This window comes from Myotis lucifugus, unplaced genomic scaffold (assembly GCF_000147115.1).
Source record: "Myotis lucifugus unplaced genomic scaffold, Myoluc2.0 scaffold_1, whole genome shotgun sequence".
NCBI lineage: Eukaryota > Metazoa > Chordata > Mammalia > Chiroptera > Vespertilionidae > Myotis > Myotis lucifugus.
The window spans coordinates 14611714-14745353 of NW_005871049.1; the positions used below are offsets into that span (position 1 = coordinate 14611714).

Below are 133640 nucleotides of genomic sequence, written 5' to 3' on the forward strand. Positions count from 1 at the left end.
CCTCAACTTTTACTTGAGCTCTAGAAATACTAATCTAAAACAACAATGGGAAAAATACCTAAAGATTTCTTATATAGAAATGAGATGATTGAATCGCTTACTTGAAATATTAAAAAATATATTGGAACTTCCAAAAGCTAAACATATAAGATATATTACAAATTTTCATTGAAATGAATTTTATAACAGGAATGAGAGAGTGGTAAATTTTTGAAAGCCAACAGTGAACTACCCAACAATGGACTAATCTTACTAATTCTAATTATAAATACTTTTGACTCAGTGTGCTGACACATTACTTAGGAGATAATAAGCAAAAAAACAAATTTGATGACATATTTTCATTTGGACACCTTGTGGCAAATTTGCATTCACCTACTTAAAAAGAATTGCTTTGGTTTATCAGCTCCCATAAAAATGATCCTCACTTGTTTTCCAAAAAGCCTTTACAACAAACCCCCTTGCTTCTTCTTTCTTTTGCAGTCATCCTTGTGGTTATGCCTTTTATTCTTCCTCAAAACAAGTCTGCTTCTCCTCCCTTACATCTTTCAAATATCTGGCTAAATGCCTCTTCGAGGAATACTTCCCTCTTTTTCTATCTGACCTAGTCCTACTTCTTTATTCTTTCAATTTACTGTGTTTATTTCCCCAGGGCATATTTTTCACAATCTGTACTATGTAGACCTTATATTTGCTTACTATCCTATGTCACCATCGGAATGTTATCTCAGCGCAGGGACCTTTGTATGACACCACCGCCAGCATCTAATTTCCTGCTATAATTGTACATTTTCAAACTCAGAGGAACTCCTGGATATGAACGTGTTAATAAGAAAATGCCTAAGATAATTGTTTCCAGAAATATTCATTTATTTCCTAATACTTATAGCAGTTTTATCTATTATATTACCTTCTACATTTTCTTTTAGGGCTTTGTCTTTCATAAATACGTTTGAAAAGCTATTTCTGTTACAGGATCGTGTTAAACCCAGGATCAGGTACCATCATTGTAAAACACACACAAGTAGGCACATAGAACATCCAGTAAGTTTCCCTTTTCTAGTCCAACATCTCAAGAGTCGATTTTTAAACAAATACAATCAAGCAGAAGAAACTGGGAACAAAGAGACAGCGTGAGGCTTTATGTCCCAAAGATAGACTCAGATCAAATCCTTTGGCCCCACCATATCCCGTGCGTTCCCAGCACACTGGCAGGGCTGCTCCGGGGACCATCCAACTCGAGCCCGGGGGGTTCGCCCCTCCAGGCCGGTATCAATGGCGCTCATCCCCGCGCCCTGCGCTCCCGGTCCCTGCCCTCCGGTTTCCGGGGCAGCCTCCCTCAAGGCCGGCTTGCCTTGCAGGCTGTCAAGTAGAGAAAACTCCGCAAACTTCAGATCTCGTGCACAGTACAGACTCCGAACAAACCCTATGCTCCAAGACTGCAAACCCGACAGAACATGCTGACGTTCCTCACTCCACCCAGCGCCCAAGCCCGGGCCGCGATGCCCTCGCCTCGGCCTCGGCCGCCTTCCCCCGAGGAACCCGCTAGGGGCTCAGCCGCCGCCGCCGCCCCGCGGCCGAGGACCCCGCTCCTGCTTCCCGAACTACAAATCCCAGGGTGCCTCGAAGGCGCCGGCTCCCTCCCTCCCTCGCTCCCTCCCTCGCTCCCTCCTCCGCCAGGCGCCTCCTCCCCAGCCCTTGTTGTTTTGGCTGGGAGCGCTCGGGCGGAGTTTCAGAGAAAGTCTGGGCTGACACCGGAGCCGGCCCGAACGTGGGAAGGGGAGGAGGAAAGGGAGGAAGAGGGAACCCAGAGGCCGGGAGAGGGAGGGATCGGGCCGGGGGCCGGGCGGCTCAGAACCTGCCGCGCGCCCCGGGTGGGGGAGGCGGCTCGGGAGGAGCGCGAGGGCGCGGGACAGTGGGACCCATCCCCGGAGCGGAGCAGCCGAGCGCCTCGTTCCTCCGCCGCTCCCCGCCCTCCTCCGCGGCCGCGAGCTCGAACCCACCCTTCGGCGGGACCCGCTCCCTGCCCAGCGCCCGCCGCCCGGCGACGCCCCGCGCTTCGCCGCGGACCCGGGACCTGCCCTGTGCCCGCTGTCCACGGGACGCTCGCGGCTTCCCCTTTCCTCCCGGCTTCCCGGGTGTGCGGGGAAGTGACCCACCCTCCCCCGGGGAGGGGGAGGAATAGGATCGCCCGGGGCGCACCCGAAACCGAGAGCGGGAGAGCCGGAGTGGGCGCCGCGCTGGGCATTGTGTGCGTGTGAGAGTGTGTGTGTGAGAGCGTGCGTGTGTCGGTGTGCGCGCGTGCAGCGTAGTGTCCGCTTCGGAAAACGCTCTGGGGAGGTGCTGTCCTTAGGGGGCGGAGCGCAGGGGGACCGAGGCCCCGGCTCGGCGCCGGGGCAGAGTCCCGCGGAGCCCGATCGCTGCTAAGGGCCGGCGGGACCGGGCGCCTGGCCGCGAGGCGGACGCACTGAAGGGAGGCCGAAGTGCCCTGGACGGGCGGCGGCCCCGGCCCCGAGTGTCGGCCTCGGGGGCAACAGCCCGCTTCTGTTCCCGTCCGCCGACCTGCGGAGAAGAGGCTCGGACGCGGAGCCGCGCCGCGAGCCCAGCCCACCCCGCCCACCCCGTCCGACTGGGGTGCAAAGCCGGAGCGCGAAGTCCCCAGCGCCGCTCTGCCCGCGGCGTCGGCTGTGTCTGGAGCGCGCCAGCCTGCCTCTCGCTGCCCGGGCCGGAGCCCGAGGAGCGCGCACCATGAGCGGCGCGAAGTGTCTGCTCGGGATGGCTCCCGCAGGTCCCCCCGGAGAAAAAGTTGAAGCGTTATGTAAGTAGAGCTCCAGGGGCTCCGCGAGCCTGAGCGCCGGCCCCTCTCCCCGGCCGGCCGGCTCGCCGGTGGCTGCCGCTGGCCGCGCGCGGGGCTGGTTAGTCCCCGTCTCCTTCCCCTCGGCCCCCTTGGGACCGATCTGTACACGCACGCCCAGACCTCCACTTTGCTGGGTAACTCTCTCCGTCCAGGTTCCAGGCGCCTTGCTTTGCGGGCCCCAGCGGCCCAGAAGAGGGCCCGGGAGTTCCAGCTAAACGCCCGCTGACTTTTATGACTTCTTGTGGCAGGGCCGGGAAGAAGAGCATTCTCTCCTTCCTTAACATTTGCATCGAATCGCCGTGGGGCTGCTGTGTACTAAATTCCCCGCAGCAGGAAAACCGCAGAGGGTGTCTGTCATAAGTCACCATCTCTCTGGTCCGCACACCCTCTTGCTTTCTCCTGATGTGGGTTCCGGGAAGAGGGCTGTGGACCTGGGGAGTTGGCATTCGACACAAGTATCTCAAATCTGCAAAAGGAGAAAAGAATGAGAAGTGATTACGCGCCCTACCGTTTGCTTAGCAGGGTTCACATTTTCGCGGTTTGAATCCAGCGACTTTGGAGTTTGGCCCAAGAGCCTTGGCAGTTTGCTGCGGGAGGAAGGCGCTGGGGGGAGCCTAGTGGCTGGTGTTTGGGCGCCTGGGGCACGCCGTCGAGCCCCGCAGGAGGGGACAGCTGAGGCTCTTAAGGATTTCTGTGGTCTTTTCCCAGGCCACCGGAGTTGCTTAAATGGTGTTTGTGTAATTGGTACAAGATGCCGATTATGTGTTAAACCGTTTTAACTGTTAGGAAAAATATTCCTTGAAAGAACCAACCTACTTTGGTGGAAATCTGTGTCTTCTTCAGGGGTCTGGGATCTCCTCCCTACTTGTTTCTTTGGTCGTTGCTTCCCCCCCTCCACGCGCCCCCCCCCCCCCTTGCAAAGGAAAGAAATGGCACTTTTGCCCTGGCATATGGAGCAAAATTTTCCTAGTAAAATACATTTCAAAAGCAAAATTTATGCCCCCTTAATTATAAATTTACTACCCAGGGGCCAACACTTCTAAAGGAACGTGTTCCTTGTTGAAGGATATCTATACCCAGTATCAGAATGCAGTTAATCCTTTTAGTAACTGCTTGCTTGCACAAAACGGGGTGAAGTGCAATACTTCGCTTCACTGACAACTGGCCAGTGAGTTTCTTACTCTCTGCCAGGATTTGTTATAGACACGTAATTCTCATTTAAGGACTTGATGCCACACATCCTAAGAAAGTTCTCCAGATATTTTGAATCCTTCTAAATTCTGTCTCTTCACCTATCACAGTTTGCCTTAATATCCTGGTAGAGAGTCTAACTTTATTCCAAAAATGTAAGAGAGGCAGTGGGTATCCCCCACCCCCATCCCGTGCAAGAAGAGGGAGTAGAGAGATAAAGAGATGTATTTGTTTTGAGAAGGCACATTTAGGAAACACCTACGAGGAAGTGAGTGGGTTCTTGGGGGAACTAACGAACTATACGTTTGCTGAAATTGGTAGTGATAATAGAAGTTTGATGCATTCTTTCACATGGTTGGTCTGTGGCTCTCTCAGAAGATGCTGTGCACTGGACTAGGCACCATAAGACCAGGAAACACAGTAAAAGTAAAGCCTGCCTTTTGGGCTTGCAGTTGAATGTAATATAAACCAGGAAGAAAATCGTCCAGAAAGATTGCCTTCACAGGAACCCCCCCAAAAAAGGAAAGTCCAAAAATTTTTAAAAGTTATTATTTCATTTGATCATTCCAACAGTTCTATGAGGGAGCTTTATTTCTGTTTTACAGATAAGAAAACAGTCTACATGACTAGAATGTGCCAGAGGCAGAATTTGAACCTGGATCTGCCGGATTGATTGGTTAATTCAGATTAGACCATCTCTGAAGGTCCTTTCAGAAGATAATTTTCTAGGAGTCCATGTGAATATGAGCTCAGAGCGCAATGAAGAGGTGGAGTGTGGCGCAGGCGAGCGAGCATTGCTAGAAGAGCAAGACCCTTCAAGTGGCTTTCCGAGTCTACGGGAAGATGAGACCAGTATAGCGAGCAGACCACGCAGAGTGATTTTTGACTGTGTGCCCAAGCTGAGTGCTGTTGTTTTTTTTAATAGCTGTTTGGAGGAAAAAGCTCAGTGTAGTCTGAAACCCTGGGAATACTTTAGAGACAGTGGGCTCCCTAAATTGTGTTTTCAACTGGGGGAACAATCTGCCTAACAGCTGGAGGGAGGCTGAGTTTTTCTTGCCTGGTGGAATATTAGTGTTTTCTTTTTTTTAAACATATTTTATTGATTTCATAGAGGAAGGGAGAGGGAGAGAGAAACATCAATGATGACAGAGATTCATTGATCGGCTGCCTCCTGCACGCCCCCTACTGGGGATCGAGTCCGCAACCCGAACCCGGGCATGTGCCCTTGACTGGAATCAAACCTGGGACCCTTCAGTCCACAGGCTGATGCTCTATCCACTGAGCCAAACCGGCTGGGGCTAGTAGTGTTTTCTTTTCACACTCGTGAAGTACCTGGAGATGGCCCAGGAAGACAGTGGGTAGGCTGGCTGTCAGAATTGAGGGGTCCAAGAGGGTGACTAGGGTGTTACAAGTTAAAATGAAGCTTATGTGTGTATTTTAGCTGTCAAGTTTGTTGCCCAGAATATTTTGAAAATCTCAGATTATGGATCTTCTGGCTTTGGTATCCAGTTTAGATTGCTTTTGCTAAAGCAGCTTTGATCCTCACAGATATAGGCGCGCATTTATGCATTTCCTATGCTTGTTTTCTTTTCGTGTGAAATCTTTGTTTTCTGGTTAGAAGGAAACCTTGTTGGCTACCGAACAAGTAAACAGTTGCTTAATAATGTTTTGGTTTTTTTTTACTCCTCAGCCAATGATATGTTTATTGATTTTGAGGGGGATGGGTGGGAAGAGCTATGTGAGAGAGAAACACGATTGATTGCTGGGATTGAACCCACAACCTAGGTATGTGCGCTGACCTGGAATCAAACCTGCAACCTTTTGGTGTCCTGAACAAAGCTCCAACCAACTGAGCTACCCAGCTGGGGTTTGATAATGGTTTTTAATGAATGGATTTGCTGTGAAAAGATACTAGGATGCATGGTACTGTAATTGTTCAATGAGACTTCAGGGAGTTTGAGTTTGAGCATTGATCCTTTTGGGAAACGTTTGGCCCATGGGACCTTGACAGTTGTCTTGTTGTTTATAATATTTATAGGGTAGTCCCAACATTAAGATGATCCGAAAGGGCTGTTAAGTGACAGTTTTATCTTTAAAGTCATCTCAAGTTATGGCCCCAATGCATTCCATTTACAACTTCATTTTATGTTCACTGTTGACACTCAGGCAGCATTGTTTTTGCATACTGGTGTGTTCAACTGATAAGGAAGCTTTTCGTGAATTTCCTAAACTAAGTGAAAGTGGCATAAAAGGAAGTGAGAGAAAGCCTGGAGTCCTTATAGATTCCTTAGCCTTTTTGTCTCTTTGTAACCTTTTCTATCTTTATTTGAAAAAGGGCAAGAATCTCTTATATGTGTTTTATTCTCTCTGAATTTTTCAGAGTTTAAGATGGAGGTGAAATTTTACATGCTTTTTTTTTCAGTTTTGCTGCTACTGTGTTGTTTTTGTCCTGCATTATATATTAAACAGCTGCTTTTTTACTTTTAAGGACCTGAGTGGAATCATATACAGATCACCACCACTCAGGGATACAGAAAACAAACTCTTGGTAGTATGCATTCAACAGATATGCTCAGATTTTTAAAGAGTTATTTAAAGGCAAATCAGCCATTTGCCTGGCTGGTATAGCTCAGTGATTAAGCATGGACCCATGAACCAGGAGGTCATAGTTTGATTCCCAGTCAGGGCATATGCCTGGGTGGTGGGCTCGACCCCCAGTAGGGGGCGTGCAGGAGGCAGCTGATCCATGATTCTCTCTCATCATTGATATTTCTGTCTCTCCCTCTTCCTTTCCCTCTGAAATCAATAAAAACGTACTTTTTTAAAAAAAAAAAGTCATAAATAAAGACAAACCAGCCACTTGAAATAATGATGGACTTTTCGTCAGAACTTGAAATTTTAGCTGAGATAAAATGTAAGTCTGGAAACAAAGGACTGATTCACGCCAGCTGGCTATCACCGTCTCTCTGCAGGAGGAGCTGCCCTCTGGCCTGCCTTAAGCCTGGACACCACGTTTGGGCTCCTCCATGGCCCAGCTGTCAGCATTGGGCAGGTGTGCAATCTCAGCAGGAGAACCTGCTTCTGAGGCCTGGACAAGGTGGCCTGTTAGCTGCCAGCCAGCCTGGGAGCAAGAACTCAGCCAGTTCTCGGGTATATAATCTGCACTGAGCTTGGCTTCTGCTGCTCTTCACTGTCATTGAAGAGGATGGTTCTTGTCTGGTCTTCCAAAACATATCCCCTCTCGCCCCAGGACTGGAGATGGGCCTAGAAACAGAAATAGCCTCTTCCTCTGTGTGGGCACCTGACATCTTACACGGAGAGGGGCATGGGCAGCCAGAGTAGCAACATCTCCTTGTTCAAGGACAACCTGGGACCTGTGCTAAGCATTAAGTCTCTGTTCGGTAGTGTCACTACAGCCAAGATGTCTGGAAGCTCTTCCTGCCCCTTTTGGTGGTTAACAGAAGCAGTCAATGGATTCTGAAACTTTTGCTTACAGTGAGTGAGGAACAAAATTATTCCGTTGAAGAAAATTTTTTTTCTTGCAATCCCCATGTTAGTAAACATTCCATTAAAATTCCAAATGTGTTGTTTTTGTTTTTACCTTTTCCATTGTGGCCGGAACATTGTTTCTATTAACAAAGATCAACAACTACCAATTGCATTAAGCCTTTATGATAGTTAATGATAGCTCATTCTTTCATTGTGCCCGGGCTTAACGATGAGTACAAAACTCCTTGTGAAACTGGCTGAGTTCCTAAGTCTGCTTGTCTTTTGGGATTCAAAGTTACCGTGAGGAAGGTGTATCCATTTGGAAGGTAGCTTTAGAGTTCTGCTGTTCTAAAAATCTGTTTTTAAATTTTTAAAAAAGATCATCTTTGAACAAAACATAATATGGCAAGAGACTAGGATAATCTGGCTGACAGCTGAATTGGTTCTTTCAGTGTTTTGTTATTATAAGTCTGCTTTAAAAACCTGAAGGAAATATAATAACAAAGCACTTTTTAAGGCTAAATAAAATTCCACCTTTTGGAGTCAACATGAAGAATATAGATGAGGTCTTGACAGTTTGCAGATTGAGGAGTTTTAAGAGGTGATAGATTCAAAACATTAAGTGCTGGCACTCTAATTTTCTTACAGGTATTAATACAGGAGAAAGGAGGCAACGGGTAGACTTTATTTTCAACGGTTTTGGGTAAATTGTGCTACCATGTAAGAAACCCCGGACTGAGTGTCAGGACCCAGAATTTGACTTGACTTTGCCACTGCCCAGGTGATCTTTTGCTCCGTCTAATCCTCAGTTTCCTGTTCTATAAAATGGGGAGGGGTCGGTAATAGATCTACATTCTAAACTCTTGCAGGTTTTACATTCGTCTTGTCAGACATTTCCTTGGGAGGTAGAGGCAGATGAGCTTCTCAATAGGCCTTTTGGGGAAATAAATATTATTTATTGTTCCTTTTAAATAGTTTGGTAACTCTATTAGGAACTGCTCAAGCAGAGGTTCTTTGGGGACTCTGGGTGTTTTGCTTAATAGAAATGCAGGCTCACTGAGCACCAGGCAAGCAGTTTCTGTGCTGGGTGCTGAGCACCAGGTAAGCTCAACAAATCTCTGTTGACTGAATAAATAAATGAACAAGTATTTCTGGAGCTTTTGCGCTGTGCCGTGTGTGGAATACAATGGAGGGAAAGGCCCACTCCCTGCCCTTAAGGAGTTTCTAATCTGTTTTGAAGACAAACTGTAATTAATGCACGTACATATAAATCGTTTTATAAGACATGTTATAAAGCCATATATGATTAACCGCCAAATGAAACGATACAGATAATAATTGCTTAACAGTTCAGACTGAGGGGGTAGGGGGTGGGAGGCTGCCAGGGAAACTTCAGAAATGAATTTCAGGCTCAGTTCTAGGAAGAATTGAGATACTGCTGGTAGAAATGGCAAAATCATAAGCAAAGTCTGATTTTCAAGGAAGAATGAAGAATTTGTGTTGAGATCAGATACGCTCATGAGGAGAACGGCTTCAGGACCCCTCAGGTTCATACATGGGGTTTGGACAGGGCTGTACTTGTGGTTCCAGAAGTTTCTGTTTCTGCTGTGGTGACCTAATGCTCCTGATGGGATCCGGACCGCAAGTGAATTTTATGTCTCGACTAGAAACAAACAAAGCACCGTGTTTGGTCACCTGAACTCATTAACATTCCAAGGGACATGTGTTAGTTAAGATTTCTTTATGTCTGTTTTGAGCTAAATAATTCATTCTGGCAAGCGTTTAGTTTGCAACAGAGAGGGAGCATGTTCTGGTGGGAGGGAGAATAAAAGAGCCTTTGATTCATTTGCTTCTGAGTTCCAGCAGGAGGGCCAGCGCCCGCCTTGGGCTAGCCTCTTATTTTGGACTTTGGAAGCCATCTTAGCCCAGCTGTGGGAGTGCCAGCTAGTGCTGGAGGAAAGAGAATAACCCCATTGGATCACATTAAACCCCCAGCTGACTGTGGATGGAGGGGTTTCTCTCATTTCACATTCCTTGCATTAACACGGTGGCTAATTTCCACGAAGTTAGAGCTCCATTTGAATTTGCCATTTGAACTTGAATTGCAGTCACCACATTTTCGTGACTCCTTTTATCTCTGTCCACTAGAAAAAAAGGAAACGTATCAAACCCCAGGTCCCCCCCCCCCCCCGGGTCTGCTACAAGCACAAATAACGTTAGCATTCTTTTCTTCTTTCGATTACTCCTGGGGGAAAGTGCCTCTTTGTACTGATTTCTACATCCATTAAATAAGTAGCCTCTTCAGTTGCCAACGTAGTGGCTGAGGAACCATAATGAATTGTATTTGGAATTGAAGCCTGTGGAATTACTGGGAAAAGTCACTCCATGAACTGGAAGTTTTTGACCATTCCAGGCTTGTATGTATATAACACGAGAATGCCTTACCTGGGGGGAGCGGGGGGAGACTCTTTTATATTTTAAGCAATTGTTTTACTCATAGGAGCAAAATTCTCCCTACCTGAAGAGAAAAATTCCCATCGCTGAATGCGTATGAAGTTGAACACAGCCGGCTGTATAAAAAAACAGTTGAGCCAGTGCACTGAAATGCATGTGAGGTCGTTATCTCTGTTACATTCGCTCTCGAAGCATTCTGATTACGACTTGTAGCTGCCAAGCCCCGTCCTGCAGTGTTATCTGGAGCAAAAATTTTCCATGTGGTTTTTTTAGCGGAGCTACTATATGCAAACTGCACATGAAGCTGTAAGTTGCAAAGAAACGAGCTTCTAGAAGAGGAAATGTGAGTTATCTTAATTTTTTTCTACCATTTAATTGTTCTTTCCTGAGTGCACGTTTCAGACATTTTAATCATATTTCTGAGCTGAGTTTTATTTTTACGTGTTGGAAAGAATGCCAAATTTACCATGAGTTTTTCTTACGGTGGCGTTTTTGGTTTTGTTTTGTGTTTTTTCTCCCGGCTTTTTACTTTGAATTCGAACTTGGCCTAGGTAATTCCCTGTGTGTTAAAAACAAAACCAAACCATGTCCCAAAGGGAAAAAAAAAACACATGGCTACATTGTTCCATGAATTAAAAACAATATACTGAGAGTCCAAACATTTCTTTTAAATGTAAAAAATTTTAGGTCATTATTTTTATAGGAAGAAAAATACTAAACCTTGCTTTAACTATCCTGTTCATTGTTTTCCTTTTCCCTTTTTTATTTATTTTGCTTTGTTTTGACTCGTGTAGTTTAAATGTTTTTGAAAACAGTATATGTTCTTCTTTACGAACATGACACATAAAAAGGAAAACATCAGAATTCCATTTTACATTTGAAGAGAAAAGTGACAGGAAGACATGTAGTCTAATGAGGGCAGGACATGTCCGTTAACATCAAGGCTTTTTAACGCTCACGTTGCTTGGTTGCATTGCAGAGTTGTCATTATTGTTCAGCTAGTACACACGAAATAGGCAGGTGAATGCAATGTTAGTTAAGACGTTCACCTTCGTGAAGTGAAAATGTAGGACAACAGCATCAGGAGAAGGTTGAGAATTCAGTCTGTTTTTGTTGTCGTCTTTATTATTTAATGCACCAGTTAGCCAATTGCTATAAAATTCTAATTGCTAACTTTTTAAAGTGGGTTAAAGGTAAAAGCATTCTTTGTCCCCTGGATCCCTACCCCCTGGCTCTTTTCCTCTGTTTCCACGTCTTCTCGGTAACATAAGCCTGGCCACCAGCATCACAAAGTACGTGTGTCAGAATCTGGACACACACATTCTTTCACCTTGTCTCTAAAAGGGGGAGGCATCTCTAGCCCGGTAATGTGGTAATCGAGACTAGGAATAATCATGTTCCACAGGCGTGTAGATTGTTTTTCTCTCCTGAAATTCAGTTTTAAGTTACTACTGTATTGGGAAATGTGGTCAGGGCACTTTCTGACGAGCAGACTCCTCCCTGAGATGACTACCTGATTAAAGAATTAAGTACCTGGTTTGTTTTCTCGCAGCTCCAGCCCATCACACATTCCCATCAGTGCCTTGGCCAGAGTCTCCCAGTAGCCAAGATGAAAGCGCTTCTGGTTGGAGGGATGACCCATTTGATTGGCAGGAGAGAAGTGCTTTAATCTTAAGTTGACTCTGGGTAGAGACTTTGGGAAGAGAAACACTTGGTAAAAGGATACCTTCTGTGTTTTGAATTCCAGGGCTGTTAGTTGAGCTTGATGAGGAATGATCCCCTCATTTCACTTAGGGAGGTATTATCTGAACCCCCTTCTCTGTGTTAAAGTTATAATTGACCCTGAAGTTGTGGAAGAGTATTGGATTTTACACGTTCTCCCGGACAATTTCAGGTTTAAATGCTTGAAGTGCTGAGAAAAGGTAAAAGGAAATACTGAACTAGTCAGAATGCAAAATATTTGGGAAGCTAATTTGTTCCTAGTGATGCTGTTACATACAGCCCAAGCTTTCTGAGTAACCTTCACTGGATATATAGGTCATTTATTTCCAAAGAAAGTGGCACAAAATTAAATTGGTGCTGTCGAATAGTATTTTTTTTCTATAATCTTCATTTAAACAAATAGTCAAAACAGGAAAAGCAATATTTTTAAAAATATTTTTGTAGATGACTTTTATAATGACCCGCAGATTACAAAGTAGAAACTGTATACACATGCTTTGTTTACAAAGAAAATTGGGGCTTCATTTATCATCCTTGGGTGTTTGTAATAGGGTATTAATTTCCAGAGGACAAAGATGGCATTTGCCCTCTGTGTCTAAAATGTACCGCAGGGTACCTTGCACAATCTCTTGAACCACATGGCCAAATAATTGTAGAACTTTAAACCTAAAAGCATAAATCATGTTGTCCAATGATTCTCAATCTTTTGTAACCCATTTCTCTCTAAGGTACTGTTTGAATGTCCTTTTTTAAAATTTTTTTATAATCTATTATTTTTTAATCCTCACCTGACGATGCTTTTTCATTGATATTTAGAGAGAGTGGAAGTGAGGGAGTAGACAGAGAGAAATATCTATGTGAGAGAAACACATTGATTGGTTGCCTCCTACACGTGCCCCAACCAGGGCCCGGCCAGGGAGGAGCCTGCAACCAAGGTACATGCCCTTGAACAGAGTCGAACCTGGGACCCTTCGGTCCGCAGGCCCACACTTGATCCACTGAGCCAAACCAACGAGGGCTGAATGTCTTTTGACTTTTAATCCAGTTTTACTTTCTATGATTTGTATCACCAAAACAATAGCTATATTGAATATCTTTTCCAGTTTTACATATCTCCTCCTCCCCTGGTTGAGTCCAGCCTCCTCATTTCACAGGGAATGAAACTTTGCCTTTGGGAGACTAATTGTTTTGCCCGAGGTCATACAAGATAACCCAGTGCAGGGCCACATGTCTCACCGCTCAGGTCGGATCCTTCAGTCACTGAGGGGATGTCTGGGGAGAAGAATTCAGAAGAAGAGGACCAAGAGGGCACTGTCTCCACGCTTCAGGAGTTTATATGCTACTAGGGACTTAGGATGCATTCAGTGCTGCAAATTATATTATGATCAGGAGTGTGTGAGACAAAGCTCCAGAAGAATTCAGCAGAGGGAGGTGAATTCAGGGACTCTCTGAAGGCTTAACGGAGGCGGTAAGAGAGATTCACCAGGACCTTAAAAGATGGATTCAGTTTTCAAAGATGCAGCTGGAGGGAGACTCTATTTCTCCTTTTTCCAGCCAGATTCTCGAGCGAGTTTTGTGCACTTGGCTGTCCCTTCTTCCTCACCTGCCACTCATTTCATAATAGAATATAACCTGAGTCCTTCTCCACCACTCTTGTTGCCAAATTGAACAGAGCTAGATTTGAGCTTTTTGGTTCTTATTTTTTTTTTTTATGAAACTCCTGATGGAAATGACCAACCCCTCTCCTCAAAGTGTGTTCTTTCCTGTGCCTTCCTGATGCCGGGCTCTGGTTTCCTTAATGTTGGCGTTCCTACGGGTTCTGGTGGTCTCCCTGGATGGTCTCTTCTCCCATCTCACACTGTTAGTGGTTCTTCATCTGTTGTGAGTTCACGAACTCTGAACACTTGATAAAAGCTCTGGGCACACAGTTTCTGCAGAATCCTTACAAACTTGGATGCAGATGTTATTATAACCTTGCACATTTTCTAACCTTTAACGCCCATCTCTGGATCTGAAATGCCTCTGAATTTATACTGTATAGGCTGATGATTCGAAGATTCTGTCTCATCCCTTTTCTCACTCCATGTCTATGGATCTGCCGAGATCCGTGTAACTGCTTAGAGAGCCTACAGCAACTCAGTCAGCGTGTCCACAGTGGGTCTTCCCAGCCTGTCCCTAAACCTGGTCCTCTCATTGCTCCCTCTCTCAGTCGCACCACCATCTCTTGTCTTGTGGCTTCAGCCAGAAGGTTTTCTTTGTTGTCCCTTCCTCATTCTCCACACTCAGTGACCAGATTCCATCAGTTTACCTCCCAAATATCTCTATGCTTACTGACCCTTCTGTTGCCAAAGCTATTTTTGCCTTTTTTCTGGATTGTTGCAATAGCCAGTTGGTCTTCCTACTTCCATTCTTGCCACCCCTCCGCCCCCAACCTGCCCTTATCAAGGCGTCCAGAGTGGCCTTTCTGAACACAAATCTGATAATACCATTCCTCAGTTTGAAGCTGTTCTGCAGCGTTCCTTTGCCCCCCAGAAGGCCCACCGAGCCTCCCCTGAACTCCCACCACCACCTTCAGTCTCACACATACACACAGTGGGCCGGAGCATCTGTATTGTCCTCCTTCGATTCTCAGCACAACCCCTGTCACACCGGATTATATTTGCTGCTTTTAATTGCTTATTGCGGGGCCACATTGTGAGGTTTTCCAACCTCTGGTACTTTTGCCTTCACGGCCCCCCAACCCCTCTAAAACGATAGAATAAACATTATATTTTGCAACCGCACCAGTATGAAGATGAATATATTCCAAGCTGGTTTTATTATTATATCTTTATTATTATTATACAGGTGCATAATAAATCAGGTTGAAAATAATTGTAGGTTGAAAATGTATTTAATTCATCTAACCTACTGAACACCATAGCTTGGCCTAGCCTACCTGAAACGTGCTCAGAACGCAATATCCAGAATCATGGGCAGCGCAGCCCCCTGCAGAGTGTGGGGTGTTCACCCCGCTGACCGCCTGGTTGCCGGGTTGCTGCGCTCGCTGTCACTGTCCAGCATCATGAGAGTGTATTTTACCGATTATTGCTAGTCTGGGAAAAGCTCAAAATTTGAAATACTAAAAAGGAGACATATGTAAAACTTCAGAATAAAAAAAAAAAGAAAAGAAAAGAAAAATATGTCTTCTTAGTTTTGCTTGCTGGCATAGCAAACACATTTACTGATAGAAGATGTTTCTCAATAAAGTGCCAAAAGTAAAAATGGGAAAAAAAAATTGAAGTACTGTTTTTACTGAAGGTGGGTAGCTTTTGCACCATCATAAAGTTGAGAAATTCAGAGTTAAGCCATCATAAATTTTGGAGACTCTGTATTCATTATTAATACTGATTTTAAAAGAAATTAATATTAAAACATTTTTTTGTGGCTCCTATAAGCCTCATGGGCCCTAGCACTGTGCCTCCTGTTAAATGGACATAAATTCTTTGGAGAGTCAACTGATTGATTGTGACCAGGAAGGGTGAGGAGCCCACTCAGTTATTTTGTAATGTGGCATTTCTGTAATGGCTTGGGTAGCTTACTAAAACAATAATAAGATTTTGCATTTTAGTCCCTGGTAATGGAAAATAGGGTGATAAAAGGTGTTTTATATATATATACACATATATATTTAAGAGCAAAAATCACGATGTGAAAAATATGTTCTATGAGCTGTTTATGATGTTTCTGCGTTGTTTTTTTAATCTTTATTGTTGAAAGTATTACATAGGTCCTCCTTCTCCCCCCACCCCCATTAACCTCTTCCAGCCCTTTCCTGTCCTCTCCACCCCCCTTCCCGCTCCCCCTCAACACACAAACCAGACCAGACCCTCACCACCCCATTGTCTGTGTCCACGCTCTGTGTTTTTTAATGGGAGTGGGGAGGTGATTTTGCCCCTACTGGGGACATTTGGCAAATGTCCGGAGGCATTTTTAGTTGTCACAAATAGGGGTACTACTGGTTGTTAGTGGGTAGAGGTCAGGGAGGCTACTAAACCTGCCACAGTGCACAGGACTGCCCGCACAGCAAACAATTACCAGGGCAGAGTGTCGACGGTGCTGAAGTTGCGGAACATTTCTGTAGGGGGATCCTTCATAACGCTTGGTTCCTGTATCTGTATTATGTATTTAGTTTATTTCCCTGTGTTGCCTTTGAAAGCCATAATCCAGGTACAGGATTGTGTTGTAACACTGGAACCGAACATTTACTTTTCTGACTTCAGTAAAGTGGCGAAAAGCAGTCATCAAGGTGACTGAGTTTTGAACACCAGAGGTTAGTGCTGTGTGACCCTTTCACACGGGCTTAGATGATCGACAGAATCTCTCTCAACCCGTCTGTTGTCATTTAAATCATTACCCAAGTGCTCATTTTGCCCTTGCTAATTCTAGCTGGAGTACAACCAATTGTTGTCTGGGTGGGGAGGGGGGATGCTGAGTCATTTCTTCATGTTTTTTATTACCTCTTGGCTTGAATATCACCATTCATTGTTCACAAGCCGCCCAGCTTGTTTACTTTTTATAAATTACATGTACTCACTCCTCCTGCAGGGCTGGCTACTGTAATTGGCAGTAGCCACAGAGCAGGGCTGACGGGTCTGCATTTATGCTGATGTTTCACATTCAGTTCCTGATGTACTCTCTCTGCTTTCTTGCTTCTTCTATCTGTGTTTTAAAAGGAAAGAGAAGAGAGAACCACCACCATGCTCTCTCTTTTCAGATGCTCTGATGGTACTTATTTACAGCTTGGCCGAGTCCCTATGTCCTTTGGTTTGGGGAGGAGAGTCAAGGTTTTGGGTCAGTAGTCCTCAAATTTCAGTGTGTATAACAATCACCTGGGTAACTTCTAAAATGAAGATCCTGCCCCCCCACCCCCCCTCCAGTTCTTCTCATTCACTTATCTTTTTAAAAATTAAAGTATACTTGACATGCAATAGTAAATGAGTTTCTGGTGTGCACATAGTTATTCAACATTGATAAGCCTTTGAAGTGATCACTGCAATAAATCTAGTAACCAGCTGTCACTGTACAAAGTTATTACAATACTATTGACTATAGTCCCTAATCTGCACGTAAAATGAAGGTTCATGAGCCTTACCCACCTTCTGATATTTTTAGTAAGTCTTGGTAGAAGCCCAGAAATTACATTTTCTAATCCACACCCCTGCTGATTTCTGATGTAGGTGGTCCGTAAATTATACTTGGAGAAATCCTGAGTTGAGCGTGGAGGGAAAAAGAGAGAAGGAAGAAAATCCAGTAGAAGCAGATTCATACAAAGAGTGGAAGAGGGAGATAAGAACCAAAATTCAGAAAGTAATTTAGCCTCTCTTCTGTGAGATACGGGAAATATGCTATAATGATTAACAAGATATGTGCTTAATGTTTTCTAGCAGTGATTTAGATCAAACTGTCTCCTAATGACATATTTAGAGGATGACAAAAGTGAAAGGGAATTTTTAGAAAGTTTAGACTATGAGAAAGTACCTAACTATTGGCAAGAAAGTCAAACGGCTTTATTAAATCAAGGAAGGTATTATGTAGGTATTGATTTTAAAAAGAGTGTGTGTTCCTGGATCGAGCTTATGATTGACTTAAAAATGAAGAGGAGAAATGAAAGGGGGTTGATTACCTCTTTACCAGATTTCTGGCTATTGGATATGAAAGCATATTATTGAAATACAGTCCAGATTTCCTGGACTAGTTATGATTTCAAACATTCTTTCCCCATTGTCTTTATATTACACATCTGGTTGGCCCAAATTTTTGGTTAGTTGAGATGTTTTTGATTTGTAAGAGCACCAAAGTAGTTGTATTTGACTAAAGAAGTTCTCTGCACCCCCTTTCCTACTTCCCCCTTTCTCTGTCTACTTATTTTACCTAGCATAACTTTTAGGTCAATCCATGTTGTTGCAGATGGCAAGATTTTGTTCTCTTTTATGGCTCAGTAATATCCCATCTACATATATAAAAGCCTAAGCGACTGTCTGTCTGACCATTTGACCAGTAGCTATGATGTGCACTGACCACCAGGGGGCAGACACTCAACACACAGGCATGGAAACATGGAATCTATATATATAAAAGCCTAAGCGACCGTCTGACCATTCGACCAGTAGCTATGATGTGTACTGACCACTAGGGGGCAGACGGTCAACACATAGTCATGGAAACATGGAACAGACTGATGAATCTCCGAGGGAAGCGGGGAGGAGGGAGGGCAGGAAGAGATTAACCAAAGATCTTATAAGCATACTAGAGGCCCGGTGCACGGATTTGTTCCTCAGCCTGGCCTGCAGGGATTGGGTGAAACTGGCCCAGGGCACATAATTGTGCACCGGTGGGGTCCCTCGGCCTGGCCTTCAGGGATCGGGCTGAAACCGGCAGTCCGACATCCCCCGAGGGGTCCCGGATTGCGAATGCATGCACCGGGTCTCTAGTTTTATATATATACCACCTCTTCTTTATCTATCTCTTTTAACCTAAACTTTGATTTTAAAATCCGCTTTAGAGAAAGGAAGCAAAAGAGACAGGCAAAACAGACTCTAGTTTAGAAAATTGGTCAAGACATGGAACCAAGAAGGAATGGTTATTTAATTCCAGCAGGGGACTAAAGTAAAGGGTTTTATATCCAACTATCCATTGAACTTTGTTTCTAGAAAGCTGTCATATTTTTCGACATATTATTTCCTTAGTGGTACTTTATGGTTTCTGTCGGTTACCTTGCAGAAAGATCTTGACACACTCCTTGCCTAAAGTAAGAGGAATTTGGGGGGTTTCTTATAAAAATGACTATCATTAGCTTTCATTAAATCATTCACTGACCTGCTGTGTCTCTTCGTCGAAGTGTTCGTTTTTACATTTCCGTTACCCTCACCATCTCTGTGTCAAAGTGTTCCTTTTCCATGCTAGGAACCTAGATTATACTGCAGACCATTTCACCACTAGTTTGCTAATCTTTCCTTCCTCCCTTCCTATTTGCAATTCTCCATGCTCTCGCCCTTCTCCATTTCTTTTACTTCAGCCTCTTAGATACTCTGCTACGCCCAACTGCCCACAAGCTCTTATGGGATCTTCCTATCTCCTTTGTAAGTGGTGAGTATCATTATTGATATTATTTTTTATAACTTTATTTCTTAATTACAGTTGATGTACATTTTTATATTAGTTTCAGGTGTACAACATAGTGATTAGTATTTATATAACTTACGAAGTGATCACCCCAGTAAGTCTAGTACCCATCTGATACCACACATAGTTATTATAATATTATTGACTATACCCCATATGCTGTACTTTACAGCCCTGTGACTGTTTTTATAACTGACAGTTTGCACATCTTAATCCCTTCCCTATTTTCCCCATCCCCCCAGCTCCTCCTCCCATCTGGGAACCATCAAAGTGTTCTCTGATTCTATGAGTTTGTTTCTGTTTTGTTTGTTCCTTTATTTTGTTTCTTGGTTTCCACATATAAGTGAAATCATATGGTATTTGTCTTTCTCTGTCTCACTTACTTCACTTAGATTACTTTCTCTAGGTCAATCCATGTTGAGGCAAGTGGCAAGATCTTATTCTCTTTTATAGCTCAGTAATGTTCCATTTTATATATGTACCACCTCTTCTTTATCCATTCCTCTATCAATGGACCCTTAGGTTGCCACCACTTCTTGCTACATTGAGTGTAAGAATGTACATGTCTTTCGAATTGGGTTTCTTTGAATACATACCCACAAGTGAAATTGCTAGTTCCTTTTTTGTCTCTTGTTATAGCCTTTGTTTTAAAGTTGATTTTGTCTGATATAAGTATTGCTACCCCAGCCTTTTGTTTTGTTTGCTTTTCATTTACATGAAATATCTTTTTCCATCCCTTTACTTTCAGGCTGTGTATCTTTCGATCGAAGTGGGTCTCTTGTAGCCGAGAGACAGCTGGTATCTCAAAAAACTCGTTAGTCGGGACACTCCTAAGTCAAGGCCCCACTGTATTGCTACCCCAGCCTTTTGTTTTGTTTGCTTTCATTTACATGAAATATCTTTTCCATCCCTTTACTTTCAGGCTGTGTATCTTTTGATCGAAGTGGGTCTCTTGTAGACAGCATATATAAGAGTCTTGTGTTCTTATCGATTTAGCTACCCTAAATATTTTGACTGCAGTATTTTATTCATTTATATTTAAAGTAATTATCAATGGTATGTAGTTGTCATTTTATTACTCATATTTTAAAATATTTTCTCCCTTAAACAAGTTCCTTTAACATTTCTTTCTTCATTTATTTTTATAAATGTATTTTTATTGATTTCAGAGAGGAAGGGAGAGGGAGAGAGAGACAGAAACATCCATGATGAGAGAGAATCATTGATTGGCTGCCTCCTGCACACTCCACACTGGGTGGAGATCAAGCCCGCAACCCAGGCATGTGCCCTAACCAGGAATCAAACTGTGACCTCCTGGTTCATAGGTCAGTGCTCAACCACTGAGCCACGCAAGCTGGGCAACATTTCTTGTAATACTGGTTTGATAGTGATGAACTCCTTGAGCTTTTTCTTGTCTGAGAAGCTCTTTATCTGTTTTTTACCCACTCTGCCATCTTGACTGGAAGTCCTTCATTATTGTTATTTTTTTTTTTTTTTTTTTTAAATATATTTTATTGATTTTTTACAGAGAGGAAGGGAGAGAGATAGAGAGTTAGAAACATCGATGAGAGAGAAACATCGATCAGCCGCCTCTTGCACACCCCCTACTAGGGATGTGCCCGCAACCAAGGTACATGCCCTTGACCGGAATCGAACCTGGGACCCTTCAGTCCGCAGGCCGACGCTCTATCCACTGAGCCAAACCGGTTTCGGCCATTATTGTTATTATATGAAGTCTCTACCACACCCTCTTATTACACTGACAGTCCAAGTGCATTTGGTTAGTAGATCACTTCGCTCCTGAAGTGGTAACAGAAGGGCTGTTGCTGATGGTGGTGGAGACCCAGAACCAGCTGCAACCATTACTCTGGCAACCAGGAATGGCTAGATTCCTGTGACTTCTATCCTGAACACAGAATGAAGGCTAGGCTCACGATTAACTCCCTTCATTTCTGGTAACCTTATTTTCTTGCTTGCATATGTTTTTTAAATCATACATTTGGTAAACCTCTTTTATTCTTAATATTTCTAGTTATTTTTCTACAATTTATTCTAACCCATATGTTGTTTAACATGGTGGTAGATGTTTCCAATGAATATTTATATTGGCTAACAACAAGTATAATTGCTTTGACGGAGAACCGTACGTTAAGTAGTCATCCAAGTGCAGCATAAGAAATATAGCTTATAAATTTTCGGTGGGAATATTTTAACTTAACATATTCTGGTTTGGGTTTAACATACAGAAAAAAATTATAAAATAGGTGAGCAGATTTATTGCTCTTTGCATAAGTTAATAAAGGGAAATGTTTACTTAATAATTATGTAAGGTTTATCATTAAAGTTGATATGGATATTTAGCTTTATAATAATTGTATTTTTACTTATATTTGAATAGAAAATAGACACAGGTTCACTTAAAATGCATAGATTTTGGTACTTTGATTATTCCTGTGTTTCACGATATAATTTTTAATGTTCAGAACATATAAATGTTTAATATCTCCCTACTACTTATTTCAGTGATTTTTAAACAACTAAAAGATAGTCTTTTATGATAGGTTGTCTGCATACTAAATTTTTTAGCAAATGTGGTTTCTATCCCCAAGTTGGAGAAATAGTTGTATGTTGACAAACCCATGTTTTTTACTAAGGGAAATTGTATCATGGATATTAAAATACTTTCATCTTTCAAAAAAGGTTCTAACCTTGAAAGCATACATGTCTGTTTTCAAACAGAATCTGTTGTGTTTCTAAACCATGTATTTCCAAAGCAGAATAAATTTTCATAACTTTCGAGATTTTTATGGAAATAGTTGAGAAGAAAATGACTTAAGGCAGTGGTCGGCAAACTCATTAGTCAACAGAGCCAAATATCAACAGTATAACGATTGAAATTTCTTTTGAGAGCCAAATTTTTTAAACTTAAACTATATAGGTAGGTACATTGTTATTAACTTAATTAGGGTACTCCTAAGGCTTAGGAAGAGCCACACTCAAGGGGCCAAAGAGCCGCATGTGGCTCTCGAGCCACAGTTTGCCAACCACGGACTTAAGGAAGATAAAGGCCAGTTTTTCTTAAATGAATGAAAAGAGAAAAACTTTCTTTACTGTTCCTATTCTTTTTTTTTTTTTTAGTTTTTTTACTGCTCCTATTTTTAATAGCAAAATGAGGCCCTAGGGAATTGAGGCCTTGGAATACCCTGAGTCCAGGACCAGCTGTTTTCAGCAGGCAGATGTGGATGTGAACGCAAGCTGCCTGCTGCCTAGCCCTATGCCATTCCCAATCTGCCACACCCACCTCCTTCTTCAGTGGGTTGGTGTAATTTCTAAAATTCAGACACCTGGCATTATAAAACATTCTAACTGCTCCTCAGAGCAATGGCAATATGGCAAGTTCACGCCAATCCCTCTCTTTTTTATTTTTAATTGTGGATAAAAGCACATAACATGAAATTTACCAACACCTATTGGGAAGGTATGCACCGCACCTGTTTTTGCTTCGGCCCTGTAGTAGGAAGTTAATTATGTGGGATTGGCTCACCTGATCCACACAGAAGATCTTACTTTAGTGCACATTTGGAAATCCCACACCCCTTTCTGGCCCCGAGGAAAAATTCTTTCCTGATCTTAGGTTCAGTGCTCAGTTTAATCTTGAGCATATGAGAATGAGTCACCCTGGGTAAGCATGCAGTCCCATTTATACCTTCCTTCCAACCTCCCTTTAACTTTTAAACTTAAGATACTGGATCCTGATTTCCTTCATAAGGTCTGGTAATCGGGGGGGCTAATTTAGGAACTGGAAGATATTTAGGAACTGGGAGACGTTGAGGTTTTTTGGGGACCAGCACTTTCTGTTCCACTGAAAGTGAAGCTGCAGAGCCTGAGTTTTAAAATTCAGACTATGTGTGGAATGTCTGTGTGGATGAAGAAACAAGTAAATGCTTTAGGGGGGAGGCAGGCAGAGAGAGGAAGGAAAATTTTAAAACAGTCTGATTTTGTGGGAAATTTTTAGAATATGTACCAAAAACGAGTAACTAGTTGCTTTGTGATTTCTTTGTGGTTCACCAAAGAAATACTTGACATTGTGCTAAAGAGATCATTGTTGAATAGTTGTGTGAAGCGATTGGATATCCGAGTTCTGCTTTTGATTCCAGTTATCATTGTCTGCACAATGTATAACTACTGCTTCTACTGCTCATTTGTAGACTGAAAAATATTTCACTGGGGAATTATTTTTAGAAGAATACTTGTAAAGGGGCTTGGAATTTTTAAGGTACTTTGAATATGGTACTTAAAAATGTAAATCACCAATGCTGATGTTTTTACACCAATAGAGTAATATGGGAGTGAGAGTGACTTGACCATCACAACATTCATTTTTGAAGACAGCATACATTTGAGCAAAGCCATTCTCCGTAAATGCTTATTTAGAATTGACAGTGTTTGAGCCCACAGTCAGTAATCTCACTTAGCAAGTGCTTTAACCTGCACCTGTTTTAACCTGCACAGGTTCAGTTCACACGAAGAAAGGGAGGGTGGGGTTACGTGATGGGAGCACCCTGTTCACTTTATTAACATATTTTGAATAATGGTATTTGAATATTTGCCAACTAAGCTAGGCTATGAGGAGGCCTGCCAGTGAGCAGTGGGAATTTCTGAGAGGAGTGTAGAGATTTGAGCCTATAAAATGCTTACTTTTTCTTCTTGGAGGGAAAGCATTTTAAAAGATCCTAGTTAGGATATTTTCCTTACTCTCCCAACAACATTTTAAAAAATTCTGCAGAAATCTTGGACCTTCCCTTTTCACCACCTTTTGGTGTTTTTTAGAATATGTACCAGAAGACTTGTCTCAAAAACAGCTTTTGGTAATCTCTCCTGGGTGAGTGTGAGTTCCTACGCAGCCGGTTTTTTGACTTTGCAGAATTAGTCCTGAAGCTCTTTCTGTGAGCCTAGCTAGGGAACCTCTTCTGCAAGCCTATCTTGTGAACACAAATGGTTGGAACAGGACAGACAGGCTAAACTAGGGTGCCTGTAGAGTCAACTCCTACCTAGTAGATGCTCAGATCATAAAGATGCCAGCCTGGCTCAACTCTGTAGAAATGCTCTTGACAAGGTTCTAGTTTTGTGGCCTATCTCTGCATCTGTCAGAAATATTCTTTTGACTTTGCATTGACACCTGCCTGGATGAAAACCACAACTTTAGATCCTAAAGCGAGTGAAAGGAGTAGCCATTAGAAACCAGGGGTTCTCGAATATTCTGGTGTTAATCGGGTTTTAAGAGTGAGAAGAAGAGGCAGGGCATATGCTTGGTTCTCTAGTTCACATCGAAGGCAAGTCAGGGGAATATCAGAATCACCAGGGAGCTTTCTAAAAAACCATGCACCTTGATCCCCCCGCCCCCACTCACCTATTGCAGTGAGGGGTGGGTAGGGGTGGCAGAAATGTAATGAGGTGGCATTTGAATCTAGAATCTGTGGAAGCCTTGTGAGCTTGCCACCCTGAAGTAGTTTCCATAGTTTAGGCTGGTTTGCAACCCCTTCTCATGCTTAGTTTTTGGAATGGAAAGATACAGCTTGATGATACCAATTCTCACTCCTCCTATCAAAGATTTTGAAATGATGTTAAATATGCATTTAATAAGATTGCCAAAAGAGGGTCTCCCCCCCGCCCTCCCCATTGGAGCTTTGTTTTTTTCTTTGTGTCTTTTTTTTTTTTTTTTATATTTTATTGATTTTTTACAGAGAGGAAGGGAGAGAGATAGAGAGTTAGAAACATCGATGAGAGAGAAACATCGATCAGCTGCCTCCTGCACATCTCCCACTGGGGATGTGCCCGCAACCCAGGTACATGCCCTTGACCGGAATCGAACCTGGGACCTTTCAGTCCGCAGGCCGACGCTCTATCCACTGAGCCAAACCGGTTTCGGCTCTTTGTGTCTTTAAAGGTAGTTCTTAAGACTGACTTTTTTTTTTTAATCAGAAAAATGGGAGTATCAAAACCAGGAAAGAACAAATTTGATCGTAGCTGTTAAAAACTTATTTTTAAATGCGAACCTAAGAAAGAACTCTGGTACATTAAACCAAGCCCTAATTTTTTTTAACAGGTATTGTAATGAGCATATACTTATATTTTATATGCTAATCACATGTGTATATAAGTATATATGCTTTAACTTTCTAGACTGAAGTTATTAAATTTCAGCTAGCTTTTGTTCAACTTCACTGATTAACTTGTAATTTTATGTGTGATTATTATATTTACACAATCATTATCTACTCTTAACTAATTACAACAGATTCTTCATAACTTTTTCCCCCAGTTAATTCATAGCAGCCTGTATATAAGAAAAAATTTATAGGTGATTATAATCATGTAATTCATGAAGTATTGTAGGGTTAATGAATAGCTTTGATACCATTTTAGTATTTTCCATTTTTATTATAAAATGTTAAACATTGTATTTGTGGAGCTTCTCTGTTGTATCAGTTTATTGTATTATAGGAATATTTACAAAATGTTGACCAGTTTCACTATTTAGTACATCTTCAACATTTCTGAGGGTGGTAGATATGAAATCTGTTTCTCAAACAAGTACATGCAGGAAACTGAAACAACTTATTCAAGTCATACAACCACACTAGTAAAACTTGAATTCTGGCACTTGGCCCATATTTAAGCTGATAGCATGTTTGTGTGGGAAGATGATACTAATTACTGATAACCTCTTTATAATGCATTAATATTTTTAGGTCCAAATATGAGTTATTCAATGGGTATACCAGATTAAAGAAAAACTAAATGAAATGTAAATATTGACTTTTATGTCCCTTTTAATGAACTTTAGTGACTTAGTAAGTTGGTACTTGTGGAAATATGCATAATAAGAACTTCTTAATTGGTTTTTGTATTCTCCCTATTTTATTCATAAAGTGCTAGGAGAGTAGAGTGAATGAAGAGGCTGCCTGTAGGTGTAGTGAGGTTTAACTCATTGTACCATTGTTCCGGCTTGTCTGCCTGTCAGCTGGCTCCCTAGCTACCTGGCTTATTGCCATATTATTCAATCCAGACTGGCTTGTCCTGTTTGCTAGGTTTGTTATAAACTGCAGAGCGGAGTAAATGTGTGATAACATTTAAGTGGCATTAGAACTTAAACAGTACTTGAGGAATGATGTAACACAGGGCCCCAGCTGTCAGGTGTCCCAGGGCCCGCTTTGGGGTCATTTCCCTTTTCTCTGAGTAACAGGAAATAAACGTGAAACTGTAGTAATGCCTGGCAGGAGGACCACTCCTTTATCCAGATGATATCAGCATGCTACGTCTGATACTGAGAATGTTTGATACTAAAAGTAGATGTTAACTATCTGTTAATGAGTTCTGTACATACTCAGAAATCAGCAAACTGAACCATTTTCATCTGTCTGTGCCCAACATGAGAACAGTGAAGGGCAAAGGTAACTAGATGAATCCAGTTCCCCTCCTACCTCGGTGTACAACGAGAGAATGTTTCCACCTGCTTTGCGATGAGCATTTCTGTTAGCTGCACAGTACCAGGTTAAGCTGATAGACTGTGCCTTAACTCATCCCCAGTTCCTGGGTTATTGGCTTTTCCAAAGCCTCCTCATTCTGATCTGTCTAACTTCATGGAGGGTGTGCGGAACCCTCTGTAGGGCTGTGTCCCCTTCAGTGTTGAGTATGTCCTTCAAGATTCACTTTTCGTCAGGCCCCCAGCTGGGAATTGAATCTAATGGTGGGTGTGGAAGCCTTTCCTGGAAAGCCTCCCTCCACCATACCGGCCTCTCTGAGATTTGCAGGGGTCCCAGTGTCCAAGGTTGCTTGGCCAACCTAGAGTGATGGCCATGACCTCCTACTGCCATGTGATGCTCTACCATCTCTCACTTGTTCAGTCTCAGGGCTTCTCTTTGAGCAAAAAATCTGGGGAACCTTCACTTAGAAGATCTCAGTTTAGCAGCAACCTACTCTCCCCCCCCCGCCCCCGAGTCACTCTTAATTTGAAATATCCTAAAAGAGATTGTCATTTCTGTAGGTCAGGCAGGTTGTAGCCTGATTTATTTATTTATTTATTTACTTACTTACTTACTTACTTACTTATTTTAGTATCTTGGGTTAATAATGATTTTAGAGGGTAGACGAGGAAATGGCTCTTTTATGAATGTTGCATAAAATGATATGGCCTTCAAGCTCTTCCTCCCAGGAGCACACCCACGCCTTTTCCCTTCCCCTTCTTCCTCACCCACAGGCACGCATCTCCTAAACTCTAAGGGACCCCAAGGAGACTTACAACCAGGGAGCAATGGGCAGTGGCAGTTCGTCCTGGGCTAACCCCTGAACTATTGGAATTTATAATCAGAAGATTGTGAGACCTTTAGAGGACAAAATGGAAAATGAAATTAGGTTTAGGACAAGGAATTCTACTTGGATATTGCAAAAATAGCAAACAAAAATTTTTAAGTGAATGAATAACTGGCAACACAGACTCTTTCCTGTAAGTTCCCTTTTCCCAAACCCTTGCCATCATACTAAAAAAAGTTTTCTTGTGAGTTGATTTTTTCTCAGAATCCTTCTGCTTACGGTTAGTAAGAATTCTCTCATGTGCCAAAGTTTTGTTTTTCAAGGGATTTCTGCAGCCATTTGGTCTTACTGAAAATATTTTTTAAAGTACAGAGGTAAAAGTTAATGATAATAGGGCAAAAGGAAAATTTGATATATACTTCTATACAGTTTAGTTATAGTGACTAGGGGGAATTAAATGCATTACCCAAGGTGAATGAAGTTAGATTATTATAAAGGAAATGCCAATTCTAACTAAAGATAAAGTATGAGTACTTATTTCCACTTTCAAAAGTTATATTTTTTCAATTATCTGGTCTTTTCCCTAAGGATATGTATATTTAAGATTTCTCTATCAGGCTAACACAAGGTGATGCTACTGACTGAGCCAGCTTAATGGAAAGACATTACAGTTCCTTTGGGAATAATTAAGAAGGGAGATAAAAACTCAAATTTTCTGAAGGGAACAATAAGACCTCTTAAGCAAGAAAGTAACTGAATGCTTTTTAGGGGATAGTTAGTGTTCTGCATTTCTCAGTCTGATGGGAAAGAAAGAAATCATGCTAGATACTACTATTAAAACAACACAGTGATGTAGCCATCCTATTGTTCTTGTTAAGAAATGATTTCAGAAATGCTCAGTAACATCTTGGCAGCTCTCTCTGACTCTCTGACTTACTGGGAGGATCTCGCTGTATTTGTTTGCACTGTAAATCTTACCGTGGCCTTTGACCAAAAGTAATAAAATGTTACCTGACTTGGTAGATGAGTCAGGATTCTCAGCTGTAAGCAACAGAAACCTTTGGCTAATTTCATCAGAAAAGGAATTTATTAAGGACCAGTTAGTTAGCTCACAGTCTACTTGCATACAAACTTTTGGATTACAACCTTTCTATTACTTGGGGACTGCCAGTGCATTACCATGAGCTTCCTCACTCCCAAGCTCCAAGGGTCCTTCCTTTACCTCTATAACTTATATCCTCAGCCCATTTCTTCTTCGAATTACTTCTTCTACCTCTGTGGTTTTATAAATAAATGTTCTCTTATTAAAAAAAACTTTCCTAAGATTTTTTAAAAGAAGAGGAAACAGCAAAAGACACAGAGTGATTTTTACTTGGTAGGAGGAGATCTACAGTAGGGACCTATTAGGGGAGCCAAAGATCATAGTGTAAGAAAGAAGGTGTGGTTGGGAGTGAGGTGCTGTGGGAATCAAAATAAGATGGGATGGAAAAATGGCCATTGGAGTGGACTGGCCAAGCAGGGAGTTATGGTGGCCTTTTGCAATTTAAAAGAATATTCTCTGAATCTTTCCCTTCTATAAACCTACCACGAAGTGCAGTGATAGAGCACCACCGGTATTTTAGGTTTACATATTCAATGGATACATACAATTTGTCTATTTGTTTTTTAAATTTTAATTCTTTTTTAAAAATATATATATTTGTTGAATTTAGAGCAGAGATGAGAGGGAGAAAGATAGAAACATCATTGATGAGAGAGAATCATTGATCAGCTGCCTTCCCCTCGGAATCAAGCCCACAACCCAGGCATGTGCCCTGAGGGGGAATTGAACCATGACCTCTTGGTTCATAGGTTGTCACTAAACCACTGAGCCATGCCATCTGGGCTTAATTCCTTTTTTAATGATGCTTTGGTTTGGGGGGCCCCCATACAGTGAACAGTCAAGATGGATTAGAGTGTTTCTTACTTCCCATTCTGGAGTCACATTTGCTGGTTTTGATGCCGTTGTCCCTCAAAAAAGACTTAGATTGATCCCCACTCAGTCGGTTATTTTACGTCTACCCACATGGAAGCTAATCTTCCACTTTCCTTGTGAAATCTTCTAACCTATTTGTCTTTATGTAAATCAAAGAGCCTAATATCATCTTAAAACATCCTTGTAATTAAACTTCAGAAAGTATGAGTGATTAAGGTGTGGCTATTTACAGTTTAATTTCTCCTTCTCCCTCTTCCAAGTACATAGGCATGGGAGTAAAAGTATTCCTGGATAGATTATAGGAAACTAGTGGCCCGGTCCATGGATTCATGCACATTGAAAGGAAATTAATTAGAAGAAAGATTCATGCAGTTATTATGTTACTGCAAAAAATTACATGTCAAAATAGTATATATAATATCCTATATAATAAAGAGGTGATATGCAAATTAACCCTCACACCCTCACAAGATGGCTGCCTCGACCAGGCCAGAAAGGGGGTTAGTGAGGGACGACCAAACGACTGAACAAGCAGGCTGCATGGGGTAACTAGGCCGTCAGGGGGGTTAGTGAGGGACAACCAAATGACTGAACAGCAGGCTGCGTGGGGCGACCAGGCCGGCAGGGGGGCTATGAGGGATGACCAGGCCAGCAGAGGGGGCAGTTGGGGGTGACCAGACCAGCAGGGGGGGCAGTTAGGGGCGACCAGGCAGGCAGAGGGGGGCAGTTGGGGGAAATTAGGCTGGCGGGGGGGGGGCAGGGGGCAGTTAGGAGTGACCAGGCTGGCAGAGGGGGGCAGTTGGGGGCAACTAGGCCAGCAGGGAGGGCCAGTAAGGGGTGACCAGGCTGGCAGCGAGGGGCAGTTAGGGGTGACCAGGCCGCCATGCAGAGGCAGTGAGGGGCAATCAGGTCGGCAGGGGGGTGGCAGTTAGGGGCGACCAGGCAGGCAGGCAGGAGAGCAATTAGGAGCCAGCAGTCCAGGATTGTGAGAGGGATGTCCGACTGCCGGTTTAGGACTGATCCCTGGGATTCCCCCAAGGGTCCCGGGTTGGAGAGGGTGCAGGCTGGGCTGAGGGGACCCCTCCCCATGCACGAATTTCATGCACTGGCCCTCAAGTAGTATTATAAAATTAAAACATGTGTGCGATTGGCACCAGCAAGAGCTTTATATGTATTGTGCATGCGCGAGTCAACGTTTATTTTTAAGTTGTCATTGTGTGTCATATGTACCAGCCGGTCTGTCAGACGGACGGATGGTTGGTCACTTAGCCTTTTATTAGTAGGTAGGTAGATAGATAGATAGATAGATAGATAGATTATGTGGGAAACTGGAGGGGTGTCAGAACAGATTTTAAAATCTATGAGGTTGTATGTCCAGAGCAGCCTTTCTTGGTTGGGCTGGACCTTTGTGATTTAGTTGCAGCCTTGTGCTGTCTACTCCTGCTCACAGCATGATATCTCCTCTCTTCTGGGGATGATGGGATTCCTCTCAGTCCTTTCTCCTCATTGCTGTAGTCACAGGGTTTGCTAGTGTACTCCCCCACACCGCATCAATGCCAGTCATCTCTGCCCTGCATTAGTTGGCACTGGGATGGAAGTAGGGAAGATGAACATGTAAGCTCTCCATGCATCTGCTTTTTAGTTATTGGTTTCTGTCACTCATCGCCTTTCACCTCAATGATGAAATGAATGCAAGTGGAGGGGGAAATGTTGCCTGACATTTCTAATATTCTTTTCCTTTTCTGCTCATGAAACCTCCCTCCCCCACTCCCACTCACCCTCACCGCATTCTTCTTTCTAACCCTTCAATGTCTGTCTTCCTTGTGGGACAATAAGCTCCAGAAGGAGAAAAATCATGGTGATTTTTGTCTCTGCTGTGTCCCCCAGTGTTTAGTACAGGGCCTAATGTATAGATCTCAAAATATGCTTGCTTGGTGAATGAGTGAGGAATGGAGGCCAGTAGAGGGAGTAAGCTGTTATTTCTCCCTGTATCATTCTTTTTTTTTTTTTTTAAGGTTTTTTTTTTTTTAATCTTTTTTGTTTTTTTTTAAATACATTTTATTGATTTTTTACAGAGAGGAAGGGAGAGAGATAGAGAGTCAGAAACATCGATCAGCCGCCTCCTGCACATCCCCCACTGGGGATGTGCCCGCAACCCAGGTACATGCCCTTGACCGGGATCGAACCTGGGACCTTTCAGTCTGCAGGTCGACGCTCTATCCACTGAGCCAAACCGGTTTCGGCCCTGTATCATTCTTGACAACTTTACCATGGTCTGATTTCTTACTCATCCCCCCATTCTCTAACCTGCTTCCTGGGAGCCTGCTTCCTGGGCAACAGCAAGAAGATGTTTGCCATAATGGGGTGCTAGACACATGGTCCCAGGGTGCAATTTCTGCATGGTGGTTAGTCTGTTGGAACTATATACTTAAGGAAGCTTTTGTGGGCTGGCCAGAGAAGTGAACCATTATGTACAACATTGTTTCTATGGGAAAATGCATTCTGAGTTCAAATAAGTCTACTTGCATACAAACTTTTGGATTACGACCTTTCCGTTAGTTGGGGATTGCCATTGCATGATCTTCCGTTCAGGCTTTTATTCATTACCAATATATAAATGAACAATAAGCCGTTTCTTTGTAGAAGGAGCAGAGCCAGGAATCTTTCCTTCTGAAATTGTAAACTATTACATTAAAATGAATTTCATTCATCCAACAAACATGGTATCTTATTTCAAATGTATTTATAGAATGCCTGGCATATGCTGGGGTTCATGGAAGGATTCACACGTGAGTAAAATAGGGTCTCTATCTTGGCGAGGTCACAGTCAGGTTTCTAGTTAAGTGGGAATCGGATTCATATAGTACAAAGTCACTTCTAGCTCTGAAATTCAGTAATTCTCTGGTTCTGAATTGCTCTATTCATTTGCTCATTTTCCTTGTCATATATGGTTCTGTTATAAAATGTATTTTTAGATAATACAAGAGGCATATTCACATTCATGAGTAATAATAGCAACAACCTCACCTTTTTTTTTTTTTACCACTTTTAAGTAATTCTAAATTTGATCTGTTTTTTTGTTTGTTTTTTTGTGTGTGTTTTTTTAAATTAAGAATGCATAATCCAGGAACAACCATTTACTTAAAAATTTTAAAATTGAATTTATTGGGGTGACTGGTTAATAGAATTATATAGGTTTCAAGTGTACAATTTTACAATACATCATCTGTATATTGTATTGTGTGTACAACCATTTACTTTTATTGTGGCTTTTTATCATAAAAAGAATGAAGTCAGACACATCATGAATTAGACATAAATATGGAGTGGTAGGGGCTATTACTTTGAAAGGAAAATATTCCACAAAGGTAATATACATGGGTGTTGGATTAACAAATAATTTTGTTTGTTTGTTTTCTGCATGCTTTTCTGTAATTTTCCAACTTTTTTACAGCAAGTATGTGTCACTGCCATCATCACACACACATGCACGTGCACAATATTTCTTCAGATCAGTGAAAACATTTCAGTGAGGCTCCCTTTTTCTCCCCCAAATTATTTACCCATGTGTCTTAATAAATACTTGATGAACAAAACCTACTTTCTGGGAGTTGGAATATGGGCAATCTGGATGTTTATATAAAAAATTCTACAGACATTTATGAAATATACTTAGAACTCCCTGGAATAAAAAGCCTTTCCTGCACTTTCTGAGTTTTGACTTAGGTTGTGTGGAAATAGTCTTGTTCTGCCCTGAAACTTGGAAAAGTTACCTGGTAGTTGGATCGCTTTCATTTTTAATAAAGGCAGTAATTCAAGTTATACATTAACTGTTTCTGTCAAGCAGATTAATGGCTGTTTCCTCCCAGGACCTGGAGAGAAACAGGTACTATGTCTAGCTTCTAAAATTCCATGTAGTGATCAGGATAACAGGATAACCCCTGAATTTGTACTTAAATTAGAATTTGTAAATACACTTTAGAGTGTTATTTTTCTTTACAATAACTTCCAATAAACTGCATATTTTATTGCCTTGTTGGTTTCTTACTCATCATTTTAGCAGTTTCTTTCAATATAAAAATCGATCTTTAGCTGGAATTAGCTCCCCATAATTATGGGAAATTGAAAGCCCACATCTGAGAAGTAGTTCAGCTGCAGTGAAAGAATAGTTCATAAATTATTCAGTAATTTGCTTTGGTGATCCTGTAAGTATTCTTACTGTTCTGTTTAATACAGAATGATAACTCATGCAGGTATCCCTCACAGTGCTTCCACTGACAAAAAGAGCTTATGAGCTAGAGTTGGCAAGAATCTTGAATTATTCAAACAAACTGGACTATCATATTAACTTGGTTTAGTCCATACTTACTATTGTTTCACTATTATAGAAATTAGAAGTAGAGATACTTTGGCAAGTTTATTGGAAGATTGTTTTGTTTTGTTTTTTAATTTTATTTATCTTTATTGTTGAAAGTACTCTTTGTTTTTTTCCCATTGACCCCCTTTACCTGCACCTGCCCCTCCCATTGTTTTTAACTAAAGTTTCCATTTTTAGGAGAAAATCACATTATTGTAAAGTAATGAATCAAATTTAAAATGAGGGGAAGGCTTGATCACTGGCACATAATAGGTACATGATAAATGCTAATAATTTCATTTATGACAGAGACATCAATATTTGGATTTAGATAGCTAAGGACACCTCACAATCCACAGATCTGCACGTTGGGAGGCATTTTACTTCTATTTTGCCTCACATGTGGGCACATGGTGCAAAATTGGTGAGCTTCTTAAGGTTTTATGAGCAGTTAGTTGTATTACATTTTTCAGTTTCATTTGTTTTTACTCTTAAAGTGAACATTTACTTAAGCTATATTTTTGCTTGTGATGAACCAAGTTTTGCTTATACTTGAATTTTTCTAAGTTCATGTATATAGCAAAATCAGAAATTTATGGTAAATATAACCCAGAAGAAGACAACTGTTAGTTTTCTTAAGTCTTTGACCCTTTCTTAGCAGAAGACACAATAAATTAAATACTAATATCAGGCCCACTTTTGTATAATTAAGGAACAGGTAAATGAACCACCAACACAAAACAGAACCCAGCATCTGAAAATGTGTGATTATGGATTTTTCTTTTAAGCTATATTTTTGCTTGTGATGAACCAAGTTTTGCTTATACTTGAATTTTTCTAAGTTCATGTGTATAGCAAAATCAGAAATTTATGGTAAATATAACCCAGAAGAAGACAACTGTTAGTTTTCTTAAGTCTTTGACCCTTTCTTAGCAGAAGACACAATAAATTAAATACTAATATCAGGCCCACTTTGTATAATTAAGAACAGGTAAATGAACCACCAACACAAAACAAAACCCAGTATCTGAAAATGTGTGATTATTGATTTTTACATCATCTTAGAAAACATATACAATGGCATATAGCCTCAGGTTGTTTTTTTTTAAAAAAAAAAGCCATTTGAAAATTAAACTTGATACCATATAAAGAACACTAATCACTTATACTAATGACTTTATTTTATATTAAGATTTACATGACTTCTGCTTATTTGTCATTTATTTTTAATACTTAAAGTGAACCTGTTTTGGGGGTAAAGAAGAGAGCAGATTCATTTTTTTTTTTTTAAAGATTCATTTCTTTTAGGAAAGTTCTAAGGCAATGAATCTTAAACTCTTAAAAAAGATGTCAGCCTGCTTTTTGGTCCTATGTTCTGTACATATGTGGTATTCTCTATACATAGTTAATACATATGTCTAAGTGAAAAATATGTGTAGGACACTAGGCTAGCTATTCAAATTCTTTATAAACATTAAAAAGAATTAATTTTATTTTTATAATAGTTTCATTGAGCTATAAATCACACACTATAAAGTTCACCCTTTTGTAGTGTACAGTTCAGTGGTTTTCAGTATATTCACAGAACTATGCATCCATCACCGCTATCTAATTCCAGAGCATTTTTATCACTCCCAAAAGAAGCCCCAAATGCATTAGCCGTCACTCCTCATATCGCCTAAACAGTCCCCTACCAGCCTTAGGCAATCCCTAAGTGTACTTTCTGTCTATACGGATTTGCCTATTCTGGATATTTCATATAATGGAATATGTAGCCTTTTGTGTCTGGCTTCGCTCACTTGTTATGTTTTTAAAGTTCTTCCATGTTGTGGCATATAGAACCTAATTCCTTGTTACTGCCATTCCATTTTATGGCTATATCACAATTTGTTTATCCCAAATGGATTAAATTTATTTTTGATTTAAAAATTTTACAGTCTTCAAGGCCCTTCATAATTTTCCCAGGCTTTTTTCTCTTACCTCTCTTTGTGCATGTACCACACCTTTCAATGCAACTTTCTGAATTTTTCCCTTGGTCCCTTGAGTAATAAGCAGTGTCTTCCTTCAGATTCTCACAGTTCTTTGTCTTTCCACACTTTCAACTTCTGCTTTTGGTTATCTCTCATTTCATTTTTGAATAGATGAGACAGGGACATTTCTGTTGCTATCAGAAGTAGCTTTGCAAATAGCCAAAAATCAATAAATAGTTTTTAAAGTAATGAATGAAATCATTGGAGATCACCTAGCTGTCATAAGGCTAAGGCTGTAATTTATATCTAGTTGGATGCCAAAACACTGTCTTAGGAATTAAGGAAAAATAACTCCATTTTTTGGAAAAAAACAACTATCTTCTTGTTATTAGTGCAGTGACCTAGTGTTTGGCACATAGTTTGAACTTAATAAATGTTTGCTGAACTGGACCAAGTATTCGATAGCAGGACTGGGGAAGTTTTCAATGTTTCTAGAAAGAAACTTATATAGTATTTCTTTATAAATATACCAAGAAGTCCCAAGTTTAAAAGAGAGAGAGTGAGAGAGTGTTTGGAGAGTGCCTCTTTGTAGGAGAGCCCAGGGCAATTGCTTTTCACTTTTATATTGAATGTGTCATATTTGGATATGTCGGCAAATGTTTGCTATTTTCTTTTCTCTTCCAGAAGAATAAATTTCAGTTACACTGAAGCCTTAATAAAACAGACTATAATAAGTTCCCCTCTAAGAGCAAGGGCTTGAGGGTACAGCTCTCATCTTTTTTGGAGCTATTTGGACCAGTCTTAAGTCCGAGGTAGAGTTGCAAATTCGGATGAGGGTCTTTAAGTTCTGATGATGGGCCCTTCACAGAGTGCTCCTCTTGGCTGCAGCATGGACTTTGATTCTGGGCTAGTGTTTTCAGTCACATCCACAGGGCTTTGAGAAGGAAGAAAGAGGTATTGGTAAGCCCTATTTTTTGAAGAAAAAAAAAGTGAACAGGGGTTCTGCTAGCATGACAAAGAATTTCTTATATTCTAGTGCTAATTTATATGGTCAAATATGAGAGAAAGGTCAGGACAGCTGCCCAGTGTTGGAAGAGGTAAGCACCAAATACTTGGGGTTCTCTTAGTTTCTGTTTTTTCTCTAACAGTTGTCCCCCAAACAGGACTGTGCTGTTTTGGAGTAGATGATGCTACTCCATCATCTTGTGATTGTCTAAAACTTAGATATTTAAACAGTTTGAAAATTTGTTGCAGTAGGAATTATAAAAGTCTTATGACTTCCACTTTTATCATCTCCATTCTCACCTAAGTTACCAAAGATAGGACAAATTTCTATAAGTATATGCAATTAAAATATTTTAATTATAGTCCATAAATAGTTTTTCTTGGCAGTGGATTCCTATGGAAATTTTTCTTCATATTTTGTGCAGTTCTCAAGGTTTTGTTTCTCTTTATGTAATAATTTATAAAGTCTTTGCTTTCCTTTGTCTAAATTCATCTGGTTTTATGTCTACTTTTCACACCCGATCTTTGTTTGCTTACTGCTTGCTATGTCCCTAGGCCATATAAAGAAATACTGACCCTTACCAAGCATTTTTATTCATTCTATACCACTGTGATGGCAATGAGAAAACAGTATTTTCCAACATGATACATTCTTTTAATGTTTTATGAGATAAAAATCAATGCACAGTGAAAATACCCTATTGCTCTAGTACTTTCCACAAAAGGTCAGCCTCCATAATAAAAGATGGAAAAGAGAAGTTTGGTGGTGTTTGTTCTTTCACAAACTCGCATCTGGAGAAAGAACATAACATAGACATGATTTCCTGATAACTGCCGTTGGTGTCCAAAATCTGATATTGTTGCGAGATAACCTGACATTGCTTCCTGTTTCTGAAGAAATGATTGGATGTGAAGCCAAATTGCTTGCTAAACCGGGAACTGCTCTTACGGAAGCACAGGAAGTCCAGCTGCTTGAGCCGTTGTGCTGAGACACAAGACTAACTGTAAACTGCACGGGCTGCATGTCTTCCACTCGCGTGGCTGGTTTTGAAAACTGGCTTCAAATAAGCGAAAGGCCTAGTGTTATTGTCATAGTCGCACTAAAACTTATGACTAAGAATGATAGAGTTGGCTGGATCTGAAGGAGACACGTGTAACCATTACAGCTGTGCAACAGAGCTCTCTAAAACCTAGGGTGCTCCCTCCCTGACCTGGAAGTGTTCGAGCAGAAACTGGGTGAGTACCCGCTTAGATGGGGCATTGGTCAGGGACCTGGTGGGAAGCAGGTGGCAACACTCAAGTCGGGCATTTTGAGGAACATTTAGTAAAAAGACTACTTACCAATATATAGAGTCTAGTGAGCATATAGGGGCAAGTAAGAGGGGTGGGCAAGGGCCAGTACCTACAGCTGAAGAGGAGAAAAGAGTTGCCTTTCCCATTTCGTTACCAAATGCCAAGAGAGAGAGGGCTGTGTAGAAATGGCTGCCTTGCAGAAGCTGAGGTCTTCATTCAAGGGGAGTGATCACCTATTGAGAACACATAGGGGTGCAGCCAGGGATCGGTCACTTGATCCTAGGCTCCTCGCCCTATATTCCCTACAGCCAAACCCAATAAAAAACCAAAGAGTGAGAGTCTGGTGCAGTCCTTAACAATTCAGCCTCCCCAAGCTCAGAGCGGAATGGAACTAGGTGGAGCGTGGATCTGGAGTGGGTTGTGGAAACTGTCCAGTATGGATGCTGTGAAAGAGATTCCTGTGTTGAATGGGACATCCCTGTCATCCCCATTGCTACTACAGAACTCGTTTCTATGAAGAATCATTGAGTCTCAAAAATACTTGGTTACCTAGTTCATCCAATATCTAATTTAATATTTTTAGTTAAGGAGAACAGTCTTACTTCAAGAAGCAGCTTGTTCTGTTTTGAACAGCTCTAATATTGGGAAGGTTTCTCTTGCATTGATATTGGCCTTCCTCTAACTTGTAGTGGCTACCAGTTCTCTCTTTTGGAGCCATACAAAAAAAGGCTACTCTTTTTCCCTTTAGCTGTTATCTCCGGTATAGCCTTTTTGTTGTTGTTTAATGGTCATGTGTTTATTCAGTATGTATTTACTGAATGTCTGCTATGGATCAGGACTTCTTGGTGCTGGATAGTCAGCTGTGAACAAGATAAAACTGTTGCATTCATGGAGCTTCCAGTCTAGTGGGGAGAGACAGACATTGAGCAAACAAATATATAGTATGATGTCCAGGAGTGATAATTGCTGAGACCAACAGCTTTGACTGTCTCCATCAGAGAAAACGATGGTTTTAGCTTGGTCTAAGTTCATTATGAGTCATCTGTGTAATGCAGTTGCCAAAAGGCCTAATTCCATTTTAAGCTGTTCAAGTAGAATGCCCAACACTAGAGAGGTCATGCTTCTCTGCTTCCTATTGTCCAGCTAGCACTGGAGTATTGCATTTACATTCTAGAGGGACATTGACAGGGGATGTTTCATCGGGGGATGTCCCATTATGGCCTTGTAAATAGTTGAAAAAAGCCATCCCACCCCCCACAGAGTGTTCTGTAGGCCAAACCTTCAACAGTTTCTCTTGTGGTGTGATTTCTATACTCTTAATTGATCTGATCTTTCTGAAATAATTAATTTTCTCTTAAAATGCTGCTCTCAGAACTTAACTCGTTTCTCTAAGTGTGGTTTCAACCTGGGTAATGCCTAGTGGACTGTTTCTTCCCTTGATCTGGTTATTTAATTTTAATAATGCAGCTGAAGATTGCATTTTTTAACAGCTGTGTTACTTCTCACTCTAGAGTACTGTTAAACCAGGTCTCCAGCATTTCTCTTTGTACAGTTGATGCTTATACTTAAATATGGGACTCAAAAATCTGTCTCTGTTAGAATGCCACCTCACTGCTGTCCGTGCAGAATTCTACGTTCTACAGTAAGATTCTTTTGAACATTGTCTTTCATCTAACTTTGTGTCATTTACAAAATTAATAAGCATATGCTCAAACTTCATCTATGTGATTATTATAATCATCAACTAAAAAAAAATAATAACACCAGACCTTTTCTTCAGATTACAGCCACTTACTAATTAATCTTATAGGATGGCCTTTCAAAAAAACTGGGCACACTTAAACTATGTCATCCATCTCACATTTCTTCATTTCATCCAGACAGTGTTGGGATGACGATATGTTCTATTTATGTCATTTCTCTGATACCAGGCTTATCAAAAAACATGTTAGGGTAATTGACATGAAATTGGAAAATACAATAAGCCATTGCTGCTACCCTCCTTCCCCCAAGCCTTAATAGACCATGGACTTGAAAACTGCAAGGTAGGATTTTGTTTGAATTGATCCTAGCTGACCCGTTTGGTTTACCCTTTTTGTATGTATCCCTTTCTTCTATGGAACCTCCACCTTCATGTGTAGAGAGCGTGCCAGTTATCACCCCTTGGTTCCTGAGGATGAGATGTGGCTAAAATTTAAAAGTGACCTTTGTTCCCTCTTTTTAGGATGGGCTACCATTTCCAGTTTTAAAGCTCTTTCTTGATCAAATCTAGAACACTGAGCTAAAATAGAAATTGCGTAAACTGGCCTTCTGACTTTTGTGAAAGTTGTGTCATCTTCCTCAGGATTTTCCTCTTGCTTCTCATAAGCTCAAAACAAAGTGAGAGAATGGCTGTGTTGCCACTGCTGCTGGCTGTATCTGAGGTCTTCCCGGGCCCCTCCAGCCTCCTAATGCACATGCAGGCACTGAACTCCTACATCCAGCCTTCGGTAGTTGCCCAAAGCATTAGCACATGATTTTGGTTTGGTTTTTCATCTACGAGCTCCCTGTCTGACTGTAGTGTTTTCTTTAGAGACCTCCATATTTATGAGTTGGAAAAAGGACAGTATTGACTTCATTCTTCCTGGAAATATTTTTGTTTTCAAGAGGTTGGTATCCTGTTTTCTAGGATTCTCTAGATTAAATGTCTAACATCTTGGCTCCGCTCAAATGCCCATGACCCCATACATCTTGCCGATAGTGTAACTTGAAAGGGAAGCGTTACGGAGGCCGTCTCTTGACTGGTACAGACAAGTGTCCATGGACCAGGATGTGGTTAGACAGGACAACCCTGTAAAGTCAAATGACTTTAACTGAGGGTTTGCGTTGACTGCAGGTCCCAGAAATGTGCGTGTGCTGATTGGAGGGTCAGTATCTTAGGAGGGTCAGCATATCAGCTAAACTTAAAAGACCAGAAGCTGTTTAACAGTTGTTCTGACTCCCACCTGGTGCCCACTGCTGTGGGAATCTCATACTTGAGATTCATAAACAGAGTATGTTCAGCCTTTTCAGATTTGGCACTTGCTTGGGTGTGTTCCGTGTTGATTTTATACTGAGTATCAAGTTTCTTTCCTTTGGATTATAACAGGTTTTTAGTTGACTGAAAAAGTTGAAGTCATATTTATGTTTGGTACCTGCAGCTATTCCCAGGTTCATGTGGGCATCATTGTCCACCTGCTGTTACTTCAGAAGTGCTGCCATAGCTGTGATGGCTGTGGTGAGCACTTGTCGTGGTTTGTACTGTTGTCCCGGTATAACTCATTCTCAAAAGTATCTTGGTTCAGAAGAAAAATTGTACGGTTCCCTTGGCTCCATCCCAGAATATCCTAGAAAGCAGGTGGTTCCCACTGTGCAGTCATTGCTCTGCCATCTGGGCCTTCTTTACTAACCTCTCCCTACAAAAAAGAATCCAGTGACTTGCAGGACCAGAAAACCCAATAATCCTTTGGATACTGTTGTCTTCTTGGAGGGACATCTGATTACATAATACCTTAGAACAGCGGTTCTCAACCTGTGGGTTGCGACCCCTTTGGTGGTCGAACGACCCTTTCACAGGGGTCGCCTAAGACCATCCTGCATAACAGATATTTACATTACGATTCATAACAGTAGCAACATTACAGTTATGAAGTAGCAACGAAAATAATTTTATGGTTGGGTCACAACATGAGGAACTGTATTTAAAGGGCCAGAAGGTTGAGAACCACTGCCTTAGAAGGACAGAGATGATATGAATAGCTCAGGAACAATTTCTAGTGGGATTGATCTATGTCAAAATTTGCCAGTGAAGGCTTCTTGGTGATATCTGCCGAATAAATGAAGTTTTGATGTCTAATGGGTCTTTTAAAGAACCCGTGGACTTTTTGCAAACTGCATTGCATCTTTCTCTATCCAAGTTCTGATCACTTTGATTTTTCTGTCTCCGTCACTAGATGGTAGCACCTGGAAGGCAGGGACCATGGCTCATTCATCTTGCATTCCACCATTGATCATTCAGCAGGATGGGTAAGAGAAAAAGGGAGGTAGTGCAAGAAAGGGAACCATGAATAAGTCCTGTTGCTTTCTGCTTCCCTTTTAGGAACTGAAGTGTTTGAACTGCCTGTCTAGGAAAAGGAAAGGGAGTAAATATTTTAGGAAATGGCCTCCACAGTTTTCTGAATATGACACATGATTTAGTTTCCCAGGTTTGTTACCCTACAGCAGTGGTCCGCAAACTCATTAGTCAACAGAGCCAAATATCAACAGTACAAGGATTGAAATTTCTTTTGAGAGCCCAATTTTTTCAACTTAAACTATATAGGTAGGTACATTGTTATTAACTTAATTAGGGTTCTCTAAGCTGGCCTTTGCTAAAAACGTCCTCAATCTGATTGAGGTACGCTCGCTGAGGTCGACCCCTTCCAACTCTCCCACCCACACTCGTCTTGTATACTTGTTTCGTCTATCTCCTTTCCGAAAACCGACTTCTGCGCATGGGCCACGAAGTTTCAATCGCACTGTACGTGAGCGCCCGCACGTGGTATTTTGTGGAAGAGCCACACTCAAGGGGCCAAAGAGCCGCATGTGGCTCGCGAGCCGCGGTTTGCCGACCACTGCCCTACAGCAGGACTTCGCAACCTCAGCATTATCAGCAGTGCTGACCAGGATGATCCTTTGAAATGGGGCTGCCTGTGAATTGCAGTATGTTTAGTTAACAGCATCCTCAGTTTCTACCCAGTAGATGCCAGTAGCACAGCTCACCCCCAGCTGTGATAACCACAAGTGTCTCCAACATTGGCAAATGTCTAGGGGGCAAAATAGCCCCCCCCCCTCCCTCCTTAAGAACCCTTGCTCTACAGAAGTTCATGTCTGGGATAGAGGCAGACCAGAGAAACCAGCAAATGATAGAATTTGGGGGTTGGAAGGGAAGGTAGCGATCTTGGAGCATGTTGCTTCTCCTGGTGCTTCTTGCCCACTTCCGCTCCAACACGCACCACCATTTTGTACCTGAAGAAACTATGACCCGGGGGATTGGTGAATCCAAAAAAGAAAAAATACAGGTATTTGAGGTAGTGTTGATTTTGGACTGTAGGCTTCTCTATTTTAAGTTTGTTCACAGATTGGGCACATAAGTCTACTTTCAAGGAACTCAAAATAAGAAAACAGGCTTATGGAAACAGATAAGGGGGGCTGAGGATTGTATCACAGAAAAGGTAAAGGCTAGCACAACTAAAAATAGAATTTAATAAATGTGTTACCTGTTTTTCAGATTTAAAAGATTAGAGCAATCTCACTAGAATATGGCTGGATTTCTGGCCCACCCCTGCAGAGCTGTAGCGGCCTCACATTAGACTATTTTAAGTGCTTGTGTCTAAAAAAGAAACAGAAAAGAGTATTTAAAGAAAAATAATTTGCCTTTTTAAAAAAAAATGACTTGCTTTTGATATCTAGATAATCGAGATAATGGCCTACCTGATATTTCTGTAGGTCATGTTTTATAAAGGCATTTTGTATCTTACTGAGAATTCTCACAGAGGTAAGAACACCAAATTAAATATTAGCTGCTTGTGGTTATTTTAAGACTCATCTCAATAACTGAGGGAATTTGGTTCTCACACTTTGTACCTTTTGATTACAAACAGCTTTAAACAGGTTTATGTTGTCCTTCATCAAAAATTATAGAGGATCGGCAGACTGAGACGCTTTGGGATTGAAATGAGGCCATTCAGAGTTCCTCATGCGTGGTGGCTGCCTTTTGTTTTGATCCCTATCATTCTTCGTCTGTCTTTTTCAAGAATATCCTGGAAGGACTGTCCTGAGTGAGGGCACACGCGAAAATGGCAGGCTACTGAGCCACCGGGTGCACACAATCCTGCTCTTTGAGGTAGGGGGAAACCCAACTGGCAGATGGTTGTCAGGACTGTGTTCTGGTCACCAGTGTCCTTTCATAGCCACAGTGATCACAACTCTTCTCTTATTTATCTCTGTATATATGAGCTGGAATTTTTATCTTCTTAAACCTGGCACCTCAATTCTCAGTGAAACAACTTTCAACCATGTATGTGGATGATTGGTTGAAAATTCATAACTAAAAACACGCCATTCTGCTTTTAGTATTTGAAATCCCTTGGCCGGGAGGCATTTTTCTGAAAAAAAATCTGGAGGGCCTCAAAAAGTTAATTATTCTGGTAAGACACGCTTTCTAAATCATTACAATATTATGCTGATTTATCTAAAAGTGGGTTCTGAACTTGACTAACTGCGGAGTCCTGGCAGACATGAGTATGTCAGATGTCTTGGCAGAGTGTGGGGCCTGAAGGGGACTTTCCCACTTCTTTATGTTATCCACAATCATAACATGTGGGAGTTTTATGAAATTTCTTCTGTTATACTGAAATGCTTAGCTTTTCATACTGTCCGTGCAGCTCAGTGAAAACAGGCTCTGTGTGTGTCTGTATATATTTAAATGAAATGAAAAAGAAAAGTGAAATCCAAGAAATTCCTTCAGTTTGCAGTGGTAATTATTTTTAGGCCAATGTTCATGTGTTTCAAAAGATCTCTTTTAAGTCAATTGATTGGAACTTGGAACAGAGCTGCCTATGGAAACAATAGTGTAGCATATGTGGTAGTAAAGTTTCCAGACTAGCCCTCAAAATGTATTTAACCCATCAAATGCTAACTTGCTTTGCAGTACGAGGGACAGTGGTGAGCAGCCTATCCAAACACTGTTTAATGATATTCAACTTGCAACGTGTTTCAATGCTAGCGATTAAATAAAATTGAAATTTAAAAAGATGAATAAGGAATAAATTTTATTTATTTTAAAGGGGGGGAGCAGAGTTGCAAGGTAAGTAGTTTTAAGACGTGGGTGTGGGGTTGAAGGGCCCCAGGCAGACCTAAACAGGTGCTATTAGCAGTTTGAGCATCTTGGACAATTGCATCAACCTCTCAAGCCTCAGTTTCTTCAAATGTCATGAAGTTGTTTTGAGAATCAGAGCAGAAGATGCACATGAAGGTGACTTGTAATCTGTGGAGTTCTATACACATATATAGTGTATGTTCCGGTTCCTTCTTTAATATATGAGAATTCTGTCATGGCCTTTCTTTTTCTTGACACATAGGTATTAGTAGCAAACTCTTTATGCTTAACAGCAATTAATAAAGTCCCATTTAGCTCACCGGCACAATATATGCATGCTATTTTGACTCACTTGGAAGACAGTAACATTTGCTTTTTTGAGACGGTTGGAATTTCCAAGGTAATTTCTCACACTCCTCTCACTCATGCTCTCATTTTTCTAGTCTCTAAATCCCTTCTGTTCTTTCCTTGTCTGAGTATTTCTTTCTTAACCACCTCCTCGAGTTTTAGATTACACACCAGGGCTCACACTCCAGGCTGGCCTCCCAGTGGCCCTGGCCTCTCTCTGACCTGTGCCTCTGGCCTCAGACCAGCTCCACAGTCCTGGCCGACCCTGACGAGGGGCCCTCTTCTGCTCAAGGTCTCACCAGATACCAAACAGAGGCAGCCTGTCTTGGGGGAACGCAGCCTGTCTGGGGAGAGTGCAGCCCAGCAACAGTATTTTTGATGTGATAGGCCCAGCCTTGGGCCCTGATCCAAGAGTAAAACTAGAAGTGCAGTGGGCCTAATCCCCCAGACCCGAGGATCTTTTCTGGTAAACGTGTTAGGAAAGGAAATGAGGATTCAGTGGCCACCGAGGAGAAAAGCTTTCCCATTCCCTGCCTCATTCATTGGGGCAGGTGGGGTGGGGACTACTTGTCTACCCCTAAGATTCACAGTAACCCACCAAACAGGCAGATTGAAAGGGGCTTACTAAAATATTTGTGTGTGTGTGTATAAAAGTTATACATTTAAGGACTAAACAGAATAATGACATTTAATATTGCAAGAGGCCTCCTTAGCCGTCAGGAAGTACAGTGTATTCCTTTTAGAGCAGAGGAGTCTTAAACTAGACAGGTGAGTGATTTGCAAGTGTCTGTGCCTTCCAATCCTGAGTCCTTTCATAGCAGGTCCTTAAGACACTACATCTGGGTCTTGTGCCCCTCTTTCTTTGTGTAAATTTGGCACTGATCTTGCACAGCTATGTGCTGAGATCCTAGAATCTGCTAAAAAGACCCGAAATGAAGTAGCGGGTAGCATACTACACCACCTCTGACTTCTTCCTCCCAACACAGGGAGAAGTAGTAATATTTATTAAGCAAGGCAGTTTGTAAGATCTTAGAAACAGGAAATATGACACAGTTCCGGCTCTTTTAGAGCTTACAGTACTGTGTTATCTTAGTCATTAGAGGGAGCCAATTCTGGACCATGGAGCACACACCGAATTGCATATTAGTGCATGGGTTCTAGTTTTGTTTCTTCCACTGGTTCTCGTTAAGACTTAGAAAAGATTGTGTACTTCTTGGGGCTTAGTTTTCTTATCCATCAAATGAAGAGATTGAATCCTAAAGCCCTATGTCTGTTCATTTTGTGAGTCATAGTTTCATGATCCTTTTTTTTTTTTTTCATCACCGGGCTTTTGATCCCTATTACTCTTTTTATTTCAATAAATTATTGGCCAAGATGTAGTAGACACTAATGTATTTGTTGATATGATAGGCAACTTAGCAATTTATTGACCCACGGGCTAGAAAAAAGAATCTGAAAATGTGTAATGGTCCATTTCTTCAATTTTGAGGCAGAACTAAATCCCAAGCCTGTGTAAGATCATTTGGATTATTATATACCTCATTAGGTTTGTAAATTAGAACATACCTGCTTTTGGATATTCAGAATCTTAGAAAGTACATTAGAGGGTGATTATTGTAAAAGAACTTTTGACTTTACAAAGGGATTGGACCACAGAATTCTTTTTAATAGTGAGTTCCTCCAGTGCATTTAAAACATAGTATGATTAACAGAAGCTTCGTTTATGTACATCAGAAATACACGGTTGTATTTACAGCTCATAATTTTCTGCAGCTGTACTGAGCTTGTATACACCAAATATGCTTTCTGTTACCTAATTGGGAAATTTCGATGGTTTGAGAGTGGGGGGTTCTTTTTTTTGTTTGCTTCGTTTTTTGCTGTTGTGTTGGAATTCCACTGACCTTTCTTCCCTCACTGCCCATGTTCTTTCCAGTTGTTCAGGCAGCTCAAATATGGGAAGTCATCTCTGGCGGTTGGATGGGTTGCCCATGTAGGGGATGAGTCTGTGACTGGGGCGGAAGGATGCTTTCTTCAGGGGCAGGAACATGGACTCTTAAGAACAGATGTAGGTTCAGGTACCTCTCACTAGCATTCAGCAGGGTACTAACCCTTTACATAGTCTCAGTTTTTCATCTGTAAAATGGGAATAATCATCATAATGCTGATATCACATGATAAAGGAGAGCATTTATCTTTTATGAAGGGGCTGATATAAAACAAGGACTCAATGCAAGGTAGCTCTCTGCCCTTCCCCTCCAATCCAGGGAGTAGCCCCAAAATGTAGCCCTGGGAGTAGCAGTGACTGAGGCCTCCCTAAGGTTTAGTCGGATGGGGCTGTGTGCACTAGCAGGATTCAACGTGGGGTAGTCTGGGTTTAACTGTACTAGCCCCCTGATCTTGGAAAACTAACTTACATGTTCAGTACCTCAGTTTCCTGAACTGTAAACTGAGGCGAATAGCACTTATCTCTTCAGGTTGTTGGAGAACTTCTGTTTCAATTTGTATCAAGTGCTCAAGATGGTTCCTGGCACATACACTCTGTGTTAACTACAGTCCATTACAGTGAAAACCCTTTTTGTTAGAATTTAATGCAAACTTTAAAAACATGGCATGGCCCTGGCCAGCTGGCTCAGTTGGTTGGAGTATTATCCCGTACACCAAAGATTGGGGGTTCCATTCCGGTCAGGGCACATACCTAGGTTGCGGGTTCAGTCCCCAGTGAGAGCATGTACCGGAGGCAACTGACCGATGTTTTTCTCTCTTTTCCTATCTCTCTAAAAATCAATCAATAATTGTTTTTAATTGGCCTGGAAAAACTGTAGGCTTTGTAAAGAGAACTGATTTTTTTTTTTTTTCCATTGAGAAGGCTGTTGTTTCTAAACAGTGCTCAGCAAGTTTCTTTCACAGGAGATAGATTTGCTCTTAGAAGTCTGCACCAGTCTTTCATCTCTTCCTCTCTCCCTGCCTGTCCACTCTGTACAGCTTTTGTTATTAATGTGGAGCAGTTGAAGTCACTGACTTGGGTGCAGGCCAGGCCAGCGTTTCTGTGGGCATATCTATTACTTTCCTAGACTCTGGTCATGAACAGGATGATGGAAGGCAGAGGTACGGGGACGCTGTCCTTGTAGGCAGCCTGCGTGAAAGGTGTGTTCGTTGTCTTCGTCACATTGATGCTAATAGATCAGAATCTTACTTTGTATCTTGGCACTGTTTTTCTTCTCTTACCCTACAACCTTTATCTCTTTGGACTGTCATTTTGCTTGCTCTGTGGTTAGACAGACGAATGCTGTTTTGTTATGTCTTTCTCCATTGTTGTTTCATCGTTGAAAAGCTTTTCTTCAGTTAACTAAATATTTATTTAAGGCAGGTAAGTTTTCTCCATGAAACTGTATATTTCTGTAGGGTACACCCCCCCCCCCCCACACACACACACTTGGGGATTTTTCAGTCTATATTGTCTTTTTTCCTCTGTAAATAAAATAACCCTATGGAGTTATTCATTGAACTAGCAAGTGAAGTGTGTTTCCCTTAGGAATAGTGTAATTTGAGAACACACTTTGATTTTCTGCTCTGCTTTTGTATTAGAGGCTTGGGAAACTAGTTTTCGTTGTTTTGGAAAAGCAATGGAATTTTATCACACATTTTCCTGAAACTCCCTAGCTTCACCTTTTCCTGAAATATTTCTTTCAAAGGTCTGTTTTCCTCTGTTAAGAGGTTCCATCGTTTAAAAAGTAAAGGAGCTTGATTAACTTAGGCCTTTTTACAAGCTGCTGGCTTTATAAAAGAAGAGACTGTTTGTCTGAGAAACAGTACTTGAGGGATCATATGACCATTAGCGTGAAACTTGGGCCAGTGATATGTTAGCTTGAGCCATTACGATTTCCCCCCAGTATCTGCAAATAAATACGTGGCCTCGGACGCTGTTGTGCCTGGTGACTGGTGGTAGGATATACTTAGTCCGGTTTTAGACTTTATTCTCACTTCTCCCTAATTGTGGGGTTTTTTTTAAATGGATTTAGAAATCTTGTGAAATAACTGATTTCTAGTTGACTGTAGCCATTGCTAAATTGTGACATGCACATATTTCTTTTTAATTTAACAGTTGTTGTTGTTTTTCTTTCTTGCTCTTTTATCAGTTTGAAAGCAGTAATTGTGAATTAGAATTCCTGGAAATATTTGTCCATAATGATATGTCACAGATGTTTGAGTGCTCTGCACGCTCCCCACTCCATTTAATGTCAATTTAGTGAAGATAAAACGTGGATAATAGCTGTGTGTTGTAGTGAGTCTGGACCCTCTCCCCAGTGGCTCTGCTTCTCCATATGTTATGGTACCTCTCTGATCTTTCTGAAATGTGCCCCGTCAGACACTGAGACTTGAGCTGTTTAATAGGTGAGTGTCTGAGATTTTTATATGATTTGGACATAAAGTAGCTTGCACCATTTCCCAAACCACATTCTACATCCTCTTACAGAACACAGTGAAAGGAGAAAACTGCCTTTGGTGTCATGATGGTCTTTATAGAGTCTAGTGCTTTTAAAAACATACTTTTATGATATGTTATAGAACATTTTGAAAATGCTGGGAAGAAAAGTCACTTGTAATTTTACCACTCAGAGGAATACCGCTGTTGAAATGTTAACATATTTATTTCCAGACTAATTTTCTATGCATATTTATATAGATACATAGTCATTCCTTTATAAGAATGTCTACAAAACTTTTTGAAACCTGCTTTTTTTTTTTAAGCAAAACAGTGTATGTGAGAACATTTTCCATATCACAGTTTATTCTTTGACAATATGATTTTAAATGGCTGCATAGTTTGGCATCCATTATGGTTTGGCTCTGGAAATACTTAGAGATGTTCCAAATAAAAAAGACCATTTTGGGAGTGAGGTCTTCCTTCCTAATTTTAATATCAACAGAGAACATGTTAATTTCGTGCTTTACTCCAGGTAGACTTATCTGTTCTTCGCTGTTTCTGTAACAAAACCCTTTCTTTAAATATACTACGGTCTTTGGTATAGCAGCCACTAATTATAATTAATTTTTAATTAGCCATTTATAGCAGATTCAACAAATGAAGTTTTCAAAAATCAGCATACTATTTAAAGAAATCAAATTAATTTGGAAGTAGATTAAACTTTTCACAACTGAATTTGGGGTGTACCTGTCATGATCAGGTGCCGTAATTTCGGGGTGAACTCGACTTTCCTTGAGCCTCCAGGCTGGAGGCTCCAGGCAGGACAGGAGAGGCCGTGCGGTCAGGGAGACGGAGCCAGATGGTCCCCTGATGGGTGCCAAGCTCCCAGCAGAGACGGATGCTACACCTGACAGCCCGGAGTAAACAGCAAATGTTGGTGGCATGGCTCACCCTTTCCTGGAGAGAAAAGAAGCTAAGCTCTTCGCCTCTGCTGGCATAGTTTGAAACTGCTTTGCAGGCTCTGTTCAGCCTGGAGTAGCAGGTGTCCAGGCAGTGAACTTCTAATGGGCAGTGGAGGCGGAGGAGGAGGTGGAGGCCAAGCTGGGGCCGAGTTGGCAGCCCCTGTGGCTGTCTCATGAAATGCACTTTCTGGCATTCTCAGAGCCTTTCAAAGGAATCTGGGTAAGTCATTTAACCTTGTGTCACTTTGGTTTACTTGGCTTTTAGAAGGGAGTAGTAATTAAACCAAATGGAGCCGTCAATCAGTGGATCTCTGTGGTGCTTTTCCGTTTGAAAAGCGCAGAGCCATCTGGAGTCACAGAGCCATCTCGAAGTTTCACCCTAGAATTGACTACTGTGGCTTGTCCTTGACACGAGGGAGCTGATTTGGGGGGAAGAACGTGTTTGAGAGTCATATATCCCCGAGTTAATACATCGGGGCAGCTACTTAGGAGCAGGGTGACTTGGGGCACACTGATCTCTCTGGGCCTCATCTGTAAAAAATGATCATCATAATAACTGCTTTCAAGATAAGTGAGAGCTGTACTTTATAAGTGCATGGCACAGAATAAGCTTTCAGATATTAGTTCCCGCGATGAAGATAGATTCGTGCCCAGTCATCTGACCACAGTGTGGGTTTGTGATTGATCTTCGATCATTGGATAGCCCTACAACAAAGTGCTTTCCCGTTATGAATACAGCTGCATGCACTGAGATAAACTGGAAAATGCAAAGCTTTATAAAAAGGTCCCCCAAAATATATTGACCTAAGCAGAAGTGTTGGGGGCTTTCTTTTTTCTCTCTCTCTCTCTCTCTCTCTCTCTCTCTCTCTCTCTCTTCCTGTCTCACAACAGTCCATCTGGCCCCCGACTAGGACAGGGCCCCAATAGACAGGTCCCTTCCATCTTGTTTCTGTGCCATCCTGAGGGTGTTGTCCCACCTTCACAGTCTAAGTCAGTGGTTCTCAACCTTCCTAATGCCACGACCCTTTAATACAGTTCCTCATGTTGTAGTGACCCCCAATTTCATTGTTACAAATTGAACATAATTAAAGCATGGTGATTAATCACAAAAACAATATGTAATTATATATGTGTTTTCCGATAGTCTTAGACGACCCCTGTGAAAGGGTCGTTCGACCCCCAAAGGAGTCGCGACCCACAGGTTGAGAACCGCTGGTCTAAGGTGACTCACCGTGATCTCTTTTCATCTGAGAGAAGGGGGGTGGTCTGGAAGTCCTACAGCCATTTTCACTCACGTTCTCTTCATCAGAACAGTCACTAACCACAGCTAGCTGTCAGGAAGGGTGGAAATTGTCATCTTTAGCAAGCCAGACACCCTGTGGAAGTTTCTGTTACTATAGAACAGGAGTCTGAGGGACAATCAGCCTGTCATTGTGAGTAAAATTGTATTGGGACACGGCCACTCACTTAGGAATTGTCTGTGGCTGCTCTCACAGTGGGCGGAGTTGAGTGGTTGTGACAGAGACCATATTGTCTGCAAAGCCTCAAGTAGTTGCTCTCTTTCCCTTTCCAGAAGTTTTCCTAGAGAAAACGGGGAAATGAATATCAGGGGAGCAACAGGTAGTCTCTGCCACCATCAGGGACCTGGTGAGCAGGTGAGTCACTCGCTGCCTTGGAAATGCAGCCTTAGGAGGTTGTCCCTTTGAAGACTAGTGCCCCATGGGAGAGTGAGTTGGTGTGCGAGCGATTGTTGAAGAAGTCATGTTGAAGGGAAGATTTGAGGAGCCAGGTATGCAGTGGCCTGGTGGAGATGGAGGAGCGGGAGTTAGAAAGCTGCTTGCTGAAGTGAGCTTCCATCTTTAAAGTGGAGCACCACAGTGGAAGTGCTTCACCGTCCTGCAGCCCGCGCTGTCTTGCTTTGACACTTGCTGCAGTCCCACTGTGACCAAAGGCTCTTAGCTGATGGCCTTCTCACTGGTCTGCCTGCCCAGAGCCTCAGCCTCCTCCAGACCCTCCAGGGTAACCTCCTGTCACTCCCCTCAGAGGACGGCAGTGCATTCCTGTGACCTACTCAGTAAAGGCCCAGCTCCTCGGTCTGCCCCTCCAGGCCTTCTCCCTCGTAACTTCTGTTTTCCTGCACGGTCTGACACACGCTGGGCTCCTGCCTCACGGAAACACCTGTCCTCTCAGCACTTTGTTGTCTCCGTGCATTTGCTCCAGTGTCTCCTGAGCCTCCCTCTGTCAAGGCGTTGGGGACCCAGGACTGCACTGGCACAGGATAGACACCTCACAGCAGGGCACCTGGGGATGCTGGCTTCCTTTTGGTACTGCCCACATTTGTATTTCCTCTTCCACCTGGTCCCTTTCTCCCAACCTAAGGATTAGCTCTCCCCTCTTGAATGCTTACAGGGTGTTGTTTGTATCATGTGTGGCCCCCGTGGCTTTCCGTGGTATTAGAGCTGTTCTGTGCCTGTTTCCAGTCTTGTGGAGACTGTGAGGTCTTGGAGGCCGGGTCCAGATGTGACTGAGCTGCTCAGCCTACACTTTCTTCTAGTAAGTGTTGGCCAGTGTTACCAGGATGCTGTCTACAACCATCGCCATCCACAAATGAACGCCTCTCAACTGAAAATGTAATTTACAACCTGGAGGAATTTCAGGGCAAATGAAAATAGAGTGCTGGTAATTGTGCTGAAAATGAGTGTGTCATGTAAAGGCTTCGCCCAGAGCAGTTTGTAGCTAGTTTTTAGTGAAGGCACACTACATTTAAAAATACTTAAGATCTGAAGCAGTTTTTGAATACAGTTCAATTTGGAAATTTTAAACAGTTCCTTGTACAGGAGATTTGATTTTGGGTGGTGGGCACACAGTGCAATATATAGATCTTGTAACATAGAAACCCACACCTGTAACCTATATGCTCACGTTGACCAATGTCACCACAATAAATTTAATAAACAAACAGTTCCTTGGAAAACCAAGACTGAGTCAGAAATCAGCACTTTTGTGGGGCATAAGTAGGGGCATCTGAGCGGAACTCCTGGAGTGCAGAGATGGGCCACCTGCAGAAAAGCCAGGATTGGCGCATTTTCTAAAAGCTACTGATTGCCAGAGACATCACTAACTACCCAGAACAGTGATTTTCAACCGGTGTGGTGAAAGAGGCACACTGGTGTGCTGCAAGAACGTTTAAAACATGCAATACCTGACTACTTAGGGGCACTGACCTCTTTTCCCTTAGATTGTCAAGTAAAAGAATGACAACTGCCAACACAATAGCTGTCCGGTGTGAATGAATCAAAAAAATTCTACCTATTTTTTTTCAGAGCGGCAACAAATATAATATTTTAGTAATTAGTTTATGTGTGCCAAGAGATGAAAAAGGTTGAAAATCGCTGACCTAGAAGATCCATCTAAAATTACTCACATTATACTCACAAAGGGGGTATTTTCACAGCTTCGTCTTTCCACAGTCGGTAATCAAATGTAAGAAGAGCTTTTATTTTTATAGAAAAGTTACCCGATGGAGTGCCAAGTTCTTTTTTACCAAGCATACAATAAGGAGACCAATCTAAATAATGAAATACTTGCTTATGCTGGCAAAGAATTCCCGATGTTCACTCATCTCCTGTTAATTAATACCTAGCGAAGTTGGCGACGATGTTGGGAAGCAGATGGATGCACATGAGTTTTAACTGAATATTCACACCTTCTGACAGGACTGGAAGGAGAGATGCTACCTAGACAGGAGTTGTAAAGCTTCACCTTTGAGTTCACTAGCTGATGTTGGGAACATAGAGTGCTTATAGCTCCCTCCTCCCCACTCCCCTGACAGAGGACTGTCTAACAGGTAAGCACAGAAAGGAAAGGTTTTCTTTCCTGCAGTCTATGTGTTTTGCAGTTATTAAAGAGCAAGGCAGTTCGGGAGTTTTTATTCAAGCGTAAGGTAGGATAAAAACCAATACCATTATGTGAAAGTCACTGCTTTGCCCCTGTTCCTTACCTCTGCTTGTGCATACTGTTCTGTGTCCAGTGTCTGGCATAGTACTCAACCAACAGTAAATGCTCAGTTCGTGTTTGTTGCATGAATAAGTAAATGGACTCTGGCACTTCATTATAAGAGGTTTCTGGAAGAGTAAATGGATTCTTAAGCAAAATGATTTCTTTAAGGGGTGAAATGTGAAGACAAAAGAAGCTCATGTTTCCATCCCCCTTCACCCTGTCAAGCCCCCCAGTACTGCACCCTGGCAGCTCTCCGCGTGTGAGTTTTAAACGTTTGGGAGGAGTAAAGGTGTGTGGCCTCATATTACTGAAAGGAAAACCCCAAGGTTGTGTAAATGTTTCTTGGCCCATTCATAATAAACATAATATGAAACACAGCCAAAATGAGTTCCTTTTGAATTAATCCTGTTTCTTACAGTGCTTGATTGAGGTACAGACCTAGGCTTTGTGTGTAACATAATAGAATTTTGGAAAGGGAGTAAAAAGTTTTATCCAGAAGGCTGTTTCAACTTGGCCCACTGTCTTATATTCCTTTGAAGTTTGGGGGTATTTATACAAATTTAGATCTTCAATAAACAGATTAAGGTTATTTATGAACAAGCCAAATATAATTTATATCCCTTAATTTGAGCTCATAATTTCTACTCTAGGTAGATAAGCAATAACACAGAAGAAAAATCTCAATTAGGGTGAGATTGTACAATTGCAAAGTGATTAGGCTTCCTTCTAAGAAACACTGCCTGTGATCGGCCTTTGAACTTTGCATCACCCAAATCTGAATTGAAGAATTGTTTTGCCACTTTTTGTCCCTGGAAAAAAACTCTGTCCTCCAAATCTGTTTCTGATTCTGGAAAATGGGAATAGAGGCACATTAATGAGATAATTCAGTGTAAGGCACTCAGAACATTGCTACGTGTAGTGCTTGGACCGATTACGATAAAGAGCCTATACTGCTGGAACAGTGACCCCAAAATGCAGTAAATTAAGGGAGATACAGCTTCATTTACTCTAACAAGGCAAGCATTCTAAGCTTGCAAGGCAGTCATGCTCCTTGCAGAAATTCAGGGACCCAGGTTCCGTCTACTTTGTTATTCCACCTTTTCAACATTGAAGAGTCCATCTACATATTCAAAGCAAGGTCATGGGCACTTCTGTGTCCCAGCTTGAGGGGAGGAAAAGAGTCCAGAGGCATCATGCCCCATGTCTTTAGGCCTAGGCCCAGGAAAGGTATCCATTCCTGCCACTCACTTTCCTTTGGGGAGAATTAAGTCCCTTGGCCACATCTGTCTATGAGAGAGGCTGGGAAGTGGGGTTTCTAGCTGGACGCCATGTACCCGGTTACAAAGCCTTCACTGTGGAAGATGGGAAGAATAGATTTCAGTGAGCATCGAAGGGTCTGCAGCACCATGCTTAGTTAATGCAACCATTATTCACTTATTAGAAAACAGTAGTTCAAGTGAGGGTTTAAATGTCCTTGTTCTAGGGGTAGAGGAATTAAAGAGCAGCTGCAACTCAGAAGTTGTGTCTCTAGTAAGTTGTTAATTATTTTGGGGGGAAAGGGGCCCCTTAAGTATTGAATCACAAATCTAAGTAAGCCCTGAGGGAGAATAGAAAGGGTGGCAAGAAGCAGGAGAAGGGGTGGGAATGACCCTGATTAGCTATGCTCTTCCTGCTTCTCAGGCCACCTGCTCTGTAAATTAAACTTAACCCCTTATCTGACCTGGTGAGGACAAAGTACACTAGCTTCTAAAGAAACTTTTCTAGAAGCAAGGTTTTTGTTTCCAAGCACAGAAAAGAAGGCAGAGAAGAGGGGAATTGTACAGGGTAATATCCACCTTGAATTTTCTCTTTGAAAGACATGCTTTGTGCTATAGAAAGGAGAAAATTATATAAATACTTATTGAGACTATCTCTGACTTGACACCATGGCCAAAGAAAAAACAAAGGCTAAACACACGAGTCTCTGCATGTAGACGTACCCCAGGTAAAAATTAACTATTAAGTAAGCAACTTTTCTCAACAGGAGAAGTGCACAAATTCTTAAGGACATCCAAGTTGGGGGTATAGCTCTAGGGTTACAGGAAATATTTTTAGCCGCTTATAAAATTACTCCTCACAGTTACTTTATTCTTCTGTATTTAGCAATTGCTAAGAAACAATAAGAGGGCATGAAATGATGTCCTGAGTTGCTCCATAGTATATGAAAAAATTTACAATTTCAGGCTTGGCGAGGAATATATACTGGACTTGTTTGTATGCAAGTCATGCTCATATGTTTGATAACGGGGTGATCTTAAAGAGCAGGCATCTGTTTTGGTTTTTATAAGTAACCCATTGCCTAACTGCTGAAAATAGCTGCATTTATTTTAAACAGGTGGTCCAAAGTTGATAGGAAAGAAAGTAGAAGTGAGTCTGTTTCTCAATTTTGATTTTTTTCCCACATCAAAAATCATAGCTAACAATATATACTCTGAACCAAATGTCGTCTAAATGTTTACCTGTAAGGAGTAAATTGCCTAAGAGATGGGATTGTAGATTGAGCTGTTTGACTTGTGGAGTCAAAAGCCAAAATAAAGTGCTTCACTTCTTATTTTCTGATTGGGTTTATCAAAATGATCAAGGCATTGTTGAAACAGAGCTTTTGATTCTTAGAAAAAAATTAAGTTGTGGTGAAATATATTGAGCCTATGAAAACTTTAAGAAATTCAGGTGGTAAGTGGTGATGACTTGTTCAGATTTGATGTGAGTAGGACCTGGCCAGAGGACCAGGAAGAATATAGATCGAAAGTTCACATTTCCATGATTTCCAAGTTCCACGGAGGTCTTAAGCCAGTAATTAATTAGCTTCTCTCCTTTGGTTTCTGACATTGAAGATAATGAATATTTTGGTAATGCAACAATGAATTCATATTAATGAAGGACATTGAAAATAAAGCATTTCTTTAATATGCAGGTGCTGTTTTTAGACATCAGTGAGCAGGTTACGATAGTAATTCTGTCCACTGATAATGTAAGGAACATGAAAATCTAGAGTTTTCTATATGTGTGAAATACTAGGTTCCTGAAGTTCACTTAGATTTTTGGTGTGTTTTTTTTTATTATTAATTTACATTTGTGATAATTACACCTGGGTCCTATCTATAAACTTTATGCCTGTGCGTGTCCACAAAGCACCTACAATTCTTTGGTTTGATGTTTGCGTTTTCTTCACTGTTTCCACACAACTGAGAGCTCTTGGGCGCTCGTAGACTATGGACTGTAAATTCACCCATCATCTTTCGCTTTTGCTTCTATCTCAGTTTGTCTAAATGAAACATAGTGGGACTGGCTCATATTAAGTAATAAAATCATAGCCTAGCGGTCAGCAAACTATAGCCTGTAGGCCTGGTTATGTCTAAGACAGTTATTTACATTTTAAAAATATTGTTACAACAACAACAAGAACTATGAGATGGAGACCACTGTAGCCTGAAAGACCTAAAGTATTTCTTATCTGGCCCTTTACAAAAAAGTTTGCCACCCCCTGTCATAGACAGATAATATAATGTTAAGTGGTTAAGGGCACCGGTCTTAGGGCCAGACTGCATTGGTTCAAATCTTGTCTTTACCACGTTCTAGTATGACCTTGGGCAAATTACTTAATCTCTCTGTGACCCATTTTCTCATCTATAAATGGGCATAATTACAGGGCCTACCTCATAGGGCTGTGGTGAGAACTTTGATAATTTATAAAGTGCTTAGAACAATGCCTGGTACTTACTGAGTACTCAATAAATGTTAATGATTATGATTATGGTGGTTGAAAGTTTTGAAAGACCATTTGAACTAGTCCTCACTTTCAACAAACAGGTGGACTTCCAACTTATCAAAGACTATTTTCTGTTTCTTTCATCAAGAATGAAGGCCCGTTTTCTTTTCAGTAGTGCCTGCTTTACTGAAAAAAGTCAAGACAGACCTATACTCAAATATAAAAAAAATATGTTTGAAAGTATAAAAGGAAATGATAAAGATAAATTAAGAAAAAGACATTAAATGTGACACTAAAGAAAGCAAATTCTGTGGTGTACTTATGATAACGTGCAAGAAGAAATAAAGTGGAAATGAGAGACATAGAAGAGGGATAATGGTTAGAGAGAGAAGGAAGAGGAAACAAGAATAAGAAAGTCAGCAGAGCAGGAGAAAGATGTAGACCGAAAGGGAGGCTGGAGGTTACTCCAGAATGTCCAGTGTTAGCATCTCTCCTTCCCCTGGGAGCCCGCCTCAGTTATTGTGTCCAGTATAATTGCTTCCATTTGAAAGAAAGCATGGCTCCTTTTGTGTGATTATTTTCCATTGCAGAAATAATTTTTCGGCATCAAGTGTTTGTTGGACACATGTTGTGTGTAAGATATGTTTCCTAAGAAAACCTGTCACGTAGTATATCTACAAAACCATCTTCTTTTGTATATTTTTTTTAGGTCAAATAATTTTCTTACCTTTAGCCACTTGCCTTAACCATCACAAACCATGTGTTGACCCCTAAATACCTTTCTCTTCTTTAATACCTCTTTGTTTGCTCCATGTGCTCTTTTAAGTAGGGGAAGAATAGACGTAGTTGTTTACAAAATGTAGAAAATGTTTTAAAAACCAGAAAGTGTAATGAAGTATAACTTGTTCTCTTTTTTTCACTTGAGTTGTTTATTCTGTTTCTGTACATTGGACTAGAGATGAATGTTCCAGGACTGGCATTTGGTGATGTCCAGGGACCGAAGTAATGGCCTCATGTGGCGCTTTTACTGGTTTAGTTTTCCTCCACTAGAATTTAAGTTTGCTGAAGTTGCTGAATTTTTGTTTCTTGAACTACTATTCCTCCAGCAGCTAGAACAGTGGCACATGTAGGTGCTCGATAAACATTTTTGGAGGAGCGAATGAATGAATGAGTGAAAGAATGAATGAAATATAGCTACTCATTATTTCCACTGAAATATCTTCCCCAGGTGCATATAGCTTTCCAGTTGATATAATTTTAGATGCCTTTATGCTAAGAAGAATATTTTAAGAATGAATTCTGTTTAATAAATATGCAATTGAATACATAAAAGGGAAATTGAACATAAAATCCACTCATGGATTCATACTAAATTCAATGGTAAACAGTAATATTATTAGATGCACATGACTCAGACAGTTAAGGCCTTTTGGGGAACTCAGCATTTTTGAGAGGGCTTTACAAAATATTGTTCCCTTTGTTCTAAGAGAATAGCCTAATAAATACTAATTTTTAAAAACAATGTTCTTTCGAATAGAAATGAATTCTAAAACATAATTAACCTCTATCCTGCCTACTTTAAAGCATGCCTTCCATGTACTCTTTCTTAGGATGTGGATGTAACAAAATGAGGAGTAAACTAAGATAGAGGAAGGCATGGCATGCAGGGGTTGGTGGGCCCACCCTGGGAAAGCAGTGTAGGAGATGAATGGGTGAAAGCCTGAACCAGGCCTGTCAGCACCATTCCTAGGAAAGGGGAAGGGCGGGGCAGGGTGGGACCCAGAAGAGGGCACCTAGAAAAGGGGAAAGGAAGGATAAAATGGGAGGCTTGGGAAAAGTTGACAGTCTAATCAAGGTAATTGATGAGATAGAAAACAGAATCCATTCATCCTCATGTGACCTGGGAGATAGGGGGTCCTGGCACTGGACAAATAGAGACGTAAATGCAATCCTAGCCTCTACTTGGGACTGTAGGGAACAACACATCCATGGTCGTGATAGTGTACAGACAGTCCTCGGGTTCCCTCGGACTCGATGTACGTCATTTCGTGGTTACGTCACCATCTCCCATCCTATCTAATAAAAGAGAAACATGGTAATTAGCCGTACCTCCGCTACCCTTCCCATTGGCTAATCAGGGCGATATGCAAATTAACTGCCAACCAAGATGGTGGTTAACCGCCAACCAAGATAGCGGTTAATTTGCATATCCTGCAATGATGGGAGGCGAAAGGGGAAGAATGGAAAAATGGTGATCGGAAACCCAGGTAGCAGGTAAGAGATGGGGGCGGGCAAAGGCGGCCATCAGAAAGCCGGGCTGGCCTGTGGCCTCATGATCCCTGCAGCAATTGGGGTGAGCGGGAGCCCGGGCGCAGGCTGGCTGTGTGATCCCCGCGGCAATCGGGGCGAGCGGGAGCCCGGGCGCAGGCCGGCTGCATGATCCCCGCAGGGGGCGGGAGCCTGGGCGCAGGCTGGCTGTGTGATCCCCGCGGCAATCAGGCGAGCGGGAGCCCGGGTGCAGGCCGCGTGATCCCCGCGGCAATCTGGGCAAGCGGGAGCCCGGGCGCAGGCTGGCCGAGTGATCATCGCCGCAATCGGGGCGAGCCGGAGCCCAGGTGCAGGCCGGCTGCGTGATCCCCGCAGGGGGCGGGAGCCCAGGCACAGGCCGAGTGATCCCCGCGGCAATAGGGGCGAGCGGGAACCCGGGCGCAGGCCGGCTGCATGATCCCCTCGGTGATGGGGGCAAGCGGGAGCCCGGGCGCAGGCTGGCCGTGTGATCCCCGCCACAATCGGGGCCAGCGGGAGCCCAGGCGCAGGCTGGCTGTGATCCCCGGGGGGATCGGGGCAAGCGGTTCCTGGGCGCAGGCCGGCTGCGTGATCCCCACGGCGATGGGGGCGAGCGGGAGCCCGGGCGCAGGCTGGCCGCATGATCCCTCGGCAATCGGGGCAAGCGGGAGCCCGGGCACCCCAGCACCTGACATGCAAAGGTCAGGGATGAAATGACTTTTCCCAACCACATCTGCAAATATCCTGGGGAAGGCATCACTGAAGAGTTCACAACTCTCTTACTTGGCAAGGAAGAAAAAGTTTGGCAACGGAAACAATCCCTTACATCAAACTTAAGGTCCCTCTGGGTAAAAAAGAATATTTCCGACGTAAAGTAGGGAGCAGGCAAAAATAATATGTTCTCATGACTTCCACTGAAGATTGAGCATATGACAGAGTCAAAACGAACATACAAATTAAAACAGACAGTGGACATTCAGATGACCCGAATCAACTGTCACTGTTTGTGCCAATAGCAGCAATGCTTATGTGATAATATAGTTTAACAAACATACAAAACAAGTCACATGATAAGAGAGGTTCAGCTTCTAAAGTAAATTGAATATGTTCTTTAAAAATTCTCATGTCCTCCCCTCTGCCTATAATTCTTAATTTTCCAATCAGAAAATTACCCCAGGTGATCCAGTAACATGTAGAACTCCAGTAACCTAACTTATTTAAAAAGCAAACATCCAAACCATTTTTAAAATATTTAAATTGATATTTTAGGGTTAAAATTATAGAAGCTATTTAAATCCAAATATATTTTCTGAATAGAAAATATTTCAGTTTTTGATCTTAAAAAAATAAACATAAGAAATATATAAGTGACACATTTTCCCAAGGAACTCTGAATTAGTACCTTTCCCTCTAACTTTCTTCAAATTAAGAGAACCTATGGAGTTCCCTATATTGCACAAGTTTTAATGAAAGAAAATAAGACTTTCTAAGAGCATCAAATACATGTTTTCTTATTTACAAACATATATACTCCTCTCTCTCTCTCTCTCTCTCTCTCTCTCTCTCTCTCTCTTCTTACTGATTCAGAGAGGAAGGGAGAGGGAGAGAGATAGAAACATCAGTGATGAGAGAGAATCATTGATTGGCTTGATTGGCTGCCTCATACATGCCCCTGTACTGGGTATCAAGCCCACAACCTGGGCATGTGGCCTGACCTGGAATCAAACTGTGACTTCAGGTTCATAGGTCAATGCTAAAACACTGAGTCACACCCGCCGGGCTTAATCCTTATTTATAAATTAATTCCAAGGACATATATAGCTTGAAAAGCTTTGGAAGTAGTTTCAAAAAAACCTATCTTTTAAGTAACAAGAAAACAGTTATAGAAGAAAGTTTAAATTAAAAGAAAAAATTTGTTTTAATTTATTCAAGAGTGGGAACATCCTCCATGAAAATGTGTACCTTGACTGTGGATGGCTGGGTGGCCTTATCACACCTTAGAAATTCAAATACTTTTTACAATGACAAGAAAGAGAGAGTTTCATCTCATTTCTCTCCCAGGGTAGATGTCTGTCAGCAGAAGGTGGACATCAATAAAAGGAGGGGCTTGCACAATCAATCCAGAAAGTCAGCAATCTATGAATAATCCAGAACCGAGTATTTACCTCCTCTGCCACACACCCTCCCTCCCAGCCAGTGAGCAAGATAATTACTCTCAAGTCAAGCTAAGTGCCCCCCAGTCACAGAGGCCCAATGCTGACATACAAAGCATACAAATATTCTCACTCTGGCATAAAAATGACAACTTTCTTGGAAGAAAAGCAGATACTGTAAATTTCTCAAAGTCTTCCTGAAACGTTTTTTAAAGTAATTTTTACTTCTTTAGAAAAAATGCATACATGGCAAACCATCTGTAATAAAAGATGGCAAACCATTCTATAAAATTTTACCTGGTCCTACTCATATCTGCAATCATAATCATATTTACAGACAAATGTATCTATACTAATAAAAGAGTAATATGCTAATTAGACTGGGAGACCTTCCAGATGTTCTTCTGGACAAAGCCATGGTGGCGGGGCTGAGTCCAAGAGGGGAGGGCAGTTGTGGGTGATCAGGCTGGTGGGGGGTGGGGCCATTGGGGGTAAGCAGACCAGCAGGGGTGGCAGTTGGGGACAAGCAGGCCATTAATGGGGGTCAGTTGGAGGTGATCAGGACAGCAGGGGGGCAGTTTGGAGTGAGCAGGCCAGTGGGGAAGGAAAGTAGGGGCGAGCAGGCCAGCGGGGGCGGGGGGAGGGAGGAGTTGGGGGTGATCAGGCTGGCGGGGGGGCATTTGGGGGCAAGCAGGCCGGCAGCGGGGGGGCAGTTGGGGGTGAGCAGGCCAGCAGGCGGAGTGGTTAGAGGCAATCAGGCAGGCAGGCAGGTGAGCGGTTAGGAGCCAACAGTCCTGGATTACGAGAGGGATGTCCGACTGCTGATTTAGGCCCAATCCCTGTAAACTGGCAGGACATTTTTCGAGGGGTCCCAAATTGGAGAGGGTGCAAGCCAGGCTGAGGAACATACCCTCCCCTGTGCACGAATTTCGTGCACCGGGCCACTAGTTTATTTATAAAAAAAAAAAAAAGTTCCATCATTTCAACGTATGTACATATGTGCTTTATGTTTTTTATTATTTACCACAAGTAAAGGTCAGGAGTTGTTATCTTTCTTTTGAGTTTTTTTTTTTTTTTACTGTTTCACTTCATTACTGCTGTGTATGTGCTCCGTGTGAGTGACGTAGGTGCTTATGTAGGTGGGTTCTGACTTATGGTGAAAATCACGTTACGTCGAGCCATAGACGTAACCCGAGGACCTACTGTATATTCATTCCCTTGATTGGTTTTAGGCTCTTAGACTCAACCTTTAGGGTAAAAGAAAAACATAGAAAATTGAGGTGGTTATAGAACAGAATGTAAATGTTATTAACCTTGACAGTGTAAAAGTATATGCACAACAGATGAAAAGTAGCCAGTGGAAGGGTGTGAGGGAAAGTTGAAGGGAGAGAATGGAAAATAACACACAAGAAAAGCACACAAGAAAAGTCGGTGTTGCCTGCAGTCACTCTGTGGCTGGCCAACTAAAACAGCGGCTTAACTATGTGGCTTGAAGTCCCTCTGGTTGAGGGACTGGTGGTGTCACTGCCTTGGGAGGAAGGAGGGAGAGGCATTGGGGAAAGTGAGCCGACCGTTAAGGCTGAACGTCAATAATTAATGTCTAAAAATGATGTCATATATAAGCATAGAATTTGGAAATGTGAGGTGTCTTTTTTAGTGTCCTGGTAGGAAATGCTGATTTTAATGAAGAGACTACGTATGGTGCTTTGGGCTGGGTTTAGATTAGGATCCTTACATCTTTAAGGCTGGAGTGACTGGAGGAAATTTTAAAAAGTAATTTTAAAAACTGTGTACACTAGACCAGTGATCCCTGGAACAGTGGAGGAGTGATGACGACCAAGGGTGCTGTGGTCAGGAAATTGGCAGCCACTGCTGGAAACTGGGAGTTAAAGCCAGGAGAGAGGGAATACATTCATCTCTCCCCAAACACAGAGAATGGGTGGGGCTGGGGTGCAGGGGTGGGGGTGGGGGAGAGGGTAAACCACCAAGAGGAGCCCAAACCAGGACTTGCTTCTCTTTGGAGTGGAACCAGGGGCAGGGATACCCAGGATAGGTTTATTGTGTTGCCTATACGCTCTTCGGTACAATTTGATGTTTTAACCTCCTGCAGGTATGAATTTAATAGTGTTTTAATATAAATACTTTTTTCAGCACCTGTTATTTCATCTAATGGGCTGGAAGCTTGGTGGGCCAGAGTGACTCAAACAGAGAGAATCTCTGTCCTGAGAATGCTTTTGGTTTCCTTGGAGAGATAGGATGCTAAACACACCAGCAAAAACATAATAGGTGTGATTACAAATGGTGATTAATGCTTAAGTTTAATGTCATAGCACACAAGAAAAGTCAGTGTTGCCTGCATACTCTTAAGTCTTTAGTAATGATGTAACACTAATTTTTAAAATATCATTATTTGGGAGTAGAAACAATTCTTTCTTGAGTAGCCTGTTTCGCTCTATTTAACTATAAATACACTACATGCTCTAAATCAGATATACTGATGAAACAGCTGCCTCTTCATTGTTTTGTTCCTTTGTTACTCAATTTAATGAATAATTTGAACAGATTCCAAAACATTAAGTTAGATGTATACGCATGCTTTAAGAATTATATCATGATGTTAGTGTATTTAAAACTCAGTGATATCATTGTCTAAATATAGTAAATAAGAAAGTTAATTATTTGAGCCACTTTTACCCTCTATAAATAATCTGGCAGTACAACAGACAAGAGATAAAAATTAACCCAATAATCCATATCTAAGTATAGAGTCAGGGAAATTCCCCCCACCTTCCTTCTTCCTGACATATGAACCTTGATGATTGCAATAAATCTTTTGAGGCCCTTGATTGAAATTTGCCCTTCCTTGCTTTTCTAGTAGAGATCTGAGCAACGACAGACATTGGGGGGAAACATTAAAAGCACAAGAATTTTATTCTGTCTTCCTTGATACTTCCGTTGGCTGACCGTTTTGTCCAAAGGAAAGAGATAAATGAACAGAGGAAGCTGGTTGTCAACTGTCTCCTTATCCCTCTCACCGTTCACAGCACTCACAATAGTCTGAGAACAGAAAACTTTAAATCCTGTGTTCCTATATCCTGAGCATTTTCTTGTTAAAATAAACCGGTGAACACTTTATCTCCCTTGATTTAGTTTATTCTGTTTCCTCCATGAAAAAGTTGCTGAAGGTGTTTTAAGCTGATACTGCATACATGTAAAGTGTAGTCATAAATCACTGGAAGCTCACTGCTTTTAGAACCTGCCAGAATTATCATACTAATGCACTTCCACAAATGGTGTTAAAAATAGTAATTAAGTAAATTCTATTTATCTTAGACCCTCTTTTCATCTCAACTTTTTTTTTTTTTGGTATGGATTCTGTCATTTGATTTTTATAGTTCTGGGAAACAGAATTCCTGCCAATACAGGAGGAGTTTTATATGTTTAAGTCCTTAAACATGGGAGAAAATCTAGAATTGCCCCTCTAGAAATCATTTTGTTTGCAATAATCATGACTTACTATGCATTCTGATTGCCCTAGAAGTTAAGAAATGAAACCACTGGGTCACTGAAGATCCAGAAACTATGCCTAATGCTTATATTTCTCCTTCAGGGGTAATTTTCTGATGTCTTATTCAGGTAGTGTAGTTTGTATAACCCTGGCTGACTGTCTTGCAAATGTGTGTCACCAGTCACAAGGGGAGGGGTGTCACGTGATTGGTTGTTTACATAAGTCACAGTAGCCATGTCTGTCATCTTCATATTTAAAGAACTGTGCATGTTGGTGCAAAACTGTAGTTTAAAATGGGCAGCCGGTTTAGAGAGTCGGCTGTTGCTGATGATGAGATCATAGACAAAACCCACACCCCTTTCTAGACAGAAAGATTCCCATGGAGATAAGCATGCCTTCTGAGAGGAGTCACTCAGCCACGCCTGCCATCACTGAACCACTGTCTCCGTTTCACTTTACCTGTTCCTTGACTTGGAGTATTGTGGAAATTAATCCATAGATTTCCAGAATCTTCTTCATGGAAATGATTTTGTTTTTGTTATACATACACCTGAAAATCAAAAATAAAGTGGCCAGACCATGTCAGCTTACTAGCAGTCAGTAAATTATTTGTCTGCTTAAATATTAAGAAAGGCATATACTACCTAGATGCAATCTAGAGGTGCATACTTTTCCTTAAAAGGCAATGATTAAAAGTCCAAAGGTGCACAAGGAAATGGTGAACCTAAGTTGATACGAAGTTTTGTCTTTGGGACAAAAGTATTAAATAGGAATTCATAAGTTAACTTTTCTATTCTTGAGTGACTGCTTTATACAAGTCCAAAGTTAGCTCTCTGTGCTTTGTATTCTGTTCTGTTCTGTTCTTTTTATTTGTTTTTCCTGATTTTTATAGTGCCTGCCTATCTTATGTTTTCTATATTTATAAGGACTCCACTAGGGGGCAGACAAAAGAATGGAGATGAAAGGAAAACCACATCAATGCATTTACTTTATGCCTTATGTTTGCTGCTCCTTTTGCATACCTTGTGGGAAAGTTTTTCTATTTAGTTGTAGTTCGTATAATAGCATCTAACGTAGTTTTTAGTATGTTTATTTCTACATCTAAAGCGTAAACACTTATACTGATTTAATGGTAATTTTTCACTTAATTGTCACAATATTTCTTTTGCTTTTCTGGCATGTTTCCACCATCAAACCACTTAATAATAAACACTTACTTAGTAATTGTTTGTGGATGACTGTAATGCTGATCCCCATAGGGTTCACCTTACACTGTGCATCAAGACTGAGTCATTCCTCCACTCTCTCAGTCACCACTTGCTGAGTCTCTACTTTTTGTCAAGCATTGTGTGTGTGAAGTTTTGAGAACAGAGCCTTGAAGAGAAAGACCCTAAACAATTGAGTATAAACAAATGATTAGTTATAGTTGCCCTCTAAAGCCATTTGGTGAAAGACTAGGCTAAAAGGAACCAGAAGGGATTCTTAATGCTACAATGCTGGATAGTTTTTATTTCTGATTATTCTTTTCAGACTGCTCATGAAGATTAAAATGCCATATAGGGTTGGCTTAGGGACTTCAATTGGAAGTGAGTGAACTAGCCTCTCCCTTAATTTGGGAGGCTAGCTAAAGATGTGTTTTTTTGTTTTGTTTTAATTTTTTTCTTCATTTTTCAATTATAGTTGACATTTCATATTACATCACTTTCATGTGTACAGCATAGTGGTTAGACATTTATGTAACTTATGAAGTGATCCCCCCAATAAGTCTAGTACCCCCTGATACCATACATAGTTATTACAATATCATCAAATATATTCTCTATGCTGAACTTTATATTCTTTTTTTAAAATATATTTTATTGATTTTTTTACAGAGAGGAAGGGAGAGGGATAGAGAGTTAGAAACATCGATGAGAGAGAAACTTCGATCAGCTGCCTCCTGCACACCTTCTATTGGGGATGTTCCCACAACCAAGGTACATGCCCTTGACTGGAATCGAACCTGGGACCCTTCAGTACGCAGGCTGACGCTCTATCTACTGAGCCAAACCAGTTAGGGCAAGTACTTTATATTCTTGTGACTATTTTGTAACTGTCAATTTGTTCTTCTTAATCCCTTTACCTTTTTCATCTAGTCCCCCAACCACCCTCCCACCTGGCAACCATCAGTTTATTCTTTGTATCTATGAGTTTGTTTCTCTTTTGTTTGTTTTTTTGTTCTTTAGGTTCCAAAAATGAAATTGTATGGTATTTGTCTCTGTCTGACTTATTTCTCTTGGCATAATATCCTCTAGGTTCATCCATGTTGCAAATGGTAAAATAATCATTCTTTTTTTAAGGCTGAGTTGTATTTCATTGTATGTATTTACCACATTTTCTTTATTCAGTCATCCATTGATGGACACTGAGGTTTTGTTTTCTTATTCATTTAGCCACTCTGTGTCTTATATAAAGCATTTAGTTCATTTACATTTAAAGTAATTATTGATAGTTATCTAGTTATTGCTATTATAGTTCTGTTGTTACTGTTTTTTTCCTCCTCTTCCTCTTCCTCCTTTTTCTCCTTCATTCCTTTAACTGTTAAAGTTTAACATGTCTTGTAATACTGGTTTGTCTTTAACCCTTGGTATTTTAATTATGACATGTCTTGGTATGGTCCTCCTTGGGTTCATCTTGTTTGAGACTCTGGCTTCCTGGACTTGTATATCTATTTCTTTCATCAGGTAAGGGAAGTTTTTCATCATTATTTTTCAAATACGTTTTCAATCCTTACTCCCTCTTTCTTCTCCCTTTGATACCCTTATGATGCCAATGTTGGTATGTTTGATGTTGTCCCAGAGGTCCCTTAAACTATCCTATTTATTTTATTTTATTTATGTCCTGATTCAGTGATTTCTACTACCTTATCTTCCAAATCACTGATTTAATCCTCTGCTTTATCTATTATACTGTTCATTCCCTTTAATGTAGTCTTCATTTTGGTTACTGTATTCTTCATTTCTAACTGGTTCTTTTTTATGTTTTCTATCTCTATTTTTATGTTTTCTATGTCTTTGTTAAAGTTTTCACTGAGTTCATCTATTCTTCCCCCAAGTTCATTGAGCATTCTTAGAATCAATGTTTTGAACTCTGTATCTGTTAAATTGATTATTTCCATTTTGTTTAGTTCTTTTTCTGGAGTTTTGTTCTGTTTTTTAAATTTGTTTTGTTTTGTTTTCATTTGGGACATGTTTCTTTGTCTCCTAATTTTGGCAGCCTCTCTGTATTTGTTTCTGTCTATTAGATAGATCTGCTACATCTCCCAGACTTGGCAGGGTGGCCTTACCATATATAGTAGCTGTCCTGTGGGACCTAATAGTGCAGTCTCCTGGCCACCTGAGCCAGGCACTCCAGGGGTGTGCCCTTCAGTCATAGTTGAGCCTTGATTGCTGTTGGCATGTCTGTGAGTGGAATTAACTCTCAGGCTGGCTGGCTTTGAGGATTGGTCATGACTACAACGGATGAGTTGTGTGTGGGCTGACCCCACAGATTGGGATTCACGTAGCAGGTCTCTTGCCTGCTTACTCCGCCCTTTGGTGAAACTCATTGGGTGGTGCTCTGATATGGTCTGAAACCGGTCACCAGGTGTGTTGATTCTGGGGCCTCTTCTTGGAGGGACTCTTTTGTAGGCCCAGGGCAGCCACTGTTTGTGCCCTACCCAGGCCACCTAGTGGGAGCTACAGTGAATCTGTGGTGGGTAGCTGCCTATGCTGGGCTTCAGTGTGCCTGGGAGTGGCTATACTACAAACCAAGGTTGGCTGCTACTATTGCTGGGCTTGGAGCTGCTTTGCGAGAACTACAGGGCACCCTGAGGCCAGCTGCTGCTTGTTCAGAGATCTTAGGGAAGACCACAGGGTACGCCATGGTCAGCCACTTGTAATAGCTGCTGAAAGAGGTTAGGGCCTGTGCACAAGTTGGGTGGGACTAGTTCTCAGGGAATCACCAAGGTGGGGCAAGTTTGATGGAGACTCAGATGTGGTGCCCACCACCTGAAGCCAGACAGTTCAGTTCTTCCCCATATGTCCCTGGTGCTTAGCAGCAGTTGCTCAGTGCTGGAGCTCAGAGCAAGTGAATCTGTCAGCGATACATGGGCCCTTTAAGAGGGATGCCTGGGGAGCCCAATGTGGAGCTGGGATCGCTAGCTTCTCAGCTGGGATCTCTCACTTCTCTGCAGCTGAGACATCCCTTCTGATTCTTTACCACACACGTGTGTGGAACCAGCCTGTTTTCAGTCTCCACCTCTCCTAATAGTCTCTATGTGGCTTCTTCTTTATATCCTTAGTTATTAGAGTTCTGTTCAGCTAGTCTTTCAGGTGATTCTCAAAGGAGGCGAGTACAGTGTTTCCTTACTCTTCCATCTTGTCCAGAAGTCTCTAAAGATGTGATTTTTATTGTCTTTGTGCTACACCAAGAATTGGATCTAGTTACCAAAAAGTCATTTATCTCAGTCAGCCTAGGGTTATATGATCTTATTCTATGAATATCTCATTGCTTTGCCTTTTCATGGTCAGTTATTCAACAAAGTGGTGCTTTTGTTTTTATTTCTTTTTAAAAGCATAGTCAAATTTTAACTTGAGTTATTTTGTTTCTCTTCAACTTTCTCTTTATTTTTGGAACAAACCATCATGTGTTCATTGTAGATAATCTATCAATAGATTGCCTAATATTTTAATTTTGAAGGCATAAATACTTAAGTGGCCAAAAAGTAGAGATATTTATTCTAAGAATGTCTTCAGGTTACAATGCCTAACATAAGTTGGAATATCAAATGATTTTTTTTTGGAATAAATTCTTTATAGATTTAATAAATTATTTTATGTAGTGTTAGATTACAGTTATTGTTAAACAAGTATTTCTGTTGAGAGGATTATATACACAGTAGTTCCCCTTATCTTTAGGGGATATGTTCCATGCTTTTTTATATACATACATATCTTTTCACTTAAAGGAAGTACTTCATGGCTTATCTCTGGCATATCAGAATTGCCAGCATCTCTTTTGTGTTGAGGGGACATTATTAAGTAAGGTAGGGTTATTTGAGTATAGGCATTGTGATACCATCTGATGACCAAGACAGTTAGTAAGTGACTAACGGGAGGAGACAGATACAGCATGGAGACTCTGGACAAAGGGATGACTCACATCCTAGGCAGGACAGAGTAGGATGGTTCAAGATTTCATCACACTACTCAGAAAAGCATGCAATTTAAAACGTATGAATTGTTTATTTCTGGAATTTTCCATTTAATATTTTTCAGACCATAGTTGACTATGGGTAACTGAAACCATGGCAAGTAAGACCGCGGACAAGGTGGAGACTGCTGTACTTGCTTCAGTCATTATTTGCTTAGAGCATCAACTGCATACACAGGACAGCCTTTGAGTTAATTAAACATTTTAATTGCTAGAATATATCTGGGATACTGTGCTATGTAAGAAATCCCATGGTGAATAAATGTCTTGTGTTTTTACAATCTTCAAATGTACCTTCTTTTTTTAAAAATATATTTTATTGATTTTTTACAGAGAGGAAGGGAGAGGGATAGAGAGTTAGAAACATCGATGAGAGAGAAACATCGATCAGCTGCCTCCTGCACACCTCCCACTGGGGATGTGCCCACAACCAAGGTACATGCCCCTGACTGGAATCGAGCCTGGGAGCCTTCGGTCCGCAGGCCAACGCTCCATCCATCCACTGAGCCAAACCAGCCAGGGCCAAATGTACCTTCTTAATTGGGTTTCAGAAAACATAAAAGTGAGGTCTTCATCTTTATTTGTATAATTTTAGCATGATAAACAATACTTAGAAAAAGTCACACTGTGAAATATTAATGAATTAAAATTTTAAATCTGAGAATTTTAAGTCTCAGAAAGTTAGAAGTGTGGCTCGTGAAACCAAAGATACATTTAAAAGTATATATGTGTATGAATTAAAATTAGATGAAGATATTAAAAACTATTCTTTATGGTAGTGGGATTATATATAATTTTTCCATAATTTTTCATTTGAATTTGCTCTTAGTAGTTTATTAAAAAATAAATTTGTTAAGAAAATGCCCATAAGACTTACATGATTTTATTCTGGAGAATACTTCACTTGGATATATTGAATAACCTCCAGAAATACAGATTTTATCACAATACTATAAATTAAGAGGCACAGACTTTTGATGTTTATGACATACAACTATAGGGGTAAATCTGTTGCTGCAGGTTTCTTTCTGTTATGTTTGTTTGTTTATTTAGTTAGTTAGTTACTAGAGGCCCTATGCATGAAATTCGTGCAAGAGTAGGCCTCTGCAGCCCTAGTTGCCTCGGCCCTTGCAGCCCGGGCTTTGTCCGAAAGGTCGTCCAGAAAGACGTCCTGGCAGTCATTCTGTTGTTCGGCCGTTCAGTCGATTTGCATATTATGCTTTTATTATTATAGATTTTTATTGATTTCAGAAAGGAAGGGAGAGAGAGACAGAAACATCAATGATGAGAGAGACTCACCAATCGGCTGCCTCCTGCACACCCCCCAGTGGGGATCGAGCCCGCAACTCCGGCATGTTCCCTTGACCCAGAACCCTTCAGTCCACAGGCTGGCACTCCATCCACTGAGCCAAACTGGCCAGGGCCTTTCTGTTATGTTTTTAACAGCTGCCAAATGGTCAAGATTTAGAATTAAAGGCAGAGGGTAAAATTTAAACCAGTCCTATCCCAAAGTCAATTTTCCCTGACTGATGTGGCTCAGTTGGTTAGAGCATCATCCCATGCACCGTAAGGTTGTGGGTTTGATTCCCAGTCAGGGCACACACCCAAGTTGCAGGGTGCATGGGGGAGGCAACCGATGTTTTTCTCTCTCTCTCCTTCCCTCTCTGTGAATCAAGAAAACTTAAAAACATAATAATAATTGTACATACTTACAAGAGACAACATAGACATTTTTTTCAATGCTAATAAAATACTCACTTGAATTCTTAATGGTCTTAGTACAAGTGCCCCAAGAGTTCCAATTGATATGAGCATTATAGTTTTTAGTTGGAAAGTTTTCCCTTGTTTGATTTAGATTTATCTCACTCTTCAGGAACAGGATAACAATTAGAATTATTGTTTTCAAAATGCATACACTCATGTAGCAGTTGGGATGTGGGGAAGTTACATCTATGTACATGTCCCACTTGACTTCCTGTCTACAGTTATCTGTTGCAGCAGTGTCTACAGGTTTGAGAGTGAGGAAAGGGAAAGGGACAGCTACCCTGGGAAGTGGATGTGTGGAGTGGAAAACACAGACAGGATATCCCCTTTCAGACTTTGAGGAAGGTCTGGTCCCACCACAAAGAGTTAGGGGTTTGCGGTATTCTGGAAGCCCTCTTATTAAATGGGGGAAGGGTACCATCTGTTCCTTTCCTGCTCGCCTTCCCCATTCCAAATCCACCCCTTCCTCACTGTAGTTAAAAACCACCAACTGTGTATTTAAAGTAAAACACTGAAATGTGGATTTCTGAGGTGAAGTGTGGGATGTCCTGATGACGCTTCCGAAAAACCCAAAGCCAATCCCTGTCCTCCGAACTCACGGTTTATATTTAGAAGACAGTGTGGATCCTGTATTTTTAAAGTGCCGTAAACATGTTTGTGTGGTTATTTTTAGCTTTCACAGACTTTAGTGAATGTCCAAGTCGGCAAGTCAGACACAGTCAGTTGTCTGTTACCTCAGAGGCCAGCACCCTGAATGACTGATTGTCTCACAGGGTTTCTAGCCTGAGTAACGCAGATAAGTGTGTAAGTGATCAGTGTCAACTGCATGTGTATCTACATATGTGTTATCCTACATCCTGTACATAGTCCTTTTAGCCTTTATGGATGGCATGACGTGGATAACAGTGTTGTTTGGAGTTCAAGATGAGTTGGTTTCTGCCAAATGGCACTGTTATTCCTCTGGCAGAAATAGTCATTTTCTCTCCCCATCCCCGCAACCCTAATCTCCTAGTCCCCAAGCATTAAATTATGCATACACAAGTCCTTACAGTCGCTGTTATCTTTAGTCCATTGTATCTGCTTCCTGTGGGTCATAGGTTATGAGGCTTGGGTGCCATAGAGGGAGGTGGAAAGTTGGCCTCAGGTTAGGGCAGACACACCATAGAATGGGCAAGATAGCACTCCATGTGCTGAGAACAAAAAGAGGTAAATGGACAACAGCTTTTCTTGGAGGATGAGATTAGTATCTGTATATTACATGGATGAAAAAGCATTTCCCCCCCAAGAATCATGTATTGCATGGAGGGGTCGGGAGGTCATTAGCAGCAGTGCTTGAGCTAAGGCTTCCCTATTCACATCGGAGATCTTCTTGATGTCATATCGGCGGAGTAATTTTTGTATCAGGTTCAGCTGTGTACTCAGTTCTCTTTGGATGAGGTTCTTCCTTGCATCTTGAACTTGATGTGTTCTGTAGTCAAGTGACTTCAGAATGCATAATTTATCTCATTGGAAGTATGTTTTTGTTTTTTTTAAGGAAACCTTTTATTGCCACATATCTTTTGTTCTAGAAGCTTTAGACTGAGTTTTATGTTGAGAAGAAAATTACTGTACTTAGGCATTATTTTGGCTTATTGCCTATAATTATGTAATTATGGAAATGTACTTATGGAAATTTGAAATTTCTTTTTGTAGCACTTCAGTGCTTTTCCTTTAGTTCCTAATGTGTAAGTGTTGTTTTTGAAATGTGACCCAGATTTCCACGTATCGTTGTTTTACTTTATTGTAAATCGTGAATGTTCAATAAGAAACTTAGAGGATAAGATGAGAATGTCTTTATATGTTTTGCCGGAAACTTAAAACACTATTTCTACCCTAGAATTCTTTTGGATTAGATAACTGAACAACAAATAGAGTTTAGAAGTTTGTGGGTTTTATGAAAGATAAATTTAAAAAAATATATATTTTATTGATTTTTTTACAGAGAGGAAGGGAGAGGGATAGAAAGTTAGAAACATCAATCAGCTGCCTCCTGCACAGCCCCCACTGGGTATGTGCCCACCACCAAGGTACATGCCCTTGACTGGAATCGAACCTGGGACCTTTCAGTCCGCAGGCCGATGCTCTATCCACTGAGCCAAACCAGTCAGGGCGATAAATTTTTATTTTAAAAAATCCAGATTGTTATTAGTGTTATGTGTGTGTTTTTTAAATCTATTTAAGCAAGCATGTTTTTTCCCCCCAAAAAAATAATAATAACAACAACAACCCATGTGACATGTATTTTGGGGGCAAAGTAAGTTTGTGGAACACAGTAAATGAGGAAATAGGTTCACGTAATTGTTAGCATCTCAGACACATCAGCTTATAGTAGCACTACAGAATTTAAACATTAATTTTATTTTGTTTTATTGTCATTTAGAACTACAGTTCTTCAGGGATTAGTATTGCTTTTCCCTCAATTCAAATAAGTGGCCTTTAAAACTGTACTGTTCAGATGATAGCTCTAGCCACACATGACAAAATTAAATTAAATTAGACAATTGATTCCAGCCACTTTTCAAGTTCTCTATAGCCACATGTGGCTAGTGGTTACTGTGATGATCAGCACAGCCACTTTCATCATCGAGAATGTTCTGTTGGACAGTACTGCTTTCAAACTGCAATTAGAATTGGAATTTGCATCTGTGCTAGAAAATTGTGTGACTTTAATTTGAGATATGATATCCGTTTCCTATCACTTAAAACAACAATGTTTAAGTAAACTTCTCACACCTTGTTCTTTAGTTAAACATTTACGCTGATACCATAGTTCATAACACATGGCATTTGCCCTTATTCTCTCCAATGGTATTACATTCTACCCTCAGAGACTGGAGTGTCCTTACACATACACACACACAAAACAATGTGGAATATATATCTGTCTCAGAATCTATATATACATACAGAGAATATATCACTATGTATATATAAATAAATATGCTAACATAATGTTATATAACTAAAATATGTAGACATTCTCATAGTACTATAGGTACTGTCTGAAGTTGTAGGTTCCTAATATTAGCAAACTAGAGGCTCGATCCCTGCAGGCCAGGCCGAGGGACCCCACCAGTGCAGGAATTCATGCACCAGGCCTCTAGTATGCATATAAGATATTTGGTTAATCTCTTCCCGCCCTCCCCACTTCCCCCTGAGATTCATCAGTCTGTTCCATGTTTCCATGCCTGTGTGTTGAGCGTCTGCCCCAGGTGGTCATTGCACATCATAGCTACTGGCCAGATGGTCGCTTAGGCTTTTATATATAGAGATCGGCATGGTATCATATTGACTTGATCCTTAAGTTTCACTTTTTGTTGACTGAGCCTTGTGGAGTTGGAGATTTGGCAGGGTTTATGGCTGAATTCTTACAGCAGTAAGAAGCTCCACTATTAGTTTGGTGTATCATCCATTTATAGTATTAAATACTAAGTTAGTGAAGAACAGAGACCACATCATCAGGGTCACCAGGAGTCATTAATTTGTTCATTTATTCAAATAATACACATGCCTTTTAAGCAGCCAAGTTCTTTTGCAGGCTCTACACTATACTCAGCACCAAAAATGGAATAAGACAGGGTCTCGGGGAGGAAAGCAACTATACGAAGGATTGATTGACATACAGGAGGAGAATACCTTGATGGAGGTGTGCACAACGTGTTGTGGATACCTGAGCAGTCAGCTCTATCTGGCACAGCGGACAGGAGAGCCAGAAAAGATAGAAAAGAAGGTATAGCCAGTATTCCTCCACATCAGATTCCATTTAACTCCAAATGGAAGATTAGTTCATTGCCAAGATCTCAGTATTTTGGAAATTTTGCAAACCATGGAGACCTACGGGAAAGAGGGATATTTTTTAAATACCATTCAATTGTGTGTTTTTTGCCCTAGCCGGTTTGGCTCAGTGGATAGTGTCAGCCTGCAGACTGAAGGGTCCCAGGTTTGATTCTGATCAAGGGAACATACCTCAGTTGCAGGCTCCTCCCCGTCTTGCAGGAGGCAACCAATCAATGTGTTTCTGTCACATTGATATTTCTGTCTTTCCCTCTCTCTTCCACTCTCTCTAAAAATCAATGGAAAAATATCCTTGGGTGAGGATTAAAAAAAAAAGTGTAATTTTAATGACTGTAAGTAAGACTCCCTTGTGGAGATGTATTATAATTTATTTACTCAGTCCTGGTCTGCCCAGGACTAAGGGGTTTCTCATGGTGGGGAACTCTCAGTGCTAAATCAGGACAACTGGGAAAACTGGGGTGGTTGCACCGCCTACCTACTGTCGAATGTTTAGATTGTGTCACATATTTACTAGTATACACACTGAGTTGAGTATGTTGAAGCCTACGTGTTTAGCTGCATTTTGCATTATTTCCTTAGGTGGGATTCCTAGAAGTGGAATTAATGGCTCAATGACCCGGGCCTGCATAAGAATTCTCTTAGTAATGCTCACAGCCCTTTATTGTACTTGTACTGTTTACCTCTAGATGGGTGGGAGTCTGCCTGGACATTTATGCTACCTCTGCTTCCACAGGTTCTTAGGGAGATATACAGAAGGTAGAGCCAGGTACATACTTGTCTATCACTAGCAGTGGCTCCCGATCTCTTAACTGGCCAGATTGCATGTGACTCTAACTCTCCTTTTCTCTAGGCCAGAGGCAAGCTGACTCCGATTCCAAAAGATAGAGTGGACCCCCTGACTCCATTTTCCTCTGGCCACACCCTAATGTGAGCTCACTGACTTTTAACTACCTGCACGTGGTAGGAAGGAAAGGGTGATATCAGATGAAACACAAGGCAGGTGGTCTTTCTTCCCAGTACAGCCTCAGCTGTGCATCACCAGAGGTCTCCGTTCCCAGTCACACAGGACAGTGCAAGCCGGCTCCTGCCTCCCTGCAGCCTCGTCCTGGGCAGGGTGAACACACTTAACAACCTGGAGTTAAGAGAGTGTCTCCATAGCCCTGACAGTTGGTAATTTTGGTGAGATATGAAGTAGTATTTACAAGTAAACGTATACGTGCCCCATAATGCTCTGAGAGCGACCTACTTTCCTATGGGCATTTAGTAACTAAATTTCCCTGGTTGGGGGTCCAAGGTCTCCAACCACATTGTTCTTTGCAGAAAGAAGTATTAAGTATAGTCTTGTTTCAACTGTTCTTACCGTGTGCTGTAGGAGTCCTGTGATCCCCTGAAACAGCGTACAATTTCAAAACCGTGCCTTTTTTCCAAGAAAAAGTTTCATTGCTTTTATCAGATTTTCAAAGCAGTTCTATGACCCAGAAAAGGTGTAAGAACTATGTACTTTGTATATACTAAATGCTAAGGAGTGCTTGTCATTACTTTTTTGTTTGGGTTCTGCAGGACTCAGGCGGACGGAGCTTTGGGGAGGGCATCAGTTTAGCAATGATTTCAACAAGTAAATTATATGCACTATTAAATCATCATTTAAAATTCCCACATGTTTTCCCCCAGCTGCGATGACATTTCTGTTGAATTTGATGTTTTGGTTAGTTTTGCTGTTAATGAAATCGTTTCAGGTGCCGCTAATTTGTTTTTGTCCGGGCCCATGTATGTAAACTCCTATTGAAAAGGTCTGTGAATCAGTTGTTAGCTTCCATCTAGGCATTGTTCTGCATTATTTTTGGTGTATTCTTTTGTTTATATTACGAAGCTAAAGTTAGCACAGATAACACTAGGCTAGAAAATGGTGACAATCGTTTGAAAACAGGAAATTTTAGGCTTGTGTGTGTGTTTGGAACAGATGATCATAATGATAGAGCCGGTGGAGTGGAAACTTCCACCGAGCCTGTTTTTTCCTTATTTTGCTCTATGAGAAAAGATGGTGCTTCCTGGAAAACAACTCAAGTGTTTTAAAGCAAATGGTTTTCTTTTGTCCCTGCTGCATGGTTAATTTGTTTTTCTTTATAGTATTTACCCTGATAGTATTATTATGGAAATGTAATATTTTTAATAGGTAATTCCCAAAGTGCTTATTTTAGATATTTAAATAGCTAAGTATGTTACCATTTACTGACATGCTTTGTAAAGAAAATTAAAATAGTATGTATAGTATAACCACCAGACTTTATGGGAAGAAGAGGAGAAATTTGTTCCTCTATTTTAAGTGTTCCCAACTTTCCTTTTTTTTTAACCCCCAAAATTTCAAGTCTTTAAAAACAAAGTCATTCTACTTTATTTGTCTAAGCTATTTCCTGACTGAGACTCCTTCCAGATGTATCCTGGAATTCTATATTTAAAAGAAAGGTTAAATTCATTCATTAGTTGCAGAGTATGAACGTTTTTGTTTTGTGTACATCATTTCTAGATTAAAAAAAAACACTTTCTTTTTTAGAGCATTTCTAGGCAAGCGCTTTTGTTTTTGTGAATCCTCACTGGAGGATTTTTTCCCATTGATTTTTAGAGAGTGGAAGGGAGGGAAGGAGAGGGAGGGGGAGAGGGAGAGGGAGAGAGAGAGGGAGAGAGAGAGAGAAATCAGTGTGAGCGGCACAGCGATTGGTTGCCTCCCACATGCACTCCAAAATCCGACCTGGGCTGGGATTAAACCTGCAACCTATGTACCTGAGCTTCACTGGGAATGGAACCAAATCCTTTCCCCTTGGTGCAGGGCCAGTGCTCTAACCCCTGAGCCACATCCACCAAGTCTAGGTATATTAGTAAGCTTTTAAACATGTGGTTTTTTAAAAAAAAATTACAAGAGCAATAAATGGAAGTTCTTGAAAACTCAGACTATAAAATATATATATTTTATATATATTTACTATATAATATTATATATATTTTATATGTATAATAAAAATATGAAACGTCTGACCTACCATTCCTGTTCCTGGAATTACCACAGTTAACATTCCTGGTATGTCTCCTTCCAAACGTGTCCTCTAAGCATAGTTTGTGTTTGTTGTGTGTATACAAAAACACAATCACTCAGACAGAGGAAATCATACACGCACAATTCCGCAACATGCTTTTTTTCTTATTCAATAATTATCTTGTGGGCATTTGTCATATATATAGATTAGTTTTGGTTTTTAAAGGTTTTTGTATCGATATATAGATGTCTCATAATTTATTTAAATTTAAGCTTACCCTGCTGATGGAATTTACATTAAAATCTGTCTTACTAAAAAATAGCATTTTCATCTAGCAATCTAATTTTGTCTATTGATTGGATAGTTGTTCTCAGTCTTGGTGACACCTTAGAATTACCTATTGAGCATTTAAAACTACCTATGCCTTGGCCAAGGCTAAACCCCCAGACTAGGCTTATAGTGGATCTCAGGTGAGTCCCTTGGCATCTTTTCTTAAAAAGTCTCCAGATATACAGTTAGGGTTGAAAATCACTGGACCACCCTGACCTCTCTTTGCCCACAGAGATATTGGCTATTTCTTTAGTGATTAGCTCTTCCAGTAAAGATATAGGGGAGAGATTAAGGGGCCTTGGCAAGTGTTACACCAGGCATGAGCTCCATCAGTAACACCAGAGAGAACTCAGAAAACAAGTATAAAGAAACATAATATCTTCAACCCTAACATTCTTCAAATTTCTGAGATGACACATACATTTGAATTCTACCAAAGAATTCACAGTAATGATCTTCTTTCCTGAAATATCAGTTGTGAAATACCGTTTAAGAGATTTCAAAATAAGAAAGTCCCACTGTCCTTTTCCCCCCAGTTCTCTGGGATAATGTAGGGTTATTAAGATTACAGTGCTGATGTTTCATAATGGAAGGGCTGTTGGCTCAAGAATGTAGAAAATGCTGTTCTCCTTCAGATTATCAGCTCAAACTCCACTATATAGGGTTTGGCAACTGAAGACCTACGTGTAGTAGTCATCAGAGTTCTTTCTGAAGTGCGTAAGGGAATAGATTGTTAACAAGCTACTGGGAACCTGTGTGCTGAGAGCTCAGAGGAGTAGCAGCAGGTAGGTGCCGTAACTTGGAGGGGGGCAGTTAAGGGGGGATGCTTCAAAGATGAGTCCTTGAGCTAGGTCTTAAAGAGTGAGTAGGAGCTCATTGGATGAGAGAGAGGATGGGTTAGATTCAAAATAAAACAACAAAATATAAAGCCATGGAGAAAGGAGCAAACCATGTGGGTGCTTGCTGCAGTGGAGGTGAGAGATGGGAAACGTGAGGCAGGTAAGTATGGTTCTGAGAACCTTGTATGCCATCCTGTGAAAGGAGTTTGAACTTTACCCTAATAACAACTCTAGACTTCACTTTCTTTTCCCTGAGATCCTTTCATGTAAGATCACTGGCTTCCCATGATCATTCGGATGAACAGAAAACTTTAAAAGCATTCCACCCTGGCTTTAAGGGCTTCACACTGTGTGAAGCGCTGTCACAGATACAAAAAAAAAAAAAAAATGTAAGGAATGGTCTCGACTTTCAAGGAACTTGAAGTCTAGTTGGGAAAATAATTCACAAGCGTTTGGAACTTTGGTAAATGTATTTAGTAAAAATAACAGATGGCTCCAAACTGTTCCGTAGCAATGCAAGAGGCATTTCAGGGCAGTAGCTGGTGGGTTGCCAGGAGCCCAGAGGGAAGGTGTGGCGAGGAAAAGAGAAGGTTTGGACAGAATATTGAAGACTGGATGAGGTTCCCAATAGTAGAAAGGAGTTTAAACATTCGCTAATGGGATGAATATTGTGAACAAAAACAGGGATGGGGATATAAACCACATTGGGAAGAGCTGAAGGCAAGAGAAGATAAGGAATTAGATATGTGCTGAAAAGGACATCTGATCTATTTTTTAAAATTCTATTTTAAGGAGCAGTCTAATTCTGTCTATTGATTGGATGGTGGTTCTCAGTCTTGGTGGCACATTAGAATTACCTGTTCAGCATTTAAAACTACCTATGCCTGGGGTCAGGGCTTGAGCCCCCAGGTGAGGCCCTGGGCATCAATTTTTTTTTCAAGTTCTCCAGATATTTGTTATGTTCAGTTAGGGTTGGGAATCACCGGATCACCCTGATCTCTTCTCTTTTACCCACCCATATACTCGCTATTTTCTCAGTAATTAGTTCTAACAGTAAAGGTACAGGGAAGATATTAAGGGGCCTTGGCTAGCGATACACCAGGCATGTTCTCCATCAGTTATACCACAGAGAACTCAGAAAACAAGTATGTAGCAGTTACCAAGTTTTCTTTATGACTGAGCCCATTTGCCATTTAGGCAAGCTAGGCACATTTTGTGAATATGTTAACATTATTGCAGATAATGGCTTGAGACTAATGCAGATTGAATTTATTTATTCGTTCGTTTATTTATTTATTTGTTTGGTTGTTTATTTATTTATTTTTACCACTAGGGAACCTCTGGGTAGGGAGGATAGGACTCCATCTGTACTTCCTTGCCGATATGTATGTACATATCCATTCTCTACAGGGTGTGTGATAAACCTATCTTAAGACCTCGATTCAATGTGACAAGTCTATTTTCAAATTTAATATATACAATTTGCTTAAATACAATTTGCTTAAATGCAGAAAGTATTTAAAAGAAATGTTTTCTTTAGTGAAGTTTAAAAATACCCTTCATATCTGTAGAGGTTTATTATTATTATTATTATTAATTTATGGTTTGTACCCCTCCGCCTTGCCTGACAATTCTTGTCAGCTCAGTTGCAAACCGGCTGGGCTGGTGGCAGTCGTGTCAATACCCCATAAAGCCTGGGTAGTGTGAGAACTCTATCCTCGCCTCTTTGGTTGGCATGTTCAGCAGACTGAGTACCTACTGGGGACTAGGCGAGGGGGAAAAGAAAGATGAAAGGTGAAGAGACGTGGATCCAGTCCTCTTTTTAGGGGTGTCAAACTCCGTAAACCAGGAACAAGGCAGAAATGAAGAGCTTGGAGGGGCCGCCCAGGAACGGTGCCCCGAGGAGGTTGAGCTGAATCCAGGGGCTGGATTATGTGCTGAGGGGGAGCCGGTGTCAGGGCCAGAGGCAAAAAAGAAGCTGAGTGTTAGGGGAACTGCAGGCCTTTCCCATGTGGGTGGAAGACAGAGAGGCAAGAAGTGAGGTTGGAAGAGGTAGGGAAGACTTGGGCCCCTGTGACCTGCCCAAGAGTTAGGGCTTTACCCTACAGACACTAGTACCCGCTGAGCTTAGGGAATGTGTAAATTGCAGTGCATATACTCCAAACATTATAGATATTTATTTAGTTTGGCAGCCTGATCTAGGCATATTTTCATTGGGATCCGTGGACTTTGCATGCTGTTCTCTTTTGATGTTAATGCCGTAGCCAACGTCAATCCTGAAATCCTGAGATGAGGCACTGGTGTCAGAGTATGGTGCTTTTAAAATGCACACTAGCTGATGAGGTCTTACTTAAAATCGCAGTGACTATTACATATAGAAAATGACCATAAACATTTTTGCACAGTTCCTCTCAAGCAAACCTGCCTGTAGTGGGAGTCCAGTAGTTAAAAAGATTTTTTTTTCCACATGAATTTTGTGGAAAATTGCACTGAGGGCTTGATTTTGAAAGTTTCTAGAAAACGTGTCCCCTTTTGTCCGTTACTGCTCTGCAGCACTGGTGAGGCAATGTACAGTTTCCTCTGGGGCTACCAAGGCAGCAAGGATAAAAATAGGGCAAACTGTAAGAATCCCAGATATTTTCGGATAACAAAGACCGATTTATGTGGACCCATTTTGTGCTCTGACAAAACATAGAGAAGCTTTTGTGCTGTGATTAGCAAGGGTGCTGATGTCAGTTCTCTCATCCAGCATCCAGCTTTATTCTGTGGCTAAATTGTGCTTTGTACCGTAATCCAGAGAACCTTTGTATCTGCCTTATTAAAGTGTGTAGTTTATGTAATTGCTTTTGTTTCCCAGTTTAATCTGTGCCAGATTCAATGAGAGTGACTCATTTTGTGACCGAGACAAACATTCCCATTTGGACCATGTTAAAAATAAATAAATAAGTGGCAGGTGCTGCTTGGCTAAATTCTGTGTTTTAATGCTGTAATTTCCTGCTGTAAAGAGTTCCTCTCTTATATAATGTCTACTCAGGCCTCTGTAATCACTAGCCCAATCTGTCTGGTGCACCTCGATTCATTGCTACTCATTTCTTGGCAGTTTGTTTTCGTTTCCAGGGGCCTTGTATATTTTAACTATATCTTTTCAACAGATAAGCAATGAAATGAATGGGAAGCGACAGTTAACCAGAAAACAAAAGAGTGACACATAAGCCATAGCAAAAGGACACATTTCCTTCTTTTCTCTTTTTGTCATTGCCCAAGGTTGCAGGTTGGATTCCCAGGTTCGATTCCTGGTTGGGGCACATGCCTGCATTGTGGGTTCCATCCCCAGTCAGGGTGCGTGCAGGAGGCAACTGATCAATGTTTCGCTCTCATATCTCTCTCTCTCTCTCTCTCTCTCTCTCTCTCTCTCTCTCTCTCCTCTCTTTCTAAAATCAATTTTAAAATATATCCTCAGGTGAGGATTTGAAAAAAAAAATACAGCTCTTATCCATGTAGTCTGAACAGCAGTCTAGCCAAAAGGAAGACACAGTCCACTTATTTGTTTACTTTATTTGCTTACTTTCCAGGTAAAAAACCAGAAACATTTCTACACCCATTTTTATCCTCCCTACTTCTTACCTGAGCCCCCCCACCACACCACACACACACACAGACAGATAGAGACAGAGAGAGACCTATCGCTTAAAATATGAAGTGTTTTGAAGAAGCACCTTTGTGTGTACTCTTTATGGCATGATGTTAACACATAAAAAATTGCTGCTTTAAAAAAATTGTAAGATATACATAACAAAATTTACAATTTTAACCATTTTTAAGTGCATTAAGTACATTCACATTGATGTGCAGCCATTGCTACCATCCATCTTCAGAATGTCTTCATCATCCCAAACTGAAACTCTACCCATTAAGCACTAACTCTTCCTCCTCCTCTCCCCACAACCCCTGGCTTTCTGTCTTTATGAATTTGGTTACTATAGGTACCTCATATAAGTGGAACCGTACAATTTTTGTCCTTTTGTGACTGATTTATTTCACTTACCATAACATCTCAAGGTTCATCCATGTTATATAGCATGTGCCACAATTTTCTTCCCTTTTAAGGCTGAATAATATTCATATATATATATATATATATATATATATATATACACACATATCATTGTATTTATTTCATCAGTAGACACTTGGGTTGCTTCCAATGTTTGACTGTTGTGAATAATGCTGCTATGAATATAGGTGTACAAATACCTGTTTGAGACTTTGATTGCAATTCATTTGGTTATAGACCTATAACTGGAATTTTTTGAGGACCTGCCATATTGTTTTTTACAGCAGTTAGGCTGTTTTATATTTCTACCAGGAATATAAAACATTTCCGCTTTTTCGATAGTAGTTATTCTAATATGTATGAAGTGGTATCTCTTTATGGTTTTGATTTGCATTTCTCTAATGATAGTGATATTGAATATCTTTTCATGTATTGGCCAATTGTGTGTCTTCTTTGGAGAGTCTATTGAAACACTTTGCCCATTTTTTAATTGGGTGGTTTATTTTTATTGTTAATGAGTTATAGGTGTTCTTTATATATTCCAGACATTAATCTCTTATCAGATATATGATTTGCAAATATGTTCTCTGGTTCTTTGAGTTGCCTTTTTACTCTATTGATCATATCCTTCAATATATAAAACTTATAAATTTTGAAGTAGATCAGTTTACTCTTATTTTTTCTTTTGTTTCCTGTGCTCATCGTGTCATATCTGTCGGAGACTAGCTATCGTCTTCACTAGCAGAGAAGAGTAGAGACCCCCAAAAGCTAGTGACCTTTGAAGCCCTAGCAAAGGTCGGAGCTGTGCACCACCCAGTTAATCTAGATAACGGTAGCTGAAGCATCATCCCCACCTTAATTCACTTAATTCCTTAGATACTCATGTAAATCCTTGTTGATTATTGTTGATTAGATATTCTGCCTATTTCTGGAAATTGTCTGCTGATGAGCTAATCTGTGTGTCATTGAAATCTCCTTACCTAAGGGCTACCCCAGATCAATAAAAGGTTGGAGCGGCCTGAGCATCAGGGGAAGTCCCTCTCCTTGAGTTGGACTTGCCCGCCTGGTCCCCCAATATTTCCAAATTATCTCGTGTCTTTTCTCTTTCATTTGTGTGCGGCTCCTCTTTCAGACCCGAACCCTGAACCACGCAGGACGTGGAGGGAAACACACCCGACATCATCCAAGAAGTTATTGCCAAATCTAATGTCATGAAGCTTTTGTCATGTTTTATAGTTTTAGCTTTTACATTTAAGTCTTTGATCCATTTTGAGTTAATTTTTATATGATGTAAGACAAGACTCTAAGTCCAATATTTTGCATGTGGATATCTGTTTTTCTAGCATCATTTGTTGAAGCCACTGCTTTTTTAGTTAGTAATACCTAAATCTTCCTTGTTTTGTTGACTTGATATCACATATTGGTGTGATATCTTTTAATATCAATCAATATCTTCTCATATTCTATTAGGAGCCCTAATAGAAAGTAATAAACATGTATAGATACACATTATTAAGTTAATTTGGGCATCAGTAAACTCCACTGGAGTGGTAGATAAGTCAATGGAAACAAAGAAAACATTGTATGTGACTTTCTCTAGACAATGCCTTTGTAAAATTGATTTGATAAATGCGCATCTTCTTGGAAACTTTCTCAAGTTAACACGAGGTGGATATTTTTGTTTTGTTTCTAGGCGTGGAAGAGGAGATGGTTTGTGTTACGCAGTGGCCGTTTGACTGGAGATCCAGACGTCTTGGAATATTACAAAAATGATCATGCCAAGAAGCCTATCCGCATTATTGATTTAAATTTATGTCAGCAAGTTGATGCTGGATTGACATTTAACAAAAAAGAGTTTGAAAACAGCTACATTTTTGATATCAACACCATTGACCGGATTTTCTACTTGGTAGCAGACAGCGAGGAAGAGATGAATAAGTGGGTTCGCTGTATTTGCGACATCTGTGGGTTTAATCCTACAGAAGAAGGTAAGTTCAAGATTCTCCTGTTCAACCTCTTTCCTTTATTATTGCATTTTTAGAATGGTTATAAAATTCTTTGTTATTTCAGTTACACAATATAATATTTGGGATTTTTTTATAATAGTAATAACATTTGGAAAAAGCAACTGAACCCTTTAATCAGACTGGGCTGCAACTTTTTATAGGTTTTAGAAAGAGAAATTTAACCATTGTGGGGCAGTGTCTAAATAATTGTCCTGAAGAAGAAGGTGACAAGAAGACATAGTATTTCAGAGCCTTTCTTGAGTTCCTGTATGAATATTACTTTGAACTTATAACATTGCTGATATTTGACTATTTTTGACCAGTTAAAAGCAGCATTTTCATGCGGCTCAATGTAATTAGTTATTTTTAAAACCAAGTTGCCACGGCAGGTGTCAATAACTATGAAAAGCAAATGAGAATTAATCACAAAACATGATGAAAAAGTACAATGAGTTTTCTTACCACAGAGGTAAGAGGGGGCTTAAGGTTCAGAAAAGAGGTAGTGAAGAAAGCTCAGAGGAAAACACAGGACTTTTGGAGGAAGTAGTATTTCTACGTAAGTGAAGGGAGGGGTGCAGAACCCTCCAGTCTTAGGGGCTAGAAAGAGGAGGAATGGAATTCTCCTTGACTCCAAAAGGCCAGGGGAGAGTTGCTTGAGGATCTGAGGTTTGGGGTGCTTGTCCTCGGAAGAGGCCTCAGGAAGAGTTTTAAAGTGGAATTCCTCTCCAGGTGCGTGTGTATGGCTGTCCTGACCATGTATCCCCTGTCCACTTCTCTTCCTTGTTAAACAAACACTAAGAACCTATGTAAGGTTTGCAGGGCCAAGAATCAGGAATAATGTCTTTGACCCTATTGTCTTCACATTTATATTCAAGTTCACAAGTGTGCATTTCCAAATATCTATATTTAGGAGTGCTGGAGATTCATTGAGGGGTGGAAAAATTGTATTAACAGTCAACATCAAGTTTGGGATTGAAATGAAACAGTAATCATCTCTAATTAGCTTAGGTCAGCATGCTGTTTCCTCTCTGGCCAGTCAGCAGGCCAAGAGAAGGGCCTTCCAGGGCTGGGATTGGCCCAGCGGGGTTGGGGAAACCCCTTGGTAAGGATTGCAGAATGCCCAAGGGAGCAGTGCAGAGAGAGGGCAGGAGGCATCCCGTTTAGACAGGAGGCGGCTAATGAACGAGAGCCCTTCACCAGAGCTCTGGTGATTAAAAGCCTCAAGACAGGGCACCATGTGGGGAGTTAAGGCTTCAGTTGTTTTTGTGAAGTTACTAAATATGTTCACATTTTAAGTAGGCCAGGGGTATTAGTTCTAACTCGAATTAAACTCCTTTCCTGTCTTGTTTGCATATACAGTCAATATTTGAGTGCAGCCGAAACCGGTTTGGCTCAGTGGATAGAGCGTCGGCTTGCGGACTGAAAGGTCCCAGGTTCGATTCCGGTCAAGGGCATGTACCTGGGTTGCAGGCACATCCCCAGTGGGAGATGTGCAGGGGGCAGCTGATCGATGTTTCTCTCTCATCGATGTTTCTAACTCTCTATCTCTCTCCCTTCCTCTCTGTAAAAAATCAATAAATTATATTTTAAAAAAAATATTTGAGTGCAGTGGAGGATTTTAAAGTTAAAGGCACAAATGAGATAGCTTTTTATTTAATGGTTACTTAACAACCACTCTGTAATGATAATTACTGGATTTGGATACCACATTAGTTTTGTCATGTGATGGACTTTTAGTTAAAATAATTTAAGTCATTGTATAATCTTCTTGCCGATGTTATTTTTGCCTGCTGCCTTCCAATTTAGAATTTATTGGGGGGACATAAAGGCAGACTTCCATCCCCATTGGTTGCCTTATTTTTTTAATAGATTCGACTGATCTGAAAGACTGAGTAGGTGTTCTTCCATCTCTCTTTGTTTTCTTTATAATTCTCCTAAATATATTTAACAAAAGAAATGAGATGCCCCTCTTAGAGGAGCTACATTTTTCAGTTAAGGACTATGAGTGTCTAACTTTCGGAAGCTCATTTAGGGGCAAGTAGTGTTGAGAAACCCCCAAATAAGAATTTCTAATGCTCACCTTGGCTGGTGTGGCTCAGTTGGTTGAGTATCATCCTGTGCACGTAAAGGTTGCTGGTTCAGTTCCCGGTCAGGGCACGGCCCTGGGAGGCAACCAATCGATGTGACTCTCTCACATTGTTTCTCTCTCTCTCCTCCTCCCTTCCACTCTCTCTAAAAATCAATGGAAAAATATCCTCGGGTGAGCATTAGCAACAACAACAAAAGAAATGTCTGGCTATACGATGTTGAAGACATGAGTTTCTTGGAAGAAATCAGTAAAAGAGGAACAATTCTTCATTGTGTAGTATCAGGGAGCCACAAAAATATTTCACACTATAAGGTTTTAAAATCAACCACTGAATTTCCTTATTCATTTGAAGTAGCTGACTTTGCTAGGTTCTGTTTTAAAAACATCTACACACTTAAAGATTTGTATCCAAATAACCTCCAAGAACTGCTATTATCCTTTATGATCACATTCATACAGTTTAATGTGACCAGGTAAATACCAATACCATTACTACTTGCTTTATATTCTCTTGCTTCCAAATAGATCCCCCCTCCCCTCCAATCACTAAGTAGGTGTTTTGTTTTTACCTACATCTGTCCCCTTGAGAGTTGAAGATGCCCCCACTCATGCCTTAAAACTGATAACACAAAATGATATTTAATTATACTAGTTTCGGGCTAGACATGGGAAGAAATAGACTCTGCTTAGATATTGTAGTCTGAGAAAATAACTATCCCCAGTCCCTAGGAGAATAACTAATTTTCTCCTGAAAACAAAAGGAAAGGGGAAAACTCTGACCTGTGTTTTGATTCCAGGAACCTCTCAAAATATCGTTACCATGTTATTTCCGCTGCCCCAGGTGACCACTGCTATTATTGAATACTCAGAATGCTGGCATGCTGAATCTGTTTTTGAATTCTAAGCTGGTTGAACTGTGTGTGGTTCCTATGAGTGGCTTTTATTTAGTAGATTTGAGGATAGAAACTAATTTCTTTTGTTTTTCTTGGAAATGGGCAGATTTATTTTTGTTTCTACACCGACTTGGAAGCTGGTAAATGTGCTGAACAAGTGCCGGGAAACACAGCCTAAGGGTTGTATGCAGCTAACTAACTTGGCACAAAGGCTCCTGCTCTAATTTTAGGATGCACCATAAGAAAGTTGCCTCTTATCAGTTGAGATACTTTGCCCAAAATGCCCAGATAATAGTGGCTTAAAAAAAAAAAAGTGTGATTCTCTGTTTGTTTTTCTTCTTTTTGGGAAAGTAGGTTAGTGATTGTCTGACTACTGTGTTGTACACCTGAAAGTAATAACAAAAAATATGTAAAAAAAATAATAATGAAAGTAGGTTAAACTAACATATAAGAATACACATATGCTTCCTCTCCCGATTCTTAATTAGGGAACTTTTAAATTTCTTTTTATTCACTTTGTATTTGGGTATCACTTACTACTATGAAAAGCACAGAACTTAAGTGTACAGTTCAATATAGTTTTATATATTCATCTATATCTATACATAGAAATCTGTGTAATTGGCATACTCAGGTCAAGAAATGGAAATTTCCAGTCCCTAAAAGGTTTTCTCATGCTTCTTCCCAATAACCACCCCCCCGCCCCACAAAAAGCCCAAGTATAACCATTATTTTGCATTTATAACCATAGATTAGTTTTGCCTAGAGTTGAACTTCATATAAATAAAACCTTTGAGTCTGGCTTGTTTTTCCCAATCTTAAGTCTGTGGGATTCATCCCTGTGGCATGTAGCAGTTCTTCATCCTATGTAGCATTACACTGTGCAACTGTATAACAAACTTTTGACCAATTTGAATGTTGATAGACATTTGGGTTGTTTATAGCTTTTAGTTAATGTAAGTAAAGTTGTTGTGAACATTCTTACACATGTCTTTTGATGGACATGACACTTAGTTTTTGGGGTACATACCCATGAGTGGAATTGCTACATCATAGGATATATATATACATTTAGTGTTAGAAGATTTAGTAGCTTTAGTTTTCCAAAATTATTGTATTAATTGCTTTTCTACCAGCAGTGTAGGAGACTTTCAGTTAGTCTGCATTCTAACCAACACTTGGTATTGTCAGTCATTAATTTTAGCCATTCTAGGGAATGTGTAGTGGTATCTCACAGTGGTTTTAATTTGCATTTTCCTGGGGACCAAGTCAACCAGAGAGTTTATTTTGTTTTATTATACATTTTCAAACTACTGCCCCTGAGATCTTGATTCATTGAGTCTCCTGAGATGGAGCCCAGGCACCTAGATTTCTAAAATACCCCACAAGTGATTCTGATGTCATGACACCTCTGGGATAAGAATTAGGCATTTATCGCCATTTCCTAAAGGTTTAGTTTCAACGTCTCCAAGGAAGTTTGCACAGTCTGTGAAGGAGATGGTCATGACAAATAAGATAAAAAAAATTTTCTACTTCAAACACGTTAAATAGATTGGGCTTTGATTAGAGGTCTTCAATATTTGACTAAATAAACTGAAGAAACTGCAGGTTGCTTCACTGGAAATTGCAGCTACTGCTGTTTCTTGTTTGTATCCATTTGTGAAATTTACATTTATAAAATGTTCTTTCATAAAAAAATGGTCTGTTCAGAAGTGAGAAGATTATTTTAGCATTAATGATAATGCATACTCTTTGTGGGCTCTTATTTGCTAAGTTATTTAGACATAGATCTATTCAAAGTGCTTCTCTTTACAGGAAAAAAAAAAATTTCAACAGACCAGATAAGTCAGTAGTCAATAGAAACCGAGTAACCTTGACCTATTTACCTTTAATTGTGAGCATCAAGATAACACTTTTGCACTAGAAACCCAGAGCATATTCAATTAGCAAATGTCACCCATCTTCAGAGAAAAGGATCTCCTCTGGTCCAACAGGGACATGAGCAACACCACAGTTTTCTTACCGCATGCTCAGATACAGCATGGTAGCGTCACAAAATCCGCGGACCTGTGGCATCAACTTTGAAATATTCTCCTTACCAGTAGGAAAGAGTAGAATTGCTTCCCTGGGTTTCAGCTCTTGAGCCATTTGATTAGAAAAACATGTATATTCTTTTGAATATTTAGAGGCATTAACAGGGCAACCCAACTTCTGTGACGGCAGTAGGGTTTCAAATAGGATAAAACTGTGCGTTAAGCTAGGGACAGTTGCAGACCAATTTATTATTTGCAGTTCTCCTCACATACGAATCTACTTCTCTCCACTGAAAGCTGCTTAAGACTTTCCTTAGCAGTGTTCATTCATTTTCTAAGTAAAATTCTATTAGGAGTTTGCTCCAACAGCTTATTAGCCCTTTAATGAATGCTGATTATACTCTTCGTGCCTTCTAAATTAAGAAATAACTCAGAAAATAATTTTACACACATAAGCAAACCCTAAACTGATATTTGGTTCTCAGAAACTTGATCCCAACATTACTTGGAAAGAGCAGTAAGTTAGAAACCTAGGTGAGGCAAAAAGCAACAAACATGGTCCATTCAACTACTTGTAGAGTCGAATGGGGGCAAATGACATGTTTTTATAAGACAGAAGTTTCTTTTTTAGGTCAGTTGATTAACTTTGGCCAGAAATTTTATTTATAGAATATTAAGACAATGCAGTGCTTACATTAAAATATGAAGAGCTGAGTAAATGGTCAGATTAACATGAGTAAAACAATCCTGAAGACGAAACTTTGAAAATAGTGCATTTTCTGAGCCAAAGTGGTAGGGCAGTGTCCCTTTCCTTTTAAAGAACGTTGCTCATCATGTCGTTTGGGGGGGTTGGGCTTGCTTTTTATGGCTGTTGGAAGGTCTTTTCTTTCATGAGCTTGCTAATGAACATAATGGAAGTTTCTTTCTAGTTCCTGGCCTAAGTTAAGTGCTTAATAAATTACTTCTTTACTTGCTGACACCTTTTGCATGAAAATCCTACAGAAATCCAATAAATGGCAAATGAGATGATGAGTGGAGGGAAGGGGGGATGCCTTAAAGAAAAGCTCTTTCCCTGAACGTGAATCCCCCAGTTAGAACTAGTTCTCCCTCGTCGGCTGAGAAGTAGAAAGATGAGCAGCAGAATAAAGATGAGGTCAAGAGCTGACCCTGGTCCCCGCAGCACCATGGACCTGTAGGCGCCACGTAATAACATGGCCACCTCGGAAGGTTGGCTTGGCTTAGGAAGCACTTTATCATCATGGAAAAAATCTGCCTTTTGTGCTAAAGAAGGTAGAATATGGTAGATCATCTTCCTTTCCAGGAGCCTCAGAGCTAAAGACTGTTCAAGGCAAGGTTACCCATGGCTCTTTTACAGCCTCTGGAAGGAAGATCCCTGCTCTTCAGATCTCTTTAATATGAAACAATTATCTTCTGTATAAATGTTGTCATTTAGGTCGTATTTGTTTTAACTGACAGGATCATGCCCATGGTCGGCAAACTGCGGCTCGCGAGCCTCATGCGGCTCTTTGGCCCCTTGAGTGTGGCTCTTCCTAAGCCTTAGGAAACCCTAATTAAGTTAATAACAATGTACCTACCTATATAGTTTAAGTTTAAAAAATTTGGCTCTCCAAAGAAATTTCAATCGTTGTACTGTTGATATTTGGCTCTGTTGACTAATGAGTTTGCTGACCACTGGTTTAGCCTATTTCCATGTATTTAAACAACTTACCTCCAAACTTTCAAGTGGCTTTGCATCAGAAAAAAATTCTTAACATGGGATAGAGAATGACAGCCCTACTTTGGTGTCGCAGATCCTGTGAAGCCCCCTGGCAGCTCCTTACAAGTGGATTTACCGTCGGCTGTCATTACAACACCACCGTCCGCCCAGGTGGACTCGTCCTCTGGTGCCCAGCCTCCTCCATATCAGCTCATTAACCTGCCACCACATCTGGAGACTGTTGGCATCCAGGAGGATCCTCAAGACTACCTCTTGCTAATCAACTGTCAAAGCAAGAAGCCTGAACCCACCAGGTAAACCACATATGCCTGCCTCTGTGTGTGTGTGTGTGTGTGTGTGTGTGTGTATGTGTGTGTGTGTGTGCGCGCGCACTCATTTAGGAATCTTACCCGTAAACTTTTTTAAGGTTTAAAAGAAACCATCCATATAGGTTTCTATTTTATGCATATATTTCAAGTTTATATTCCTCCACGAATGATCTGTTATTCATGAGGTTTTGTTGAAGAAACACGTTCTCTAGCATCTTTGGCAAGGAACACTTTTACCGGAAGCTCTTTGGGAAACCTGTCTTCCGTTTCATAGTCTTTGTAACAGACTCACAGTATTACTTGCTTAACAGATTTCACTGATTTAAAATGGTGATCTTGCTCCATTTCTTATGTGATTATAAACCAGCCAAGGGTCATCTTTTGTTTCTGAAGAAGGAGAGGAATACCTACTACTAGAAGATTTTGAAAGCAAAACGATTCCATTGCAGTGAGTGTGTTGTGGTTGCTTTGAATCTGTGTGAGAAATCATACAGGTAAAATCCCAATATAGCAAAACCTATGGAAAATACAAATTGAGCTTTAGTGAAAGTGGATGAAATCAAATATATTGCTAAAAGCTATGGAAGGTGGATTTTCCTACCTAGCAGTGAAGTGGAGCTTACCCAAGCCTTCACTTTACAAATTTTAAATAGAAAGAAGTATGTGGATTTCGGTGCTTGACTAGAGGTATCATAAAGACTTTCCCAAATCCTGCTTTTTTCCATCATCTCCATCCCTGCTCCAAGACCCCTCTCTTCTAAGCTGTAAGATATTTTAATTTGATATTGAGTAATTGGAAGGCTTGAGGTCATGGTAAGTGTTGGAGCTGAAAAATAATGATCAGGAGGCCTGTCAATGCCATTAATAGCTGTGACAACTAATGATATTGGGTATATTTATTATCTGAATTTGTAGTATAAATGTGGACATGAATTGCATAGTAGGTATGAAAGATTTTTAAACAGGGTTATTGGATACTAAGCATTATTTTTTATAACAAAAAGATTTTTTTCATGTAGACAGTGACTGGGCTAGAAATACACAAAGCGCTTGTTCAAAAAATTTTATATAGAATTTTTAAGATTCACAAATTCATTTCTGTGACCTATTCCCTAAGATAATGGAATCAAACACTCATAAGATGCATTTCTATATATTTGTTGTAATGGGATTTTACCTGTAAAAGAAAATAAAATAATTTATAAATCAACACTAGTTAATAATACCAAATTCTAACTTGATTTTTGCTTGTTTGCCGTGAGTATTTAAAATTACACACTCGCAACTTTGTTACCTATGCTACTAACTAAGATTTTATTTTATGGAGAGTCACAATTATTTTTCAGTATCAACTTTTAAAAAGCCAACAGTTAAGTGACAGTTTTCAGTACATTTTCTTTTTATATAAAATCTTTCATTGATCTCATTGTTATCACAGCTTTCCTGTTGTGATCAAAATTATGCTCAAATATATTTTGCATCTGTTTTTTTGCAAAAATGACAGTTAACAAATATTTATGATGTGCCCACTATTTTGTTAAATGCTCTGAAGGTACAAACTAATTACATACTTCACAGCCCCCTCAGATACAGTCACCTTCACAGTTTACAAGTAAACCTGTGAAAAAGTCAAAACATGTAAATATTTTAAGCATTTATAGATGGAGGCAAGATGGGAGAATTGCAAACCCTTGTTCAGACTGCAAGTCTCAGCTCAGACACATGTAGAAACATTTCCCCAAACTCCACGGCTGGATTAAATGCCACTGTGGGTCTTTATAGCATCCTGGTTGTACCTTCATATCTCTGATTTATCATAGAATTGGAAATAGATTGATATTTTTATTCACTCTCCCCTAAACTATAAGCTAGTCAAAGGTAGGAAGTTTATTGCTCATTGTGCTTCTGACATCTTATAACTCACATGTTTGAATTCACTGACAGTGCACATTTTTAGAAAATGTGTAAATACGTTGTAAATTCCTTCCCAGGGAGGAGTAGAATTTGAACTACACCTGGTTGGTAAGAGAAAGGGAGGCTATCATTAGTAATTTGCATAAAAATGCTTGAGGGAGAGGAGAGGTGAAAATGAGAGTGCTGGGTTGAAGATAAGGTGGAGGAGAGCCTGCGTGGAGTAAAGGCTTTGGTTTGCGGAATAGTAGGACATAAAATAGGACATAAAAGGTGGAGCCAGGTTATTAGTAAGCCTCAATGCTAAGGGGAGTAGTTTGTGGGCTTTTTGTAGTTCCCACACCCATAAAGATCTTAAAACAGGATTTTCTCTGGGTATATAAGTGATATGAAAATCATGTTTGGAAAAAAAAAATTTTAATCCTCACCTGAGGCTATTTTTCCATTGACTTTTAGAGAGAGTGGAAGAGAGAGGGAAAGACAGAGAGAAACATCAATGTGAGAGAGAAACATCGATTGGTTGCCTCCTGCATGCGCCCCGACCAGGGCCCAGGCTGGGGAGGAGCCTGCAATCGAGGTACATGCCCTTGACCAGAATCGAACCCGGGACCCTTCAGTCCACAGGCCGACGCTCTTTCCAAACTGTCTAGGGCTGAAAATATTGATCTTACCACAGCATAGCAGTATCACCCCATGCATAGATTGGAAGAAAAAGAATCTAGGGTACAGAAGTTTACTTAGGAGGGTTCAGAAGTATAGAACTTAGCAGAAACCTGAACTTGGATTGTTGACAGTGGGAATAGGGCAAGGGATGTACACTTGGTTAGGAAGAAAGACTTCGTGACTGAGTGATGGTGGTGATCAAAGAGAATGAATCAAAGTTGATTGGGTTTTGAGCCCAGAGAACCTGAATGAGGAATTTCTTTTAAGGGTAAATCGGAAAGGGCTGTCAAAGTTGAGTTTTGTTTGATACACAAAAGCTACTGGAATAACCAAGTAGAAATATGAACAGTTGGAAAATATGGGACTCATAGATGGGAGTTGTCAGCATTCGCTGGAAGGTGACGGTAGGAGACAGGAGGACTCTTTAATGGTGTGTGTGCTCATGAATGAGAGGATTGGATTCTGTTGGCCATTTCTAGGCCGAGAGACAGGAAGAAGGAACCTGTCAATGAACACGGGGATGATCAGTGAGGGACAAGGGAAATTAGGATATCACAACATGGGTTCTTTATAACAGCAGAGGAGAATGCCAAAGCATAAATGGAGTACATAGAGCCAGGTGTTACTAAAATGTCAAGGAAGAAAAGCCCTTAAAAATCTCTGACAAGTTCATTTTTAAAATTAGTAAGTTTACATTCCTACAGGACTTCAGAAAGCATGCATGGGTAGCTAAGGGATCCTGTTTAACATTATGGAGTGTGCTGGTATCCAGATCGTAGCTTCATTTTGCCTTCTACCCAAATTTTGTGATATGACAAAATGCAGAGACTGAAAATGTACCCAAAGCATAAAATATACTCTAATGAGATTCCTCAAGGTTAATTAGTTTGGAATTGGCTCACTCTGTGACTTGTGTTTTGATCCTCTTTACAGTATTGGCTAAATGCTTATTAAAGAAAATTAGTAGAAAGGAGGATATACCAAGCCTTTCAAGTTGCCCCCCGCCCCCCACTCGGGTAGATCACACTGAATTTATTCAATACCAGGTAATCATTAGACTTCCGGTGGTACAGAACAACAGATTAGCCACAGGTGGGCTAAAGAGTAATGGGATCACCTTGATAAGTTGTGTTGGCACCACATTTTTGCATGCTCTTCAGAGGAAATGCTTTTTTTCCTTGTGTCTGTGCCTTAATCATTTACCTTTCTAATTCCAGTACTTCAGGGATTGTGGTTTTATGTGTGAATTTAATAGGTGGAGTTGGGGGTGTGGGCAGGTCCAGGACAGAAATTAGGAAGAATGCTTTTGGTGGTTTTGTGGTGGCGGTTTTGTTGTCTGGTGTATAATCATAAAAATGAGCAGCATTTGTGCTTTCAATCTCATGGATCACACCAAAAAAAAAAAAAAATCTAATGAAAAAAGCCGTGAATTTTGATTGCTAAGCTGTAAATATATTTATTAAAAAGCAGTCTTATGTCCTCACCCTGTTTTATTTTCTGTCATTAACAATTTTTATTTAGAACACATGCTGATTCGGCAAAATCCACCTCTTCTGACACAGACTGCAATGATAATGTCCCTGCTCATAAAAACCCTGCTTCCTCCCAGAGCAAACACGGAGTGAACGGCTTCTTCCAGCAGCAAATCATGTATGACTCCCCGCCGCCCCGCGCCGTGTCTGTTTCTGCAGACTCCAGCCTCTACAACCTGCCCAGGAGTTACTCCCACGACGTTCTACCAAAGGCGTCTCCATCGAGTACCGAGGCCGATGGAGAACTCTATGTGTTTAATACCCCCTCTGGGACTTCGAGTATAGAGACTCAAATGAGGCATGTGTCTATTAGCTATGACATTCCTCCAACACCTGGTAATACTTATCAGATTCCACGAACATTTCCAGAAGGAACCTTGGGACAGACGTCAAAGCTAGACACTATTCCAGATATCCCTCCCCCCCGGCCACCAAAACCACACCCGGCTCACGACCGATCTCCTGTGGAAACGGGCAGCATCACACGCACGGCCTCGGACACCGACAGTAGCTACTGTGTTCCCACCGCAGGGATGCCGCCGTCGCGCAGTAACACCATCTCCACCGTGGATTTGAACAAACTGCGGAAAGGTCAGCGCTCCTTGGCTTCTACTCTATTAGAGGTTCACGATGGAAAATATGTTGTTCTGAATATTGGTTCTTTTTTAAAAAAACACATTCTTACTGATTTCAGAGAGGAAGGGAGAGGGAGAGAGAAACATCAATGATGAGAATCATGGATGGGCTGCCTCCTTCATGCCCCACATTGGGGATGGAGCCCACAACCTGGGCATGTGCCCTGAATGGGAATAGAACCGGTGACCTCCTGGTTCATAAGTTGATGCTCAACCACTGAGCCACGCCTGCCAGGCTGAATATTTGTTCTGTTAAGCATAATAGGATACCAAATGATAGTCCTTTGTTTCTTCAATCCTGCAGTTACCCACTCATGTAGCAAAGATATCAGGGTCTCAGTAGATTCCCGGGAAAGAGGGAGAGAGGGAGAGAGAGAGAGAAAGAGAGAAAGAGAGAGAGAGACAGACAGACAGGTGTGCCTGTGTGTGTGTTCTGCCAGAAGGGACAAAGAGTTGGAGTTTTTCATCCCTGAAGAAGTATAGCCTTAGCAGTCTTTCCTGCCTCAGGAAGTCTGCACCCCTCTCTCCCTCTTTCTATATATCATGGAGGGATAGACCCTGATGGGGCAGAGGAGCAGGAAATGGGCCAGCCACACAGCTTCCGAGACTCATACCCTTTCCTGGATTTGTGCCCTTAGGGCCACTTCTATGTGTCACATCTATTGGGCTCCATTTCCTTCCTTGCTAGATAAGCAGTGTTTACGTTGTGTCTAGCAAGTAATCATCAGTCCCAATCAAGCCACTCTGATTTTTGTTTGCTGTTTTTTATTTTTAAAGCTCTGAATCTTCTCTCTCCTTATTCCTCGTCACTTCACTTATTCCTGCTCTGTCTCCTTGAGCCTTCCAGAAGTTACAGACCTTGAGAGGAGAAAAATTGAGTCTGGGTTATACCCTAAGATAATTAATATCCTAAAAATAGAAAGTCAAAGTGTAAAATTCTCACACCCTAAAAACTATGGTGGAGTTACCCAGCTGTCTTACAGAAGATAAAGATTTAATGCATCTAATTCCCTTGAAGTGTTTGTGTAATCTGGGTGTAAGTTAGTGAGATATAATTGAGGCCCAAGGTGGTGCAAAAGGTAAGAAAATAGAAGTATATCTTTCTCCATTTTTAGATAACCCACCACGACCCCAGTCGTAGACAGTCACTCACTGTCATAATCAAATACTGGTACTGATCAGCATGTGACCGAGTGCCTGCATTTTCTAACGTACCAATTCAAGATACTACTCTGTGAGCATCCTTTTTAAGGTCTGTGTGCATATGTACCTGCATGTGTGTGTGTTTAAAAAGAGAGAGAAAGAATAGGTCATTCCTGACTACCCTGAGAACTGGCAAATGTGGGAAGAAATGTTTATAGTTTGTTCTTTATTTTAGATGCTAGTTCTCAAGACTGCTATGATATTCCACGAACATTTCCAAGTGATAGATCTAGTTCCCTTGAAGGCTTCCATAACCACTTTGTAAGTATAACTGACCTTGGCATGATCAAGTGTATATTTCATTGTCAAAAATCTTGATGCTTAGTTCCCTGAGACTAAATGAGATCATGAAATAAAAGCCCCTTCAGATCCGTAGGAATAGGTGTGACGTACAATTGTGTTTTCCTGTTCGACAGCAGTTTTTGTTTATTAAAAGAAATGTATGTGTGTTTTAGAAAATAAAAAATGTATCGACAGTGGGAAGTGTATCAAGTGAAGAGCTGGATGAGAATTACGTGCCGATGAATCCCAACTCTCCGCCGAGACAGCATTCCAGCAGTTTTACAGAACCCATTCAGGAAGCAAATTATGTGCCCATGACCCCAGGGACGTTTGATTTCTCTTCATTTGGAATGCAAGTTCCTCCTCCTGCTCATATGGGCTTCAGGTCCAGCCCAAAGACCCCTCCCAGAAGGCCCGTCCCCGTTGCAGACTGTGAACCACCCCCCGTGGATAGGAACCTCAAGCCGGACAGAAAAGGTAAGCAGAGCAGGGCATAGCAGAAGGGTCTAGCTCTGCCTTGAACTGTCATTAAATCCAGAACAGGATTGGGACTAGAAATTCTGAAGTATTTCCTATTACCTTAGTTATTAACTTGTTTAAGCGATATTGCTGTTATAGATGAATAATTATTATATTATATGTTGATGCCTACATGCAATTTTTAAATCTCCTGTCTTGACAGCAGAGGTTACAAACTAAAGCACGCACAAGGATTGGCAGGGAAGAGGAGGAGAGAATTAGGAAAAACTCGAGTGCCCTAATTGGAGTAACTGCTCCTGGACCACAACCCTTTGTTGACTTGTGAAAATAATATAGACCCGTACATGCAAATCTTCTGATGTATCAGGAGAAACCAGAAATTTCACATTTAATGTGTATTATCTTTTGACTTTTAAGTTCTAAGAACTGATTTAATTATTTTAAACAAACAAAACATTGCAGATCAAACCAGAGTATATAGTATCAAATCAAACTTGAGATAATTCATGTGCCTGACAGTGAGATTGCTTGTATAATCTTTCCATTCTGTTGTATAACAACTCCTTAAAAATTATTCTTCCTTGCTGGGGTATAAATAAATGCTTCTAGTCTTTTCTTTCGTGCTGGCCTTCATAAGTGACATTAATTCTCAAGTAGCATGGTTTGTCAAGAACTCCGTGGAAAAGAAACTTTTCAGCCAAATGGGTGATATGTACTAAAGGTTTAAAATTTGGGTTTGAGTGGTCAAGACCCTCACCGCTAGCTGTGTTGCAGCATTGCTGTTAATGTGACTTAATCTGGACCACTGAGTAAGTTATTAAATCTGCTGTGACCAGTGGCATAACTTCTGGGGTATTCAGCACATTTGAAAAGTTTCATGTGCTATACATAGCTTTTATCTTTTTCTCTTTTTAAATATATTTTTATTGATTTCAGAGAGGAAGGAAGAGGGAGAAAGAGATAGAAACATCAATGATGAGAGAGAATCATTGATTGGCTGCCTCCGGCATGCCCCCCACTGGGGATCGAGCCCACAACCCGGGCATGTGCCCTTGACTGGAATCGAACCCGGGACCCTCAGTCCGCAGGCCAGCGCTCTATCCACTGAGTCAAACCGGCTAAGCTATACGTAGCTTTTTAAGAGCATGTACTGAATTTCTCATTAGCCTGGACTTAGATCATTAATATTAATTCTAATTAAGTACCAGCTGTGGGGAAGGGAGACAGACTCTCACTCAGAGTAACTGAAGAACGTGAGTTTTGTTTCCTTTTGCTGTAAGTGAGGAAACTCCTGTGCTGAAGTGAGAAAGTGATTGGGAGCCGAGGCACCCCTAGGGTACTGTCACTTTGTCCTACTCTCTGCATGTCTGTCCTGTGGGAAGTCTTTGCGTCTGCTTTGTTTTCTCTCACATTCTTTCCTTCTTTGTGTTCCTCTGCTCTGTATCCTCTACTTGTCTTGGTTTTCTGCTTTCCCAGAGCTCTGGCCTGCAGTGCCCCTCGCTGGCCTGGATTCTGCCTCGCGGCCCCTTTTTACATGCCCTTGCAGCTTCCACATCTGCTGATTGCCTCCTTCATTATTTACGCACTTCAGGTCACTCGGAGAGATGGCTCTCACTGGTCGTTCACACCAAGCCACGTGATAGATTGTAGGCCAGGCCATAGTTTGGCTGCTGTTGGGTCCAGGGTCCACCTTTGGTCCAACCCCTGGGAAGATGGTCACGTTTAACATCCATGCCACCCAGACAGCCCCAGAAGCAGGGCCATGATCCGGATGGTTACCTCAGAAAGGGTGTGAGCACCACTGGCTTTTTATTTAATAATTTTTCCTTCTGTTACTCTTTGTCCTCATTTGTCTTTAAATTTATGTAGACACTATTGGTCGTTTTCTTCTTTGCCTGCAATGTGTGAAAGCATTTTTGGACATGCATACATTTATCACTGAGCTCAAGGTCGCTGAAGGATTAAAAATACAAGTGTCACGAACTCTTTGCAATTATGAAATATTCATTTTAATGCTACACTGGTTCTTTTCTTATTTTTCTGTAATTAGTGCATGGTAGCAGCAGAGCTACACTTTTTAACGACAAACGTCACAGTTGTATATCTTGAGGTCTCCCATAAATGTGGAGGTGGTACCGGTTGGATAAGGTTCAGGCTTCGACTCCCACCTGTTTTACTCCCCTGCCTGTTCCTTCTTCCCCTCGGGCTGTGGGGAGCGCAGTTTGAAAATTCCTGGTCGATTTCATAGTTAATAATTCTATGTGGTAAGCTTAATACAGAATCAGAAAAGATCCTTATTTATATGTTAGAAAAGTTGTAAAATAATGCTTTTAGTATCATCTAGATCTAACAGCTTGTGTACCCCATATTATAATAGACAGTATATCATAATAATATGGTATGTACTAGTATACTATATCTGATATATTATATATATAACATATTTGTATATTTACACCTCCCTATGTGTATAGTGACAGTATATTCTAGCACATGGCAGAGTAATTAACCTCCATAAAGTGACTTCACATTAGAACAGAACAAAGCAGGTTTTTGGTGACTTCTGGAGATTGTGTTCAGTCTTTTACAAAATTAGCTGAACTGTTGAGAGACAATTCTGAGCTCATGGGCCAGAATATTTATTTGGTATCTTTTCTTAGATGCAAAATGAACTGAGAAGGCACCCAGAATAAATACCCACATAGTTTTTGGCAAAATCAAGGAGAATGGGTTTTGCAAAATAGTAGTTACTAAAATCATAGTAATAAAGAAAATGTTGACTTAGCCGGTTTTGCTCAGTGGATAGAGCATTGGCCTGTGGACTGAAGGGTCCCAGGTTCAATTCCGGCGAAGGACACATACCTTGGTTGCAGGCTGGATCCCTGGCCCTGGTCAGGGCGCATGTGGAAGGCAACCAATTGATGTGTCTCTTTCACATTGATGTTTCTCTCTCTGTGTCTCTTCCCCTCCCTTCTACTCTCTCTAAAAATTATTGAAAAATATCCTTGGGGGAGGATTAACAAAAATAATGAATAAATAAGAAAATATTTTTGCTTTTCTTTAGTACTATCCTACTTTTTCAGTAAATATGATACAAGAGAGGATGCATGAGAAGGCATTTAATATTGCAGAACAAACATTGTCAACCTACTTTAGAAAGTTTTAACTATTCAAGAAAAACACATTTTAAACCTAAATTTAGATCTTGAAGCAAAGTTTATTCTTCAGAACTTAAATTGTAAAACAAATGTCTTATTTGGTCATGAAATTCTTTTCATTATCATAGCATCAGATGAGTCTGTTGTAAATTTTTCATTCTGTGACATCAGATACATGACTCAATCTATTATTCTAGTATCTCTTATTAACTAAACATAATAATAAACAAACCTAATTCTATCAAATATGGCTTGATTAGTTTCAGAGCCTGGTTCAACATCCAGTATAGCCAGTTTCTGGAGTATCTTTGGAAGGGTCTGTAATAAATGAGTGACATTCTAGTCTTATTTATACCCCCAATTATAGATGTCAGCTGCTGTAGTTAGTAGTGCAGATGAGTTTTTGAAATATTTCTGAGTAACTGAAGCTGCAGAAATACATAGATATTCTAAACTCGTATGTTTAATGGATTTTCATGGATCCTTCACCAATCCCCTAACCTGTGGTAGCTATATTTTTACCCATACCATTTCTGTCATGATAGTATTTGTTTTGAACCAAGTTTTATGTATATTATTAGAGAAAAATACATCATTCCGTGTGTTCTATTAAATATTAGGAAAGCAGATGAGTCCTTGGAAATGCAGCACAAATTATGTTTTGATTGTTTTCACTGAAATGTTTATATTTTCATAGAAAAGTATTGCAAAGTTTGAGAAATTCCTGTAAGATATCTATCGTGGCTTCTCTTAAAGTCAGTCTTTGCATAAATCTACCATAAATCTACTTGTCTAGACCCCCTCCCTCCCCCATTCAGTCTCCTTCTAACATGATGGAGCAGCTGTTTGAGCCTCAGATGCTGTCTTTTTTATTTTGTTTTGTTTGGCGTTGTCCATTCATGGCTTTCAGCAGTGGTTCTGACCATTCACTATGGTATTGGTTTGGAAAAAGCGGTGCAAGGTTAGTTACTTCTGGTGTTTTGGTACACGAGTTTGGTTAAAGTGCCGTCAGGTCTGGCTCGTCGCTTTGGTGCAGGAAGCATCGTGAGGAGCTTCCTTGGGTGGGTCTTTTCTGGGCACAGTGATACATTTGCTCTAAACATTTTTTCAAGACATTTTCTAAAGAAGTTTTTGAATGTAATTAAAAATTAGCATGCTTTCTCAAAATGGCTTTTATGCTATAATAAGTGGAAGATGGATGAATGACACTGGTAAAAATAACTAGATTTTAATAAACAAGTGTTAAAGTTTGACTTTCAGTTAGGTTTCTGTTTGGTGTTACAGTGTAAAGGGAGTGAAAATGGAGTGTATTTTTACGGCATAGCCTTTACATGTGGGGTTTTTTCCCCCCCTAAACATTCTGGACCTTCCAGTATAATTATTATTATTCTCTATACAGTAAGACCATTAAAACAAGTGGGAAAGTTTTTCATATGCTACCTTGACTACTTTTTGGAATTAGCAGAGAATAATAACGTAAATTATTTTTCTTTCCTGAATTTTGAGATGCCTACTGGAAATAGCATAATCTGTTAAAGTTCGAAGGAGCATAAATAATTCCACTTTGAGTTGAATGCATGTAGAGGCAGTACCTATTAAAATAATATTTGAAAGTTCATGGATTTTGCAAAAAAGATGGCATCTGCTTATTTGAAATGACCTCATGTGACTGCCGTGACCGTATTTGGGGATGACCAACTTTTAAAACAACATTCACTCACTCTTTTTTACCTCTTAAAGGACAAACAAAAAATTATGACATTGATCAGATTACACACCACAGCTTTTAAATATGGTAGGTTTCAGTGCCTACCAGCTTACCCATGCCCTCTGCTAGGTCTTGTGGGGGAAGGAAAGATGGCTTCCCTGAAGAAGCTCACCTTCAGTGGAGGAGGGAGAAAAGTAAACACATTATCATAATTAGCATGGAAGGGGCTGTGGTTGAGGTAAGCTCTTGGCACTGTTAGCTAAGCTCCCCTGAGGATAGTCTGAGTGGGTGAGTGGCAATTAAATGATGGTAGAGGAGGGGAGGGTGGCAGAGGATCTTCTAGTCAGAATAAACAGCATGCCCAGATCCTTTAAAAAGAGGGGAGATGGGGCTGGCACAGTCATGGGTGGGAGGGAGGGAGGAAAGTAAGAATGGAGGAATGAATGCCAAATGCCTTGCAGGTGCCTGATCCTGAGAGTATTATGATCCACGCTAATGAGTTTGGGCTTTATTCTGAGTACCTCATGAAAGGGTTTTATACAGGCGAATAATATAATCAGGTTGGCCCCTAGGAAGCTCATTCTAAGATTGAATGATCTGATAGAAAATATTGTTATTGTATTTTAAAATTATACCTTTTTCAGCATCTTTCTCGGAGAGTGCTTTGCCTTCGTTTTCCAAATCCAGGGTTCTTGAAGCCTTGATTTAGAGATGATCAAATAAGAAAGGCCTTTCCTGGCTCTCCGTGCTCCCTCAACGTGGGGACTTACAGTGATTTTTAAAGTTTGAGGGCACGTGCAGTATAGGTGGAAGTCATTTAGCCACACAGTGTGAGTTCCGCTCCCCAAAAAGCAGGTAACTAACGTGTACATTAGTAAGGGAAGGAAGGACTTCAGACTTTCAGATTTTTTTTTTTTTAATTCTTGGGTGAATGAAAACAAACAATTACATTGTCAGTATAAGTATAAAGTAAACCTGATACAGGAAGGTGAGAAAGTGGAATCTGGAGCGACTCCTGAGAGATCTGCTGTGGGAACCAGGAGTATAGGAAGCGAAGCAGGTTGGTGGTGAGTCAAAGGATAAATTCCTTTCTGAACATGTAGTGCCAACGCCTGCAGACCATCCATGCGGGTGGTTTTGTAGATATGTGGATTAGGATCTGGAGCAGAGATCTGAACCAGAGATTAAGGTTTACCAAACTGTGCTCCAAATAAGGAAGAAACACATGATCCAGAGATTGACAGTCTGGGGGAGATAAGCACAATAGGAATTTCAGCAGTAGTTGGCACTTTTTGCCAAATGAAAAAAAAAAGTCACTTTTTTTGTTCCAACCTCGTCCAGCTAAAGCCAAGTCATAACTGCCTTGGATTTAAAAGTCGAGGCTCAAATGAGTTCCTCCGTTTACACTCCGAATTTGAGAATCAGTCTATCTTCAGATTGGTTCATTTTTGCCTTTCTTATTTCTTACTCTTTATTTTCACACCTTCCTTCAACAGTCAGAAAAGCATTCAAGTATTTGCCTAGAAGGAGAAGAAGACATTACAAGACAAGCATATTTACACCATGGGGCGTGACTTTTATTGAGTTTGGAAGGATAGAGAGAAATAAAGCTAACAAAATGTCTCAGTGACTCAGCACAGTTCAGTACAACCTATCCACATTCCAACTTTTCTCCTAGAGTCAACCTTAAGCTCTGGATGCTGAGAAAATACATGTAAATGTTTTAAAGGCACTTTAAAAATCTCACTCAATACCATATTTTTCTATTAAAAAAAAACAAGGAGTACCCTTGAGAGTACTTGAGAGATGGCATTGGTTTGGAGGAGAAATGATGATGACCTCAGTGTCAAATGTTGGAAGGATAATTGGAGGTGACCTGTCAGACAGCTGAAGTGTGGAAGTACGTAGATCAAAACTAGGTAGATTTAGAAGTCATGTGACCTTGATTATTTAACCACAAATATAGGTAAGATGCCAAGGGTGAAAGTTGAGAAATGTAAGGAATGACCCACTGTTAGATAAACCACAGTGAAAAATCAGGCAGAAGCTGAGAGCTAATGAAAGCGGGTCTTTTAGAAAAGGAGGCGGGCAGAGAACACACTGAGTAAGCACCAACAAACCAAAAGTAGCTCTAAAAGCAATTTGTAATTTTTAAACATCACCCCACTCACATATCCACCATCTGTGGCATTCAAGTCGATGTAAGATTTCAACCAACTGAGGAGTTCAAAATGCAACGCTAAACACTGATTTTCTAAGATTCTCTATTTCCCAAAAGGATAGAGAGGTACAGGATGGGATCGTACAGGAGCATGGTGTGACCTGAGCAAGTCACTTAACCTCCTTTCATTCTTCAAGGATATCTCATCCCTAAAATGAAGAAGCTGGGTTTGGGCTGTAAAGGCCTTTCAGCTCTAAAATAAATGTATTTTCTTATGGAAATACACTATTTTGGAGAAGCATAAAAAGCTGACATGCCCTTTTGTTTTAGAAAAGTGCCCGGCCAGCATGGGCCCTGGATAGGTCAGTACTAGGGGTAGGATCATGGCCCAAAATGTTAGCACTCACATCTTAAAGTAGGCCTGCGTCATTTCTGAATTAACTCAGTGTATTAATTGCATAACTCAGAAAATTAGTTAATTTGAGGATGTTCATGTTTTATCATCTAGAGAATCACACTTTTGAAAATGTATTTTTATTCATTTCAGGGAGGAAAGGAAAGGGAGAGAGAAATAGAAACATCAGTGATGTGAGAATCATTGATTGGTTGCCTCCTGCACATCCCCTACTCTGGGGATCAAGCCCGCAACCCAGGCATGTGCCCTGGTTCATAAGTTGACAACCACTGAGCCACAACAGCTGGGCTCTAGGCAATCACATTTTAAGAAACTTTTAGATTTGAGTAGATAAGGTGCAGATATCATCGATTCTTATTTTGCCGTCTAATAGATGTCAACTCAGCTTTGTAAATGCCATGAAAAAAAGAAAATTTGGTGCCATTGAGAATAGAGTAGTTTAAGTAACTTATTCAAATGATACTGCTACTCTGACATCCAGGCTTCATGTGGGAAAAAGGATGAAGCCAACTGCTGGGTATTGACCCTGCCTTTTCCAGGTTTTTCATCACTTGTATGTGCCAGAGATTACATGGAAAGAAAATAATGGCGAACGAATTTGTGTTTTTAAATCCTTACATTGAAGCTAGACCCTCAGCAGTTCCAGAATGTAGACATCTGATCCGTGCAAAATGATGTCACCAGACACCCACTGAGTGTCCAGGGGAAACAAATGTTGGTCTTGGATTAGCAAGCACTGCAGCATCCACCTGCTTCTCTAGAAGGGGTTTGGTCAGGAGGTGAAGGAATGGTCAGATTAGACTTTTGAAAATACCTCCACCAAATTAATATTGAGGAAGGAGGTAGGCCTCAGTACTTTATTAGGACACCAAACTTTAAAGAAAAGACGCACTTGAGATCTGACTGAGGGATTTAAAATGTTTTTTATTTGACCCAGTTTTCTAAGGCATGTTAGAAGAGCTAACATGGAACGTCTTTTTCCTCCTTCCCACAAATAAAGATAACTAACTGGGCCACTTATCCCACTAAACCCTGCCACCTGTTGTAACACTTCGCATATTATGTTGTTGCATGCAGCTTTCTCTCTTCCAGTGGACTGAGCATGAGGGATGCGTAGCAAGATTGAAATAGTCTCCACCAAGGAACTTTTGTTTATGCTTTTGAGATGTAACATTTCTGCTCAGGGCTCTGTTGCTTTTTTACAGAATCCATTTTTTCCCATTAAAAAATAACATATTAAGAGAGTCTTCTTTTTACCAATTAGGTCAAAGTCCTAAAATTTTAAGACCCAAACCCCATGGTTTAGAGCGAACTGATTCACAAACCATACGTGACTTTGCTACGAGAAGAAAGGGTATGTACTTTAGCACCGCATGCTGGATGGGGCGTTGGGAATTTAATTATTTTGTGAAAAGTAAAGATAGAGCCTTAAATCCCACTGCTTTTGTAAATAAAGCTTCCCAGCATGTTATTTCTAATGAATGCTTCCCGTAATATAAAATGAGTCTCCTTGTTATGCCATTAACAGCAGCATGTTAAGCACTTGATAATATGTGATAATCAGTCTTGTCCTTTTGCATTCTTTTAACCCTTTAGGCTTCAACACATTGTTTTCTTTAAGCTTGTGAGCTGCTTGTGAATTCCAATCGTCTTCTATATTTATATATAATGTATGTTTTCTGTTCTGAGCTAGAATGCAAACTCATTCCCATGGATTAATTGTTTTATGCTATGACTTAGAATTTGACAACTAAACTGCTATTAACCTTTGGGTTTCAAAAAAAGGGAAATATAAGAGTTAAAGAATACTTTCAGTCAGCACAGTATTCTGTACATGTCCATTGTAAGTGTATAGATGAGCAAAATTATTTTAACTTGAACTTAAATCAATCTAGTCTTTAGAAAATCACATTGAGTTTTTTGTATTTGAGTTAAAATACTTCGTTATGAGCACCAGTGAATCTACCTAGCCCTTTAAAATGACCACTTATTTTATTGTTTAATGGTAATTATAACATAGTTGGTTAAAAGTACACATATATGGACAAAGACTAGAAGGAAACCTGGAAAAATGAAAATTTTTAATTTAGAATGGCAGGATGAAAGGTGACAAATACTTATCTAGTATATTTAAATAGTTTCCTAAAATATAATTAACATTAACAAATAATATTATTTTAGTTCTTCTGCTCATTTAATTAATTTCTGAAGTGTTTCAGTCTTGATGTGAAGGGCCGAGAGCTCTGTGGTTTATACTAGCATAGCTAATGTCACTACAATAATGAGGTAAATAAGCAAAGACCATTTATAAATAAAACAAATAAGAATATTAGCATTTATTTATTTTTACTTAATTTGGTAGAGGTAATTGCTTGATTATGACCTTTTCTCAGAGCTGAATTTGAGTCTAAAGATATAATTATCGCTTTGTTTTCTTTGTTTCCAGACTGAGCATGAACTAATTTAGAAAATTTAGTCATTCATTTTTTTGTTTGTTTTTTATTTTAACAAAATTTTGTATTTAATGCTTTTCATACATTATTTTATTGTATAATTATATAACTGATACTTTAATATTGAAGAATTGGAACATTTTTACATAGATGATTAAATTTCCATATTTAAGGATAAAATTAGGTAAAAATAAAATAAGGAAATCATGAAAAGTATAAATCAAGTAACTGTGAAGGAATTGCATCATATTACTCTCTTTTGTTATCATTTAGTTTATCTTCATAAAATATTTACTTAAATTAAGAAGCAACATGTTTGTAATAGAGCTTTAGGCTTTCAGTCAACAATCATGAAACATTATCTGATTAACTTTGTCACTAATTGTTTAGCTGTGTAATCTTGGGCAAATCATATAAACATCCACGAACATTGTTTCGTCTGTGAAACTAGTTGGTCTTAGATGTACTCTGTCTATAACGTATAAATATATAGGGAGAGGATCTGGTTTTGTTTTCCAAATTTCTGTATACTAAAAATATCTTTTTTTCTCTTTTATTCCAGCCAAGCCAGCACCTTTAGAAATAAAACCTTTGCCAGAATGGGAAGAATTACCAGCCCCAGTTAGGTCTCCCATCACTAGAAGTTTTGCTCGAAAGTAAGTCTTATTTAAATACATAGCTTGGTTGTTCATTATAATGGAAAATACAGTACCTGGAACAGTGGTTTTCAAAGGATGGTCTGGGAAGCCTCCTTTTGGGGGTTCTGTGAAATCAAAACTGTTTTCATTAAGATACCGAGATGTCAATTGCTTTTTCCACTCTTCTTCTCTCATGAGTGTACACTGGAGTTTTCCAGAGGCTGCATAATATTAGATGAAATTGTGTGAGAGCAAATAGAATGTGTATTTGTGTACTCTTATGTTTAAAATTTTTTATATTTCTTGTAATATGGTAAATATCAATAGTTAGAACCCATATAAACAAAAGTTCCTTGGAGTTCTCAATAGTTTTTAAGAGTGTAAAGTGTTCATGAGGCTAGAAATTTCTAAGAACTAAGTGATATGGAAAATATGGTAGTTTCTTGTGGAACTTATTTAATTAAGATTCATTTAAATGTATATAAAGAAATGAATATATGAAGGTTACCACCCTGTGTTGAATATGTGTTCATGTTTCTTGGTATACATACTTATTTTCAATGGAAATTCATAAACCTTTTCTTTTTATATCTTTTGACTTTCTACTTATCCTCGAAATCCCTAACAATACTTTTTCTTTGTTTTGCACAGATCATTTGGTGCCCAAAATCTACATTTGCAATGTAGCTATAAATATTGGTTGTGTGTTTGAATGTGTGCTAAAATTGGATTATAATAAACTAGAGGCCGAGTGCACGAATTTTGTGCACAAGGGCGGGGGGGGGGGGGGGGCCTCAGCCCAGCCTGTGCTCTCTCACAGTCTGCACTCGCTAGCTGGAGCCTAGCTCAGGGCTTCTGGCTGAGTGGCACTCCCCCTGTGAGAGCACACTGACCACCAGGGAGCAGCTCCTGCATTGAGTGTCTGCCCCCTGGTGGTCAGTGCGCGTCATAGCAACCAGTCGTTCCACCATTCAGTCAATGTGCATATTAGCCTTTTATTATAATAAATGTGTAAATAGATTATTATAAACTCAAATGGGAATTTCTGAAAGAATGGAAACTGTCACTCATTTTTATTTTGGAAGTGGTTTTAGAAACTTTGTCAGGGTTTGCGTTTGTAATGATAATTTTTGTAATTAGTTCCTCTAGGTTTCCCATGTCTCCCCGACCGGGTTCAGTGCATAGCACAACCTCAAGCAGCGACTCACACGATAGTGAAGAGAATTATGTACCCATGAACCCAAACCTATCTGGTGAAGACTCGGTATGTAAAGTCTTCATCTTAACTTCTCTCTTATTTCTCCCAGTCTATCAGTCTTATCCTTACATCTTGCTTTATACCTAAGGAAAAAGGATAAAGGACAATTTGTTAGTGCTTTTTAAAAATAGTATGCTAAAGTCTAAAACCAGTAGAGGGTCGAAGTGTAATATCAATATCTAAAAAGTAGAAATAAAATTAATTAATTTTAAAAGGCTTCTAGTTGTAATTTTTGTAGGATGTACTTGATTTTTGAAACTATCCAAGAAAATACTTTATACTGGATGCTGCCTATTCATTTATACACAGATCCAAAGTCAAGCATTCGTGAATTGAGCCCTTAATGTGACTCCTGAAATTTGAATGACAAATACATCATTACTAAAGACAAATATTGTTATGTAACAATAACAACAAAAATATGTTCAATAATTTTGCACACTTTTAAAATAATTTTAGGAAAACAAAGTTGTTTTTATTTTATTCTTCTAATTCGCAGAACACTCATAATAACTCCTAGAATCTTAGGGTTTTTCTAAACTGTTTTGAGAAAACACTGGGCTAAAGGCTAGAACACAGTGACAAGCTGTTCCCAATTGAGATTAGATCAGGAGCAAATAGGGGCATAAATTTTAACAATACTTCAAGATGAAAAAATTTCCAGTTCTAGTAATAATTAGAAAACAGTTTACCTAGCAATTCTGAGAAATTCTTTTTGGGAACAACTTACTGACATTAAACATGTACATCAAATGAACTCTTGGGTCCTTTCATAGCCTTGTGATACTGTGAATTCTAGGTGTTTCCAATTAGGGAAATTCCAGGTACAGGTTCTTCCACTGGTCACATTTGAATACAAAAAAATTTTCACACATACACACACCTGCTTGATTTTTTATGGTAGAATGAAATATCGCCTCACTTAGAGGAAAAAATCAGTTTCTTTATGAATTAGGGGAAAAAGGCAGGAGGAAAATGGCTGTTTGTACTGAGTACCAAAACTTGCTTATTTTTTTGTCCCCTGCATGTTGTATTAGGAATAGTTGATAAATTTGGTTTAAAAATCTGTTCCTGCTAATAGAGCCATCACATTCGGTGGTGCAGATTGGTTACTGCATAATCACCCTGCCTACAGTGTGTAGTGTGTACAAAAGGCTGCACTCACGAGCTGTCGAGCAACCCAGACCATGTCCCGTTCACCCGCGGCAGGGCCTGGCACAGAGCCTTGACACCCCAGAGGAAGGAGAGCATCTTTTTCTAATTCACAAAAACATTGCACACGGCCTGTCAGCAGCCCTGCTTACAAATGAGGGGTAAACTGTTTTCCTAGCAATTGTCTTTGCCCTAAATCACAGCTTACTCTGTTTAACCTTAGCAAAAATTGCTGTCCACTATCTCCCTTCTTTATCTTTTTTTTTTAGAGACTAGGCCTACTATTGTACAAATCCTATTAGGATGGAAGGGATAAGACCAAGAGAAGACAGGAAATTAAGTGGTAAAAATTCTAGATGGTAGAAATAAAATACAGTTTGCCAATAGGGTCATTATTCTAGAACAGCGGTTCTCAACCTGTGGATCACGACCCCTTAGGGGTCGCCTAAGACCATCAGAAAACACATATATAATTACATATTGTTTTTGTGATTAATCACCATGCTTTAATTATGTTCAATTTGTAACAATGAAATTGGGGGTCACCACAACATGAGGAACTGTATTAAAGGGTCGCGGCATTAGGAAGGTTGAGAACCACTGTTCTAGAAGCTTTCATTAACATACTTATTCTAAACTAATTTCAGTGTGAAAGCCTTTAAATAAAATATAGAACTTTTTAAAAAATTTAATTTGAAGGCAAGGTGCATACGGATCCTGTAGTTTAAAAATATAATTGAGCCCTAGCTGATTTGGCTCAGTGAATAGAGCGTCGACCTGAGGACTGAAGCGTCCTGGGTTCGATTCCAGTCAAGGGCACATGCCTGGGTTGCAGGCTCAGTCCCCAGTAGGGGGCATGCAGGAGGCAGCCGATCGATGATTCTCGTTCATTGTTGATGTTTCTATCCCTCTCTCCCTCTTCCTCCCTCCCTGAAATCAATAAAAATATATTTTAAAATAAATAAATATGTAATTGAATACATATATCATTTTAATATATTCAGGTTGAGCTATCAAAACTTATAGTAGCTTGACATCCCAGTCTTGGTTTGAACCAAGTTTGACTTTTGACACTACTTTTAGCTTATTCTAAAGTAAGTTTTGATCAGTTTTTTTAGACATTACTTATTTTTCCTCGATCCTAAAAAGTTATTTAGTTTTCTAAGCAGTCATTTTTCCAGCTATGTCCTCTTGGAATAAATATTTAGGATTTAGTAGATGGCAAGTGAGAAAAGCAATATGTCTCCTGAATGTTTGGCAGTTGATTTTGTTGTATTGTCCTTTCAGAATCTTTTTGGCAGTAGCAGTCTTGATGGAGGAAGCAGCCCTATGATCAAGCCCAAAGGAGACAAACAAGTGGAATACCTCGATCTAGATTTAGATTCTGGGAAATCCACACCACCTCGTAAAGTAAGTGAAAGCTCATTCTGTAAATACGGGGTGGGGGGAAGTCGGTTTACGGTTGTGAATACGTGAAACATAGAGTTTATTCTTGTATTATTATTTATTAGTTACTGTGTTATTTTCCATATGAAAAACTGTACCAATTCACTTCTTTGAGGTTTCTGATTAGACATTAGTTAGAACTTCTCATGCTATCTTTTGTACCTCTTATCCCTCTTTCATATTTTCTCTTTTTTATTTTTAAATTCCTTTGAGCATTTCACACATATATATTTTATAATGTTTATGCAATAATTTCAATATCTGAAGTCCTTGGAGGTCTGAATCTGTGTGCTTATTGTTTTTGCTAATTCGCACTCCTGATGGCTTGTTTCCTTGTGTGTTTTATTTTTATTTTTTTTAATCCTCACCCGAGGATGTTTTTTCATTGCTTTTTAGAGAATGGAAGAGAGAGGGAAAGACTGAGAGAAACATCGATGTGAGAGAAACACATCGATTGGTTGCCTCCTGCACGAGCCCTGACCAGGGCCCGGGCCTGGGAGGAACCTGCAACTGAGATAGGTGCCCTTGACCGGAATCGAACCTGGGACCCTTCGGTCCGCAAGCCAATGCTTTATCCACTGAGCCAAACCGGCTAGGGCCCCTTGTGTGTTTTATACATTGTTATTGTGAATTCATTTTGCCGAGGCTCTCTGTGGGAATCTTGCATTGGCCTCTGCTAGGAAGCAGTGGTACTCCCATGCTAGGACCAAGTCAGTTCCCTTCAGGGCTCCCGAACTTAAACAGAATAGACCTGGTTCAGCATGCCCTCCCACCCAGCGCCTCCTAATCTTGCAGAGATTGACATCCATCCTAAAGACAGCACTGCCTTTACCATTTAGCAGACCTCTGCTGCCTCTGCTTCCCTCACACCCTGGGTATTTTCCTTATTGTCTAGCAAGCCCAACAATGCATTAATAATTGTTTTTGGCCCTAACTGGTTTGGCTCAGTGGATAGAGCATCAGCCTACAGACTGAAGGGTCCGAGGTTCGATTCCGGTCAAGGGCAAATGCCTAGATTGCAGGCTCAGTCCCCAGTGGGGTGCGTGCAGGAGGCAGCCCATCAATGATTCTCTCTCATCATTGATGTTTCTATTTCTTTCTCTCACTCTCCCTTCCTCTCTGAAATCAATAAAAATATATATTTTAAAAAATAATATTATTATTTTTGTTTTAAGTTAGCTAGTGTTTAGTTGTATTTTAGGAGTAAGAGGGCCAGCCCATCTGCCTGTGTAGTTTGTCATTCTTGAAAATACTGCTTTTCAAAAAAACTTTTCTTCACTTCTGAAAGTAAGCACTGACACATGTTCTCAGGACTTGAAAAAGTTAAGCTTAAGCTAAAGGCTAAAGGGTTCTGGAAGCAAATTGTGTCTCTTAAGATGAACCAGGTGTCTGCTATCCCTACTTTATAAGAATTTCATCTGTGATGGGGAGCATTAGTTTGAATTCTTATTATATACTAGAGGCCCAATGCACGAAATTTGTGCAAGAGTAGGCCCTTCTTCCCCCGGCTGCCAGCACCGGCTTCCCTCCGGCTACCGGCAGGCAACCGGGACCCGGGCTTGTCCAGAAGGACGTCCAGTCTAATTAGCATGTTACGCTTTTATTATTATAGATGATAATTTTAAATGTAAGGAAAAACAATGTACAGTTAAGAGAGAGACAACATTGTTAAATTGAGGTGATATTTTTGTGTGTGTGACCAAATAGAATTTCAAGAGTTATTTATTCTGCATGTTTATCTGTGTTTTAAGACTGAATTTTTTGTTATTATTGTTAATCCTCACCTGAGGATATTTTTCCATTGATTTTTTAGAGAGGTGGGGAGAGAGAGAGAGACATAGAGAGAGAGATTTCGATGTGACAGAGACACATCGATTGCCTCCAACACACACCCAGACTGAGGCCAGGGATTGAACCCGCAACACAGGTATGTGCCCTTGACTGGCAATTGAAACCACAACCTTTCAGTGCGCAAGCTGACACTCTAACCACTGAGACATACCAGCCAGGGCTTAAGACCAAATTTCACTCAGAAGCACTCCTTTCTATGTGGAAATTTATGAGTTTTTTTTTTTAATTTGCATTTTTCTAGCAAAAGATCAGCGGCTCAGGAAGCAATGTAGCAGATGAGAGAGTGGATTATGTTGTAGTTGACCAACAGAAGACCCTAGCTCTGAAGAGCACCCGAGAAGCCTGGACAGACGGGAGACAGTCCACAGAATCCGACACACCAACCAAGAGTGTGAAATGAATATATTGCTCTGCTGTGTCTGAACAAAAGAGAACGGAATTGTAAAGATAAATCCTGTTTGAAGACAACTTGACACTTAAACTCCAGGTAGATCCAGGAAGAGTTTACTCTAGTTGAAGTCAAAGGACCTTTCAGACATAATCAAGCAATTTACACTGTCACTGGTGCTTTATGGTATCTGAACAGTTCATAACCTGTAAAAAAAAAAAAAAATGTAGGGAAATGGTATTGTTTAGCTCCCAGAAAAAAATTGGTTCCATAGTTAACACACTTGTAGTATTACTGTATTTTTGCACTTTTCCATTTAAAACATTGGTTGGGGTATTCGCAAATGTACCTTAACATAATTCCCTTTGGGAAGTGTTTGTTTTTCCTCACACTACTCTAGATGGCAATACTAAGTTAACTAAGCTACTTGTAGGTTTGTAAATTTCTCTTTAAACTTCAGTGTAATGTTAAGATGAGAAAGTAGATTCACAATTTGCCTTTCTACCTGAAACTGCAGGTGGAAGTCATTAAACTACAGAGTACAGTTGGACTCATCATTCATTGCTTTCTCAAATGCTAAGGATAATATGTATACTACTATTATGACCTGGTTCTCTGGTTCATGTACAGTTAGTTCTCAGTGTAGAACTTTATTATATTTTGTTAATTACAGTGTTCTTAGTTCACTGAGTGAAGATTCTGCCGGGTGGGATCTTGTACCTCGGAAAGACTGAATAATTACACTACCAAGTAAGCCTACAGATCACTGATGGCACGAGGTGATGATGTGCTCTCACACTTGTTAACATGTATTAAACTTTATATTATTTGCAAATTGTAGTTTATGTAACTAATCAGGTACGTACCAAGCACTGATGTGCTAATACACCAATCAGGTTTAGACAGTGAGCTTTAGTTTGTTCTTGTTAGTCCTGATTTCCAATTTGGAATTAATGACATAGTTGACATTCACTGTTAGTTATAGCAACATACTGTGATTTTTTTTTAATTAGACAGTAATTCAGATTTATTACTCTAAGAATGAAATTCTGTCTTTTGACACCATAGTGCCCTTTCTATGATTTTTTAACTTTACTTAATATTCTTCTTAGCCTTATATTTAAATTCCTATGCAATTAATATTTTATACCTGCATTAAAAAAAAAGATGTAAGTGATTCTCATATGTAGCACCTATTGCTTTTCCAGTAAAAAAAAACAACACAAAAAATAAGGATTTTGTACTGTGATTTATATTCACTGTCCCAGTTCAAGAAATATTAGAGTCTTGCTATAATGTGAAATCTTATAGTCATGGACCTCTTTCAACCAGATATCTGAAACCACCAGAGGAATCATATAATTCTGTCTCACCTATACATGATATCAAGACCACAAATTATAGTGAAGCTACAATTATATGTATCTGTCTTGGCTTTGCTACGTAATTTAGAAAGCAGAGTTGTTTGTTTGTTTTTTAACTAAATGACATACAATCACGTGTTGATTTGAGATCTACTATCAGTTGTTAGAGGGGGCATAGAGATTGCAGTGCCCATGGCTAAGGCAAGACCCCCTCCATTCAGACCTCTGTTGCCCGAGTACACAGATGTGCCCTGATATCTGGCCTCTGGCCATAGTTCTGTGCCTAATCAATATAATGGGTTTGTTTCCCTGATCCACAAACTAAAAATGTGCATAACAAGATGATGAATTGTAGATTAGTAACAGTTGATGCTTTTAAATGTTTGCTTCTTTTTCAACAAAGGCTAAAACCCAGAAGTGAATTTTGAGGTGGATTTTTTAATAAAAAGAGATTGAGTTTGGCGTGTGCAAGCTGTTTCATACTGAAACCACAACATGGAATCTAAAATCATTGAAATGTGCCTGAACACAATGCAGTTTGGTGTGTGATGATAGGAAATTGTGTTATGTGGAGGAGGGCCATATTTTGAGATTAAAACACAATACACATATTAATTAAAAAATAGAAATCTTGTTTAAAGCTGCCTATCGAAAGAGTCTAAGCAGTTAAGAATTTTTTAGTGTAATTTTTTATTACAAGTTACCATTTTTGAAGATCTGTAGCACTCTGATTTGTAGAAATGTTCCCATTGTGCAGAAGAATTTAAGAATTGAAATGTCTTAAGTTTGTCTCAGATGTTGAACGTTGTATTAACAAATTAAATTAAAAGGCAGTTTCTTGTAGAGCACTCTTTTCCAAACATTTTTAGCCTAGAATCTTTTTTAAATAAAATTTTGTGTAACCCCCAATACCGAAAGCCTGAAAAGTTTATTTCATCAGTATAAATGCGTTTGAAGTTCACATTTATGTTCATTTATTTTAGTCCATTTCTGAATCACACGGATATGAAAGTGGGGTTATCGATAGCTGGTGAAAAGCTTCAGCAGTTTCTATCCCTTGTTTTATTTGCATGCTGTCAAAACTTTGATTCACACAAACGTATGTAAGTGCAAATAATAACAGGTTCTAAGCATACTTATCAGGATGTTCTTAAAGGTGTATTCCAAGGTTGATACCAAAATAAATTATCCTGGTAGGGGAAGTTAATACATAAGCAGTCTCCAGTATGTAAAACTCGAGGTATGTAACAAATTAGGATGTACATTTTTATTACATTTTTTAAATATCTAGATATATAAAAGGCTAATATACAAAGTGTCCACTTGGGAGTTCGACCAGGAGTTCGAACGCTCGCTATGACGTGTGCTGACCACCAGGAGGTGGCATGGAACAAAGGAAGGCCCCAGCTGGCAGCCGGCAGCTGGGGAAGGAAGGCCCCAGCCAGCAGCCAGAAGGCCCTTATCATCCCTGATCACTGGCCAGGCCTAGAGACCCTACCCATGCACGAATTTCATGCACTGGGTCTCTAGCGTACTTATAAAAACAAAATTTGAGTTAAACCCTTTTAATAACCCTGATCACCTCCAGAAAGCTGTGTTTGGGCCAGGCCTTTGTTGAAAACCACTGGTTTAATCATGTGACAGTTATAAGTCAGAAGTCTTTTATCTCTTACATGTTTGATGTTGTCTACCTTTTATTTCTTATTTTGAAAAACTAAAATTTCACACAGATTTGAATACCAAGACACAGTTCTGTTTTCAAAAATCAAAATTCAAACTTGAATAATGTAAGCTATGTAACCCACAGAGGGTATTGCTTAGTAAGCTATAAAAGATGGTTTTGATCTACATTCTGGTTTATACATCTTCATTTTTATTTCTATCAGTACCATATAAGCTACTGTGAGCATTTTAGAGAATTGCATAAAGGTACTAGGAGTGTGTGTGTGTGTGAATATAGAGCATTGTATTTAAGCATTGACTGAGAAGAAAGTACTGTTTCAGATTTTTATGCTAGTAGATGGTGGCTTATTAAAAATTTAGTCATTTGACTAGAGTAACTGCTACATATGTGGCATCATGCAAGGTGCTATGGAAAACACAGAAGAAACATCATCTTTTATCTTTACAAATAATATGTGTAAATAAAAACAAATGATATGGGATATTACTTCTGATGTAACAGCAATAAACTACTGAAGGAAAATAAATATATAAATAATGAAATAAAATAACTACTGAAGAAAAGACTGTCAAAGAATCATAGTCAAGCCCAGTTGGCATGGCTCAGTGGTTAAGCATCAACCTATGAACCAGGATGTCACAGTTCGATTCCCTGTCAGGGCACATGCCTAGGTTGCAGGCTCAATACCCAGTAGAGGGCATGCAGGAGGCAGCCAATCAATGATTCTCTCTCATTGAGGTTTCTATCTCCCCTTCTCCCTTCGTTTCTTTGAAATCAATTTTTTTAAAAAGTAAACTGTAATTGAAAAATAATAAATAAAATATTTCATAGAGATTGAGCAGGACTTTGGAGAATAGGCAAGAAGGAAAAAGGAAGGCATCCGAAAAGAGAATAATATGAACAATTTATTTATTAATTTGCTATTAATTTAGTTGTTTTATGAGGAGTGTAAAAATGAGAAGAAAAGCAGAATATGGAGAATATTGGGTGGAAGGTTATAAATATTGTATGTATCTAATGCTGTGTAACAAGCCAAAACGTAATGGCTTTTTTTATTATTATTTTTTATTATTATTATTTTATTTTTATTTTTTTTAATATGTTTTATTGATTTTCTACAGAGAGGAAAGGAGAGGGATAGAAAGTTAGAAACATCGATGAGAGAGAAACACCGATCAGCCGCCTCCTGCACGCCCCCCACTGGGGATGTGCCCGGCAACCAAGGTACATGCCCTTGACCGGAATCGAACCCGGGACCCCTGAGTCCGCAGGCCGATGCTCTATCCCCTGAGCCAAACCGGTTCTGGCGAAAACGTAATGGCTTTAAAAAAAAAAAATGGTGATCTATTCTCACAGTTTCCATGGTCAGTAATTAAGGAGTATCTTGGTGAGACTCTAATGAAATGACGGTCAAATCAGCTGAGACCATAGTCATCTTGGGGCTGAAGGCTCTGTTTCCACAGTGGTCCGCTCACATGGCAGAAAGCCTGTCTTCCCCTTCATGTGGGTTCTTCACAGAGATGCTTGAGTATCCTCACGGCATGGCGTCTGGCTTCCCCCAAAGCTAGTGATCCCAGAGGCTCAGCAGAGCTGTAATGCCTTTTATGACTCAGGCTTAGAAGCCACACACTGTCATCTCTGCTGTATTCTAGTGGGTCCTACAAGCCACACACTCATTTCCGCTGTACTCTAATGGGTCCTTGTAAGTCCTTGTGGAAGCAAACTTACAAGGACATGAATAACCAGGAAAGATCACTGGTAGCATCTTTGAAGCCAGCTATCACACAGGCAGAGCTGAGCATTATGAAATGAGGTGGTATATTCTGCATCTTCCCGTTGCTAAGAGAATGTGATCCTGGGTTCAGCCATTGGGGTGGCGGCTTCCTGAACTGGATTCCTGAGTGTCTCCATCTTTGGCAGTACTGTGGCATTGTTCTGCGAACCACTCCTAAAGACTCTTCACACCCATCGGGGATTGCAAATTCCTTAATTCTCTATATTCCTCTTTGTTTAGAGGGGCTTAAGTCTGTTTGAGAATTGACACAGGGCCCAGCCCTCTTGCATTCTGGAATATTTTTCTTATTCCCATGTTGTAAAACGGTAATTAAAGAAAATTTCGGAAGAGGAAAAAATGCCCACAAACTGTTACTTCCCTATCTTTGACTGTAATTGGATCCTGCTATTTGCATTGACTACTGTCATAAATATTTCCCCAGGTGTTAAGGATCTGAATTGTCATCTTTTCAAAGACTACATAATATTCCTTCAAATATTTAAAAATACTCAGTGATCATATCCAATACAGGTGTGGCGAGTAGAACACTGTCATATACTACCAGGGGGACCATCAGTTGGTACAACTTTTTAAACTGTACTTGATCAACACAATCTTAGTCTTGAAACTGTACTTAACCTTTAATCCAGCAATTGCATTTCAAGGGTTTAACCCTAAAGCATTAGTCAAAGGTGTTCACAAAAATTTATCTCCAAGGGATTAGAAGCATATCCAACAATGGAGAATTGGTTAAATTGTACATGCATATGTATATAGCCATTCATAACATAGACCAATAATCTTCAAGTGTGTTTCTCCATGAGGAGAAATCTCTGGAACAAAAGGGAGACCAAGTATTTGGGAGATCCAATCCTTCACTTGGTTTATTTAGAGCATCTCCACATTTTCTTTGGCCTGAAGCCTACTTTATCTGATAATGATGTAGCCACTCCTTTCTTTCCAATAATGTTTAAGGTATATCTTTCACCTTCTTAATTCCAATCTTTTGAGTAAAGGCACCCCCAGATTTCTCAGCCTTTAATCGAGCAAGTGCATTGCTACAGCTAATTCTTTTTAAAATGTTTCAGGGGGTGATGGCAGTACATTTTAACTTTGGATCATAATATCTGGGTCCCTAGAACCAATTCAATAAAGAAGAAAATATTTTCCACAAGCAGGAAGGAAATGCCCAGCACAGCACACATCTGGACATTTGGTTTATGGCAAGGTAGCTCTGCAGCCTGTGGGAAAATAATCTTATTTTCAATAAATTGTGGACCAACTGGATATCCATATAAATAAATAAAAGGACATTGACTTCTAGCTCACATCATAAACAAATATCAATTCCCTGTAACTTGTAGACATTGTGGAAGGCAAAGAACACAATTAATATAGGATAATTTTACCATGATTTGGAGTAAGAGGAGATTTCTTAAAAGAATGAGTCAAAAAAGAAATTGATAGATTGGATTGGATTATATAAAAATTAAGAATATCTATTCATCAATAGACACCATTAAGAGAGTCAAATCAAAACATTCTGGGTTATGTTTACAACCCATTTAACTGACAAAGGCCTATTGTAACCTAAATATATCTAGAATTCCTATAGATCAATTTTAAAAATGCAGTAATCCAAAAAGGAAAAGAGACAGAAATGAACAGAATTTTCACCAAAAATACATTAAAAAGGCTCATATATGAAATGGTTCCACATTCCTCATAATGGGGAAATGCAAATTAAAATCACAATATCATAATACTGTATATCCACCAAAGTGATTAAAATTAAAAAGAGTGCCAATACAAGCGGTGACGACAGGTATTTTCATACGATGCTAGTGGGAGTTCAAACTGATACAACTACTTTGATTCATTTTTTATGAAAGTTGCACATATGCATACCCTAAGCCCAATAATTATATTCCTATGTATTGGCCCAGCTGATATGCAGGCTTGTGTGTACAAAGAGACATACACAAGAATGTCCATGGTAGCATTGTTTATAAAAACCAAACATGCAAAGCCCAGCTGGCGTGTCTCAGTGGTTGAGCATCGACCCATGAACCAGGAGGTCATGGTTCGATTCCCAGTCAGACTTGACTTCCAGTAGGGGGCAGACCAATAGCTCACATCATAAACAAATATCACAGGTTGCAGACTTGACTCCCAGTAGGGGGCACGCAGAAGGCAGCCGATTGATGTTTCTCTCTCTCCCTCTCCCTATCTCTCTGAAATCAATAATAGTAATAATAATAATACATGGGGAAATCCTTGAGCTCATTAGAATATGTTTTTTAAAAACTAGTATACATTAGCAACCATTTTTAAAAACATTTTTGAATAATCTCTTTATATTTTGTATATGTTCTCCACAACCCTCTTATTAAATTTATATTAGTCTAAATAAGCACAAAATAAATTTCATTATAACGTGCGGTTTTTTTACATAACATTTCTCAAAACATAAAAAGCATAAAATATTACATTACAAAAAGTATCCCTCTCATCCATGCCCATGTCGTTTGTCCTTCCAGATCTTGTGCATTCATAAGCAAAATCATATATATAGACTTGTAAATGTCAATTTTGTGTGTGTGTGTGTGTGTGTGTGTGTGTGTGTGTGTTTTAATCCTCACCTGAGGACATTTTTCCATTGATTTTTAGAGAGAGTGGGAAGGAGAGGGAAAGACAGAGAGAAACATCGATGTACATCAAATGGTTGCCTCCTGCACATGTCCTGACCAGGGCCCGGGCAGGGGAGGAGCCTGCAGCAAAGGTACATGACCAGAATCAAACCTGGGAACCTTTCGTCCTCAGGCTGACACTCTATCCACTGAGCCACGCTGGCTAGGGCAATGTCAATTGTTTTTTATACTTTCCCCCCTGAGATTATATTTGCATATTTCCAGCAGCTATGAACAAATTTGTTATTTGGTGGACATCGCCCTCTTGTGTATAAGACTGAATCTGCAAGTTTGTAAATCCTGGCAAAAAAAGTGGGATAAATTTATATGAATATTCTTTCATGGAATTACAGTCTACTTTTGTCTCTATAGATTTCCCTTTTCTAGAAATTTAATATAAATGGAATCATATAATATGAGGTTTTATTGTTTGTGACTTTCTTCTTTTCACTTAGCTTAATGTGCGCAAGATTCATTTGTGTTGTAGCATGTTTCAGTATTTCATTCCTTTTAATAACTAAACTAGAGGTCTGGTGCACGACATTCGTGCACTGGGGGTGGGGATCCCTCAGCCCAGCCTGCACCCTTTCATAGTCCGGGACCTCTCAGGGGATGTCCGACTGCCATAGAGGTGGCAGAGGCTCCTGCCACCCCTGCTGCGTTCACCAGTCATGAGCCCAGCTTCCTGTGGGAGCACACTGACCACCAGGGGGCAGCTCCTGCATTGAGCATCTGCCCCCTCATGGTCAGTGCGTGTCATAGTGACTGGTCATTCTGCTGTTTGGTCAATTTGCATATTAGAGTTTTATTATATAGGATAATATTCCACTGTAGGGATGTACCATATTTTGTCGGTAGACATTTCCACTCTTGCTATTACAAATAATGCTGCCACAAACATGCAATTTTCCTTTTACAGTTGCAAAGAGAGAAGCCTTCTGAACTGAATAACTCAAAGGCTTATAACAGGAGGTAGGAATTGTCCTACTCAGGACGTCACTTTGCCCATCACCAACATCACTGGCAGCCACTGCACCTGAGGGCTCCTCACATCCCCAGTCACCCCAACCTTCACCCAAAGTCCTGTCCTCTACCACTCCAGTTCACCAACTCCAAAAATGGCCATCCTGTCAGCTGCCAGTCTCCCACCCCTTTCCCTTTCCCAAAACTTTCTTCTGGTTCTCTGCAAACTTTATTTTGACTTTATGCCAAATTTGCCTTGATGGAATGTGGGCTCCCCTGAGGATATCACTTCCCCAAATTCTCTCATGTGGAGCTATTTCCTGTCATACTCCAGGCCCTGGGAGGAGGAAGTGAATCCCCTTCTTCTGCAACACTGCTTCAAATTAGTTCTCCTTTCTCCTCCCCAAACCCTGGCAATTGGGGAGCTTCAGGCACCACCCTTCTTGTCACTATAATCCAGTGACTCCCGGTCACCTGTTCTCATTCAGTGGTCACTCCCTCCCACACCCCACAGCTCACCATCCCTCGTCACCTCTTCTCCATTCCTTCCAACATTCTGGATGATGTTAATTTCCTTTCTGACTTTTATGCCCTCCTGGGCAGTTCTGACAGCACACTAGCTTCTCTCAGTTTCTGAATTCCACCTGCTCTAGCCATCCACCATCAAGTGTCCACCCTAGATCTTGCAGAATCAGGTCAATTCACAAAACAAAACAAAACAGTTGGCAGAATTTACTTAATTCTTGTTACTATTAATAAAATTAAGAATTCTCTGCCCACCAGAAAGAAGAGTAGCTCCTTATATCTGGACTGGGGATTTATTGTGCTTGCTTGACCTGTGACTGAAATTTTAAAATTGAAACTATAAGTGTTTTCTATCTATGTATGTAATGCAGAAAGATCTTTACTATTCATTGTGTCATTGTATAAGGTTTTTCCATTTCAGGACGTGATTGATAGATTATACAGGTTTTTTTAAAAATTTGTTTTTATTGTTGAGAGTATTACAGACGTCCCCTACTTCCTCCCCATTTGCTGCACTCCTCCTGGTTCCCACCTCACCCCAGGCCTTCACCTCACTATTGTCTGTGCCCATGGACTATGCATATATGCATATACGTCCTTTAATTAATTTCTTCCCACCCACCCCTTAACCCACGTCCCTCTGAAATACGTCAGTCAGTGTGTTTCATGCTTCCATGTCCATGGACTGATTGTGTTTGTCAGTTTATTTTGTTCCACGTGTAAGTGAGATCATGTGCTATTTGCCTTTCTCTGACTGGTTTATATCACTTAGCATAATAATCTCCTGGTGCATCATGATGTCTCAAAGGGTAAAAGATCCTTCTTCTTTATTTTTTTTTTACAACTGCATACTATTTTATTGTGTAAATGTACCCCAGCTTTTTTTTAAATCTCCCCATCTTCTGTTGGGCACTTGGCTGTTTCCAGATCTTAGCTATTGTAAATAATGCTGCTATGAACAGAGGGGACATATATTCTTTCTGATTGGTGTCTTGAGTTTCTTTGGATATGTACCCAGAAGTGGGATCACTGAGTCAAGGGCAATTCCATTTTCAATTTTTTGAAGAAATTCCATACTGTTTTCCACAGTGACTGCACCAGTCTGCATTCCCACCAGCAGTGTACTAGGGTTCCCTTTTCTCCACAGCTTCGCCACACTTGTCGTTTGTTGATGGTAACCATTCTGGCAGGTGTGAGGTGATACCTCACTGTAGTTTTCATTTGCATCTGTCTGATGATTAGTGACCCTGAGCATTGTTTCATATGTCTCTTGGCCAGCTAAAAGTCCTCTGCAAAGGAACCCATTGTATGGAAGAACATATTCCTCAGTGACACATCTGATCATGGGTTAATTTCTAAAATATATAAAGAACTCATATAACTCATCAAGAGGAAGACAAACAGTCCAATTAAAAGATGGACAAAGGACCTAAATAGATACTTCTCCATAGTATATAGTTTTAAAGGGCCCTGTTCTGACTGGCTGATAGGGGTAAATACGCACCTGCATGGGTTGAAAGTTCCTAAAATTCCCAGAAATTAACAAACTTGTAAAACTTCAAGTGTGCTAGAATCTAAAGGGAAATAAAAGCATTCTCAACAAAATTAACAAGTAATGTTTTAAGAAGCGAAGTTTATTAAATTTAGTGAATCTTTGGCAAACACGAATAGTTTAATATTTGTTTTAATATTAAACTATTTAATATTAAAACAAATATTAAACTATTTAAAACTAGCTATGTCTTCTCTGGCTTATCAGTGTTAACTATAATGCAAGACTATATTCTGTTCGATTTGGGAATGTTCTTCTTCATAAATTTATATTGGTTTATTGATCAAATAAGCTAATATTACTGCCAGTTAATTCTTAAGATTATAAAAAATATAAATTAGTGTTTGTTTATTTATTTTTGTTAATCCTCACCTGAGGATATTTTTCCATTGACTTTTAGGGAGAGTGGAAGAGAGAGGGAAAGACAGAGAGAAACATAAACACATCGACTGGCTGCCTCCTGCATGAGCCAGGGTTGAGGAGGAGCCTGCAACCAAGGTACATGCCCTTGACCGGAATCGAACCCAGGACCGCTTGGTCTGCAGGCCGACGCTCTATCCACTGAACCAAACGAGCTAGGGCATAAATTAATGTTTAGATAAATTGAGTCATTATTCTGATTTTCAATAGTAGTTACATTTTATGACATGTGCTAACTTGCTCATTTCTTTAGGTAATTTTGGACTTACATTAAATTAATTCCCAGATAGTCAGTGGATGCCTAAGTCATTTCTAAGTAAGAAATGACACTGAAACATTGATTACTAAATAGAATTTTCAGTTTATATGCTTTTGGTTTGTATTTTAAATGCTACAAAGAGTCTATTTCTTTGGATCTGTTAATGAATGTGCTTATTTTGCCACTTTGAGGCACCATATTAAGGATGTGTACAGCTGTAGAAATTATGTGTACTCATGAGCTTTGCTAATCTGCAAAAATGCCGGTGCATGACAGTTCACAATTATCCACCCTCTAGTGTTCTGTGAAATCAAGTTCCTTTGGTTAAAAGTTACTATTAATACAAATGACAATAGTTTCAGAAAAATACAACTGTGTGTGTGCTTTTGCTTTTCAGGGAGAATACTAGTTTTTTCCCTAAAGCAGCCATTCTCAGGGTTTGTTTGTTTTTAATATATTTTTATTGATTTCAGAGAGGAAGGGAGAGAGGGGGAGAGAGAGAGAGAGAGAGAGAGAGAGAGAGAGAGAGAGAGAGAGAAACAGAGAGAGAGAGAGAAACATCAATGCTGAGAAAGAATCATTAATTGGCTGCCTCCCCACACTGGAGATTGAGCCCACAACCCAGGCATGTGCCCTTGACCAGAATCAAACCTGGGACCGTTCAGTCCCCAGGCTGATGCTCCATCCACTGAGCCAAACTAGCTAGGACTCTCAGGGTTTTTTGGTCTACAAATTCCTTTGCGCCACATCTCCATCAGCAATGTATGAGTGATTTAGTTTCTCCGTATCTTCACCAGCATTTGGTGTTGTCATTATTTTCTATTTTAGTTATTCTGTTAAGTGTAAAGTGATATATCTCATTGCGGTTTTAATTTGCATTTCTTTTATGACTAATGAAGTTACACATTTTTTCATGTGCTATTTGATATCTGTATATATATTCTTCAGTGAAATGTCTATTTCTTTTCCCCACATTCTAAATAGGCTGTTTTTCCTGTTGAATTTTTTATATTCTAGATACTCATCCTTTCTCTGATATTTTGTAAGCATTTTATCCCACTCTATAGTTTGTCTCTTTGCCTTCTTGATAGTCTCTCACAGAGAAAAAATTTTAATTTTGTGATGGTTTATCAATTTTTTCTGTAATCATGTTTTTTGTGTGTGTGTCAAAGGGCAACTCTATTATCTAGCCCTAGATCCTTAGCATTGTCTCCCTTTTTTTCTAAAATTTTTATAGTTTTCTGTTTTACATTAAATCTATTATTAATTTTGAGTTGCTTTTTGTACAAAGCATGAGACTTAGCAAGGTTCTTTTTTGTTTGTTTAAACATATGTTTTTCCAGGACCACTTGTTGAAAAGCCTATTTTTCATTGAACCCACATGTTTATTGCTAGTTTTAAGAAATACAGTTGATTTTTCAATGTTTATCTTGTATCCTGAAACCTTGCAGAACTCAGTTACAAGACCAAGGAGATTTCTTGGAATTTTCTATGTAAATAAGCATGCCATCTGCAAATGAGTTTTTTCTTTCTTGCACTGTGTTGAATATCAGTGGTGTGAGCAGAATCCTTGCCTGTGTCTGACCTTAGGGAAAAAGTAGTCTCATTAGGAATAATGTAGGGCACCTGGCTGGTGTGGCTGTGGTTGTGCATCCACCTATGAACCAGGAGGTCACAGTTCAATTACCAGTCAGGGCACATGTCCAGGTTGCAGGCTCGATCCCCATTAGGCGACGTGCAGGAGGCAGCCGATCAATAATTCTCTCTCATCATTGATGTTTCTAGCTCTCTCTCCCTCTCTGAAATCAATAAAAATATATTTTAAACAATTTTTATCAAATGCTTCTTCTACATTGATTAATAAAAGCATGTGTTTTCTTCTCTAACCTGTTAGTATGGCAAATAAAGTTGATTTTCAAATATTGAATCAGTCTTGCATCTCTGGAATAAATCCTATTTGATCAGGGTACATAATTCTTTTTACATATTGTGTAATTGTATTTGCTAATACTTTAAGAATTTTGCATCTATATTTTTCAAGAATATTGATCTGCCAATTTTTATAGTATCTTTGTTTGGTTTGATATCAGGATTATAGTAGCGTCATAAAATAAATTGGAAACAGTAACCTCTTCTATTTTCTAGAGGAGATTGTATATAATTGATGTAGAATTGTGTAGAAATACTCGGTAGAATTCTCCTATGAAACCACCTGGGCCTAGAGATTTCCTAGGTCGAGGCTCAATCACTGAGCAGGCTGGGCTGCCAGTTTTTGCTTCACATATTTTGCAGCTCTGCTGTTTGGTGCATGCACATTTTGAAATTTTATGTTTTCTTGGTGGATTGACACTTTCATCATTATAGAATGTTCCTCTTTAATTTTCTTAGAAGTCTACTTTATCTGATAATGATGTAGCCACTCCTGCTTTCTTTTGAATAAGGTTTGAGGTATACCTTTTGCATCTTCTTAATTTCAATCAGTTGAACAAAGGCAAACCCAAATTTCTTAATCATAGCTTTGGCTATGGTTAATTCTTTTGAAAATATTTCAGAGTTGGTGATAGTTAAAATTTAACTTCAGATCATAATATTTGGGTTCCTAGGAGTATTTAGCCTAAGAACCAAAGAAGAAAATGTTTTTAAAAAGCCAGAAGGAAATGCACAGAGAACTTGAACTTTTAAGTTATAAAGAGTAAGGAAAGGCAACTCTAAGTAATTATATATATAGATATTTTTTTTCAACAGATACTAACTCGTCCAATAATGTCAGTTGGTGACCAATTATGAAGGGAATGTATTTAAGCCTTACTTATTTATTAAGAGAATAATGTTTTTCTTTAATTGAAATCCCCTTACATGGCAAATAACCTACCCAGGAGAATTCTGAAAAAGATACATAGATGTGATCATCGATATCCAGTGTTGGGCAGTCCCATTCTTATATACAAATCAATACTGCTTTATTGTTGCAATGTAATAGCCAGCCTTTATTTTCCTAGGCTTTCACAAAATAAAATAAGCATGCAATGAAGAGGCCCAGCATTCCTACTCTGTCCTTGATTAACTTCACTCCTTCCTGTTACTATTCAAGGACAAAATGCTGAGACAGTCCTGGTTCTTTGGCATCTTTTGTCCCCTGGCAATCTCTCTTTCCCTCCCTATTTGTACTTATTCAGTACAGCACATGCTGTTTGTTCTAGCACACTAAATCTAACGAAAGGAATTCTAGATATAAACGTAAGTATTTGCATATTTGAGATAGAACATTGTAACATTCTATTTCTGAGATCATGCTTAAAACACTAACCCTAGCAGTGTTTTCTTGACACTATTCCCCTTTACCCTTCCTCCTTATTAAAAAACCATCAGATTCCCCTTCCTCCCACTACTCTCTAACCTTTATGCTTACGATTCTTCATGACAAGAATATTTAACACTTGACTCCAGAGCTCACTATATGTTGGGTGCCATAGTAAACACCCTACATGCACTATCTTATTTAATTCTTATGACATTATTAAAGAATATTATCCAACATAAAGTTGGGATAATATACAGGCATATGTTTATTGCACTTCACTTTATTGTGCTTTACAGACACTGCGTTTTTATTTTGAATTTTTAATTGAGGGTTTGTGGCAAGCCTGTGTGGAGCAAGTTTTTCAGTGCTATTTTTCCAACATCATTTACTCACTTCAGGCCTCTGTGTCACAATTTGGTAATTCTCACAATATTTCACTATTTTTACATTTATAATAGTGAATATTACATGAATATTACATAAACTTAGTTGATAAAACGGCAGCAGGGTTTGAGATTGAAAGTTCTTTGAAAAAAGTTCTACTGTGGGAAAATGTTATCAAAAAGCATCATATGCAATCATTCCTGAAAGGAAGAGTCAGTTGATGGGCAAACTTCATTGATGGCTTATTTTAAGAAATTGCCAGAGCCACCCCAATCTTCAGTGTCACCCCTCTGATCAGTTAACAGCCATTAATATTGAGGCAAGACCCTCTACTGGTAAAAAGATTGACTTGGTTAAGGCTCAGATGATGGTTAGCATTTTTTAACAAAAAAGTAATTCACAATTAAGGCATGCAAATTGTTTTTTAGACATAGTACTATTGCAGACTTAATAGACTACAGTACACTGTAAGCATAACTTTTATATGCACTGGGAAACCCAAAAATTTGTGTGACTTACTTTATTGCAATAATCACTCTATGGTGCCTCTCTGGACTGCCACAATATATTTGAGGTATGCCTGTAATAATAAAAAGATGAGAAAACTGATTTCAAAATAAGTTATATAACATCTGCATTCACAGAGATAAGTTCTGAAGTGTGCGCTGGAATCTAGGGTGCACAAGGTCATTAGGCTGTGCAAATAATTAATGTTGATTATCTGTTAACATTTGAGAAGAACGTAAATTTTTATTTAATATTTGATGGTTGAGGAAAAGATATGACCCATGGCCTCTCTTCCTTATCTATTGGTTACTCATACACTTAAGGTAGCCTGCACTTAATTTGCTTACTTTTAGCGTATAAATTAAGAGGAAATATCACCTAAGTGTGTATTGAGGGGAAATAGAATGTATTTAGATATGACTGACATAAATAACGTGAAAACTAAAAATAAAAAATCACACTAATGGGTACTTTTTCCTCCACAACAAAAAACTGAACCGTCACTTGGGATAACCATAATGTCGTCACGCCGTGACGTCACGCCGGTAGGGGGAGGCAGGATAGGGGTTAAGGCCAGCGCAGTCATCCAAGTTTCATTAGGCGGCACAGGAGCTGGGCACGTTCTCAGGAGCGACGC

At 40.1% G+C, this 133640-nt stretch overlaps 1 protein-coding gene across 5 annotated transcripts; it reads left to right on the forward strand.

Annotated features, from left to right (window-relative positions):
• Nucleotides 1-1855: 1855 nt before the first annotated feature.
• Nucleotides 1856-119855, forward strand: GAB1 (GRB2 associated binding protein 1). Of its 5 annotated transcripts, none has more exons than XM_006081728.3 (11): nt 1856-2818; nt 86873-87167; nt 94012-94231; nt 98342-98943; nt 100366-100451; nt 100646-100949; nt 109659-109748; nt 111410-111503; nt 112626-112749; nt 115183-115305; nt 117434-119855. In XM_006081728.3, exons 2-11 carry the CDS (start codon nt 87110-87112, stop codon nt 117590-117592), a joined length of 1860 nt encoding a protein of 619 aa, XP_006081790.1. In that variant the 5' UTR covers nt 1856-2818; nt 86873-87109; the 3' UTR covers nt 117593-119855. The 5 variants fall into 5 exon arrangements, with proteins under 5 accessions (XP_006081790.1, XP_023610471.1, XP_023610459.1 ...); XM_023754691.1 differs by lacking the exon at nt 1856-2818 and adding an exon at nt 51998-52058; XM_023754701.1 differs by lacking the exon at nt 1856-2818 and adding an exon at nt 80948-81071.
• The last annotated feature ends 13785 nt before the right edge of the window (nt 119856-133640 follow it).

Coding starts and splice junctions, on each gene's coding strand:
- GAB1 (XM_023754691.1), top strand. CDS start 52,002: ATGAATATCAGGGGAGCAACAGGTAGTCTCTGCCACCATCAGGGACCT. Junction 52,059..86,872: donor ATCAGGGACCTGGTGAGCAG/GTGAGTCACTCG, acceptor TTTTGTTTCTAG/GCGTGGAAGAGGAGATGGTT. Junction 111,504..112,625: donor ACTAGAAGTTTTGCTCGAAA/GTAAGTCTTATT, acceptor TTTTGTAATTAG/TTCCTCTAGGTTTCCCATGT.